Source organism: Chiloscyllium punctatum, chromosome 48 (genome assembly GCF_047496795.1).
Source record: "Chiloscyllium punctatum isolate Juve2018m chromosome 48, sChiPun1.3, whole genome shotgun sequence".
Classification (NCBI taxonomy): domain Eukaryota; kingdom Metazoa; phylum Chordata; class Chondrichthyes; order Orectolobiformes; family Hemiscylliidae; genus Chiloscyllium; species Chiloscyllium punctatum.
Window position 1 is genome coordinate 53,185,618 of NC_092786.1, and position 144,179 is coordinate 53,329,796.

The 144,179-nt window shown below is 42.5% G+C and overlaps 1 protein-coding gene across 4 annotated transcripts; it reads right to left on the reverse strand.

Annotated features, from left to right (window-relative positions):
* Nucleotides 1–9,178: 9,178 nt before the first annotated feature.
* Nucleotides 9,179–101,789, reverse strand: nox5 (NADPH oxidase, EF-hand calcium binding domain 5). Of its 4 annotated transcripts, none has more exons than XM_072565250.1 (19): nucleotides 101,625–101,789; nucleotides 88,336–88,384; nucleotides 87,580–87,702; nucleotides 87,042–87,165; nucleotides 80,732–80,882; nucleotides 78,362–78,572; nucleotides 71,438–71,675; nucleotides 70,160–70,313; nucleotides 69,562–69,737; nucleotides 66,643–66,825; nucleotides 62,173–62,305; nucleotides 58,902–59,044; nucleotides 54,120–54,278; nucleotides 42,521–42,565; nucleotides 40,499–40,623; nucleotides 37,265–37,349; nucleotides 29,424–29,523; nucleotides 27,138–27,304; nucleotides 9,179–9,633 (listed from the first exon to the last, which is right to left on the reverse strand). In XM_072565250.1, the coding sequence occupies exons 4-19, from the start codon at nucleotides 87,159–87,161 to the stop codon at nucleotides 9,613–9,615; spliced, it is 2,211 nt and encodes a 736-aa protein (XP_072421351.1). In that variant the 5' UTR covers nucleotides 87,162–87,165; nucleotides 87,580–87,702; nucleotides 88,336–88,384; nucleotides 101,625–101,789; the 3' UTR covers nucleotides 9,179–9,612. The 4 variants fall into 4 exon arrangements, with proteins under 4 accessions (XP_072421351.1, XP_072421350.1, XP_072421349.1 ...); XM_072565249.1 differs by lacking the exon at nucleotides 9,179–9,633 and adding an exon at nucleotides 11,402–14,818 and having other exon boundaries at nucleotides 87,580–87,662; XM_072565248.1 differs by lacking the exon at nucleotides 9,179–9,633 and adding an exon at nucleotides 11,402–14,818.
* Between the last annotated feature and the right edge of the window lie 42,390 nt (nucleotides 101,790–144,179).

The following is a 144,179-nucleotide window of genomic DNA, read 5'->3' on the forward strand; positions in this document are numbered from 1 at the left end:
AGTCCTCAGACTAAGATGTTTTCCTTATCTTCCCTTTGTTTCCACAACAAACTGAGCGAAACAGTGCAAGGCCTCACTGGCTGATTAGCCATTGAGCAGCCACTCCATCCATCTCTTGAAACGATAACTCAGTTTTCTCTCTGCAGATTCTGCCAGACCTGCTCAGCAATTTCCGTTTTCCTTTCAAAACGTAGCTCCTTGCTGGCTTGAAGCTTGGGTCAGGCGAGTCTCTGAAAGCTTGAGGCTTGATTCTTTTGACCTTCCTGCCTTCCCATCGCTGCAGAATGTGATTTCAAGGATCAGTTTCTGCAATGTTGTCAATTAATTTAGAGAACAGCGATTCTATTAAGATCTAAAATATTGGAACATGCTCCGAGACATTTTTTAATGTAAGATGAACTTTAGGGAATTATTTCATTTGGTGGTGCATAATGAAGGATCAATTATTGTGACACCATCACAGTGATGGATACTATATAAAAGCTCAGAGTAAATGATGGCCTGAATATCATTTTATTCCCTCTCCTATATTTTACGTTGCATGTTAGCACAGCTATAACAGGAGCCATAGGGATAGGGTGTGGTGGGGTGTGCCTTGATGGGTTGCTGTTTGGAGGGTTAGTGTGGACTCAATGGGCCAAATGGCCTGCAGCCACACTATAGGGATTCCATGAACTGGAATATAAAGCTACTTTTATGAATAAAATATACTTTTGAAATAAAAAACAAACCAAATGGGTTACTGTATCAGCCTCTGCTAATCATTGCAGTTGGACACTAAGACAAAGATTTGTAAAGTTTAATTTGCTCGACATCTGCTGGTGCTGTCAACTTCTCCGGCTGAATGTTGGTGCCCAGAAGGAGTCAAACGCTCTGGCTCAAAAGATAAAACTACACAACTCCAGCAACCTGACAAAGGAGCAGTGTTCTGCAAGCTTATACTTCCAAATAAACCTGTTGGACCATAACCTGGTGTTGTGTGATTTTTAACTTTGTCCACCCCAGTCCAACGCCAGCTCCTCCACAATATGAAAGATAACCTGCCCACCTGCCCAAGCTCCAGCCCTTTCTCTGACCATTTTGCTGGTGGTGGGATAGGAATGCCAGCGAGGATGCACACTCGTGACCAGTTCCCAAAATTAAAGGTTTGTTAAGGTCTTCTGTCAGAGACTGAGTGGAATTCACCAGGTCTATTAAGATCTAAAACATCGGAACACGCTCTGAGACATTTTTAATGTCAGATGAACTTCAGGGGAATTATTTCATTTTGTGATGCGCTGGTGTGCATAACGAAGGACCAATTAGTGTGGCACTGTCACAGTGATGGATGCTGTATGAAAGCTGAGATCAATGTGGAACAATATAGCTGCCTTTAGGGGGTAGAATAGGAGGGGGAAGTGAAATGTGCTCCATTCAGGGTTAGAACCCTCTCCACTTGCCTGGTTTCAGGCTCCCTCCACAATCATGGTCCACGATTGTGGAGGCTATTTGTAAAATATAAAAGGTAAGTGAATTTGGGGAGCAGTTCTGTGCACTTTGGGGCCGCCCTCAGTCTCTCCCTTTCTCTTAAGGGCAGTCTGTTGCCGGGTCAGTGCAGGAGATCCTCCCACTGATAGAATCAAAGAACCTACAGAAAAGTGCTGTTGGTGGAAGAGGTAATCTTGGTGAACAAGGTTAAGCAGATGGATCGTGTTGAGTATGAGATCCCTGATTGGCCCTGGTTAGCAACCATATGCAATAATGAACTATGCACTGAATTGAACTTCATTGGTGTTGAAAAGGTATTGGATCCCTTTGGACTGTCTAAGAGCATGGTGTCATTTGGAGTCCAATACCAGGATTGTGTAATACATGGCGAGCAGACCTGAGTTATACGCCAGTTACAGCTTCTTCATGTGGAAAGCTCTGTCTAATGAGTCATACATGATTGTTGTTTCCAGGTGTAGACTTGCATTCTAATAGCAGTTAAATATGGGGTAATAAAACAGCAGCCAAAGAAAAATACCTATACAGCGTATTCAAGAGCAACGGGTACCCGACAAACACAGTCCGCCGATTCTTAAACAACACACCCAAACAAGGAGACACAACACGCCCAGACACTCTCGCCACACTACCATACATCAAACACGACTCGGAGATGACGACCAGACTACTCTGACCCCTTAGCATCATGGTAGCCCCCAAACCTACCAACACACTGAAACAGCTACTGATGAACCTAAAGGATCCTGTACCAGCAACCAGCAAAATGGATGTCATTTACAAAATACCATACAAGGACTGGGACAAACACGACATCGGACAGACAGGCAGGAAACTAGCCACCAGGATACACAAACACCAACTAGCCACCAAAAGACATGACCAGCTATCACTAGTATCCTTACACACAGATGAAGAAGGATACCACTTCGACTGGGACAACACATCCATCCTAGGGCAGGCTAAACAGAGACACCCTCGGGAATTTCTAGCAGCCTGGCATTCAAACCGGAATACCATCAATAAACACATCGATTTGGACCCCATTTACCAACCTCTGAGAAAAAGAACCAGCAATGATATCACCCATTGTAACAGATCAAAACACATAAATAACAAACAGGACAGAATTCCAGTGCTTCACCTGAGACTCACTGATGATGTTAGCATGGTGACAAAACATCTGAGAGTAAACCTACCAGGTCAGCAAGCAAACTTGCAACTTGTGGTTTATAAAGTCCCGAGGGCCCAATGTCTGGCTACTTTCTTAACAAAGCATCACACTGACCAGGAACAAATTAATTAAATGTTGAGATAGAACAATATCAGAATATCTAAAAGATCTTTTAGCCCATCTGCTTTATTGTGTTCTCACGAGTAAGTTTGCTAACCTGACTTGCTGGTGTAATCCTGCTCATTTCATCTGTGTTTGTTTTTTTGAGTCTGTTAACTGATTCATGCTCAACCGTGTTTGTTTGATTTAACCTGGGTGTGGATTCAGAGCAAAGTGAACAGACATAGCAGAAAACTGAGCTGTCTGAATGCAAGCATTTTTTTAAAAGCAGAGATATTTTCAAACTCTTATAAACAAACCTGTTGCACCCTTAAAACCTAATGTCCTTTCTGCACAGCTCTGAGAGATACCAAATACTGGTCCTATTGCACCTTGATGCACTCCAAAGCTGGTTTATCAAAGTGATGTGATATCTCTTGACATATTTCCTTCAGGGTGAGTTGTGATTTTGATCAACATAATTCACACATTGAAGAGCAGTCAATGGCTCAATTGGCTCTATCTGTTGCTTGGTTGACATCACATTCAATAGGGTCACAAGAACATAGTACAACAGTACAGCACAGTTCTGTTGAACATGACGCCAAAATAAATTGATCCCTTCTGCCTGCCCTTTCATCCATACCCCTCTATTTCTTGCATATTCACATGCTTATCTAAAAGTCGCTTAAACACCCCTATCGTATTTGCTTTCACCATCACCTCTGGCAGTGTGTTCCAGACACCTACCACTCTGTTTAAAAAAAACTACCCCCAGCAGCTCCTTTGAACTTACCTGCTCTTATCTTAAATGCACATCTCCTAGTATTAGACATTACAGTTCTGAGGAAAAAGGTTCTGAGCATTGAGTTGCAAGTTTTATGTCACTTTCATATCAAGCCAGTGTCATGACACATTGAAGTCAAAGGTGGGAAATTCTCTAACAGTAGTGTTCAACAGGGATCATCAAATCAGTCAGTTGTAGTTCAGTTGGAGCACTCACACCTCTAAAGCAAGTCACAGTGTGGTGCTGAGGGAGTGCTGTACTCTTAGAAGTGCCTTCTTTTGAATTGAATTGAATTAGCTTTATTGTCACATAGAGTCCTACAGCATGGAAACAGACCCTTCAGTCCCACCAGTCCATGCTGAATATAATTCCAAAGTAAACTAGTCCCACCTGCCTGCTCCTGGCCCATATCCACCACTGCCTCAGGAAGTTCATTCAACACAGGAGCTCCCCCCCACCCCCCTCCCCGGTCTGAAAATTTGCCTCATGTCTTTTTTAGAATCTCTCTCCTCCCACCTTAAAAATGTGCCCCCTATTCTTGAAATCCCCCATTCAAGGGAAAACACAACTACCATTAACTCTATCTATACCCCTCATGATTTTATTAACTTCTATTAGATCACCACTCAATCTCCTACGCTCAAGTGAAAAAAGTCTCAGACTTTCTTTATAACTCAAACCTTCTATACTCAGCAACATCCAAGTAAATCGCTTCTGAGCCTTCTCGAATTTAATAATATCTTTCCTATAACTGGGCGACAAGAACTGGACACAGTATTCCAGAAGAGGCCTCGTCAATGTTCTGTACAACCTCAACATGACGTTCCAACTCCTATACAGTCAGTTATGTTATAATGTGGTAGTTCCCATTCCCACGCAATCCTGTATGAGAGAATCGTGTATTAGCAGCACCACTTAAACTAATGGGGTCAGATTCACGTTATAACCAATACACTTTAAAACTTTGTTGTGGTTCTGTTCGCCGAGCTGGGAATTTGTCTTGCAAACGTTTCGTCCCCTGTCTAGGTGACATCCTCAGTGTTTGGGAGCCTCCTGTGAAGCGCTTCTGTGCTGTTTCCTCCGGCATTTATAGTGGCCTGTCTCTGCCACTTCCGGTTGTCAGTTCGAGCTGTCCACTGTAATGGCCGGTATATTGGGTCCAGGTCGATGTGTTTGTTGATAGAGTCTGTGGATGAGTGCCATGCCTCTAGGAATTCCCTGGCTGTTCTCTGTTTGGCTTGCCCTATAATGGTAGTGTTGTCCCAGTCGAGTTCATGTTGCTTGTCATCTGTGTGTGTGGCTACTAAGGATAGCTGGTCGTGTCGTTTCGTGGCTAGTTGGTGTTCGTGTATACGGATCCAGGACAAACAGGAAGACAGTTAAGGATCCATATACATGAACACCAACTAGCCACGAAACGACACGACCAGCTATCCTTAGTATCCACACATTCAGATGACAAGCAACATGAATTCGACTGGGACAACACTACCATTATAGGGCAAGCCAAACAGAGAACAGCCAGGGAATTCCTAGAGGCATGGCACTCATCCACAGACTCTATCAACAAACACATCAACCTGGACCCAATATACCGGCCACCACAGCGGACAGCTCGAACTGACAACCGGAAGCAGCAGAGACAGGCCACTATAAATGCCGGAGAAAACAGCAGAGAAGCGCTTCACAGGAGGCTCCCAAGCACTGAGGATGTCACCTAGACAGGGGACGAAACGTTTGCAAGACAAATTCCCAGCTCGGCGAACAGAACCACAACAACGAGCACCCGAGCTACGAACCTTCTACCAAACTTTGAACTTTTTACACTTTAGAACCAGTGTCTCCAATTCGTCAATCGTGTTGTAGCAAATTTGTGTTATTGAAACATGCAATGTAGCAGAACGACCTGTACTTAAAGGTACAGAGTACCTAGGTACAAATCTTAGTTACAGGATAGAGAAATGAAGAAAGAAAAGTTACGTTACAGCTGTACATAGTTTAACCGTAGGTCAGAGAAAACAAGATGCAAAGTTAAAATAGACAACCATCATTCTCTCTCTGCAGCAGACCAACATCGGTGATGTCCACGTGGTCTGGCCACATGCTGCCGCCATGGTCCACACTGGGCCCTATCCCCGCCCCACACGGGGCCCTATCCCCGCCCCACACTGTGACCTATCCCCGCCCCACACTGGGCCCTATCCCCGCCCCACACTGGGCTCTATCCCCGCCCCACACTGGGCCCTGTCCCTGTTCCACACTGGGCCCTATCCCCGCCCCACACTGGGCCCTATCCCCGGTCCACACGGGGCCCTATCCCCGCCCCACACTGGGCCCTATCCCCGCCCCACACTGGGCTCTATCCCCGCCCCACACTGGGCCCTATCCCCGGTCCACACGGGGCCCTATCCCCGCCCCACACTGGGCCCCATCCCCGCCCCACACTGGGCCCTATCCCCGTGCCACACTGGGCCCTATCCCCGCCCCACACCGGGCCCTGTCCCCGCCCCACACCGGGCCCTGTCCCCGCCCCACACCGGGCCCTATCCCCGCCCCACACCGGGCCCTATCCCCGCCCCACACCGGGTCCTGTCCCCGCCCCACACGGGGCCCTATCCCCGCCCCACACTGGGCCCTATCCCCGCCCCACACTGGGCCCTATCCCCGCCCCACACTGGGCCCTATCCCCGCCCTACACTGGGCCCTATCCCCGGTCCACACTGGGCCCTATCCCCGCCCCACACTGGGCCCTATCCCCGCCCCACACTGGGCCCTATCCCCGCCCCACACGGGGCCCTATCCCCGCCCCACACTGGGCCCTATCCCCGCCCCACACTGGGCCCTATCCCCGCCCCACACTGGGCCCTATCCCGGCCCCACACGGGGCCCTATCCCCGCCCCACACGGTGACCTATCCCCGCCCCACACTGGGCCCTATCCCCGCCCCACACTGGGCCCTATCCCCGCCCCACACTGGGCCCTATCCCCGTTCCACACTGGGCCCTATCCCCGCCCCACACTCGGCCCTATCCCTGCCCCACACTCGGCCCTATCCCCGCCCCACACTCGGCCCTGTCCCCGCCCCACACTGGGCCCTGTCCCCGCCCCACACGGGGCCCTATCCCCGCCCCACACTGGGCCCTATCCCCGCCCCACACTGGGCCCTATCCCCGCCCCACACGGGGCCCTATCCCCGCCCCACACTGGGCCCTATCCCCGCCCCACACTGGGCCCTATCCCCGCCCCACACTGGGTCCTATCCCCGCCCCACACGGGGCCCTATCCCCGCCCCACACGGGGCCCTATCCCCGCCCCACACTGGGCCCTATCCCCGCCCCACACTGGGCCCTATCCCCGCCCCACACTGTGACCTATCCCCGCCCCACACGGGGCCCTATCCCCGCCCCACACGGGGCCCTATCCCCGCCCCACACTGGGCCCTATCCCCGCCCCACACTGGGCCCTATCCCCGCCCCACACTGTGACCTATCCCTGCTACACACTGGGTTCTATTCCCGTGTCACCCTGTGACTTATCCCCGCTCCACACTGGGCCCTATCCCTGCTCTGCGTCAGGCCCTATCCTACTCCACACTGGGTTGCTATCCCTGCTCTGAACTGGGCCACTAGCAACTCTGCCAACGCCGCGTTCCAGGTCAGGAGTCAGAATAGAGGGTCAGGTGTCCCAGGCAGAGAGAAGGGAGAGCAGGGAGTGGGTGGTGGAAGGAACTACTCCAGCAGAGCATGGGGGGGTCTCTGGCTGGAGCATCTTACTGTGCTGCCATCTGACCAGATATCTTTCAGATGAGACATTAAAATGAGGCTCTGTCCATCTGCTTGACCAGATATCGATCATCCCAGCGCACTACTTCAAAGGAGACATAACTTACCCTCGGTCAATGTCTATCCCTCAATCCACGTCATAGACACAGATAATTGGGATGCCACCACATTGCTGTGGGTGGGGAACCTGCTGAGTACAGATTGGCCACACTGTTTCCTGTACAAGTACTACATTCCCAAAAGTGCTTCATTGGCTCTAAAACATTTGGAGGTGTCCAGAGGTCATGCTAATCACGATGTTAATGTACGCCTTTGCTCATGAATTCGCTAGCTGTTACAATCTACAGTCAATGTATATTTGTTCCCAGGTTTTAAGTGAATGATGTACTATTTCAATCATCATTACAGAGCAAAACCGATTTATCTGAACTTACTCCATATTTTAATAATTGAGTGAATCGGGTATTTATTCCTTGGGCCCTAATTTATATTCCTTGCCATTAATTAACTCATGAATATGCAAAGTTTGGTCAACAGTCTTTTTTATAGAGACTAAATGGGCAGCAAATCTGCTGTAAATTGTACCCAGCCAATTTTTGATTTGAGCTAGAGAGGGGAAATAACACGGAGAGTAAATTGAATTTATTTGAGCCAGCAGCCCCCACAGGAATGTGCCCGTCGGAAATCTGAAAGTGATCGTGGAGAAGCTGGAGTATAATCAATCACTGAGACAGTGCTACCCCCTTCTGGACTAAATACTCCTGTACACCTCAAGCATGTCTTAATTCTCTGCATGAGGTTATATTACCTATCTAGTTACATGCAATGATATGGTATTTACAGCACAGATACAGTAGGTCTTTGTTGATGTTTATTCTCAACATGAGCCTCCTCCCCCTTTGCTTCATTCCAGTCTATCAACATATTCTTTTATTCCAGTCACCCTGAGCTGCTTGTCTTGTATCCCCTTAAATGCAGTTATGTTTTTGTCCTTCGCTATTCTCCGTGAGGTTCCGCATTCTTATCGCTCCCTGGGTTAACCCTAGCTAACTCTGTTCTTGATCAGAGCTTTTCCAGTTACAACCCCAGGGAACAGGCAGCACAGCACACAGATGTGGGGAGCGAGAAGCAGAATGGTGACCTTTTATCTGCCTTGGACAATATTTCATCCTGTTGTCATTGAAGAACAAGGATTTGAAGCTAGTCTTTGGGTTAAGCTGTTCAATGTCTGCCAAGCAGCTGAAGAAACTAAACTCTTCACTGCAGGAGCTCCAGGCACAGTGTAGGACAGGCATATTCATAAACGGTTCCACAGATTTATCAATGGTTTCAGACCAGAGAGTAATTATGGCCGTGGGGACCAGATGTAGGAGAGTGAGAAATGTGTCTGATACCAGCTTAAGTCATTAATTTTTAGAAATTTGATGTTGAGATGTGAGCATTACTGGCAATTTCAGTCTGTGTTACCCATTTTTAATTGCCCTGGTAAAGGTGCTGGTGAACTACAACTATCCAAACAGTGTAGACTGTCCCACAGAGCGGTTTGGAGAGAGCGCCAGTATTTTGCCCTAGTTCAGAACACTGATATAATTGCAAATCAGGATGGTGTGTGGCTTGGAAGTAATGTTGCATGTGTACTTCCCATTGGTGGAAGTAGCAGATGTGGAAGGTACTGTCAAATGAGCTTTAATGAGATGCAACAATTGTGCATCTTGTCGAAGTATAGATAATGCAGTCATTATGTGGCAGATGAGAGTGAAAGTTTAAGATGGTGGATGGGTATCCATCAAGTTCATGTCAGGAAATAACAATACAGAAACAAGCTTACACTGCATTATTAGAGCATGCAGGAGAGACTACGTTTAATAACATTTACAGACATATTTATTTCCCATGAAATGCAGACATTCCACATTGAACAACCACACAGACATCATCACTGATAAGTAAAGACAAGCTTAGAGTAATATAGAACAATAAAATGACTCAATGATTCTGTTATGACTTCAAGATTGACTGACAGATTATTCCATTCACAATGCTTTTACCACACCCTTATTTTAACCTTAACAGGCAATGTTTATTTAATGCCAAAAATTAACATTTGAGACAACGTTCTCTTGCAATCATTCTTTCGAGTGTTAAATGAGATTCTTGTAGCTTGCCCAACTGACCCATCTTGTGTGGGGTCAGTTGGAATTCATGCTTTGTGCTAGTTTGTTCATTTTACATTAACCTTGACATCTCTGGTTCACATTGTAAGAGCCACAAATACCACAAGAGAATCAATCTACATTTTTCAAAACCTGGGCAAAATAGAAATTAAATTGAATCATGAGCCTGAGGAAATGAAAAGAAAGCAAGATATAGACTGGAGTTTAATTACTCCTGAAGCACTGAATTAATAGTTCATTAAAATAGACATGAATTATTTTCAATGATCCAAATGCCAATGTTGTTTTTACAATAAAATAGACAACGTCTGTCCAAATACATGGAATCTGGTACAAATACCTTTGGGTAGAAATTGCATTTGTTCTGCTTGATTATTAGCTTGCAACCAGAAAAGGTGCTTATCCCAATTTGTTTTCTGCTCCATTTTAACAATATGAGCCAATGTGCTCTAGGTAGGTATTCGGTAAAGGTGCACTTTAGTACAAAGGTATTGGTGTCATGATTTTCATTGAATTGTCTAAATAATATCAAGTACAACTTAGTGCCTGAGTCAGATTGAACCTCTTCGCATGATTAAAGCTCACCAACGTGTGTTATCATTGGCTTGGTCATGTTCTACCATGAATAAGGTCCAAGCCAATAGGACTATGTTGGAGGTGATATGTCTAAGTCACAGAATGTCCCTGCTTTAATAAACATAGGACTTAAAAGCAAGAATAGGCCATTTTTAGCCCTTTGACCCCTGCACTGTCAATCAAGGAGACCAGGGCTGCTTTGATTATGGCCTTAACTTCACTTTCCTGCTTAATCCCCTTAAACCTTGACTCCCTTGTCAAGCTAAACTCTATGGAATTGAGCCTCAAAAGTGAAAAGCCTGCACTGTTTCTGAGGAAGAGAATTTCACGGTCCCTTAGGGAGAAAATGATTTTCTCATCTCAGTCTTAAAAGGTAGATCTCTTATTCTTAAACTGTTTCCTCTCATTTTAGTGTCTCCCATCAGATCCCCCCATGCACCCCCCCAGTATCCACCCTGCTGAGTGCTCTCAGGATTTTGTATATTTCTCATTCTTATAAACCCCAACGGAGATAGATTGAACAGGTTGAGCCTTTCTTTATAAGACAAACCCCTCATCACATGAGTCATGAACTTTCTCTGAACTGCTTCTTGTCCAATTTTGTCTTTTGTTCAAATAAGGAAAGCAAAGCTATACAAAGTACTCAATATGTGCTCTCACTGAGGTCATGTACGACCGCAGTAAAACATGGACTTTGATGTTCCATTTCCTCTGTAATAAACCCCAACATTCCAGGTGCCTTCTCAATCACTGGCTGAACCTTAATTATGGCTTCTTTTAATTCCTGTATCAGGATAGTAAATTCCCTGTATACCACTGAGTTCTGAAATCCCTTTCCAGTTAAATAGTTTACAATGACAGTTAAGGTAATACACATTTAAGATGCTTTTCCCCACTTTCTCTCTGTTCTGATTCATTTCAATTGAACTCCTTTTCTGGCCAGAGTTTTTGTTTTACTTGAATTAATTGATAGTTATCTGGGAGAATATCCCAACCTTCTTTTAATCAGATCTTTCACATCCACCTGAGTGAATAGGGCAGTGGTTTAATATCACACCCAAAAGATGGTACCTGGGACACTGCAACACTCCCTCGGTACTGCGTTGCCTAAGATGCTATTGTTTTCTCTTCAAAGCATTGCCTTGTGTTTTCCTTCTTGTCTCACCTAATGGTTACTTTGGTTTATCCAATTCTGCTTAATGGTTTCCTAAGTAGAACATACAGAACACTAGAGATGCACAACAGGGCCACCAGCGCGGAGAAAAAGAACAATTTAATGTTTTAGATAACAATCCTTTGTCTAAGGCAAAGGCCTATGGTGGATGAAGCTTGAAATGCTAACCCATCCTCTACCTCTCTTCTCTCAGTCAGAAAATTGGAGGTTCATGCCCCATCCAGACATTTCAGGAGAAATATAGACCAACACATCAGTGCAGCACCGAGGGAGTTATTCACTGTCACAAACGCCACCTATTGGAGACAATGTTAAACCAAAGGCCTGACTACTCTCTCAGGTGGTTGTAACCAGAATGCAAAGTATTGTTTTGAGGAAGAGTAGGACAGCTTTCCCTGGTGTCTTGGGTAATAACTTACCCATAATTCAATAACATTACGAAAAACCTTGTGTGGTCATTATCCCATCGCTCTTTCATAAGGTCATAAACAGTAGGAGCAGGAGTAGGTTATTCGGCCCATCAAGTCTGCTCGATCATTGAATAAGATCATAGCTGATCTGAATGTGACCTCAACTTCACCTTCCAGACTGACCCCATCATTAGAACCAAAGGGCACTGTTTTAAAATTAGGGTCACCCTTCCAGGACAGAGATGGGAATTTATTTTCTCTGAGAATGTTGTGTGACTTTGGACCTCTCTGCCTGAGATGGTGGTGGAGGAGGGTCATTGAATATTTTTCAGGCAGAGATGGATAGATTCTTGTTAGGCAGAGGGGTCAGGTGTTATGGGTTGTGGTTCTGTTCGCCGAGCTGGGAATTTATGTTGCAGACGTTTCGTCTCCTGTCTGGGTGACATCCTCAGTGCTTGGGAGCCTCCTGTGAAGTGCAGGAGCACCCGAGCTACAAATCTTCTCTCAAACTTTGAAGATGTTATGGGGTATAGATGGGAATGTGGAATATGATTGGGACAGACAGATTGGGAATGATCTTACTGAATGACAGAACAGATTTTAAATGGATACTTCTGCTCGCAATTGAACTCCCTGGCCAATCCAATTCTATTTACCTCAGCCATGAACATAGTCAAAGACTCAAGCATGCACTAAGTTTTGTGAAAGAATATTCCAAATACTAATGACCCTCAGAGGAAACCTTCCTCCTCATCCCCTTATTCTTATGTTGTGCTTCAGTGTTCCAGAGTTCACCAAGAGAGTAGCATCCTTTCTACATCCACCCTCTTTGTTAATTCCTTCGGAATGGTATATGCTTTGATAAGATCACCTCTCAATCTTTGAAACACCAATAATCAGTAAACGCCCAGACTGCTCAACCTTTCCTCATATCCAGATGACATTAGTCTACTTACCGGCCCCTGCTCAGCATAACCCCCCTCGCACTGACTGTGACCTCAAACCCGTTAGCTCCACCAAACAATCACTGCCACTAATCTTCCTATTAACTCCATGATTTTGTACCCTCCCCCTCCACCCCGCGACCTTCCAATCTTGCACTGATTGGCTTCCTCTGGGATGTCACATCAGACGGTTGCAGACAGACCAATGGGGCGTGATTCGGCACCTGGGATTTCCTCAGCTGTCAATCTACCAACTCCTGCAATACCACATTGGGCAGAGGGTGAACTGGTGCCCACAGGCCACAAGAGTCACGAACCCCTGAAGACAATACCTGGCCTCAACTCATCTCCTCAGTGTGCAGAGCAACAAGTCTGCTCATAGTTTAAAAACAAGAACAGAGGTGAGGAAACATCTTTTTTTCTCAGAGAGTTGTAGGTCTTTGGGATTCTCTTCCTCAAAAGGCAGTGAATGCAGAATGTTTGAATATTTTGAAGGCAGGGAGATAGATTCTTGATGACCAAGGGGATGAAAGAAAATTGGGGATATGCAGGAATGTGGAGTTGATGTTAAAATCAGATCAGCCGTGATCTTATTGAATGGCAGAGCAGGTTTGAAGGGCTAAGGGCCTACTTTCGTTCGTATATTCAGATGTTCATTAGCCTCAGGCCATATGAGATAAAGGAGGACCTAGTAAAATAAATCCAGCAGTGAAAGTGCCCAGCTCTTTCCAAATCCAAGGTTGGAGTGGAGTGCACATTAACAGTCACCTCCAGACCTTGCTATCTGGGAGGATCAGCCAACCTGTTTGGGGAGTGAGGAAGAATGAAATGGTTTCTCTCCATGCATTTGTCGAGCAGCTTTCAGGAAACCAAACATTTACCATCTCGTGTTAAGGAAGTTGAAAGAAAATCATCTCTTCAGTTCAGACCACAGTAGGTGGCCACTGTTAAAACTAAAGCTTAAAGGAATGGGATTGGTTGTTGCACAGCATTGATTCCGAATACAATTCAATCATAGATTGAAAATGGTGAATGAGAACATGATTTTCTGAAGTGCTGAGGGGGTCATTGTACACATCAATTTCCAAGAACTTGTTACAAGCTCCACAATAGGTTTTACTTCGACTTGAACAAACAGAAACATGCCACATCACTCTTTTAAAAGTCCACATAATGTTACAACAGGAGGCCAGTGAAATATGCAGATTGTTGCTGCAATGAATATTATTTCTGTAAACACTTAGGCACGTTAGCAAGAATGGTCAAATGAACAGGTTGTGTTATGAGCTTCCAGGTTGTCCCAGGGATAGCTTGTGCATGTCTGGGTTTCTCACTGTTAAGTACGGATTTCCAATTACATTATTCATCCCATACTCAATGCAACAAGCTTGGATTTTCAAAAGAAAAATTTTAGTACATATTTGAACATAATGAATTATATTGAAATCCTGGGTCTCCCCTTTCTTTTGCCTTCCTCTTCTGACTCATGCTCGAGTGGTCAATCCGATTCCCTGGGTTTGGAACCTCCCTGATGTCCAAGTGCCTATACTTCACGTGCCTATACTGAATGAAGGAGTGGTACTCCGAAAGCTAGTGTGCTTCCAATTAAACCTGTTGGACTATAACCTGGTGTTGTGGGATTTTTAACTTTGTACACCCCAGTCCAACACCGGCACCTCCAAATCAGGAAGATATTTGACTGTGAGGGAGACCATACTTTAACACAGCCCGCACAACCTCCCAGAGTCCAGCAGGGCAGGGACTAACTGCTGCAGCCAACCTTTGCTAGTTAAGATCAACCAAGTTAGCACTTTTCAGGGATGATACCTGAGATCTCGGATTCAGAATGGGTTAGTTATGCCAGGGCAATAAGTCAAGTGGAATCTCCACTATCCACATTCCAAGTATTTGTCTTCCTGAATACCAGACAAAACAAAACCCGATGGAGAGTCTCGGACATGATTTCCTCTCACTGCTCCACAAACCTTAATCAATCACATGAATAGAGGAAGTTTACATAAAGTCAACCTGAGCATTGCACCAGAGGGAAACCCGGTTGATTCACAACCACTACCACATCACTGGAAGTTTTCTTTGTAGAATTTGAAGCCAAAATGCTCACACTGAGCTTTGATTGTTTTAGCCAGGACAGGGGAACCACAAAAGAAAACATGGACTTTCCCTTTTCTTTCTTCAGCAATCTTTTGGAAAACCTACAAAAAGTTAAAAACACATTGTCTTTGTAACGCATTGAGATTTGTTGTCACGCTACCTATAACTATATCAACTACTGGACACTGACCCTCCAACCCCATGTTTTCAGTATGGACTTCACCAGTTTTCTCATTTGCACCCCGCCACCTTATTCCAGATCCAACCTTCCAGCTCAGCAGTGCCCTCATGACCTATCTTCCCTGTCCATCTTCCTTCCCACCTATCCACTCCATCCTCCCCTCTGACCTATCACCATTATCCCCACCTTCATTTACCTATTGCACTCTCAGTGACCTCCCGCCCCACCCCCCTCCCATTTATCTCACCATCCCCTCAGCTCACAGCCTCATTCCTGATGAAGGGCTTTTGCCCAGAATGTTGACTCTCCTGCTCTTCGGATGCTGCCTGACCTGCTGTGCTTTTCCAGCAACACACTCTCAACTCTAATCCCCAGCAACTACAGTCCTCACTTTTGCCTCCTGGACACTGACCACCAATCCGTCACAATTCACTTGGGGAAGTGCATGGGTATCAGTTCCTATTGGTCCTAGAGTTACCACAAATTTGAAAATTTAACTGAACTACCAAAACAAAACAAATATATATCAGGTTTTGACCATTAACAAGGAATTAATTGTTTATCATAACCAATTTAATTTTCTTAACCAATGACTGAAAATTGAAAAACAGAATTACTAATTCATGACTATACACTTAAACATCACCCATTCTAAAATACCACACACAAAAGGTACGTATAGGATTATGAAACGTATAGGATTATGAAAGGACTGGACACTCTGGCAGGAGGGAACATATTTCCGTTGATGGGGGAGTGCCGAACCAGAGGACACAACTTAAAAATACGGGGTAGACCATTTAGGACAGAGATGAGGAGAAACTACTTCACCCAGAGAGTGGTGGCTGTGTGGAATGCTCTGCCCCAGAGGGCAGTGGAGGCCCAGTCTCTGGATTCATTTAAGAAAGAATTGGATAGAGCTCTTAAAGATAGTGGAGTCAAGGGGTATGGAGATAAGGCTGGAACAGGATACTGATTAGGAATGATCAGCCATGATCATATTGAATGGCGGTGCAGGCTCGAAGGGCAGAATGGCCTACTCCTGCATCTATTGTCTATTGTCTAAAAGGTACACAAATAGAAACAGGTAAGACACAAATATTACAGATGCAAAAATATAATCAGGGAAACACCGTTCTGTAACCCCAGTCCAAAATTTAAAAAAGGATGAATTGCTTTCACAATGAAGTGACTGTTATCTGCACAGCAATGATTAGGCATCAGTTCACTGGGAAGGAGGAAGAGATGGAGGACGGGAAAAATTTCTGGCTGTAAGAGCTGCTCCTTTTTTTTTTGAGGTATTTTAAGTGTTGGAAGCGATTTCCTCGAATTCCAGGAGCAGCAATTACTGTTTTATATGCTGTTGCATTGTTTTGGAACTTTGGAAAAAAAAAGTCAAAACAACAGCAGTTTAAAAGGGAGAAGAGCAGATAAAGGAAGTACATGGTGGGGACAGTGCAGGAGAGAGAGAGAGAGAGAGAGAGAAAACCTGCACAGTTACCGCCTTTGCTGTTTGAATTTGTGTATCACTGGACATCGGAGTGCGTCTGGGAAAATTAACAAACAGTGAAATTCACAACTAATCTTGGAGGAACTGTTGGGCAAAGTTCACAGCACAGAATCAGATAAGTTAATTGTTGTTTTAAGTCTGTCCAAGAGAAAGGCTGCAGTAGTGAGTATAGTGGATTCTTTCTTGATTATATGTTTTTGGAGATAAGTCTCTTGATTAAACTTAAAATATAAGCCATAGCTATTCACTTAACCTGGGGCAGTGTTTGTAAAGGAATAAGATGTTGTTATTTTCTGGGTCTGTAGATTGTGAAGGAGCAAAAATGGCCTTTGCAGTGATATGTACTTCTTGTCAGATGTGGGAGTTTAAAGAGAGTTTAAGGGTTACTGCGGATTATATCTGTCATAAATTCTGTTGGATGTGAATCTTGTCAGATCGAGTGGATCGGTTGGAGAGACAGATAGAAGCGATGAGGAATTTGCAACAGCAACAGTATGTGATGGATGGCAGTTATAGGAAGGGGGGAAAGTCTCAGATACAGTCACATAGATGGGTTAACTCAGGAAGGGCGAGAGAGGTCGGCACTTAGGGCAGGAGTCTTTTGTGGATATACCCATTTCAAACAGGTATGCTGTTTTGGAAAATGTAGGGGGTGATAGATTCTCAGGGTTACGTAGCACGAACAGCCAGGTTTCTGGTATTGAGACTAGCTCTAATGCAACGAGGGGTACGCCAGCTTCCAAGAGATCAATTGTGTTAGGGGATTCTGTAGTCCGAGGTACAGACAGACGTTTCTGTGGCCAGCAGAGAAAAAGCAGAATGGTGTGTTGTTTCCTTGGTGCCAGGATTAAGGATGTCTCAGAGAGGGTGCAGAATGTTCTCACGGGGGAGAGGGGCCAGCAAGAGGTCATTGTCCACATTGGAACCAACAACATAGGAAGGGAAAAGGTTGAGACTCTGAAGGGAGATTACAGAGAGTTAGGCAGAAATTTAAAAAGGAGGTCCTCAAGGGTAGTAATATCTGGATTACTCCCAGTGCTATGAGCTAGTGAGAGCAGGAATAGGAGGATAGAGCAGATGAATGCATGGCTGAGGAGCTGGTGTATGGGAGAAGGATTCACATTTTTGGATCATTGGAATCTCTTTTGGGGTAGAAGTGACCTGTACAAGAAGTTCGGATTGCACCTAAATTGGAAGGGGACTAATATACTGGCAGGGAAATTTGCAAGAACTGCTTGGGAGGATTTAAACTTGTAAGGTGGGGGGGGTGGGACCCAGGGAGATAGTGAGGAAAGAGATCGATCTGAGACTGGTACAGCTGAGAACAGAAGTGAGTCAAACAGTCAGGGCAGGCAGGGACAAGGTAGGACTAATAAATTAAACTGCATTTATTTCAATGCAAGGGGCCTAATAGGGAAGGCAGATGAACTCAGGGCATGGTTAGGAACATGGGACTGGGATATCATAGCAATTACAGAAACATGGCTCAGGGATGGGCAGGACTGGCAGCTTAATGTTCCAGGATACAAATGCTACAGGAAGGATAGAAAGGGAGGCGAGAGAGGAGGGGGAGTGGCATTTTTGATCAGGGATAGCATTACAGCTGTGCTAAGGGAGGATATTCCCGGAAATACATCCAGGGAAGTTATTTGGGTGGAACTGAGAAATAAGAAAGGGGTGATCACCTTATTGGGATTGTATTATAGACCCCCAAATAATCAGAGGGAAATTGAGAAACAAACTCGTACGGAGATCTCAGCTATCTATAAGAAAAATGGGTAGTTATGGTAGGGGATTTTAACTTTCCAAACATCGACTGGGACTGCCATAGTGTTAAAGGTATAGATGGAGAGGAATTTCTTAAGTATGTACGAGACAATTTTCTGATTCAGTATGTAGATGTACCTACTAGAGAAGGTGCAAAACTTGACCTACTCTTGGGAAATAAGACAGGGCAGGTGACTGAGGTGTCAGTGGGGGAACACTTTGGGGCCAATGACCATAATTCTATTCGTTTTAAAATAGTGATGAAAAGGATAGACCAGATCTAAAAGTTGAAGTTCTAAATTGGAGAAAGACCAATTTTGACGGTATTAGGCAAGAACTTTCGAAAGCTGATTGGAGGCAGATGTTCGCAGGTAAAGGGACGGCTGGAAAATGGGAAGCCTTCAGAAATGAGATAACAAGAATCCAGAGAAAGTATATTCCTATCAGTGTGAAAGGAAAGGCTGATAGGTATAGGGAATGCTGGATGATTAAAGAAATTGAGGGTTTGGTTAAGAAAAAGAAGGAAGCATATGTCAGGTATAGACAGGATAGATCGAGTGAATCCTTAGAAGAGTATAAAGGAAGTAGGAGTATATTTAAGAGGGAAATCAGGAGGGCAAAAAGGGGACATGAGATAGCTTTGGCAAATAGAATTAAGGAGAATCCAAAGGGTTTTTACAAATATATTAAGGACAAAAGGGTAACTAGAGAGAGAATAGGGCCCCTCAAAGATCAGCAAGGCGGCCTTTGTGCGGAGCCACAGAAAATGGGGGAGATACTAAATGAATATTTGACATCATTATTTACTGTGGAAAAGGATATGGAAGATATAGACGTAGGGAAATAGACGGTGACATCTTGCAAAATGTTCAGATTACATAGGAGGAAGTGCCTGATGTCTTGAAACGGTTAAAATTGGATAAATCCCCAGGACCTGATCAGGTGTACCCAAGAGCTCTGTGGGAAGATAGAGAAGTGATTGCTGGCCTCTTGCTGAGATATTTGTATCATCGATGGTCACAGGTGAGGTGCCGGAAGACTGGAGGTTGGCAAACGTGGTGCCACTGTTTAAGGAGGGCGGTAAAGACAAGCCAGGGAACTATAGACCAGTGAGCCTGACCTCGGTGGTGGGCAAGTTGTTGGAGGGAATCCTGAGGGACAGGGATGTACATGTATTTGGAAAGGCAAGGACTGATTCGGGAGAGTCAACATGGCTTTGTGCGTGGGAAATCATGTCTCACAAACTTGATTGAGTTTTTTGAAGAAGTAACAAAGAAGATTGATGAGGGCAGAGCAGTAGATGTGATCTGTATGGACTTCAGTAAGGCATTCAACAAGGTTCCCCATGGGAGACTGATTAGCAAGGTTAGATCTCAAAGAATACAGGGAGAACTAGCCAGTTGGATACAGAACTGGCTCAAAGGTAAAAGACAGAGGGTGGTGGTGGAGTGTTGTTTTTCAGACTGGAGGCCTGTGACCAGTGGAGTGCCACAAGGATCGGTGTTGGGCCCTCTAATTTTTGTCATTTACAAAAATGATTTGGATGCGAGCATAAGAGATACAGTTAGTAAGTTTGCAGATGACACCAAAATAGGAGGTGTAGTGGACAGTGAAGAAGGTTACCTCAGATTACAGCAGGATCTTGACCAGATGGGCCAATGGGCTGAGAAGTGGCAGATGGATTTTCATTCAGATAAATGCGAGGTGCTGCATTTTGGGAAAGCAAATCTTAGCAGGACTTATACACTTAATGGTAAGGTCCTAGGGAGTGTTGCTGAACAAAGAGGCCTTGGAGTGCAGGTTCATAGCTCTTTGAAAGTGGAGTCGCAGGTAGATAGGATAGGGAAGAAGGCATTTGGTATGCTTTCCTTTATTGGTCAGAGTATTGAGTACAGGAGTTGGGAGGTCATGTTGCGGCTGAACAGGACATTGGTTAGGCCACTGTTGAATATTGCGTGCAATTCTGGTCTCCTTTCTATCGGAAAGATGTTGTGAAACTTGAAAGCATTCAGAAAAGATTTACAAGGATGTTACCAGGGTTGGAGGATCTGAACTATAGGGAGAGGTTGAACAGGCTGGGGCTGTTTTCCCTGGCGTGTCGGAGGCTGAGGGGTGACCTTATAGAGATTTACAAAATTATGAGGGGCATGGATAGGATAAATCAGCAAAGTCTTTTCCCTGGGGTCGGGGGGTCGGGGGGGGGGTGGGGGGGTGGGGTGTCCAGAACTAGAGGGAATAGGTTTAGGGTGAGAGGAGGAAAAATATGAAAGAGACCTAAGGGGTAACTTTTTCACACAGAGGGTGGTGCGTGTATGGAATGAGCTGCCAGAGGAAGTGGTGGAGGCTGGTACAATTGCAACATTTAAGAGGCATTTGAATGGGTATATGAATAGGAAGGGTTTTAAGGGATATGGGCAGAGTGCTGGTAGGTGGGACTAGATTGGGTTGGCATATCTGGTCGGCATGGACAGGTTGGACCGAAGGGTCTGTTTCCATGCTGTACGTCTCTATGACTCTATAACTCTAAGAGAGATGGGGAGAGGGGAACAGAGAGAGCAGTGAGAATGGGTCAGGAGAGGCAGAGGTGCAGCAGAAGGAAGAGGAGAAGGAAGAAAGATCTGTTGTTAGAGATTGAGATGAAGCAATGTGAGAGAAAGTTCAAGTGGAGCTTAAGCTTTGGCACATTGTCGGGTGTGATGGCTTGTTACTGAGGTGTAGACTCTGTCGTGTCTAAGTCCAAGACTTCAGCTAAGAAGTGAGAATGATGCAATAAATATTCAGTTTAAATCACTTTGAACCCATTCCAGGATTTGAACACAACACTAGCCTGACTGTGCAGTGCATTGGGAAAGGCTCAGCTCATTACAACTCTTGCTCGAAGTTAAAATTTTTGATTTCTTTGACCTAAATGGACTGAAAATCTAATTAGTTCATCCGCAGTCCCACAGGAAGTGAGTTTAGCCATCAATTGTTTCACTAGCGATGCAGGAAACCTCGAAATGTGAATTAGCAGAAATAAAGCACTCAGGCAAATGCCACAAACTCCCCTGCGGAGGGTTAATAAAGGCAAGGTTACTGCTGCTGATGTTGAGCGACTACAGGTTTTACAACATATTATTAAAATACCTCTTAATGCAACTTTTCTTGTAGTGCATTAGTGATTGTTACTGTAAAACATGTATCATTAGATTAAATTGCTGTCTCGGCTTTGATACGCATTTCACACCCACATAATTACTGTCTGAAATCGATAGTATAGAGGAGAGATAGGGAGAATAAAAATCAATGATTTACAGCTCCAACAAGAGAGCAATCAACGTGTCACTCTGTCATAATCTAAAAGCTCTTTTTACAGTTGTTATGTAATTTAAGATGCTGTGTAAAGTGTCTGTGCTATAAATTATTTTTAATGTGTCTATTCAACATTTTGCTTTTTGAATACAAAAATGCTGGTGCATACACTATATTCCACAAGTGACAATTACCAGTTTATATATTCAAATTAACATTCTCTTCTTGTCCCTTTCTTTCTTTCGACTCCTTGTTATTGTTATTTTGTAATAAAGCCAGGCATTTAGTAGAGCACAGTGCTTATATACCTGAATTATTCCACTACCTCACACTCCAAACCAGCAACATTCAGCTTTGAAAAGCAAGAGGTGACAGCACACCAAAATGTTTTGTGATGAGTCCGAAAGCTACTTTATCCCAATTGAGGCTGAACTGTGATTCAGATGGAGCACAGGTCTGCAAGAACTAGGAAATTTAAAGCTGTCAGGGTAATTTTGATACCTGCCCCTGGGTTTAAGGCATTGCAAGTAGCAAAGATTGTTGGAGCAACCAATAAGGGTTGACAATGCTAGTCTGCACACCTTCCTCTGCTCCTTTAATACACCCCTGATATACTATTCTTTGTCCAAACTTTGATTCATTTGCCATTGTATGTTCTTATATGACTGAATTTGTATAACCCGTGTAATTTGTTTTGAAAATGTAACTTATCTTAGGTATAGATTTTGAATTTTAGTTAATAGTATACAACTTTTCTATATATCCGAAGGTAACAATTAACATAAATACTTCTGTAGCAATGGTGATTTCTTCTAAAACAGTTTGTGAGAGCCTTTCAAGGATTCTAATGGGTTCTTGTTTACTTCAGAATTTAGAATTAGCTTTATTGCCACATGTACTCACATCAGTACAGAGAAAAATTTACAAGTCCCAACTAACTTTGTCAGTCTTATCTCTGTGGTCAGCAAGGTTTTAGAAAGAATTCTGAGGGATAGGATTTATGACTATTTGGAAAAGCATAGCATGATTAAATGCAGTCAGCATGACTTTGTGAGGGGCAGGTCATACCTCACAAATCTTATTGAGTTCTTTGAGAAGGTGACAAGACAGGTTGATGAAGGTCAAGCAGTGGATGTGGTGTATATGGACTTCAGCAAGGCATTTGATAAGGTTCCCCATTATAGGCTCATTCATAAAGTCAGGAGGTATGGGATACAGGTAGATTTGGCTTTCTCGATTCAGAATTGGTTGGCTGACAGAAGGCAGAGAGTGGTTGTAGATGGAAAGTATTCTGCCTGGAGGTCAGTGGTGAGTGGTGTCCCACAGGGCTCTGTTCTTGGGCCTCTCTGCTCTTTGTAGTTTTTATAAATGAGTTGGACGAGGAGATTGAGGGGTAGGTTAGTAAATTTGCCGATGACACAAAGGTTGGAGTTGCCGTTGATAGTATCGAGGGCTATTGCAGGCTGCAGCGCGACATAGACGGATGCAGAGCTGGGCTGAGAAATGGCAGATGGAGTTCAACCTGGATAAATGCGAAGTGATGCATTTTGGAAGGTCGAACTTGAATGCTGAATATTGGATTAAAGACAGGATTCTTGGCAGTGTGGACGAACAGAGGGATCTTGGTGTTGAAGTGCTTCGATCCCTCGAAGTTGCCACCCAAGCAGATAGGATTGTTAAGAAAGCATGTGGTGTTTTGGCTTTCATTAACAGAAGGATCAAGTTTAAGAGCCACAAGGTTCTGCTGCATCCCTACAAGACCCTGGTGAGACCACACTTGGAATATTGTATCCAGTTCTAGTTACCCCATTATAGGAAAGATATGGAGGCTTTGGAGAGGATGCAAAGAAGGTTTATCAGGATGCTGCCTGGATTGGAGGGTTTGTCTTACGAAGAGAGGCTGACTAAGCTCAGACTTTTCTCTCTGGAAAGAAGTAGGAAGAGAGGTGACCTGATCGAGGTATACAAGATAATGAGAGCATGGATAGAGTCAATAGCCAGAGACTTTTCCCCAAGGCAGGATTGACTGGCGCGAAGATTCATAGTTTTAAGATATTAGGAGGAAGGTATAAAGGAGACATCAGACATAGATTCTTTATGCAGAGAGTTGTGAATGCATGGAAGGTGTTGCCAGCGGTGTTAGTGGAAGCAGAGTCATTAGGGACATAATCCTTAGTACAACATTGTGGGCTGAAGGGCCTGTTCTGTTCTGTACTTTTCTCTGTTCTACGCCATCTTAGGAGAAAAGTATCTAGCTATAGAATCTTTTAGGAGCTAGCAATGTAGACAATAGTATCTCAATGTTTCAGTTAGAAATTTCTGGATTAGGAGGTTTGTCAAGCTTAAGAGAAATAAATACCCTTAGCTTACAGAAAGAGATTTTTCATTTTGAGTTTTGCTTTGATTGGGGCAATTCCTTGAAGTCCATCCATGGAGATACAGGTATAGAACAGTGCTGCTGAGATATAGTCAAACTAGATTATCTGAGAGTAAGGAATAACTGTTAGTCCCAGGCTGGAAGTGTTAGGATAAAACTGTGAGGAGGACTTGAAGCTGTTAGGTGTATGATATGCTCCTGAAAGAAGCTCTCAGCATTTGCACTTTAAGAGTTAAAGTTGTAGCTATTTTAAACCTATCGAGATGTTAGAGAAAGTGTAATGGTCTAAGTACTGTACAAGCTGCTGCTGTTGGGTATTGTATAAGGGACTTGTTGTTCTTTTTCCAGAATTGGTAAAGGAAAGTTTTGGGATTATACTTGTACTGTGAGTTTAAAACTTTTCAAATTTGTGTTATAAGTAAATTGATTGATTTATTCTGTGTTCATTTGTTTTGCTTAATAAACTTCCGTTTTATTGTTAAAATTAAATCTGCGTTTGATTCTGTGAAAGACAATCTCATTAAAACCAAAACAAAGTAAAATAGGATCTATCAAAGGAGATTGGAATCTGGGATCTGACTTGTTCAGTAGCATCAGCAAGGATTGTAATACTTGGTGCTGAGATGTCTTTTTTGGTGACATTCTTGTGAAGCAGTTTAATCCATTGCTGGAAATGCAAGTTTCTGGTGTTAGCCAACCTCCTGATACTGGGAATGTTCAAAGATAGAATGACTGAGCTACTGTTTAAGTGTTACTGCTGATATCTGGATCGGTATGCATTATATGCAAATATGCAGTTCTCAGAATTTAGGTGTTCTCATCAAACATTGGAACTGATTCCACTATATAAATAGGTGTAGAAATCTCATATTGACTTGAATCTGTATCCCTGTGGACTACATTGTCATTACCAATACTCAGAGTAGGCAGGGCAAAACCATCAAGGTAAAAACAATGACTGCAGATGCTGAAAACCAAATACTGGATTAGTGGTGCTGGAAGAGCACAGCAGTTCAGGCAGCATCCAACGAGCAGCGAAATCAACGTTTCGGGCAAAAGCCCTTCATCAAGAAAAACCATCAGCCTAGGCCAATATCAACTCAAAGGATTGAAGACTGGGGCTAACTTGGTTAATTCTACTCGAGATTTATAGCTCACTATCCCTCCTCATATTTTGCAAAGATCTTCACAAATTCTCTCCCCCTTGCACTTTATAAAATTTGTTCTTGGAATACAAGTAATTTTGACAAGGTCAGCATTTAGTCTCCATTTCTAACTTCACTACAGAAAATGATGATGAACTGCCATTTGAATCATTACAGTGCATGTGTTATAGGCATCGCCAGTACTTTCTGTTCTATAACAGTTAAAAGTAGCTTCCTCACCATTTCAGAGGGCAGTTAAGAGGCAATCACATTAGCATGGATCTGAAAGCCAGACACGGTGAGGAGAGCAGATTACCTCTCCTGAAAGACATCAGTAATCCATATGGATTTGCCACAGTCTTACTGTTTCATGATCATTATTATTGATGAAGCCAGTATTCAATTCCCATTTCATTAATTATTGTAATTTGAATTTCCCCAGGTGCTGGTAGTAGGATTTGAACTCTCATCCATAGTATAATTTCAGGCTTCTGGATTCTGATCCAGTAACATTACCACTGTTACCATCACCTAAGGAACATACCACAGAATCAATAAAAATGAAAAGGTGGAGGGGGAGTATTCAAGAAGCAGAATGAATGGGGAGGGTGAGAAAGAGCTTAACAAGCAAACAAGATACTGTTAGACATCTTTTTTTTAAGTTTAGATTCCCTACAGTATGGAAAAAGGCCCTTTGGCCCAACAAATCCACACTGACCCTCTGCAGAGCCCTGAGGAAGGGCTCATGCCCGAAACGTCGATTCTCCTGCTCCTTGGATGCTGCCTGACCTGCTGCGCTTTTCCAGCAACACATTTTCAGCTCTGATCTCCAGCATCTGCAGTCCTCACTTTCTCCTCTGCAGAGTAACCCACCCCCACAACGTTTACCTCTGACTACATGTGATTTAGCAAGGGCAATTCACCTAACCTGCACATCTCTCGATTGTGGGAGAAAACCACAAGGCAGCAACAGGGAGAATGTGCAAACTCCACACAGACAGTCACCCAAGGCAGGAATCAAATCCAGGTCCCTGACACTGTGAGGCAGCAATGCTAACCACTGAGCCACTGTGCCACCCCTCTGAAATAATCTTTTTACCAGACTATGGAAGGAAGCATTAAAACAATTAGAAATATAAAAACAATTACAAAGTTACATTCACTAATATAGTGAGAAGGAAAAGGGAAGAAAGAAGATGGTTTGAAATCCTATAGACAAAATCTACTATTAAATGGATGCTTTAATGAACTGTTTTCTCATTTCATTACATGTCCCCTCAAACAGTGCAATCTGCTGCATTTGCCATCGGAATCAGCCCATCCATCCATCCCCTGCATGTCAACAGATACAACTGATAGCCTTATAACACTGCCATGCAGAAAAGATCTAGAAGGAGAAGTCAGAACCAACCCAGAAATTAAAGCGACCTGGAGATCAGGCAGACGGAAGGCATTTCTGCTTGGTACCAACAGTGCAATAAAAAACAGACTTTATTTATAGCATGATAGATTAGAAAAATAAAATTGCTTTCTTTTAGGTCATGGGAAATTGGGTGTCATTAGCTCAGCCAACGTTTATCGCTTTTCCTTCTTGCCCTGCAGCAGGTGATGCTGAGCTGCTTTCTCGAAGGGTCTGCACTCCTTGAAGTGTAGGGACACCCACAATGCTTGTTGGAAGAGAATTCCAAAAGTTTGACCTGATAACACTGAAGGAACAGTGATAAAGTTGCAAATTACGCTGATGTGTGGCTCAGAGGGAAGACCAGCATGTGTTGGTGATCTGTCCCTGTAGGTCATAGAGTGGCAGGTTTGGACAATGCTGTTGGAAGGATCTTGGTGAGTTACTGGTGTTATATTTCACATGGAAAAGCATGTAGCATCCTGAGTAGAGATTGGAAATATCACATTGTCTGTCCTCTCCTGCTCTCCTGAACTCATTCCTTCTATGTAACCCCACTCTCCCACTTTCTGTCACCCCATGTGCAGTTCTCCTTTCTCTGGCACCTCCTCAGGGTAGGGGCAGTAAAGCCAGTTGTGGCATCTCCTGCTAAGATCACCGAACAAATCCCCACTGAGCTATACATCTGACTGCCCGACAAAGACAATGTCCCATTTACTTCTTTTACCCTCTGAAGATGAAAACAATTACCTTGGCCCAGTCTGGACGACCTGGCTGTGTTCTGGTTCGCAAGCCTGTAATGGAATCACGGTTCTCCTTCTTAGCCAACAGATCCAGAGCCATCTGTAAACCTAAAGCCTTCATGTCATTTTTACTGAGAGCAGAGGTCATGTACATGTGCATCTCCAAGAATCTACCTGCACATTGGGAGAAAGAAACAACAAACTTCACAATTCTGGAATTTGATCACACCATCAGTTTTGATCACAGTCACATCATGTTTGACAAATTATTTATGTTCTATCATGGGACATAGGCACCACTTGCTAGGTCAGCACTTATTGCCCATCCCCAATTGAAGCTAAGAGTTAACGACATTGCTGTGAGTCTGGAGTCACATGTAGGTCAGACCAGATAAGGATGGCATATTTCTTTCCTTGAAGAACATGAGTGAACTAAATTTTTTTTAATAATCATCGACAGTAGTTACATGGTCACCATTTGGCTGGCTTTTTAACTGCAGATTCTTTTGTAAATCAAATTTCACCATCTGTTATGGTAGAATATGAACTCATGTCCCAAAACATTAGCATGATTTGGATTTTGAGTCCAATGATTTATCATTGTGCCATCACCTCCCCTGTCAGATATATATAAATGATTACGTCTTGGTACACAGGGACAATTTAAAAGTCTGCAGATAACCGAGAGCTTACAAGCAGTATAAACTGGGTGGAGGGTTGTATGGATCTTCAAAAGGACATTAACAAATTGGTGGAGAGGACAGATCGATCAATAATTTGTTAGCATTCAAAATCGTGTAGGCTGTGAACAGAATAGAGAGGGAAAACCTGTTCCCACTCGTAAGAGGTTTGATAACCAGAGGATACGTACTTAAAGGGTTTGACAAAAGAAGCAAATGTGAGGTGAGGGGAAAAGAAAACTTATTCATAAGATTGATTCAGGTTTGGAATGAACCGTCTGGAAGTGGGTCCACTTAAGGCATTCAAGAGGGTATTCGATGATTAGTTCAACAGATCCTTTGCCTGAATACTCTGGTATAGTTTTCAGAGCAGTGTAGACTGGAGTTACATTGCAGTATCGTGCAGAAACCCAGATTCAGCAGATTCCAGGAAATCCTCCCCCCCCACCGTCCTCCCACTTGTCCTGACACCCTCCTTCCCCCACCACTGGACATGATAACCCATCTCACCCCTCACCATCTCAACACTCCACTTGCTTGCTGCTGAACATGACACAACCTCCACCCGCTAATTCTGACCGACCCTATGCATTACATCACTTACCTGGTACACTATTTATCTTGCACATTGGTATTCTAATTACCTGGCACCCTAACTCCTGAACCAACTATCACCCTAATGTCATACTTAACTTGTATATCTACTCTCTCACAGCAGCTGCCAGAGTCACTAGCTGTGCAACTTAATGTTTAAACCACAGAAGCTGGCATATTGCTGCTTGATGGGACATGGTTTCAGTTTGCTCGCCTCTCCTGCACTCTGAAAGAACTGTTTGATTTCAGGTTCACTGCACATTTCTGAAGGAGCCAGGATTGGAATTCCCAGCTAGAAACATGGAACTTAGTCCCAATGGAAAAAACATGTGTGGAGTGGCAATCCATTGGGTATGCATGAGTATATGAGTGAAATGGTCCTAGGCTTTTTCTTAGCACTCGCATAACATAGAGAAAAACAGCCTTCACATTTTCATGTTAATACTCTTTCTTCACCTGTCAGAAAAAGTTATTCAGTTTCATTTCACGCTCAGTCTGCAGCCTCATATTTGAATTAATTAGGTGAAACTTATCTGTTGCAACCACTTGTGATGCACAAGCAATGTTGTACAGATAAAAATACTCTCTCCAAACACAACTCAACTCTGGAAGGATAGAATCCATAATTATACAGCCATGGGTTTTACTGTTCAAATGATAATAATGGGAACATTTTTCATGTCCACATCTACAGTTTACCATGCACCACTGACCTACACATTAATGTTAAACGGAGACTCCATCTGCATTTTCTGGTGAAAGAGGCCACAGTATAAAAGTGAAGAAGAAGGAATTACTCCCCCCACACCCCCACCCCAGTGTACATTGATCCCTCAATATCACTAAGCAGATTAATTGGCCATTGTCACTTTGCGGTTTGTGGGAGTTTGTCATGCTGTTGGAGATATGTTTTCTACACAACTACAGTAATCAGACTTCACGAGGACTTCAGTAATTTTAAGTAACCCTGAAATTGTACTAGGTGCTAGATTAATTCACATCTCTGCTTGTCAACTTACCCTGAGGCTCTTCATCAGCCTGGTCCATCTCCAGTTTAGTCAGGAGGCTAACAAACCACTCAAACGATTTCTGGTCCCTGTTGATCCAAATAAAGTCAACCTGCAATCAGAAATCATCACCATTAGTCTTTATATCCTTATTAGATGGAAATCACAGTTACTGTCCCAATATTTTCCATAATCCTCCTGATCTCCACAAATTGTGCAAAGGCCCATATCAACATAAGGGAGTGGAGCTGGAGTGGACTATTCAGCCCTTCAAGCCTCCTGTGCATAACATAGAGAAAAACAGCCTTCACATTTTCATGCTAATACTCTTTCTTCACTGCTTCTTATATTCTCACTGCTTCTTATTTGCCTAGCTCCAGGAAGACCATTATTCCTTTTGGAAAATGGAGATAAGTGTTGGAAGAATTCATAGGTTATTCATTATCATGAATGCTCCTTTCATGCCCAACAAATCCTTGTGAGATCTTGAACTCAAAACTGCTGGCCCAGAGATAGAGACACTACCATTGCATTGCAAGATCTCCCTCCATGGTTGACCTAACTCAACTCCAATTTTCTGGATGCTCCCCAAACCCCCTGATTCCCCGATTTGTGTCTTGAATGCATTCGATTGTGGAGCTTCCAAACCCTGTAGGGGAGAAAATTTTAAAGATTCACAACTCCCTGAGTGAAGAGATTTGTCTGAAAGTTCTGTCGAACGTGAGTTACAAATTGGACACACAAAATCTTGGATCGATCTTAGCAAATTTTGTCCTCAATATACAGCCAAAATCAGCAACATTGTGTTGAATTATTTTCTCACATTGATTTCAAAGTAGGGAAAATAATTGAAAACACTGCTCTTGTGTTCGATCAGCGCTGACGAAAATAAGAAAAATAATTACACTCAAGAGAAATGAATAACTCTTGCAGAAAGTTTGTTAATGAAAGCATCTGAGTATTTTAATATTATTTCCCGTCCAGCAAGCACTAAGCTTGTCTCAAGTCCTGACGTTTGTAAACATTGGGAAATGTACATCAAGTTTATCTGAATAGAACACTTAATTTGCACAAAGTTGTACTGCACAAAAACCTATTTGGTCCCTCCAGCTGTTTATTACCCAGCCTTCCATATAAATTCTTCAGACTGGCCCTTTACCCTCTCCTCCCTCCCTCACATAGTTAAAACTGCTCTTTAAATGTCTCTTTGCTGTTTGCCTCAATAACTCCCTGTGCGAGCAAATTCCACATTCCAACCACTTTCTGGATGAAAAGGTTTCTTCTGAATTCCTGATTTGATTTCTTGGTGAATATATTATATTACTGGCATCTAGTTTTGCTTTTACTGTTCTTGATGTAGAATGTTTAACTCACTTGAACTTGCACTCTGATCAAACAATACCTCCAATCATTATGACCAAAACAATCTGCCGATCTTACCTTTTGAAAAGTGCACAAGGGGTTCAGAAGTGGGGAAACAGAATGCTTCACTGTGGGGTAAATTTAATTTTGTCTGGCTTTCCAATAATTTTATCAGTGACTTGATTACTTTAACATGCATGGGGCTTAGATTTCCAGTGGTTTAGCTGTTTCAGCATGATTGTTTAAAGCTTGGATGAATGACTACACAACTGGAATGGGTGCTCATCCATCTGTTGGGAGAATTGTGCTGAAGCAGCACAGACACTGTCAAAGGATAAGGCAGATTACAGCACAATCAGGCTCTCTGCTATGGAACAGTTGTAACACATGCCAAGCACTCACAGTCGAGTGTTCTTTGGTGAGATATCAGAGCCCTGACAACTTCTAAGACATTAAGGAAAGAACGTTAGCAGCACAGTGGCTAAGTGTTCAGCACTGCTGCCTCACAGCGCCAGCAACCCCGGCTCAATTCCAAACTCGGGTAACTGTCTGTGGGGAGTTTACACATTCTCCCTGTGTCTACGTGGGTTTCCTCTGGGTCCTCCACTTTCCTCTCACAGTCCAAAGATGTGCAGGTTAGGGTGAATTGACTATGCTAAGTTGCCCATAGTGTCCAGGGATGTGCAGGCTAGCTGGATTCCCCATGGGTTTAGATGTTTCAAAAGGAATAGAGAGGGAGGTAAAAAAGGTGGGGGAGTGGCATTGCTAATCAGGGATAATATCACAGCTGCAGAAAGGGAGCTCAGCGAGGAGGGTTTGTCTACTGAGTCATTATGGGTGGAAGTCAGAAACAGGAAGGCAGCAGTTACTTTGTTGGGAGTTTTCTATAGACCTCCTCAATAGCAACAGAGACACAGGAAGCAGATTTTGGAAAAATGCAGAAGTAACAGGGTTGTTGCCATGGGTGACTTCAACTTCCCTATTATTGATTGGTACCTTCATAGTGCAAAGAGTATGGACGGAGCAGGTTTTGTCAGGGATGTATCCAGGAAGGATTCCTGACTCAATATGTAGATAGGCCAACTAGAGGGAAGGCCATATTGAATTTGGTGCTTGGCAATGAACCAGGGCAAGTGTCAGATCTCTTGGTGGGAGAGTATTTTGGTGATAGTGATCACAACTCCTTGACCTTCACTATACTAATGGAGAGGGATAGGAGCAGACGGTATGGGAACGTATTTAGTTGGGGGAGGGGAATTACAATACTATTAGGCAGGAATTGTGGAGCATAAATTGGAGCAGATATTCTAAGGGAAATGCACGACAGAAATGTGGAAGTTGTTTAGGGAGAACCTGCTGTGAATGCTGGACAGGTTTGTCCCACCGAGACAAGGAAGGAATGGTAGGGTAAGGAACCTTGGATGACAAGAGATGTGGAACATCTCGACAAGAGGAAGAAGAAAGCTTACTTAAGGTTGAGGAGGCAATGATCATTCAGGGCTCTAGAGGGTTACAAGGTAGCCAGGAATGAACATGAAAATGGACTTAGGAGAGCTAGAAAGGGACATAAAAAAGCATTAGCGGGTAGGATTAAGGAAAAGCCCAAGGCATCTACACTTATGTAAGGAACAAGAGGATGGCCTGAGTGAGAGTAGGGCCGATCAGGGATAGTGGAAGGAACTTGTGCTTGGAGTCAGAGGAGGTAGGAGAGGTCCTTAATGAATACTTTGCTTCAGTATTCACTAGTGAGAGGGACCTTGTCGTTTGGGAGGACAGCATGAAACAGGCTGATACACTCAAACAGGTTGATGTTAAGAAGGAGAATGTGCTGAAAATTTTGAAAAACATGAGGATAGATAAGTCCCCTGGGCCAGACAGGATATACCTACAGTTACTACGGGAAGGGAGGGAAAATATTGCTACGTTTTTGGCGATGATCTTTGTCCACTGTAGTACCACCAGAACTGGGGGTGGCAAATGTTATTCCCTTGTTCAAGAAAGGAAATAAGGATAACCCAGGGAAAATACAGACCAGTCAGTCTTATATCAGTGGTGGGCAAATTATTGGAGAGAATTCTAACAGACAGTCTGAATAGAAATAGTCAGCATGACTTTGTGAGGGGCAGATCATAGCCTTACTGAATTCTTTGAGGATGTGACAAAAGACATTGATGAAGATACAGCAATTGATGTTTTGTTAATTTTTTTTCACTGTTCTGTACCTCTTATTTCTTGATTGTCTTTCTTTCTCTCACTCCCCACTCTCTCATCACCTTTTTCCTCTCCTCTACCCCCTTTGCTACCCTTCTTCCCTGTTTTCCATTTTGCCTCTGCTTCACCCATCCCCCCACATATTTTGTCACATAGCAATGGCTTCAGCCTTGGTCATTCACAGCTCCTAATCTCCCTTTAATCTCTATATCATTATCACCTCTTTATTGCTACCTTTGCTTCTGGAGCCATGACTCACCTTCTCTCAGACCTAGTATAAATACCTCCCTATTTCTCCCTTTTTTTAGCTTTGACAAAGGGTCAGTTAGACTCAAAACTCTTTTCTCTCCTTACAGATGCTGCCAGACCTGCTGAGATTTTCCAGCATTTTCTCTTTTTAATGACAGGATGCTGAACTGGTCTGATAAATGGCAGATAGAGTTCAACCTGGAAAAGAATGAAATCATTCACTTTGGAAGGTTGAATTTGAATGCAGAATACAGGGTTAAAGGCAGGATTCTTGGCAGTGTGGAGGTAGAGAGGGATCTTGGAGTCCATGTCCATAGATCCCTCAGAGTTGCCACCCAGGTTGGTAGGGTTGTTAAGAAGGCTTATGGTGTGTTGGCTTTCATTAGCAGGGGGATTGAGTTTAAGAGGTCGTGCTGCAGCTCTATAAAGTGTTGATTAAACCACACTTGGAATATTGTGTTTCGTTCTGAACACCTCATTATAGGAAAATTGTGGAAGCTTTAGAGAGGGCGCAGAGGATATTTACCAGGATGCTGCCTGGACTGAGGGCATATCTTAAGAAGAAAGGTTGAGAGAGCTAGGGCTTTTCTGATTGGAGTTAAGAAGGATGAGCGGTGACTTGATATAAGTGTATATGATGTTGAGAGGCATAGACAGAGTGGATAGCCAGAAAGTTTTTCCCAGGGCAGAAATGGCTATCAAGAGGGGGGATAATTTTAAGGTGACTGGAGGAAGGCAGAGGGGAGATTTCCGAGGTCAGTTCTTTACACAGAGTAGTGGGTGTGTGGAATTCACTGCCAGCAGTGGTAGTAGAGTCAGAGACATTATGGACACTTAAACGACTTTTGGATAGGAATATAGATGGAAGTAAAATGTGGGGTATGTAGGTTAGTTTGATGTTACAGTAGGATAAAAGACCGGCACACCATGGAGGGCTGAAGGGCCTGTACTGTGCTATACTGTTCTATGGTCTATGAAGTGCAGGGTTACAGGGAATGGTAGGGATTTGATTAAAGGAAGTTAGGGAGAAACTGACCTTTTAATTTTAAGGAAGTATTTATAAGCATTTATTTCATGGTTTCTGATACCACCTAAAGTCTTTACACAATTTACCATCTTGTAACCATTTTCTGTTGTCTACTATAATCCATGTAAACCAGTTGATTATCATAAAATGTCAATGTGAATTCATATTTTGCAACATTAATTATTTAATTAGTTGCTGCCCGAGAGGTAAAATGTCCTCGAATGATACTGGTTAGCTCTGTAACACATATAGCTGTCACAGTTGTGATGAAAGGTGTATTTGGAGTTTGGATTTTAAGATAGAGGTAGATAGATGCAGGTCAGTTCTGTGAAGGAGTTTATTTTACACAGGTAGGAAAATGATTTGGAATACTAACCTAAGTGCATCAATTCCAAGAAAGCTTGAGACTCCAGTCAGTTGCCTGGCAGGACCCCTGCAGTGTTAATAGACTGAGTCAGCTGACTTTCCAACAGACCATAAAGCCATTAGATTTCATTTTTGAGTTCAGTTCAAAAGGATCAGGAATTCAGTTCAGAAGGGGGAACTTGTGGGAGAATCAAGCTTTTAGTTCAGGGGAACTAGTTATTATTTTTGTTTGTGGAGCTACTAAGTCGGGAGAGTTAGAAGGAAAGTCTTCGGGTTGCTTTTATAAATGACTTAGACGCATGCATAGCTGGATGGATTAATAAATTTGCAGATGATACTAAACTCGGTGAAGTAGTGGTCAGTTTGGAAGAATGCTGCAGGTTGCAGGGGGATTTGGATAAACTGCAGAGTTGGGCTGAGAGGTGGCAAATGGAGTTCAATGGAACTAAATGTGAGGTGATGCACTTTGGGAAGACTAACAGGAAGGCAGAGTACTGGGTCAATGTAAAGATTCTTGGTAGTGTGGATGTGCAGAGGGATCTTGGAGTCCATTTACATAGATCCCTGAAAGTTGTCACCCAGGTGGATAGTGCTGTTAAGAAGGCATACGGTGTGTTAGGTTTCATTCATAGAGGGATTGAGTTTCGGAGCTGCAATATCATGCTGTAACTATACAAAATGCTGATGTGGCCAGACTTGGAATATTGTGTACAGTTCTGGTCGCCATATTTTGGGAAGGATGTGAAGCATTGGAAAATGTGGAGAGGAGATTTACCAGGATATTCCCTGGTCTAGAGGGAAGGTCTTATGAGGAAAGACGAGAGACTTGGGTCTGTTCTCATTGGAAAGAAGAAGGCTAAGAGGGGATTTGATAGCGACATACAAGATGATCAGCGGATTAGGTAGGGTCGACAATGAAAGTCTTTTTCCTCGGATGATGATGTCAGCTTGTATGAGGGGGCATAACTACAAATTGAAGGGTGATAGATTTAAGACAGATGTCAGAGGCAGGTTCTTTACGCAGAGAGTGGTAAGGGGGTGGAATGCCCTACCTGCTAATGTAGTTAACTCAGCCACATTAGAGAGATTTAAACAATCCTTAGATAAGCACATGCATGATGATGGGATAGTGTAGGGAGATGAGCTGAGAATAGTTCACAGGTCGGCGCAACATCGAGGGCCGAAGGGCCTGTTCTGCGCTGTATTGTTCTATGTTCTATGTTACAACCATCAGCGTTGTGAATGGTGGGTTTAGGAAAGGATCATATAACTGTCTCTGCCATGCAGAAAAAAGAAATTAGGAGGACTCAATTAGAATTGAGATGGGAGTAAAATTGCCCCAGAATTGAGTATCAGTCAAAGGATAGTGTTGGAGAACAGGATGAAACACTGTTTTCTTGTTTATATTTAGACCTTTCCAAATGTCATATACATATAGTTTTGTTTGAACTGTTTTTCTTTCATATTTCTGGAATAAACTTTTATCCTGTTGTTGAGGAACATCTGCAGCCTCAGCAAATACGTTTCAGAGACTGATTGCCATGATAATTAACTGCAAAAGATTAACCACATAATCTATCAAGGCAGCTCTTGTTCTGGGAATTGACTTATCTCGTATTACTACCAGCTGGGATGAAAACTCATTGATGGCCAAGGATGGTCACAGGTGTGCAGTTTAAAACCTTGAGGACCCATAGCCGAGATACCCAGGTCACCCAGAAACTGAGGTCAACCGGGTAATTGACTTCATGTTGCTGACTCATGCCTCACGGAAACCAAGACAAACACAGCTTGAATAGGCAACAATATGATTCTAGCAATCCTGTACTGTATGCAATAGGCTGGTGCCACTATCCCTGCTTCCTGCTTTCCAAAAGGTTTCATCAATGGTTATCTGGTGCTTTAAAGTAAGCTGGTAGCTGTAAATCTGAACAAGGTGGCTCCATCATTTGGAAAACACAGTCCAGGCTTTAAATAAGTAAATCAGAAACTGCTGTGGCCCCCAATGTTAACAACTACCCTTCACTCCCTACCAAAGAGGAGTTAAACCAGAAAGAAGAATAATTACCTTCCTGTTTACTATCTCGCTGTTAATCTAACTCTTCGTAGACTGTGAGCTAATCACTGGAGACTGACAAGAGCCTCATAAAAAATTCTAAAGTCAGGATCCAGGGACTTAGTTCAGACTCCAACACAATTTTAACCCTGGGGTGTATCACTCCACACTGGGTGCTGACTGAGCACAATAAAGCTGACATTGAATGCATCAAGGGTCAGGGATGCCTGGAGAGTGTGCCTCTCCCCATCCCACAGGGAAAATCTGGACCTCCCCTATCTCCTGCCTTCTGATACCCCACCTGCTCACTCAATATGACTCACCTTAGCCCTGGGGACTAACTCCAGCTAGATACATTCCTGGAGGTATCATCACGTGGTCTTTCAGCTCTAATTAAGTTTCCAACGAATTGACATAAGTGTTCAAAGAAAACAAAAAGCACATTTTTTAATGCTCCAATGATTTTTCTCCCTGGGTTGCCCCCAGCTGGAGTGCGGTATAATTAATGTTTCATTACTGGAGACTGCAGACCACCCTGGAGAATTAATAACACCAAGCAGAGGCCTCTCAGAGTCCATTTACCTTTCTCAAACTCATTTCATTGTCCTTCACGTTTTCACACCAGGAGTAGCTACAATTGGGACAATTCTGTTTCCTCATGCGATACCTGTCATAATTAGGCGGCATAAAATTATCACAGTGAAAATATGACTGCTGGTTATATCTATAACCTCATAAAAAGGATCTGATCACTTACAAAAAGATAACAATTAAGGAAAGGAACATTCCATAATAAATCTCCATGGGATGAATTTTATGGTTTAATGAATCTTAGAACTGACTAATTAGTAAAGTTAGATCGCATGGGATTCAGGGAGAGCTTGCCAATTGGATACAAAATTGGCTTGATGGTAGGAGACAGGTGATGGTGGTGGAGGGTTGTTATTTTGGACTGGAGGTCTTGACCAGTGGTATTCTACAGGGATCGGTGCTGGGTCCACTGTTGTTTGTCATTTATGCAAACGATTTGGACAAGTTTGCAGATGACACCAAAATTGCTGGTACAGTCAACGGTGAAGAAGGTTATCTAAGATTACAATGGGAAAATGATCAATTGGGTCAAGGGCTGAGCAGTGGCAGATGATGTTTAATGTGGATAAATGTGAGGTATTGCATTTTGGTAAAACAAACAAAGGCAGGATTTACACAATTAATGGTACCATCCTGGGTAGTGTTATTGAATAGACAGACCAAGGGGTTCAGGTATACAGTTCTTTGAAAGTTGCATCATAGGTAGACAGGATGGTTGAGACGGTTTAGCACACTTGCCTTCATTGCTCAGACCACTGAGTATAGGAGTTGGGACATCTTGTTGAAGTTGTACAGAACACTAATGAGGCCGCTTTTGGAGTACTGTGTACAGTTTTGGTCACCTTGCTATAGGAAGGATATTATCAAATTATAGGGGGTTCAGAAAAAGTTTACTAGAATGGTGCTGGGAACGGAGGCTGGATAGACTGGAACTTTTTCCTTTGGAGCATAGGATGTTGAGAGGTGACCTTATAGAGGTTCATAGAATTACGAAGACCATAGATGAGGTTAATAGCAAAGGTCTTTTCCATAGGACGGGGAGTTCAAAACTAGGGGGCGTACCTTAAGGTGAGAACAGAAAGATTTAAAAGATACCTGAGGGCAACTTTTTCACACAGAGAGTGACTCGTATGTGGAAATGAGCTGCCAGAGAAAACAGTAGATGCAGGTATGGTTACAACATTTACAAAACATTTAGACAGGGGCATAAATAGGACAGGGCGAATGTGAGGACTGCAGATACTGGAAATTAGAGTCAAGATTAGAGTGGTGCTGGAAAAGCACAGCAGGTCAGGCAGCATTCCTGATGAAGGGCTCCTGCCTGAAACGTCAATTTTCCTGCTCCTCGGATGCTGCCTGACCTGCTGTGCTTTTCCAGCACCACTCTAATCTTGGCATAAATAGAACAGTTTTAGAAGGACATGGGCTAAATGCAGACAACTGGGACCTGTATAGTTTGGGAAATTTGGTTGGCATGGATGAGCTGGACCAAATGGTCTGTATGACCCTTGCCATGGTGCAGAAACAGCCCACGTGTCCCATCATACCAATGCTAATTCTCAACAGAAGCAAATCAGCTAATCCCACTCTACCACCCTTTATGCAGAGCCTAGTATATTTCTTTTCTCTTCAGGTGTTTATCCAATCCCATTTTGAAAGCCAGAAATGAATCTGCCTCCACCATCTTTACAGGTGGTACATTTCGGATCCTAACCACTTGCTGAATTGTTCCTTATGTTACTTCGACTCCTTTCACCTGAAATCGGCGTCCTCTGCTTCGTGACCCTTCTCCCAATGGGAACGGATTCTCTCTATCTACGCTTTGAGCACCTTGATCACATCTCCTCTCAAGCTTCTCTTCTGTAATCTAATCTTGTAATTGAAGTCGTTCCTTACTGGAACCCAACCCCCTAAATTGTCCTGACCTCGCTCCAAAGCCCTCAGATCCTTTCTGAAATGCAATGCCCATAATTCAACATAATCTTCTAGTTGAGGCCAATCCAGTGCTTTATAAAAGGAAAATAATATCCTCCTGGCTTTTGTATTCCTTGCTTCCTTTTAGAAAGCAATATAGTATAAATGTTGAGTTCCATGTGACTAAAATGCAGACAAGGAGTTTGGACATTGGAGGTTCTATTGGCAAGATTTTGAGTCCATTCCCACAATCATTAATTGAATGATTGTGTTCTGTGATCATTATTCTGTACTTGGGCAGTTTTCCTGGACATGGATTTACACCACGATTGGCCCCAACCAAACACCAAATTGGAAATTTTCACTCCATGACATCTTAAAGGAACATGGAAAATTTACAACATAGAAAGAGGATGTAATCACACCCATTAGAAAACAATACAAACGAATCCATTTTCAGTCTCCTGGTGCATAGTCTTCCATATTTATGTGTATTTTTAATACAATGAGGATTTCTGCCTCTTTCAGGAAGTGAGTTCCAGATCCCAATCTCCTCAACTCCCCTCAAGGGTGTGGGGGAACAAAGCAGGAGATTGGCACTAGGTTAGGATGCTCACTGAAGAGTTGGTGCAATCACAATGGGCCAAATGGCCACCTCCTGCACCCGAACAATTCTGTGATTCTTCTGTCAATTACTTTCTCCCCTGGTTAATGATTGTTTGGTGAAGGGGAATATGTCCTTCCTACACATTTATCTAGATCTCTTATTTTTAAAAAGGCATAACTTGTATGAGAAATGATAAACTAACACACTTGTGTCAGAAGGTATAGTGTTTGCAGTTGGAAGGTGGAGAATATTGTTGAAGTAGAGTTCTGTTAATCATTCCAATCATTCCACTTCGATTTGAACTTTAGTTTTAACTTTTGGATTAACTACTTAACTGAGCTGCACTGCCCCATCCTTTAAGGGGAATATAAGAGTTTCCAAGGCATGTTTTGAAGAAGAGCAGCAAAGTTTCTTGTTCTGGTGAACATTTATCCTCAACCAAGGTCAGGGCATTATCACACTGCTCTCTGTGGGATTTCGCTGCCATCTCAGAAGTACTTGTGTTAATTTGAAGCACCACAGGACATCCTGAAGCTATGGAAATATAAAGACAAGAACATTCTCTTGTACTTTTGCTGATCTGGAGGTTTCTGAAGTGGAAGGTTTCTATTTCCCACCTGAGACAGACTTCACCTTGATGCACACAGAAATGAAACAGATTGGGACATTTGCTCCTTGTGGTGTTCCCAGCGATGTAAGCTTACCTGTACATGATGCTTTGCAAAATGGAAGCGAATGGGGTGATACCAATGCCAGCGCCAATGAGCACTGCGTGCTCTGAAGTGAAGATTGTCCTGGTTGGTGTTCCATACGGCCCATCGATGTAACACTAAGGAGAAGCACAAGCCATTCATTAATGCATGTGCCTATAGATGGAAAAAGATACAGAAACTGCAATATTGCCTTCAAAGGGATAGGATATACTCCAATTAATCTGTGAAATTTCATGTCTGTAATATCTCTAAGTTCTAATTTCAAGAATATCTCAAAACTTTGCAACATGTTTTACTCAAGGAGTTGTACCATAGATATTTTGTGAAGTTGCAAAATGTTGAGTTGTCAGCATTTCTCATATTTCTCTCCTCTCTGGAGCAGTTTACTTGCCTGAGGGGTTGTTTCTGTCAAAGGTGCCTTCCTCATGACACTGAGCCAACATCATGATCCATCCCCTCTTGTTCTTGTGGATCTACATTGGTTCCTGTCCGAGCAAAATTCTGTAACATTCTCATCCTTGTTTCTGAATACCTCTATGGCCTCACCACTCCCTTATCTTGGTAATCAATAACCCTCTGAAATCTCTGCATTCCTCTTCTTCTGGCCTCATCAATTGTGTTCAGTCCATCATCAATAACTACACCTTCAGTGGCTAATGCCGTGAACTCTGGAGGTCCTCCATAATCCCCTCTAACTCCCTACCCCTTCCTTCTTTGAGGCTGCTTCTGGGTCCTGTTGCCATTGCTTGATGTTTTCTCACCCAACGTTCCCACATCCGATTTTCTCTAAAGTGATGAACACTGACCTGAGCCTACTGATCACAGAGAAACATTATTGATACTTGACAATACTTAAGTTCATATATTGTACACTGAATAAATCAACTTTAAACAAACAGGATCATTGCCTTAAAGCTCAAACTCAAACATGAGTAACAACAAGTCACTGGTGTCCTTGACCATGAGTCCATAAGAAACAGGAACAGGAATAGGCTGTTTGGCCCCTTGAGCCTGTTCCACCATTCACTAGGATCACGGCTGATCCAACATACCTCATGTCCACTTTCCTACGTTTTCCCTGGAACCCTTGATTCCCTGACTGATCAAGAATCTGACCACCTCAGCCTTAAATATACACAAGGACTCTTTGCCCACAGCTGTCTGTCACAAAGAGTTTCAACAACTCTCAACCCTGTGAGAGAGAAAATTCTTCCTCATCTCAGTCTGAAATCGGTGCCCCATTATTCTTAGATGCTCCATGGCTCTCAACATTCTTACGAATGAAGCAAGTGGACTCAGTAATCACTCCAGCAGTGTGATAATGCCCTGATAATCTGTTTTTACTGATGTTGGCTCAAGGATAAATATTGTCCAGGACAAGGAACTTCGCTGCTCTTCTTTCAAATAGGCTACGGAAACTGTTCCATTCCCCTGAAAGGATGGGGTAGAGTAGCTCAGTTCAGTAGTTAATCCAAAAGACAGCAGTTAAAACTAAAGTTCAAATAGAAGTGGAATGATTAACAGAACCCTGCTTCAACAACAGGGTCTCGGACTCAGTAATCCCTCCAGGCCTTAACAATATAATTTATGGGACAGTTCAGTGCAGTATTGAGGGAGTGCTACTTTGTCAGACATCCCGTGCTTGGCGTGAAATGCTGAAACAAATCTCAAATCCAGCTTTTCTACTGATTCATTTCGATGTTAAAGTTCCCATGGCAAAATAGAAAGAAAATTGGAGAACTCTTGGTTAAAATTCTACCTTTAAACTGAAACAGGGTGAAATACTCATGGTTATTTATTGGCTCTTACTATTAAAAATGTTGACACTGCCGTACATATGTCAGTTCCTGAAAGTGATCCATTGTATATGCAGGAACTTATTGTATGTGTAGTAATTTATTGCATATGCAGGAATTTATATGTGAAATAATTTATCAGCTATGCAATAATTTTCTGTTTCAGAATTTTTGATAAAGCAGTACATAAATGCACATGTTAGAAGCTTTCTCTTACCTTAATGTTGCAGTATCGATGATTGTCACTCAGTTTTGTCGAGACCTTAGGAAAGGAAAGAAGACTAATATGACTAAGGAGCTAGCAATAACACTGAGTTGGTGGTGCCATTGCTACATGTTCATTTACACTCCATTTCATAGAGGTACGGGCGTAAATTGGTCAAGTGTTGGATTAGAAATACACAAGGTCATGGGGTCAAATTCCAAATTGGTGTGTAGAATTATGATCATAAAAATCTAAAACTAATGTCAGTGATGGTGACCCTGAAACTGTCTGGTCCACTTTACAGAGGGAAATCTACCAGCCTTACCCGTTCTTGGTTGCACATGGCTCGAGACCCAGAGCAACGTGGTCAAAGACAGTGAGGGTTGGGCAGATGGAATTTGACCCCATGACCTTGTGTATTTCTAATCCAACACTTGACCAATTCTGCCTCTCACCTTAAACCTATGCCCCCCAGTGTTTGACATTTCCACCCTGGGAAAAGGTCTCTGACTACTCACCCTATCCATGTCTCTCAACCTTCTGCACTTCTAACAGGTCGCTCCTCTCCCACCCCATCCCCGCCAGCCTTTGACACTCTAGCAAAAACAATCCCAGTTTTTCCAACCTCTCCTTCTAGATGATACACTCCAATATCCTGATAAACCTCTTTTGCACCCCCTCCGAAGCCCCCACATCCCTCTTATAGTGTGGTGATGAGAACTGTACACAATACTCCAAACGTGGCTGAACTAGAGTTTTATACGGCTGCAATGTGACTTGCCAGCGATCAGTTTTGCAATGTGTGAATTAGATTAAAACTCTGATTAGAAAAGTATACACCTTCTCTGTTAATTAATATTGAACCACGGGTAATTTACACCCTGGAGGTACTGAGTCATTTATTCGTAATGCTGATCTATTCAAGGAAATTATTAAAAAAACCTATATGCCTATTCAGGTGAATGTAACCATCTGAAGAAAGAAGGGATCTCAACATGGTCACCTGGCTGATATCTATTCATCAGGATAGAAAACATGGATTATCTGGTCAATATTATGTTACTCTTCATGAGAGCTTGCTGTACACATATTTATTTTCCTGTTTACCTTGGCGACACTGACTACATTTGAAGAAATGCTTCATTCACTGTAAAGTACATTGCAACGCCTTGAGGCTGTGAAGGATGCTATATAAATGCAAATGCTTCTTCAATTGTTTTTGAGTCATCTCAAGGCTAGCTTTGTGCATCACCTTGTGGACAACTCCAGGATGACAGGTGTAGAAAGGAATTGCTTGGAGTCTGAGTGCAACAAAGAATGGGGACGAGGATATAATTAAAATGCAGCAAAGATAAAGGATGATAATTAATATTCTGGGATGAAAGCAGTTCCTCATGTTTTTTCAGGCAGGCAGGATGGAGATAAAGTTTCTTTGCTGTAGGCCTGATAAATTAACAAGAGATCTTCAAATAAGATCTTCTCTGTAGTCTCTGTGTTCCAGCTTTATTGATGTTTTTTTTTCCTAATTATGATTATCATTCGCAGTTTGCAACAACAAAACAAAAGGAAGAAAAGATGCAATTTACTGGACAGAAGAATCCATAGCACCTGTCCTCTGATGTGCTGACACCTGTGCGGTTGGGGTTGTTGGGATGCAATCTGTTTCCACTCTGCAGCCCACCCTCGGTTCACTGCCGAAGATACACTCTTACCCTGCTGACTTCATCCAAAATAATTCCCGAGGGCAAATGTCTTCAACAAGCACACACGGTGTGTACCTTTATTTTTATTCATTCATAGAACATAGAACAGTACAGCACAGGAACAGGCCCTTCGGCCCACCACGTTGTGCTGAACATGAAGCCAAATGAAACTAATCCCTTCTGCCTGCCCTTGGCCCGTTTCCCTCCACTGCTTCCTTATCTAAGTGCTTATCTAAAAGTCCCTTAAACGTCCCTATCGTATCTGCCTCTTCCATCACCCTGATACCATGTTCCAGACTCTCACCACACTGTGTAAAAAACTTGTCCCTCACATCTCCTTTGAACTTTCCCCCACTCATCTTAAATGCATGCCCCCTAGTATTAGATATTTCAACTCTGGGGAAAAAAAAGTTTCTGACTGTCAATCCTGTCTATTCATCTTATAATTTTATGGACTTGTATCAAGTCTCCTCAAAGCCTGCAGAGAAAACAACTCAAGTTTTTCTAGCCTCTCCTTATAGCTCATACCCTCTAATCCAGGCAGCATCCTGGTAAACCTCCTCTGCACCCTTTCTAAAGCCTCCCTCCTCCCTGTAAGATGGCCAGAATTGAACACAACACTCTACGTGTGGCCGAACAAAGTCTTATAAAGCTGCAGCATGATATCTTGCCTCTTGTACTCAAAGCCCTGACTAATAAAGGCAAGCATGCCATGTGCCTCCTTTACAATCCTACCTACTTGTGTGGCCACTTTCAGGGAATTATGGACTAGGACTTTCAAGATCCCTCTGTATGTTGATGCTGTTCAGGCTCCTGCCATTTACTGTATACTTTTCCTTAACATTTGATCTCCAAGGTGCAGCACCTCACACTTGCCCAGATTAAACTCCATCTGCCATTTCTCCACCCATATCTGCAACTGATCTATATTCTAATGTAATCTTTGACAAACTTCTACACTATCCACAACTCCACCATTCAAGGGATGTGGGCACCATTAGCTGGACCAGCATTTCTTACACATCCCTAGTTGCCCATGAGGTGGTGGTGATGGCCCGCCTTTTGAAACTCCGCAATCCACTTGGTGTCGGTACATCCACAATAGTACTGGGGAGGGAGGTTCATGATTTTTGACCCAGCAACAGTGAAGGAACAGTAATATATTTGCATGCCAGGATGGTGAGTGGCTTGGAGGGGAATTTGCAGATGGTGGTGTTGTCCAAGTATCTGCTGCCCTTGTTCTTCTAGAAAGTTGTCATGGGTTTGGAAGGTGCTATCGAAGGACCTTCAGTGAATTGCTAAGTGCATCTTGTAGATAGTATACACCGTTGCTACTGAGCATCAGTGGTGGAGTCACTCAATGTGGATATGGTGACAACCAGCTTTGTCCTGGATGGTGTCGAGCTTCTTGAGTGTTGTTGGAGCTGCACCCATCCAGGCAAGTAGGGAGTATTCCAACACACTGCTGATTGTGCCTTGCAGGAAGTAGTCAGGGTTTGAGGAATCAGATAGTAAGTTACTTGCAGTAGGATTCCTAGTCTCTAATCTGCTCTAATAACCACTGTATTTATGTGGCGAATCCAGTTGAGTTTCATGTCAATGGTAACCCTCCAGGATATCGATAGTGGGGTATTCAGTAATGGTAACACCATTTAATATCAAAGAGAGATGGTTGGAGTATTTCTGATTGGAGATGGTCATTACCTGGCATTTGTGTGATGCAAATGCCAGGTAACGATGGGGCGGCATGGTGGCTCAGTGGTTAGCACTACTCCCTCACAGCACCAGGGAACTGGGTTCAATTCCAACCTCTGGCAACTGTCTGTGTGGAGTTTGTACATTCTCCCCGTGTCTGCATGGGTTTCCTCCCACAATCCAAAGATGTTTCAATTCAGGTGAGTTGGCTATGCTAAATTGCCCATAGTGTTCAGGGATGTATAGGTTCGGTGCATTAGTTGGGGGTAAATTTAGGATAATAAAGTAGGGATCTGGGTGGTTTAGAGGCTCGGTGTGGACTAGTTGGGCTGAAGGGCCTGTTTCCATACTGTAGGGATTCTATGTTCTAAATGTTACTTGCCACTTGTCAGCCTAAGCCTGGATATTGTTCAGATCGTTTGTACATTTGAATAGGGACTGCTTTGAGGAGTCGCACACGGACATTGTGCAATCAGTGGTGAACCTTCTGATGGAGGGAAGGTCTTAAGTTGCCAGATCTATTCCAAGTGTGTCCCATTTAGCACAGTTATAGTGCCACATGCAACAGACACATTGGAACCCCATCACCTGCAAATTCCCCTCCAAGTCATTCAGCATTCTTGGAAATATATCAACATTCCTTCAATGTTGCTGGGTTAAAATCCTGAAATTCCCTCACTAAGGGCAACTGTAGGTTAACCCACAGTTCACGGACTGCAGAAATTCAAGAAGGTAACTCAACCCCATCCTCTCAAGGGGCAACTAGGGATGAGCAATGAATACGACACCAATGTCCCATGAATGGGGAAGAAAAGGTTCAGGGTGATAGATTTCCACCACATTCTCAGGACAACTAGTCACACGCAACAAATGACAATGCCTTTCTGGAGAATCGTCAGGAAAGGCATCAACAACAAACGATCTAACCTAAACATATGCTTAGCCAACCACTTGTGCTGGAGTCCCAGTTATCGAGAAGTGTCCTGACTGATTTGCCTGAAACCTCCCACTCTCTCCTCCTACTCCAGGCTTTTACCCTTCCCTCTAGAATGTCTGTCAGTCCCAGGGAGGTGTTTTTTCATATCTTGACAGTGCCAAGTTGGAAGAAGGACCCATTTCCAAATTCCATCCTCTTCCTTCACATATTGACATAAGAACCTGAATGATTTTTTTTAAAGATTAGATTCCCTACAGCATGGAAACAGGCCATTTGGCCCAAGAAGTCCACACTGACCCTTTGAAGACTAACCCACCCAGACATACTCCCCTACCCTATAATTACCCCTGACGAATGTATCTAAAACTATGGGCAATTTAGCATGGCTAATTGACTTAACCTACACATCTTTGGACTGTGGGAGGAAACCCACTCAGACACAGGGAGAACATGCAAACTCCACACAGGCAGTCACCCGAGGTTGGAATCAAACCTGGGTGCCTGGCACTGTGAGGCAGCAATGCTAACCACTGAGCCATTCATAGATAATCTGTGAATTCAAATTCCACCATGGCGGGATTCGAACTCCTGTACCCAGCACATTATCTGGATGGCTGGATTAACAGTCCAGTGATAATACACTAGGCCATTGCCTCATTTCTAGCATTTTCTGTCTGATTTCAGGAACTGGATTTTCCCTTTGGGTTTCTGAATCTTCACTGTGGGGGATAGAAGTCTGTATTGCATGGGAATGTCACTCCCCTTTGCAAATTCTTGAAACTACATATATAGATACAGAGGGCCCAGATTTATTTAAATGGGAAAGACAAAGAACTTGTCCTCCTCAGTACCAGCAGTAACACACTGACTGTGGCATCAGCCAGCACAGAGTCAGTCCCCTAAACTGAGGAGACTCTAAATCTCCTGGTTATACTTTTTTTTCTTTTGAGAAAGGGGCATATTTTAAACCAGCTGCAAAGCACTCTCCTGATTACATTTTTTCAAAAACTTTACCCCCGCTACTGTCTAACTGCAGTGGTACTATGGCCCAGTTTTTCTTTCAAATGATTTTTTTTATTTCCCTCTGACAAAATCTATTTATATTTTACATAACATCTAATTAAACACAACGTGAATGTGACTCATTTACACAATCTGTACAGAAAACAAACAGTCAGATTCTGACACACACACACACACACATACACACAAACAAACATACGATTTCAGGGCCCAGTTTTATCGAAGCAGGTGGAATCTGCGCACACATTACTCATTTGTCATCAAGGAGGGGTCGTGAAGGCATCCAATCCCTGCTGCATTGCCCTGGCAACACCCCAACCAGGGTCTACCCACCTCATCTGAAAATTAAGATTGACAGTTAACTATTTGTGTTGCAGCTCTGTGTCAATGATGGCCCGACCAATCAGCACCCTCTTCTCATGCTGTGTAAAATGGTGTCTCATTTTATCAAGTCTGAATCTTGAGAACTTGTTCTGAGAAGTGCAAGGTGCAAAGCATTAACTTCTAGACTCATTTTAGCAATGTGTGGGTCCTGTGGTTCATTAATTAAGGTCATGGATAAGCTCTTGATGCTGGTGGACTATTCAATGGCCTTCCAGACAGCAAACACATCAAAATGGAGGTGATCAAATTTTTAAATCCAATAGTTTTCTGAATTCCAGAAGATTTTTTTAAAAAGTTATACTCTTATAACTTTTTGAAGATCCATTTTGAAGCACATGTTGAACAAATGAATATCATCCGTATGTTTATTGGTTGTTCTGGGATTCAAATTTTGACATTTTCTCTATGGTGGGCTGCCCATCTTCAGGGAGACTCATGGCTGCTGCTTCCTTCTCTAGCACCCAGAGGCTTCTCAGTCCATCTGGGCCGCACGCCTCCTGGTCACTCACCCTTTAAACTGACCCTCAGCTGGAGTCCCAGGCCTCCTGGTCACTCACCCTTTAAACTGACCCTCAGCTGGAGTCCCAGGCCTCCTGCTCACTCACCCATTAAACTGACCTTCAGCTGGAGCCCCAGGCCTCCTGCTCACTCACCCACTAAACTGACCCTCAGCTGCAACTGTTTGCTGGAACCTCAAAGCGGACTGGAAATTCCCAATCACCATCTTGCAATTGGCTTCATGCAGCTGTTGTTAAATTGGCTACTAGTCAGATGCAGGCAGGTTACCATGCCAACCCCCATCCTACCTCTAGTAAAATGGCCGTGTTGTGTTAAGTCTCACAGTAGATGTGCGATATATCTTTACGGGACATGATCATGATCTGTGACCTAATGGTACAAAGGTACCAGAGCTCTGCTCTCTTGCAGCATTGCACTCAGACAGAAATGTGCGATAGTACAGCTCTATTTCTCACACTGAGCACAATTCAGGTCATTCTGCTATAATGCTGTAGAAAATCGCTAACAGAAAATCGCTATACCCGTTCAGTACAAAGGTTGCATTATCCAAACTTCCACAATTCGTCAATCACGTTATGGCCAATTCGCGAGGACGAAACACATGTTTTAGCAGAACGACCTATACCAGAGCTGTTATAAACATTCATGGAATTCTTCAATACTGTGTGATCCACATCTCAGTTGTTTGTTATGGGAACTAACACATCACGAGTGTTGAGGATTGTCAGCTATCACATCTTACTCTCACATCAGCCTCGAGGTGGGAATACAATCAGGAAACTGAGCGGTATTCTCAATGTCCCAGCAGCAACTCAAAGCCAGCTCCCTATGTCCCACTTCAGAGTTCTTTTCTCCTTTTCATCTTACAATCCTTCAATACCTGTGATGCCTTGGGAATTTGATATCTAACAATAGGATAGTGCATTGCTAGTTGATGAATAAGTAAAGCAGCTATCAGCTAAAATGTCAAAAGCCATTTGTTATAAAAACCATGAGCTTAAGTAAGCCATTCACCACAGCAGCAATTGCATTCTTGTATGTTGTAAAATATTGATTTAAAGAAGATAAGAATCTCCCTTTGTAAGAACACGTTCAATATTACACCAAAAGATTCTTGCATACATATTTTACAGACATATTTTGATACAGAAAGGAGGGGGATGCTGGGCCATGAGGTTACAGATTGTGCTGGAGTACATTTCTGCTGCTGTTGATAGCCCACAGCGCCTCATAGATGCCCAGTTTCGTGTTGCTAGATCTATTTGAAGTCTGCCCCATTTAGCACAGTGATTGGGTCACACAACACTCAATGTGAAGGCAGGACTTCATCTCCACAAGGACTGTGCGGTGGTCACTCTTACCGATACAGTCATGGACAGTTGCATCTGCAGCTGGCAGATTGGTAAGGATGAGATCAAATATGTTTTTCCCTCTTGTTGGTTCCTTCACAACCTGCTGCAGACTCAGTCTGGTAGTTATGTCCTTTAGGACCCGACCAGCTCGGTCAGTGTTCCTGCTGCTGAGCCACTCTCGATGGTGGACATTGAATCCCCCACCCCGAGTACATTTCATGCCTTTGCCATCCTCAGTGCTTCCTCCAAGTGTTGTCCAGCATGGAGGAGTACTGATTCATCAGGCAAGGGAGGACAGTACGTGATGATCAGCAGGAGGTTTCCTTGTCCAGGTTTAACCCGAAGCCACAAGACTTCAAGGGGTTCAGAGTCAATGTTGAGGAATCCCAGGGCAACTCCATCCTGAATGTATCCCACTGTGCCACCACCTTTACTGGGTCTGTCCTATTGGTGAGACAGGACATATCCAGAGATAGTGATGGTGGTGTCTGGAACATTGTCTGCGTGAGTCTGATATGTCAGGATGTTGCTTAACTAGTCTCTCCTAATTTTGGCAACAGCCCCTGGATGTTAGTAGCTTTTGCAGGGTTGACAGAGCTGTTTACGCTATTGATTTTCTGGTGCCCAGATCGATACCAGGTTCTCCATACAATTTCATTTCTTTGTTAAGACTTAATAGTTATTGATACAGCTGAATAGTTTACCTAGGACATTTCAAAGGGCAATTGAGAGTCAACCACACTGCTGTGGGGTCTGGAGTCACATGTAGGCCACACCAGGTGAGGATGGCAGGTTTCCTTCTCTAAGGGACATTAGTGAGCTATAGGCCCTGCCAACATTCCGGCAATAGTAGTGAAGGGTTGCCATTCCCCTAGCCAAGCTCTTCCAGTACAGTTACTAAACTGGCACCCACTTGACAATGTAGAAAATTGCCCAGGTATGTTCTGCACATAAAAAGCAGACCAAATCCAACCTGGCCAATTACCACCGCGATAGTCAACTCTTGATCATCAGTAAAGTGATGGACGGTGTCATTAACATTGCTATCAAGCAGCACTTGCTCAGCAACAACCTGCTCAGTGTCACCCAGTTTGGGTTCTGCCAGGGCCATTCAGCTCCTGACCTCATTACAGCCTTGGTTCAAACCTGGACAAAAGAACTGAATTCCAGAGGGGAGGGGAGAGTGACAGCCCTGGTTATCAAGGCTACATTTGACTGAGTGTGGCATCAAGGAGCCCTGGAAAACTGAAATCAAGGGTATCGGGGGCAAACTCTCTGCTGGTTGGAGTCATACCTGACACAAAGGAAGATGGTCATGGTTGTTGGTGATAAGTCATCTCAGCTCCTGGACATCTCTGGGGGAGTTCCTCAGGGCAGTGTCCTCGACCCAACCATCTTCAGGTGCTTCAACAATGACTTTCCCTCCATCATAAGGTCAGAAGTGGGGATGTTCACAGATAATTGCACAATGTTCAGCACCATTTATGACTCCTCAGATACCGAAACAGTCCATTTTCAAATGTAACAAGATCTGGACAATATCCAGGCTTGGGCTGTCAAATGGCAAGTTACATTTATGCCACACAAAAGCCAGGCAATGACCATTTCCTATAAGATTTGCCCTTGACATTCAACGGTGTTGCCGTTATTGAATCCTCCACTATCAACATCCTGGGGGTTACCATTGACCAGAAACACAATTGGACCAGCCATATAAATACAATAGCTACAAGACCAGATCAGCAAGCAACTCACTTCCTGACTCTCATGAAGCACAAATCAGCAATGTAATGGAATATTCCTCAGTTGCCTGAATGGGTGCAGCTCTAGCAAAACACAAGAAGCTTGACACCATCCAGTACAGAGCAGCCAAAACATGCACACCCCGACAACAGACACTCAGTAGCAGCAGTGTGTGCCATCTACGAGAAATTCACAAATGACCTTCAGACAGCACCTTCCAAACCCACAGCCATTTCCATCTAGAAAGTCAAGAGCAGCAGATACCTGGGAACACCAGTACCAGCAAGTTCCCCTCCAACCCACTCACTATCCTGACTTGGAAATATACCACCATTTCTTCACTGTCACAGGTTCAGAATCCTGGAATTCCCTCCCTTATGGCATTGCAGTTGAACTGCAAGGGTTCAAGAAGGCAGCTCACCACCATCTTCTCAAAGGGCAACTAGGGATGGGCAATAAATGTTGGCCCAGTTATGACACCCATTCACCATAAGTGAATAAACGGCCCTTGCCTGTTATTTGGAGTAAGAATGTCTCTGATCTGACAGACAGGAAATACACACCTCGTCTAATACAGAGTCTAGCAAAAAATGAAGGACTTGTATTTACATCGACCTAGTCATCACCAACTGCTTTACAGACAATGAAGTACTTTTGACATTTAGTCACTGTTGTCCCATGGGAAAGAAAGATACACGTCACGATCCTGCACAGGAAAGATTCAGCCTTCTTTTTGCAGACTTGTTTTTCACCTTTAAGAACATCTTGGTGCATTGCAGAGGTTTACGAGGAGAACATACAGCAATGTTTGCATCATGCACATACATGTGCACTCGCACACGGACACGCACACACACAAAGACACAAACACACACGGACACGCACACACACAAAGACACAAACACACACGGACACGCACACACACAAAGACACAAACACACACGGACACGCACACACATGTGCACTCACACACGGACACGCACACACACAAAGACACAAACACACACGGACACGCACACACACAAAGACACAAACACACACGGACACGCACACACATGTGCACTCACACACGGACACGCACACACACAAAGACACAAACACACACGGACACGCACACACACAAAGACACAAACACACACGGACACGCACACACATGTGCACTCACACACGGACACGCACACACACAAAGACACAAACACACACGGACACGCACACACACAAAGACACAAACACACACGGACACGCACACACACAAAGACACAAACACACACGGACACGCACACACATGTGCACTCACACACGGACACGCACACACACAAAGACACAAACACACACGGACACGCACACACACAAAGACACAAACACACACGGACACGCACACACACAAAGACACAAACACACACACACTCACAAACACAAAGCCACAAACACACACACGCTCACTCACAAAGACACACACAGACGCATACACACAGTGACACTCAAACACAGACACACACACACACACACCAATGCTGAGAAATGGAGAATGCTGAGGACTGAACAGTGAATGTAAAATATGTGACACACGCAGCTTTCTCACAATCAGCAGTGACCATCACTCCAACTAAGTGATCAGAGCATCTCTCCCTGAAGGGTCATAGAATCATAGCACCCCTGGGGTGTAGAAGCAGGCCATTCTGCCCATCAAGCCCACACTGACCCTCCAAAGAATATCCCACCCCCACCTTTTCCCTGTAACCCTGCATTGCCCAGGGCCAATCTAACTAATCTGCACATCTTTGGACTGTGGGAGGAAACCCATGCAGACACGAGGAGAATATGCAAACTCCATACAGTCAGTCGCCCAAGGGTGGAATAAACCTCACGTACCTGGTGCTGTGAGACAGCAGTGCTAACCACTGAGTTGCAAACACACTAAGCTAAATCTATTTCATGCCATGTGACAGAATATCCTCATGGTGTTATCTGACAGTGCTCGTGTCCTGTTTCCTGACAAAAAGTCTTCCAGTTGGTGAAGTGAGCTTTGGTAGGATGGGGATTGGGAGATGCCAGTTAGTGGGCCATTCTGGTATCTGTGGTGCCATAGAATGTGAGTCTTGCCATATTTATTGCAGACCATTTGCAACTCAGAAGCAGGTCACTTAGTATAACAGATCCATCTCTGTGTTTATATTACACTCAAGCTCTCTTTCACCCAAAACCCTCATCTAACCTTACTGAGACATCCCTCTATATCCCAGTCTGCTTCCTACCTCCTTGGGCTGAGGGACATCTGTACAATCCACTTTGACGTTCACTTCCAAGGGCTCGTTCTGACAGCGCTGTCGTGGTTTATATGATGTCAGCTCCACCATGTCTTCCTTGTTAGTTGCCACTGATTCATTAGAGGCAATCAAGTTACCAAGGTGCTCCTAGTGATAGTAAGAAATGGAAAAAGAAGCATATTTAGGTAACGTGGGTGGAATGAGAAATGTGTGTCCAGGAGGACAAACGGTGCTAAATATAAATTAGTACACAGTATTAATTAAACCCCACCTGGCACAGTTGGATAATCAGATAACAAGATAACCCATGGGACAGATCTTGATTTGATTCAATTGTGTAAAATGGGTCTTTGCATGTCTCTCGTTTAAAATTTCCTCTGAAGTTAATGCAAAACTGGCTGCCCATTCATTATCATCTATTTTACACTATCATATGAAATCAAGAGCTGTCCTCATAAGTCTGAAACTCAAGTAATTTATCAGTGTCATCACAATTCCTCAGTATGGTGTTGCCCAGGGAGACAGTAATATGAACAAATTTAACATCACTTAACATTCTTTATGGTTGTCTTAGGCTATCCCCTCAACATTGCAGATAGAAGATTCCAGAAATTGCTTTCTGAAACCTGAAAAGAAGCATTTTGAACACACAACCCAATGCAACAATTGATTTGCATCGTTTACCATGTAAGCTTCCACAGAGATAGTTCTGCATAGCAATCACACTGGTATTTGCATTAGTTATAACTTCAGGAAATTTTTCCTGGGATTGTTTTCCAAGCTTTTTCATTTCAAATTGGAGGTGTAGTGGACAGTGAAGAAAGTTACCTCAGATTACAATGGGATCTTGATCAGATGGGCCAATGGGCTGAGAAGCGGCAGATGGAGTTTAATTTAGATAAATGTGAAGTGCTGCATTTTGGGAAAGCAAATCTCAGCAGGACTTACACACTTAATGGTAAGGTCCTAGGGAGTGCTGCTGAACAAAGAGACCTTGGAGTGCAGGTTCTTAGCTCCTTGAAAGTAGAGTCGCAGGTAGATAGGATAGGGAAGAAGGCGTTTGGTATGCTTTCCTTTATTGGTCAGAGTATTGAGAAAAAGAGTAGGGAGGTCATGTTGCGGCTGTACAGGACATAGGTTAGGCCACTATTGAAATACTGCATGCAATTCTGGTCTCCCTCCTATCGGAAAGATGTTGTGAAACTTGAAAGGGTTCAGAAAAGATTTACAAGGATGTTGCCAGGGTTGGAGGATTTGAGCTATAGGGAGAGGTTGAATAAGGTAGGGCTGTTTTCCCTGGAGCGTCGGAGGCTGAGGGGTGACCTTATAGACATTTATAAAATCATGAAGGGCATGGATAGGAAAAATAGACAAAGTCTCTTCCCTGGGGTGGGTGAGTCTACAACTAGAGGGCATAGGTTTAGGGTGAGAGGGGAAAGATATAAAAGGGACCTAAGGGGCAACCTTTTCATGCTGAGGATGGTATGTGAATGGAATAAGCTGACAGAGGAAGTGGTGGAGGCTGGTACAATTGGAACATTTAAAAGGCATCTGGATTGGTATATGAATAGGAGGGATTTAGAGGCATATGGGCCAGGTGCTGGCAGGTGGGACTAGATTGGGTTGGGATGGACGAGTTGGACTGAAGGGTCTGTTGTACATCTCTATGACTCTATAAATATCCTGGGGTAGGAAGGGCATTGGAAAGGAAGAGACATGATTGGCTCAGGAATGACATGCTGACTTTCCCATTACATAGCCAAAGTACATTACTGCAGTGTATAAGGGCATTTCGATCAGGTCTGAAGTGCAATTCATCAGCCCTATGTTCAGATCCCACCATGAGAGTTGGTGGAGTCTAAATTCAATATTGAAGTACAGTGGTAGTCTCCCACCCCTGAGCCAGGAGGTCAATGTTGAAGACTCCCCTGCGCCATTATAAGTCTGTAGAAGACTGTGTGCCAAAGACGTTAATCCGGATGTTCCCCAACCAGAAACTGTGGATGATCCGGGAGATCCACTCCCTATTGAAGTCCAGGTCTGAGGCATACAAGTCAGGCAGCTCTGACCTAGAGAGGAAATGCAGGTACGACCTTCGTGAGGCTATCAGAGACACCAAGAGAAAATACCAAATTAAACTTGAGATACAGACTTGAGATACATGGACACCTGTCTATAGAGTCGTAGAGATGAACAGTACGGAAACAGACCCTTTGGTCCAACTCGTCCATGATGACCAGATATCCCAACACAATCCGGTCCCATTTGCCAGCATTTGGCCCATATCCCTCCAAAATCTTCCTATCCATATACCCATCTAGATGCCTTTTAAATGTTGCAATTGTACCAGCCTCCACCACTTCCTCTGGCAGCTCATTCCATACCCATACCACCCTCTGTGTTAAAAAGTTGCCCCTTAGGTCTCTTTTATAACTTTCCATTCTCACCCTAAACCTATGCCCTCTAGTCCTGGACTCCCCCACCCCAGGGAAAAGACTTTGTCTATTTATCCTATCCATTTCCCTCATAATTTTGTAAACCTCTATGAGGTCACCCCTCGTCCTGCGATGCTGCAGGGAAAACAGCTCCAGCCTGTTCAGCCTCTCCCTGTAGCTCAAACACTCCAACTCTGGCAACATCCTTGTAAATCTTTTCTGAACCCTTTCAAGTTTCACAACATCATTCCGATAGGAGGGAGACCAGAATTGCACAAAATATTCCAAATTTGCCCTAACCAAATGTCCTATACAGCTGCAACATGTCGTTTGGAACAAGGCTTACACAGTATAACGGCCTACAAAGCAAAGTCAAACAGAATTGCAGGCAACAATACATCCCTACTCGATTGAGGTCAATGCATTCTACGCTTGCTTTGAACAGAAGGTGACCGAAACGATGACACCTGTCCCAACAGCATCAGGTATGCCTACACCCACTGTCACCACCGCAGATATTAGATCGGCATCCTTGGGAAGTGACTGGCCCGGATGGAGTCCCGCTGTGCACTCAAATCCTGTGTGGACCAGCTGGTGGGAGTATCCACTGATATCTTTAACCTCTCCTTACTGCGATCTGAAGTCACCATTGCTTGAAGATCGCCATCATCCCAGTACCAAAGGAAAATCCTGCAGTGTGCCTCAATGATGACTGCCCTGTGGCTCTGGCCTCCATCATTATCAAGTGCTTCATGAGGTTAGTCATGGATCACATCAGCTCCAGCCTACTGCGGTACCTTGATCCTTTGCAATTCGCCTCTTGGCACAACAGGTACACAACCGGCGCCATTTCCCTGGCCCTACATTCATCCCTGGAGCATGTGGATAACAAGGATATCTACATCAGGCTCCCACTTATTGACCTCATCTCCACCTTCAACACCATAATTCCAAACAAACTCACATTTTAAACACTGAGACCTAGGTCTTAGCAACCCCCTCTGTAATGAATCCTCAACTTCCTGACCCATAGACTACAATCAGTAAGAATAAGCATGTCTCTATTTCCTCAGGAGGCTAAGGAAATTCAGCATGTCCACATTGAATCTTCCCGATTTTTATAGATGCACCATAGAAAGCATCCAATCCGGATGCATCACAGCAAGGTATGGCAACTGCTTTTCCCAAGACTATAAGAGACTACCGAGAGTCATGAACACAGCCCAGTCCATCACACAAAGCAGCCCTCCATCCACTGACTCCATTTATATTTCCCGCTGCCTCAGAAAAGTGACATACATAATCAGACCTCTCCCACCCTGGTTATATTCTCTGCAACCCTCTTCCATCAGGCAAATGGTATAGAAGTTTGAATATACATACAAACAGATTCAAGAACAGCTTTTTCCCTACCGTGAATTAACTTTTGATTGAACTTCTCAAATGTTAATGTTGGTTATTCTCTCTCTCTGCACCCTCTCTGCGGCTGTAACACTGTATTCTGCACTCTGTTCTGTTACTCTGACACCATCTGTATGGTATGATCTGCCTGTACAACCCTTTTCCGTATCTCAGTACACGTGACAGCGATAAATCGATCAAGCACCAGAGATGGATCATAACATTACTGACTAGGTTGGTTGAAAATATGGAAAAGGCCATTACTTTCAGTCGCTGGGGCTCAGTCGGTCAATGTTGTTAACTGAAGGGTTGGCCTTGTGGTGTAGTGGTAGTGTCTCTACCTCTGGGTCAGAACATCAGAAGTGTAAGTCCCACCTATCTTGGAATTGTTTTATAACATGTCCAAATATGATTAAAAATAAATATAAGGGGTAATTTCTTCCAGGTATAGTACCCACACAACCAGGTAAAGGATAACAGTTGCAATAATTGGCAGGCACAGGCTTTGAGGTCCATTGGCTTGGATTGAATACGCTGGAAAATTTCACTGAAGTCCAATGAAATGCTAATGGGTGCACTGGGTGCTGTATTGAATTGCAAAGTTGAATCTGAGTTAACCCAATATAGGAAATAGCTAATTGCTGGTGAAACTCAATAGGCCTGCAGCATCTTTGGAGAGAGGAACAGTTTCTCTCTCTACAGATGCTGAAAGGCCTGCTGAGTTTCTCCAGCATTTTCTGTTTTGATTTCAGATTTCTAGCATCCACAGTATTTAGCTTTTCTGGGAAATAGCTGCATTAGTCATGAAAAGGCATGTTATTGGAAACCTTTGGAAAAAAACCCATAAACCCCGGTCATAGGACTGGAGTTATAAAGCCAGGGTGTAGCAGAGAATCATATTCACTGAGGGAAGCAGCAGAAACAGACGGCAGACCTGTGCAGACTTCTGGTGCTTCTTGTTCCTCAGATTTCTTGTTAGCCGCTTTGGTTCGTTACCCAGTAGTTCAGGTTGTCGGAAGTATTCGTAGAGTTGGTTGGTCCATTGGCCGAGGCTCCTGATATGGAGCCAAATAGTGTCTGCAGATTAAAACAAATGTAAGCATCACAAACACCAATCTCCTTCTTTGTGGCTGAAAACAACAAATGCTGGAGGTCACAGTGGGTCAGGAAGCACCCATGGAGAGAGAGCAAGCTAATGTTTTCAGTCTTGATGACTCTTCATCAGAACTGACATGAAGTGTGGAGGGGGCAGCTGGACTTGAGATGTTAGCTTGCTCTCTCTCCATGGGTGCTGCCTGACCCACTGTGATTGTCAGCATTTGTTGTTTTCAGTACAGATTCCAGCATCTGCAATAATTTGATCCTTCTTCTTTCTGGACTGACATAATAAACAGTTACAGTGGCATGCCACTAGATGTCACTCTCTGTACATGGTTTGGAGTCCAGTGTGTGACCTCCCTCAGACAACGGTTTTACTCAACATTCATGTCTTTTCTCAGTTGGGCAACTAAATGATCCAGTTGCCTGGCGACTCCTGATGGTTATATTTATTTTGACATTGGTTTCAAAAATATAAAAATGATGGCTTTGAAGAATAATTCCCTCAACCTTTCAGCTGATAAAAGTACAGAAGAAACATTTAAAATCACAGCTGGCTCATTTATCTAAGTAGGCATGTAGGGTAATACTACAGGACGCAGGATTTCAGCTATCTACTGACCCCTGCTGGAAACTGTGTGAAGGTCGATTGACAACAGGTCTATCCTGGTTAGATTTCCCCTTAAGGGAGTATCAGGTAATTAGCCATAATTCACCAAGTACCATAACCATCTCTTGACATTGCAAAGTGTTAGTTGGTTTTGTATGTAGCTTGAATGTCACAACTCAGTCAGCATGGGTAAAGTGAAGGAGGCAGTTTTAAAATTCACAGGAGGATTGCACCTTTAGAACATAAGGGTCTGCAACTCATCGAAGATTAGGTCGATGAGCATTGGATTTTGTAAGATCTTAGCAGATCAGAGCGAAATATTTTCACAGGAGACAAGTGAAAAGACCAAGAAGGTTCCAGATTTGAACTATTTTCAGCTTGAATTAATTTGCTTCAGCTACAATAGAGAAACTCAAGGTAGAGTCCATCCACGACTGAGGCAGTGGAAAGTGGATCGAATCCACACTCAATGTCGCCCAATGGCATCTGTCAGAAATGGCAATGTATCTTGTGATTGGACATCATCCCAACAAACCGTTAAGATTCAATTGAATAATGATCCAATGAATTTGATGTTGGTGTTGAAAGGATTGGAGGACTTCAAATGGGACAGAAGAAAATGCAAAGAAAAGTCAGAGAAAATTAACAGGGGAACTAGAGAAGGTTTAGAACATAAGTTGGCATGGTGGCTCAGTGGTTAGCACTGCTGCCTCACAGCACCAGAGACCTGGGTTCAATTCCAGCCTCAGGCAACTGTCTGTGTGGAGTTTGCACTTTCGCCCTGTCTGCGTGGGTTTCCTCCCACAATCCAAAAATGTGCAGGTTAGGTGGATTGGCCATGCTAAATTGCCCATAGTGTCCAGATTGGATGTGTTAGTCAGGGGTAAATAGAGAGTAGTAGGGGAATGGGTCCGGGTAGGTGACTCTTCGGAGGGTCGGTGTGGACTTTCTGGGCCAAAGGGCCTGTTTCCACACTGTAGGGATTCTATGTTCTATAAGAAGGTGAGGAATAGGAGCAGGACCCTGCTCAGCAAATCAATAAGATCATAACTGATCTAATCAAGGCCTTAAATCCACCTTCCTGCCTGCAACCCATCAACCCGACTCCCTGCATAACAAGAATGTATCTAACTCAACCTTGAATACGTTCAATGGCCCTTCCTGCACTGATGACTGAAACAGAATTCCAAATGTTAGCGACAGTCTGAGAAAAGCATCTCCTCCTCCTCCTCCTCCTCATATTAAATGAGAGACCCCTGTTATTTTGCCCCTAGTTCTAGATTTCCCCACAAAGTGAAACATTCCCTCAGCATTTACCCTGTTGAAGCCACTCAGAGTCTTAACATGTTTCCATAAGATTAGCTCTCATTCACTTCAGCTCTAATGTTGCAACCTGCTCGATCATTTCTCATTAGACAACTGTTTCATCCCAGATATCAGTCTGGTAAACCGTGTGAACTCCCTCCACGTACAAACTCATTTTCTCAACACCTTGTGTTTTTTATCTTGTGTTATCTTCTTATCCTCTGAGTGGCATCTCATCAAATTCCCATTGCTAAAGAAAAGTGTACAACAAAACTTTTAACTGTGCTAAAGCTTATAGTTGTCAGGGGCATGGTGGCTCAGTGGTTGGTGATAGAGGGACTTTATTTATTCAGAACAGATATCCAAGATACAAAAGAATGCACAATTATAGAAAATCTACAATGTGGAAGCAGGCCATTCGGCCCATTGAGTTCACACTGACCCTCTGAACAGCATCTCTTCCTGACCCACCCCTCTACCCTATCCCTGTAGCCTTATATTTCCAAGGGCTAGTCCACCTAATGTCTTTGGACTCTGAGAGGAAACCCATGCAGACAAAGAGAGAGAACGTGCAAACTCCACATGGACAGATGCCCGAGAGTGGAATCGAACCCATGTCCCTGGCACTGTGAGAAGCAGTGCTAACCACCATGCCCCTGACAAATTGAGTAATGAACAGCTCCTGAAGGTACATGTGTCAGTATTATTTATCAATAGGTTTAAGAGAAGACAGGAGGGTAATTTATCAAAGATGTACATAGGAACTGGGTGCTTTTTAACAAACAGGAAACAGCACCCGGCCTTATGAACCTGTTCCTTTCCTACAGGTCAATCAATTTATCTGCTCCTCTTTAACCCTTTCAATCTTTCTCTTCAAAAACACAACCCGTTACCTCTGGAACCTACTTTATTATCGTTTCCTGAGACATTATTTCACAGCGCCAATCTTGCTTCTGGCAGGATCATCCACCTGACATACATCAATGTCCTTAAGTCTGTACTTTTTGCACTCACTGGTTTCTGAACCTTTGTTACATCAGATCGTTGCGATCAATAACCTGGCAGATCTCTTTGCAACTTCAAACCTCGTCACTTATAGGTCACCATGATGTCTACTCTTTTCCATTGAAATCCATCCAAACATCCTCAACCCACCTTCACAATGTAAGGCCGAAGCCTTCTCACAGCGTACCTTGCTGCTCCGGAGCACTGCTGATGGTAAATGGATGCCACTCATACTTGGCTATCGCTGGAATATTGACATACACATAATCTCCGGGTTTGTAGTGAAAGAACGGCGACCTTTTGATTACGAGATGGGTAACCTGAATGTTAAGAAGAATATTTTCATTATAATCTCACATGCAGAGGTCTTCCTTCGAGTAGCTACTTGGCACAATCAAAAACATCACACCCCTGTCAGCCTCCAAATCCCAGAGAAACCCAACACTGTGTGGGGATCAGTCACTGGAAGTGATTCTCCCCAGAGTCATGATTTGGACTGGGGTGTGCAATGTTTAAAATCCCACAACACCAGGTTATAGTCCAACAGATTTATTTGGAAGCGCTAGCTTTCGGAGCGCTGCTCCTTCATCCACCTGATGAAGCACAACCACCTGATGAAGGAGCACAGCTCCGAAAGCTAGTGCCTCATATTAAACCTGTTGGACTAGAACCTGGTGTTGTGGGATTTTTAACTTTGCTCTTCCCAGAGTGACCACTTATCGGAATAAATCGGGCATTTTACATGCATGAGTGCTTGGAGTGCATCTTCTGTGAACTGAAGTGAGTGAGTGAACAGGCCAAGGGGTACCCCTGCTACATTGCAGGCACCCTGGAAGGATGGGGCAGTGGGAGATAGGAAGCTCTCCAGAGAGCGCCGTTGCCCATGCCCGAGGATGTGGTGTTTGCCAGGGGGATCGGAGTGGTGACGAGGCAGGCCGGAGTGTTGCCAGGGTGACAAAGATGTTGCCAGAGTTGGAGGGTTGGATCTATTGGGAGAAGCTGAATAGGCTGGGGCTGTTTTCCTTGCAGCATCGAAGGCTGAGGGGTGACCTTACAGAGATTTATAAAATCATGAGGGGCATGGATAGGATAAATAGACAAGGGCTTATCCTGGGGTTGGGGGAGTCCAGAACTAGAGGGAATAGATTCAGGGTGAGAGGGGAAATATATAAAAGGGACCTAAGGGGCAACTTTTTCACGCAGAGGGTGGTGCGTTTATGGAAGTGGTGGTGTAATAACAGCACTTAAAAGGCATCTGGATGGGAATATGAATAGGAAGGGCTTAGAGGGATATGGGCCAAGTGCTGGCAAATGGGACTAGATTAGGTTAGAACATCTGGTCGGCATGGAAGAGTTAGACTGAAGAGTCTGTTTCCCTGCTGTACATCTCTATGACTCTAAGTGGTGGAAGGATGGAATGGCAGGTAAGTGAGGGAGAGATTGGAGATGACACTCCCTCTGACTTTTTCAGTATTGATGATTAAAAGTGGTCTTTTCAGCCAGGCCAGCAGTGGCAGCCTGCTCACTGGCTCACAATGACTGTTGTAACCAAGAGGGAGGTTCAGAGCATCTTGGGAGACTGCATTGGCCTCCATTAACAGGCCTTTATTACATCAATTGTCTGTGCTCCTTGAAGGCTGCAACTCACTCCAACCTCCACCAACCCCTCCCGACTCATCCTGCTCCCAGGAAAATGGCTCAAAGACAAGATGGAGTGCAGAACCAGGCTGATGACTGAAGCTGCAACCTTCCATGCCCATGCTCCCTCTATTCCCAGTCCTGGGAGAGCTAAAAATCCAGACCATGGACTGAGCGCTGTCTTGATATCACACGCTGAGAACAGAGTACATTTCAGCTTAATTTAGATTCTATTTCCTCAGGCTGTTGGTGATGTCTCAGTAGAGAGTGGAAAATCAGAGAGTTGCAAACTGACAGAGTCAGTAATTAGGAGATGTCTAGTAGTTGAACAAAAAATACAAAGACAAATTTTATTATTCATTTACAGGATGTGGATATCATTAGCTGGGTCAGCATTTATTACCCATCTCCGATAGCCCTGAGGGCATTTAAGTACCAACCACATTACCGTGTGTCTAGAATCACAGACAGGCTACACTGGATAAGGATGGTAATCATCGTTCCTAAAGAAGGACATTAGTAAACCAGGTGGGTTTTCCCCAATGATGGCTTCATGATCAATATTAGACTCTTAATTCCAGATTTTTTTTATTGAATCCAAATTCCACAATCTGCCGTGGTGGGACTCAAATCCAGGTCCCAACAACATTACTTGAGTTTCTAGATTAATAGTCTAGTTACAACACCACTAGGCCACTGTGTAATATGTGATTTTTAACACATTGAAGAGCCAAAGTTCATGAAGCAGGGATTCTTTATTCCATTGGCATTGGGTCATTACGAGCAGAAAGGGAAAATAAAAAGCAACTATTTGAAGTGTAAACAAGGAACTATTTACAGTATGTACATGGAATTAGTCTGTGAATTATATTGGGCTGAGGAATTCCTTTTGTTTGCCACCAGCCCTCTTCCCACCAAAGACAACTTAGTTCCAGCGAGATCCTGTTGACTGCTCCAGTTTCCCCTCTCTCACCATCGCCACCTGTGGGTGGGGGTCCTGTTACAATTCCGATGTCCTTCCTCAGAAATGTACTTGGGGAATAACAACAACAACTTGCATTTTTTTTTAACAGAGGAGACTAAACTGAGGAGACTCTAAATCTCCTGTTTATATTTCTTTTACCACACTGCTGCCTAACTGCGGTAGTGCTTATAGCAACCTGCATTTATATGGTGGCAAGTTCATCTCAGAGTCGAACAAGACACCCAATTTTTTACAGTCTGGTTTGACCTCAGGCAGGGAGAAGGATGGAGACGGTGACTATAGAATGGAATTTGAGGCAGGGACCAAAGATAAAGTCTATTATCTTTGCAAATTTGGTATACAATGGACCAGCTTTTTACAATTTATCCATATTCTCTTAACCTTATTGTTCCATACAATAGGCCTGTTGTGTGCTCAGTTGGCATTCAATGCCCACAATCTAATTTCCCTTAAGGGGAGTCACTATGAGTCACTGAGGTGCAACAGTGAGCAGCCAATATACTAACAGGTCATCAGAATTGCTTCAACGCATCTCTTGGCTAATCCAATGTTAGATTAACGTAAAGCAAATAAATCAGCAAAAAATATCCTTACACTTAGGTGCTCCACATGCTTCTCACTATTTGAACAATATGGTATTTAACTGACAGTTTATAATATAGCCCACACCTGAACCAGAGAAAATGCCAACTGACAAGATTTGTCATTACAGTTCCTGAATAAAGTATAACTTTTGGTAGATGGATGGCCACAAAAGTTAGCTGAATTTTTCATACTCTAGGATCCCTTATTACAATATCCCGGTATCTATATTCAATCAGGGACTGGTTAATGTTGCTACAATAGACATACTGCTCCAGATTTAGGTTAGATTTTTTTTCCTTCTTTGTCAAATAGAGCACCCTCTGTCATGAAAGGATCTGTTCGAAGGCTCAAACCCAAGGAAATGGGACAGTAAGCAGAGGTGGTGGTGTTACTGACACCGGACGAGCAATTCAAAACCCCAGGCCAATGTTGAGGAACATGGATTTGAATCCCATTATGGCAGCTGATGAAAATTGAATCCAAGAATATCTGGAACAAGGAGCCTAACCTAACGGTGATCACATAATCATTGCTAACTGTCCTAAAAAAACACAACCTATCTGGTCAATCAATGTCCCTTAGTGACATTACCATGTAACATTTCCTAACCTAGGGCGGCACGGTGGCACAGTGGTTAGCACTGCTGCCTCACAGCGACAGAGACCCGGGTTCAATTCCTGCCTCAGGCGACTGACTGTGTGGAGTTTGCACATTCTTCCCGTGTCTGCGTGGGTTTGCTCCGGTTTCCTCCCACAGTCCAAAGATGTGCAGGCCAGGTGAATTGGCCATGCTAAATTGCCCATAGTGTTAGGTGAAGGGGTAAATGTAGGGGAGTGGTATGGGTGGGTTGCGCTCAAATAAACTCTCAAATAAAAACTGAAAGAACTGTGGATGCTGGAAATCAGATACAAAAACAGGAATTGAGGAAAATCGCTGCAGGGCGAAAGTGAGGACTGCAGATGCTGGAGATTAGAGTCAAGATTAGAGTGGTGCTGGAAAAGCACGGCAGGTCAGGCAGCATCCGAGGAGCAGGAAAATCGACATTTCGGGCAAAAGCCCTTCATCAGGAATGGACGGCTTTCCTGAGGAATGGCTTTTGCCCGAAACATCAATTTTCCTGCTCCTCGGATGCTGTCTGACCTGTGGTGCCTTTGCACGACACAAATCTCAGCAGGTGTAGCAACACCTGTGGAGAGAAATCGGAGTTAAAATTTCAGGTCCAGTGACCCTTTCTCTCCACAGGTGCTACCAGATATGCTGAGCTTTTCCAGCAATTTGTTTGTGTTTGTAATTAACTCTTAACTGTCCTCTGGGCAATTAGGGACATGCAGTAAATACTGGCTAAGTCAGTGATGCCCACATCCCATTAAATTTAAAAAGAAACGAATTTAAGCAGCGTCTCTGCATTTATTCAATGATGAGTGTGAACACACACTGTACATCACTCACCTTAGATGGCAGTAAGTTAACCTCCACAACCTGAGTGCCACCAATTCGTGAAACTGTGATTCCCACTATTTTTTCCATAAGGAACAAGAATCCAGAGACCACAAACCACTTCCAGAAGTTGGAGCCATGAAGGACTAACAGAGACCAGACCCAAATGTAACTCAAGTGCGTCCAATAAAACACCTGGAAGAGAGGGTTTTTGACTGTTCAGCATTAAGAAACCTACGGTCAATATCACGACTCTCTGTGATCATGCACATTTTAAGCACCAGTTCATCAATATTGATCAAAAACTGCATCTCTAACAGACAATAAGATCCATTTGACACAGGCTTCTGTGTTACATCAGCTGCTGTGAACTGTGTTATCAGGACGAAGTTCAGAATATGTATCGGGTGATGCCAGTCAGACAGGATCAAGAAATAGGACCACAGGATGTCATTAATAAGCTTCTTGTGACAAACCCCACCTGCCAATTAGCAAACCTCGAACTTTGTTGGTAAGACTGGCCCTTAATAAATACCTGAAGAATTTCCTGAAGAAGGGCCCATGCCCGAAACGTCGATTCTCCTGTTCCGTGGATGCTGCCTGACCTGCTGCGCTTTTCCAGCAACACATTTTCAGCCTTAATAAATACACTCAGGACTAGCCCAGGCCCCTGTGCTACCAACCTCCACTACTGGGGCCACAGTGCCAACTCTTCATGCACTTGCGGAGAGCACAGACAGTGCAGCATACTACCAAGGTGTGTCCTCTCAACAGATTGAGTTCCTTTTTGACTCATGCATGGGATGTTGATGTTGTTTTTCGAGCCAGCATGTATATTTCCCATCCCTAATTACTCAAAGGGCTGTCCTGTTCCTTGGATGCTGCCTGACCTGCTGTGCTTTTCCAGCACTACTCTAATCTCGACTCTGTTAATAGTCAGCCACATTGTTGTGGGTCTGGTGCCATGTGTAGGTAAGATTTCCTTCCCTAAAAGACATTAGTGAACTAGACTGGATTTTACTCACACAGTCGCTGTTCATCATAGAATCACTACAGTGTGGAAACAGGCCATTCAGCTCCCCCCCACCATATTCTTGTAACCCTGTATTTCCCATGGCTAATCCACCTAACCTGCACATCCCTAGACATGATAGGCCAATTTCCCAGTGCCAATCCACCTAGCCTGCATGGTGGCTCAGTGGTTAGCACTGCTGCCTCACAGCACCAGGGTCCCAGGTTCGACTCCAGCCTCGGGCAACTGTGTGGAGTTTGCACATTCTCCCAGTGTCTGCGTGGCTTTCCTCCAGGTGCTCCTGTTTTCTCCCACAATCCAAAGATGTGCAGGTTAAGTGACCGTGCTAAATTGCCTGTAGTGTTAGGTGGATTAGTCCGGGGTAAATATAGGGGGGGGTTTCTCTTCGGAGGGTCAATGTGGACTTGTTGGGCCAAAGGACCTGTTTCCACACTGTAGGTAATCTAATCCCTGGGCACTATGAGGTAATTTCTCACTGCCAATTCACCTAGCCCTCACATCCCTGGAAACTAAGGGGTAATTTCCCAAGACCACTCCACCTAGCCTGCACATCCCTGGACAATTTCTATGGGACTATGAGGCAATTTCTCATGGCCAATCCACGTAACCCGCACATCTTTGGACTGTGGAAGGAGACCCACCAGGCACTGAGGAAATGATCAACCATGATCACTAATGGTACAGAAGGCTTGATGCTGAACAGCCTACTCTGTTTCCTATGTTCTAACATGAAGAATCATTAACCAGTAGGCAATTGCTGAAATTGGAGAGGAGGGAGATCATTGTTCATCTCCTTATTCTGGTTCACAGTTCAGAGGCTCCCTTGCAACATCAGGTTGGGGCTCAATTTATGACGTAGGGAGATGTGTGGGAGGAAATAGCTCTGACTAAAATAAAAGGCTGTGTTCCCTTGACAAAATTAAAAACAGAGTTTGACTTAACATTATGTAATGGTAATGTTACAGAATTAGCAGAAACCTGGAAAAGTAATGCAAAGCACATAAATTCAAATTAGCATGGACAGAAGATTGGCTGGCCAGCAGAAAACTGAGGGCATGCATCAGTGGGTCTTTTTCTGATTGACAGGATGTGGTCTGTGGAGTATCATTTGAGTCTGTACTGAGACTTCGGCCTTTTACAAGTCACATCAATTACTTTAAAAGGATAAAAGGTGTGGTGCTAAATCTGCAGATAACATAAAGATGAGTAAGAACAGATGTTGTGAAGAGGATATAAGAAGGTTGCAAACAGATATAATGGGCTGAGTGAGTAGGAAAAATCTGGCGGTTGGAATATAAGATGGGAAAATGTTAATTTGTCCGTTTTGGCATGAAGAATAAAAAAAGCAGATTACTTAAATGGAGAATGACTGCGTGCTCGATACAGGAAGAATGTTTCCAATGGTGAGGAAGTCCAGAGCTAGGGGTCACAGTCTCAGAATAAGGGATAAGCCATTCAGGACTGAGATGAGGAAGAATTTCTTCACTCAGAGAGTTGTGAAACTGTGGAATTCCCTCCCACAGGAAGCTGTTTGGGCCAGTTTGTAAGATATGTTGGAGTTGGACATGGCCCTAGCGGCTAAAGGAATCAAGGGGTATGGAGAGAAAGCGGGAGTGGGATACTGAGATTACATCAACTGCCATGATCATATTGAACAGTGGGGCAGGCTCGAAGGGCTGAATGGCCTATTCCTGCTCCTATTTTCTATGTTTCAATGAAACAGCATCCAAACAGTAATAATAGACTTAACGTAGTGTGCAACCATGTATATTAAGTCAAGCAACATTATCCTTTTGATCATGAATTGTCTTGCCTTAGTGATTCTACATCAATGATCAAATCATTACATTTGGTTTTTAACTTAAATTCTAAAGAGTACTGATTATGGTTTCTTATACCTCAAAATGTCCACTCCTGCGAACGAATGTACTTGAGCAGATTAACATCAAAATTATCAGAAGCAGCAAAATTACTCCAGTAATGGATGCCGTTCCATAAATCCAACCAATCCCAGGTCTTGTTGTGAAGAGATATTCCCATAGCTGGTAGGTTCCACCACTGAAAGTCAAATTCACTGCAAAAGGAAATACATTGTGATAAACGCACCACCTCTTGGTGTCATTGAGGTAACTGGAATGGATATATCTAAGGGGAAGTGAGATTAGGACAAGGACAAAGGAATTGAAAGACATGCTGATATAAGGATTAGGATCGCAACTCCATGAAACTTGCACCATTTCTTCCCTGTGGCTGGTTCTCTCCTTAATCCATGGTTCTCTGGCTTGTGTCATTCCAGCAGCTAGTATATCCCCCCAGCAGACGCAATCACCAACACCTCCATAAATTCCAACCCTTAGTGATTTTCTAATCAAATCATTGAAGGTAGTTTAAATGTTCTATTCAAATGAAACCCTGATCTTCAGGCTTTGAAAACACTATTGCAGAAAAGATGCTTTTTTGTGTAAATTGTATTGTCCATCACCTTTGAATACTTACCAAAGTTTATGAGATGAGCAATAGCATGAACAACACTCAGTCCAAATATAGCAAATCCCACCAGCTGGTGCAGGAGTACATGCTGATCCAAAGGTAGAACCCTCACCACCCAAGTTGCTCTTAACCAGGTCAGACATCGGCGTAGCATAAGGACCTTAACAATGGAAAAGTAATTCAGGTTTGGTTAAAATATTCTTAATTTCCTAGAAAATAAATAATGACAAGAACAACAGAAATTGGCTGATGTATTCAAAGTAACCTGCTTGTCTTCAATGTATCCAATTGCAGAATAGGTCAGGCAGGGGGTGGGGGGGATATAAAGTGGTCGCAGATTAGTCTAGTACAGATTTCAGGAGAATCCTCATTACCCAGAGAATAGAATTGGGTCCTAATATGAAGAGATGAGTGCTGAGGCAGCTTGGGTGAATGGGATAAGATAAATGGCTCCTTTAGAGAGCTAGTAGTCGACACAATGAACTGAGTGGCCTCCTTTTGCGTTTAACCATTCTACGGTTCAACAAAAATAAATCCTGCTGATTTTGAACAGTTTGATTAAATTCTCCATTGCCTGCTTATAGTAGTGACCAAGGCAGGGGTGGTGGAGTTAGCAGGACTCAGCAATCTTCAAATTGTCATTGTTTGTATTGGAGCAGAGACACTGATGGGGTGAAAGTGAGGATTGCAGCTGCTGGAGATCAGAGTCAAGATTTGAGTGGTGCTGGATAAACACAGCAGGTCAGGCAGCATCCGAGGAGCAGGAAAATCAACGTTTCGGGTAGATAAAGGCATATTCCTGATGAAGGGCTCCTGCCCGAAACGTCGATTTTCCTGCTCCTTGGATGCTGCCTGACCTGCTGTGCTTTTCCAGCACCACTCTAACCTTGACATTGAAGGGGTGAGCAGCCCTCCCTGAAATGGATTTTCCCTGGTTTATATTTCTATTTTACACAATCAGTCAGAGACATGAGAATCTGCTGATGCCTCAGCTGTGTGCTGTGAGGAGGGAGGATCTCAGCATTGTCCCCTGATTATTGTGTATGCACCTTCCAGCAGCAACCAATTGACAGCAATCAAGAACAGAGGGATCCTGATTGTTTTGCCACTCTGTATGAGCACAGCTCTGTTACTGTGGCTGCAATTAAGTCGTCACATGCTAAGGACCTTCATTGCTTTAACCTGCTCAACTGGCATTTGTACCCTTCAATTTCCTTTACCTGAGAAAGTTCAGTTAAATCAAGTTAAGGTTAAATTCCAATGGGAGCTTATTTCAGTACTCACCCCGATGAAGGTACAGTTAAAGTTAAGGCACTGCCCGCAACCTTTAGCCAACATGACCCATCCACCAGCGTCAACGTGTTTTAGTGCAGCAAAAGTGAAAAGAAAGATATTGACGAGGATGTAACAGCACATGAAGAGCAGCTTGCGGCTATTATTGTGCCAGTAGGCTGGTGTCAGATACCGCGGGGTCTGCCTTGTGAACTTCTCTGTTGCTGGTGGCTTTAGCCAATTGGCAGCACTGTAGGAAAAGAGTTAGAAATTAACTGCTGTCCTTCTTCAGTGGAGTGAGATATGTTACCTGTAAACTTCCCAACACTGATAATAAATAGCATTGCACATGTGTGAACTACAGTGAAGCTCCCTGTTTAATGATTCTATCATGGGATTTGAACTCAGGACAGTATAGTGGCTCAGTGGTTAGCACTGCTACCGCGCCCAACCTACCAAAACACACTTCACCAATTGGAAGACCTTCTGTCACAAATCCGGGCTCGAGCACTGTCAGATAACACCGTGAGGATATTCTGTCCCATGCCATGAAATAGATTTAGGTTAATGTATTCATGACCCAGTGGCTCAGTGGTTAGCACTGCTGCCTCAGGGGCCCAGATTCGATTCCACCCTTGTGTGACTGTCAGTGTGGAGTTTGTACATTCTCCCCGTATCTGTGTGGGTTCCCTTCAGGTGCTCCAGTTTCCTTCCACAGTCCAAAGATGTGCAGGTTGGAGTGGATTGGACATGGGAAATTGCCCATAGTGTCCAGGGATGTGCAGTTTAGGTGGATTAGTCATGTGAAACGTAAGGGATAGGTTGTGGGGGAGGTGGGGGGGGGGTTGCTTTTCGGAGGGGTGGTGTGGACTTGACGGGCCAAATGGTCTGGAGAAATTATATGAACTCTATCATTGTATGTACAAGGTATTCAGAGATCCACAGTAATTCCAGAACTGCTGATTTTCATTGGCATCCAAAGCTCACCAAATATAAACTCTAGTATTGAAATTCACCACACTGCTTCCAGACATCTTGTTCACTTATGCATAAGCCTCTCAGTTTATTTCTATGCCTACATTGTAAGTATCCCTCATAGAATTATACAGCCATACAGAGTGTAAGCAAACCTTTCAGTACAACCAATCCACACTGACCATAATCCCAAACTAAACTAATCCCACCTGCCTGCACTCGGTCCATATCCCTCTAAAGCTTTGCTATTCATTAACTTATCCAATTGACTTTTAAACCTTGTAACTGTACTTGCATCCACCACTTTCTCTGGCAGTTCATTCCACACATAAACCACTCTCTGTGTAAAAAAAATTGCCCATCATGTTCTTTTTAAATATTTCTTCTCTCATCTTAAAAATATGCCCCCTGGCTTTAAATGTCCCCACTTTCAGGAAGTGGCCCTTGCCATTCACCTTACCTAGTCCCCTCATAATTTTATAAACCTCAATAAGGTCATCCCTTTACCTCCTAAAACCCAGTGAAAAAAAGCCCCAGTATTTCCAATCTATTTTTCTATCTCTAACCCTCTGTTCTTCAGCATATTGTGTCTGCTGCTGTTTGGTTAGGCTGGTTCCTGGAATAAATGGGCGGTTGACTGAAGAGGTTAAGCTTTTACTCACTAAGAGTTTTGAGGAATGAGGGGTGATCTTATTGAAACATACAAGATGCTGGTGGATCTTGACAGAGTAGATGATGAGAACACGTTTCTAATAGTTGGGGAATCTCGAGTTGGGGGACATAGTAACAAAATAAGGGGATCTTCCTTTCAAACTGAGACGCGAAGGAATTTCCTCTCCCAAAGGATAGTGAATTCTCTATCCCACAGAATTGTTGAGGCTAGATCACTGAAACGATTTAAAGAGGAGGTGGCTAGATTTTTGAAAGATTATGGAATTGACGGCTTTGCTGAGCTAACATGAGAAAGGAGGTAAGGACTGGGGCAGATTAGCCATGACCTTGTTGAAAGGCTTTTGAGGGGCTGAATGCCCTCCTCCTGCTCGTATTTCTTGTGGTCTTCTGCATTGGACTAATCCCACTGCCCTGCTCATTGCGTAACATCGTGTCTGACTTCAAACACAAGTGTGGCTGATTTTGAATTGTGCAAAGAAGTTCACAGTCTCAGCAGATGACCGAGTCCTGTGAATGGTACTGGGTTTTCACAGATTACAATGAGTACAGAGGTATTTAAGATGGTGGAAAAATGATCGTCAAGAATTTATCAAAACCGTGAGATGATGCCTATCAGGTGAAATTGGATAGACTGGGACCCCTCACTTCAGTAAAGGGAAGGTTGTCAGGGGACTTGATAGGGATCTTTATGATTATGAAACACTTGATATGGAATTCATTGAGAATTTTTCTGCCCATAAATGAGACTAAAGGCCATGGTCTCCCCCCTATAGGAGGTAGGCTGTGAAACTTATAAGGGTTCAGAAAAGATTTACAAGGATGTTGCCAGGGTTGGAGAGTTTGAGCTACAGGGAGAGGCTGAATAGGCTGGGGCTGTTTTCCCTGGAGCATCGGAGGCTGAGAGGTGACCTTATAGAGATTTATAAAATCATGAGGGGCATGGATAGGATAAATAGACAAGGTCTTTTCCCTGAGGTGGGGGGGGAATCCATAACTAGAGGGCTTAGATTTAGGGTGATAGTGAAAGGATTTAAAAGGGACCTAAGGGACAGCTTTTTCACGCAAAGGATGGTGCGTGTATGGAATGAGCTGCCAGAGGAAGTGGTGGAGGCTGGTACAATTGCAACATTTAAAAGGCATCTGAATGGGTATATGGATAGGAAGGGTTAATAGGGATATGGGCCAAGTGCTGGCAGGTGGAACTAGATCGGGTTGGGATATCTGATCAACATGGACAAGTTGGACCATGTTCCATGCTGTTTACCTCTATATACTATACAATAACCATTAATAAATCCAATAGGATATTCAGGAAAAGCCTCTTTATGTAATGAATGAATCTGGCTACTATTGTCTAAGGGATTCAGGGCCCTGGAGCAAACTTGTGATGATGTCACAGAGCTGCAGATCATTAAACATAAATAGAGCAGCATGGTGGAGTCAGAATAGACCACATTACGTTAGGGACAAGTCTCTGGAAGGCTAACATGTACACACAAAGAAGTTGGATTAATTTGTGACTAATTTAATCATAATGTATCTATGATCACCAAAAACAGCAGAGTTTAGTATGAAGGTATCCTTAATAGTATGACTTTGAAGTCAAAGCTTGAAGACAGTTTGTGATTTTGCTCATTCCTTGATCAGTCTGGAAATTATCCAAGCTCATTGTGTGACATCAAACCACATGATAAAACAGTGACCACGAGTAATCCATGAGGCAAACAATACAGAGACATTCAACGGGAAGTTAGATAACATGAGGGACAAAGGATAGAACAATGTGCCAACACCATTGGATGAAAAGCGGTGGGAGAAAGCTTCTTAGGAGCCGTAACATTGGTGTGGACCAAATGGCCCAATTTAATGGTATGCCCTGATTTTTAAAAAATTCTTCATTCACAGGATGAGGGTGTCGCTGACTAAATCACCATTTATTGCCCATCCTGAACTGTCCAGAAGTCAACCATATTGCTCTGGGGACTACAGTCACATGTAGGCCAGACTGGATAAGGATGGCAGTTTCTTTCCCTAAAGGACATTTGTGAACCAAATGGGTTTTTCAGACAATGGTTAAAAGGGTCATCACTCAGATGTTTATTGAATTCAAATTCCACTATCTTGTTTACATACCATAATCAAACATGATACCCTTTGTAAAATTCTAATTGGCATTGGTCCAGACATTCCACCACATTCAAACAGCAACAATTACATTTTTATGTGAAAAATCCTTCGTGTTTGTTCACACTTGCCACACATAATTTTCTGTTACGTGTCATCTCGTGCGTTGGTGAATACTTAACATATTTATTTGGAACTTTTCCTTTGATATATTAGTGGAGATGCAAACACACTTATAACACCATTAAAATAGTAGAAAAAGAAATTTAATTTGAACCGTTTAATTATTGCCTGCTAATGTTTTAAAGAGCTTTACTTCAAAGTCGTTAGAAATGACAGGGTTTATTTTCAAATTGCCACTAGTCCTGCACAAGTGCTTAATGTATTTGCATTTAATCTCTTTGCAAATGTTTCAACACAGCACTAGTCAGGTAATGTAACCCTACAAATCATATTGAAATGAAGGATCAATCTCTCAGTGCCTGTAGGATTATGCAGCACTCAAAGCTACAATGCAGAGAAGGACATGGACAACTGTGTTTATTTAACATCACTGCACAAGATTGATGTTACAGAATGGCACTACCAATTCTCAGTAGCAGCAATGTGTACTGTCTTACAGGATATACCAAGGCTCCTTTGACAGCACCCTCCAAACCCACAAACACTTCCATCTAGAAGGACACAGGTAGCAAATACATGAAAACACCACTACCTGCAAGATCACCTCCAAGTTGCTCACCATCTTTATTCGCAAGTATATTACCATTCCTTCACTGTTGTTGCGTCAAAATCCTGGAACTCCCTTCCTAATGCCAGAGTGGGTCTGCCAACAGAAAATGAACTGCAGAAGTTCAGGGAGGCAGCTCACCATCAGTACCCTCTGACAGGCAATAACTGGGGACCCAGTCAACAATGCCAATGTCCTTTGAATGAATTATACCCAAGAGAGTCAACACTGACAATCTGCTAATATCAAATTAACTAGTTTCATTTTTCAGACAGCCAGCTGTCCTGGAGCTTGCAGAGTGTGGGAGATCCATGCATCCAGCTCGGTGCACTCTGTGACAAAGTATTGGTGTGACATAAGGTACTCGCAGACGAATGTCATATGGAAACCTTAAAGTTTGGAATAATGGTCATTATTAATGCAACAATCCCCCTTCTTGCAGCTCTGTAATAACCTCCAGGAGAGCTTTACATACATTTAGATCTCATGCTCTTCTGTCACAAAAGTCTAAATTAACTGCTTCAATGGTCAACACACTTGTTTACAAGAGAGCTCTATATTTATGCTTAATTAAACATGCCTGTTGCTGAATGAAATTAGGGAATTGCTGCAAATATTGGACAAGTGCATGAAACCTCTGTAGAAACATCACCTTAGCTCCCACTTGGTGGAAAGTCTTGATAAAGCCAGTGATTCAATCTGGCCCAATTAAAGGGGTGGGAGATTGAATAAGTTCTCTGATTGAGCCCCTGCACAGCCATGCATTGAGATCTCTGATTCAATTATTTGTTTGTGCAGGAACAGGAGTGCTCTACTGTGACAACACTGCAGTTGACCTCAGGATTAGGCTCGTTTTTCGTGAACAAATGTATGTTTTTAAAATCGGGATGTTTAGTGTGGAAAATGACAATTGTCAAGTTTAGTGCCCAGTACCTAGATCATGGGGTTGCTAACAGTCCACAAACTAAAGATTAATCTTCCTGATATCAAAGGACGCAAAACACAGGGAAACACTCATGAGACCATAAGATGTACGAGCAGAGGGAGGCCACTCAGTCCATTGAGTTTGCTCCATCACTCTTTGAGACAATGGCTGATCTGACAATCCTCACCTTCACTTTCCTGCCTCCCCCCTTCCCTCCCAAAACTGTTAGTTCCTGTAGCGATTGTAATGAGGTCAGGCAGTAGGGCCTAATCGAATATGAGTTCCTTGATTGTGGCTGTTAATCTGGACCAATCAGAGAGCCCTGGCTGATGAATAAAAAGCTTGAGCATCAGGGTTACTGACACCTGGTGTCTGACTCAGTATGAGTCAAGGACTGCTCTTGTAAGTAAAAGGTTTCTTGGTGATGGGATACCAGCCTCTGCAGACTTACTTCAATTCCCTTACTGATTTAAAAGACTGCCTACCTCAGTCTTTAATATACTTAACATCCCTGCCACAACAGTTCTCTGTAATAAAGAATTCCACAGATTCACTATCCTCTGAGAGAAGAAATGTCTCCTCATCTCTTTATTAAATGTGTGACTTTATTCTGAGATTAAGCCCTCTGGTCCTCGACACACCCACTGGAGGAAGCAACCTCTCTGTATCTACCCTGTGAAGTCCCTTAAAAGTCTTGTATGTTTTCATAAGGTCATCTTTCAGTCATTTAACCTCCAATGAGCACAGGCCCAACCTACCCAACCTCTCCTCATAAGACAGTCCCTCCATACCCAGTATCAATGAGCAAACCTCCTCTAGACTGCTTCCAATGCCAGTTTATCTTTTCTTAGATAAGGGGCCCAAAATTGTTCACAGTATTCCAACATGGTTGCATTAAAAATACTTTTTTTTCTACTTTATTCACTTGTGGGATGTGGACATCACTGGTTGGGCCAGCATTTATTGCCCATCCCGAGTTTCCCTTGAGAAGGTGGTGGTGAGCTGCCTTCTTGAACCACTGTAGTCCACCCGCTGTGAGTTGACCCACCATGCCATGAGCGAAGGTAATATTAAAAATATTGCACTTTCTCTATTTTCTTTGAACCAGTTGAATAGTTATAAAGAAACAATGATGGCAGGGAAAGGTTGCTTGACTGAATGGAGCATTTGGAGATGAGGATGTCCAAATATTGAAAGTTGAACCTTCAGGAAAAGAGCCAACTGAGTCAGCAACTTTATTGCACCTGGCAGTATTAAGTTCGTTATTATCTGGGTTACATTTCAGGTAAAATCTTTGTCTTCTTTGCTCCAGTAATCAACTTATCAACAATCTAAGAAGGATATTTATTCCTATATTGGCATAACAATTATGGTTGCTGTGTCCAGCAATCTTATGAGGTGTTACAGTGAGGCTGAAAATTCAGTCCATAAAATACCAGCAATTGTTTTGCTAATTTCTTTGGCTAAGTAGGAAATTGGATTGAAGCTAACTTCATTCTTCCATCATTACCTTATTGTCAGGTTCTCCATTACTTCTGGAAAGTTCTCCAGTTCTTCCTTGAGCTCCTCAAAAGTAATGGCGCCACTGTTGTCTTTGTCAGCTGACTCGAAGAGAGCCATTGTGAGATCATCAAGCTTTTCCTCCGGTAAGGAAATGGCACTTTCCCGTAAACAGGATTTGAGGACGATGCGTAACTCATCTGGGTCTATGGAACCACTGCCTGTGAGTCGACAGTTACCACAATAGTAAATCAGGGCTGTTATTGGATTATGGAAGATTACAGGGTGAATTAAGAGAATTTACTTTTTTAGCCAGAAATATACTGTTTCCAACTATTGAGGGATCTAAAACAAGACATTGTTGATATAAAACTAAAAGTCATCCAGTGTTCAAATCTCTCAGTGGCTATGTCTCTCCTCTGTGTAAATTTCTTTCAGTCCTACACCTTCTCAGATCTCCGCATTCCTCCAGTGTGCATTCCTAATTTATTTGACTCCAAGTTTGGCAGCCATGTCTTCTACTGATGTGTGTGTGTGTGTGTGCGTGTTAGTGTATGCATCTGTGTGTGTGTGTATACTTGTGTGTCTTTGTGTGTGTCTTTGTGTATGTGTCTGTGTGTGTCAGTGTGTCTGCGTGTGTGTGTGTCCATGTGTGTGTCTCTGTGTCTCTATGTATGTGTGTGTGTGTTTGTGTGTCTGTGTATGTATGTCTGTGTGTGTGCATCTGTGTGTGTGTGTCTGTGTTTCTGTATATCGGTGTGTGTGTGTCTGTGCAAGTGTGTCTCTATATGTGTGTGTGTGTGTGTGTGTGTTGGTGTGTGCCTGTGTGTGTGAGTGTCTGTGTGTGCCCATGTCCATGTGTGTGTGTATCCATCTGTCTGTCTGTCTGTGTGTCTTTGTGTATGTGTCTATGTGTGTGTGTGTGTGTGTGTGTGTCTTTGTGTAGTGTCTGTCTGTGTGTCTCTGTGTATGTATCTCTGTGTGTCTATGTATGTGTCTGTGTCTGTGTGTGACTGTGTGTCAGTGTGTCTGTGTGTGTGCCTCTCTGTGTGTCTGTGTCCGTGTGTGTGCCTGTGTGTGCGTCTCTGTGTGTATCTGTGTGTGTGTCCGTGTGTCCGTCTTTGTGCATGTCTGTGTGTGTGTGTGTGTGTGCCTCTCTGTGTCTGTGTCTATGTATGTGTCTGTGTGTGTGCGTGTCTGTCTGTGTGTGTACATCTGTGTGTGCATCTATGTGTGCGTGTGTCTGTGTGTCATTGTGTCTGTGTGCGTCTTTGTCTCTGTGTGTCTGTATGTGTGCGTGTCTCTGTGTATCTGTGTGTGTGAATGTGTGTGTCTGTGTGCCTGTGTGTCCATGTGTGTCTCCACGCGTGTGTGTCTCCACGCGTGTGTGTCTCCGTGTGTCCATGTGTGTCTCCGTGTGTGTGTCCCCATGTGTGTGTCCGTGTGTGTGCCTGTGTGTCCGTGTGTCTCCATGTGTGTATGTCCCCATGTGTGCGTCCGTGTCCGTGTGTGTGTCTCTGTATGCCTCTGTGTGTGTGTGTGTGTGTCTCTCTCTCTCTCTCCTGTTTTAAGCTACTTCTTAAAACTTCCAAAAAGAGGCCCTTTTATATTTCTTCATGTGGCTCAACCTCAAACTTTATTTCATACAGGTTTGACAAATACTTTTGAACAATTTAGTTTTTTACAGGTGTGACATAATGCAATCTATTTTTAAAAGTAGGATTGTTCAGTTATGATATGCACAATGGGGAACTCTGAAACAGGAATAATATCAATATTTAAGAACAGATGAGATAGATGATCAAAGCAAAAGGTTTATAGAAGGATATAGAAACAAGAGATTCAAACTGCTGTTAATATAGAGGATAAGCTACAGCACAATACAAACGTATTGGATGTACAATCTGTTACAATCTCAGAGTTGCTGTGCTGCCAATAAACAAGCTAATACATGAAGGATTACAACTTAAATTTGTGTTAAATTAATTAACTGTAAGAGCTGTATTGTTGTATTAACTGTATTGTTGTTTTGTACAGAAAATAATAAATAACTGGCAATCATCATGAAGCAATGGTGTACCTAAGGAATTCAAAAGATTTTGTTCAGGACAATGTGTATGACAGTTGTTTATAGGAATAATCAGGTAGTTATATATAAATCAGGGGTTGCCTGGGAATGATCATAGGGGAGTCCATTGACTGAGGGCTTAAAATAGGCCATACATTGAATGAAGCTGGATGGTGTGCACTATGAAATAGTAATTGCACAGTTCTTCCTTCTAATGACATTACATGCTGCAAGAGGAAAGCCCTCTTGGGTTGAAAGCTCCCATTCACTTTTACTGTTAAAGGCACGCCAATCAATTCAACTATATTTTACCATCAACATCGTAGACCTGGAAAAGGAATCGTAGTTTGTCTGTTTCACTTCCATGTGTGAGGAGATTCAAAGCTTTCAGTAACTCGTCCAAGCTTATACTGCCACTCCCATCAGAGTCAAACAGTGTAAAAAACCTTTCTGCAAAGAAGGACTGAAGTAAGAACAGAAAGGGACCATTTTAGTGCACGACGAAAGAGAAAGCTACTGGCGATTCAACATTCAAAAGTTCTTATAGCACCAAAAGAGATTATTTGATCTGGAAGCTCTTTGGAAGAGCCATCCAATTAGATTCACTCCCTCTTTGCCACATTTTCTCATACAGCAGTGAATACATTTCAAATCATAGAAACATACAATCCCTCTACAATGTGGAAGCAGTCCATTCACCCCTCTAAAGAACATTTCCCAGAGTCACCCCCTACCCTACTCCTGTAACCCTGCATTTCCCATGGCTAACCTACCTAACCTACACATCCCTGGACACTATGGGACAATTTCCCATAACTAATCCACCCTAACCTGCACATCTTTGGACTGTGATAGGAAACCAGAGCACCCAGGGGAAACCCACGCAGTCACAGGGAGAATGTGCAAACTCCACACAGTCACCTGAGGCTGGAATTGAACCTGGGTCCCTGGTGCTGTGAGGCAGCAGTGCTACCCACTGAGCCATCATGTGAAATAAGAAGTCCTTATTTGGTTGTAAAGTGCTTCAGGGTGTCTAGTGTTCAAGAAAAGCACAACCCTGGTGTAAATCTTTCTTTTTGTTGTGTTCTCCATAGTCCCAAGGGCAGGTGGGGTCTCCCTTTAATGTCACATTCAAAAGATTAAATCTCTAATATTCAGAGCTCCACCAATTCTGCACTGGGAATGTTAGCCTGGTGAGATGGAAAATGCCGCCAACTGAGCCAAAGTTGAAATCTATATATGCTTACAATGTCCCAAATTAAAATACCCAATATAAATCAGTGAGGGACAGAAGGCAGTATATTTGTTTCTGAATCCAACAGTTGTGGATTCAAACCCCATGACAGAAGTCACCCTGTAAATTCTGGCTGCCAACTAAATGCTTTTTAAAATGACCCAAGATCATTTTTTGGATGATGCATGAACCCAATATCCCACCCGTCTGCTCCGTTGGATGCTAAATATCCCATCGTACTGTTTGATGTTGAGGAGTGACTTCTCCAATCCTGACCAACATCCCTTTAACAAACAGCACTCCCATAAAAAGGCTTGTTAGACCTCTCTGTGTGCCAATTCCCCCACTGGTTAGCTTATGTACTTTGAAAGTAATCAATTTGTTTTAAAGTACTTTGACATGTCCGAAATGCACAACTTAAATTCAATTTCTTTATTCAGCAGATGGAAAGACAGAGCTTTAGAATAAATTGGGAAAAAATGTTTCTATTGCCAGGAAGGTTAATAACCCAGAGTACAAAGGCTTAAGTTCAATTGACAAAAGGATGATACAGAGGTAAGAAAAATACATCCAGAGAATGGTACAACCGAGTTCAGGACCATTAAAGTATAAAAAGAAATACTTTAATTTAACCAACGGAAATGCACCACAAGATGTCACCTTTTCTAAAACAAAGCAACATTATTGAAGGTTTGAACAAGATCAGCAGCATTAACTTAATATGGTTCATAATTACATATGTTTTGTACTCAGGTTTACTTCCTATTTCCTCTAAGAATTCTCTTGTAAGACACATAAAACTTGTTAACATCTGCAGGGACCATCCGTAACTGCCATAATCCTCTATAGAATTTTCCTTGTCTCCACATATTCTCGTAGGTAAAATCTTCATTTACCATCTCTTGATTGTGGGTGCCTCACTCTCTTTGTCTATTTAGTTTCCCAAATGAATCTGCTGGTTGCTTTATTTTGCAATAAGACCCTGTGAGGTCCACTGTAGGTTCCCCCACTGCAGGCAATGTTCCAGCTTGTGTTCCTCGCAAGTTGCAAACTGAGAAGAAGTCTCACCCAGCCTCCAAAAGGTCAATGGTGAAGTTAGTGTTTCTTCTGATTACAGAACAGCTTTGTCTAATTTTGGTTACCTTTTCTCTGTGAGTTGAAAACCACATAAGGTTCAAACTGCAACTAAAAATCTTTCTTAGCAAACACTGAAGTAAATTAAAACAAGTAACCTTCTAAGCTGCACCTATCTCCATGCTGATGGAGCCTACTGTCGATCATCCTGAAATACTCATTTCCAATAGAATCCCTACAGTGCGGAAGCAGGCCATTCAGCCTATTGAGTGCACACCAACCTCCTGACGAGCATCCCACCCAGACCAACCACCCCCCTTCACTATCCCTGTAACCCTGCATTTACCATGGCTAATCCACCTAACCTGCACATCCCTAGACACTGAGCAATTTCCCATGGCTAATCCACCTAACCTGCACATCCCTAGACACTGAGCAATTTCCCATGGCTAATCCACCTCACCTGCACATCTTTGGACTGTGGGAGGAAACCAAAGCATCCGGAGGGAACCCACCCAGACACGGAGAGAACGTGCAAACTCCACACAGACAGCTGCCCGAGTCGGGAGTCGAACGCATGTCCCTGTTACTATGAGGCAGCAATGCTAACCACCACCAAGCCATCCACAGCATTTAGTTGGCCGTTTATTTCAGATTTTTATTCAATTAAGTTTCTCCATCTGTCATTCAGAATAGTTCATATGATTTGGCAAAGGGAGGGATCTAACCTTTCAGGGCATGACTGAATGCTTTCAAGCTACCTTAATTCCTTTAACAATAACATATTTTTTTAAACTTCATTCATGCAAGCATAGCAGATGACACATCTCTAGCTCTTAGCTGAGTAAACCCACGAGCTGTTTTATGATCTTACTTTGCTAGCTGTTAACCTCGTAAGTCAACAGTTTCAACTTTTTAAGTTTGATGGACTCCAGGCTTGCTTTAACTGCATTATCCTAATCCAGACAGTTAACCTATAATTCCCTAAACTAAACATTAAACACTAAAACACAGGAACAATGACAGGGTATTCACAACAAGAAGAACTTATAATTTAGAATGTACTGCCTGAACTTAACTTTCAAAAAGGAATTGGGGAAACAGATGAAGGAGAAAAATTACAGTTCTGTGGGGGAGAACGGTGGACTGGAACTAACTGGATTACACTTTGAAAGAGAAAGTACAGATCAATAAATGGGCAGAATGGCCTCCATTCATGCTGTATGATTCCAATGTTGTTTCTGGATACTGTCCAGTAGCAATGTATTTCTGAATGAAAATTTATGAATAATTTTCCAGCTGAACAGTATAGCACTGAACAAACATCATCATATATTAAAATTCTAATTACAGTGTTACAAACAAAACAAGGAATGTTTTTAAATAGTTCCCAAATTACTCAAGACACACCTAATATTTAATACAATGTACAGAGGAACCTCAATTATCCAAAGTCATGAGGCAGGCAGGTTTTCGTATGGATAATTGATTATTCGGATAATTGATTTGATCTTAAACAAAGGAAGCCACACTGCACATAATTGCATTAAAAAGCATAATATCAGAGTTTTTATTTCATTCGATCGCTAAAATTTGTACAAACACTGGATATCACTTAAAAATTCATGACTTTTTACAAATTAGATCACTTTTTGTGAACCGGTACAGTAAATAAAATTTATTGAGGTGGAGATTGGTTATTATTTTTGAAGTAAATATCCAGCTGCTGTTGTTTGAGGTGCTGCTGTTGTTTTTATTTTGTGAACGATAACATTTGGCAAAGATGCATCAACCTAACGGCATCGACTTTATTTTGTGCTTTGTACCACTCCATGAAAAGTCGCAAACTGTCAATAGCTTCGTTATCAGGGACTGGAGGTGTCACTATCAGATTTTCCTTACCATCCACGCCATCTGTACTTTCCTGCTGTTCTCCTGTGACTACGCTGATAATCTGATCATCGCTGAGTGTCTCTGTTCCGATATCGTTGTCACAGTTTACCCAAGCATCGATCTCAGTCTCTACAAAGTCTCCTAAACCCATCTGTCAGCAGTTTTCAGTGATGTTAGTGATTAGCCTTTGTTCTGGATGGGTGTCCTCTTCATTGTCCTGGCTACAAACACACAAGCCATTGTCCCAACACTCCGCAATTGTCGATGGCTTGATGCGATCCCAAGATTCAGCAATCCCCATGATCCCACTGTCCTTGACTGTGAATGCCTTCATAAATTCCTGCAGTCCTTTCTCTGTATTGTCTTCACCCAGGACGGCGTGCAACATGTTACAATGATAATATTTTTTCACAGTTGAGATGATTCCCTGATCAAGCAGCTGTAACCTTGAAGTGGTGTTGGCTGGTAAAACTTGATAGCTCTGTCTGCTGATTCTAACTGGCTGCCTTTCACAGTGTGCCCCCACATTGTCACCAAGCAGAGGGGCATATTGCTCGGGTCCAGCGCTTGTCAAATGTGACCTGACAGCAGGTACAAACACTTCTTGAAAACAGGATGAAAAAAGTGGATATTTCATTCATGCCTTATTTTGTGCTTTGTACTTCACGGAAAACGAGTTCTTGTCACAGTTCTTGAAGCCACGTGGATTAGCCACATCGCCTGATGCAGACACGAGGTCATTTATGAGTACCGGTGGCATTGACACAAGGGAAAATTGTGATCCGATCCTTTTGCACTTTATGTCCCGATAACTGCTTTTACGCGGTGGATGCAAGTGTTTTATCTGGCAATGCACGCCAAAACAATCCACTTTCATCAGCGTCGTACAATTGCTCAAGGTTATACTTTCCTTCATGAATGATGGATTGCAGTATCAGCCTGTAGCCTTCCATTGTGCTGTCATCCACGGACTTCTGTTCTCCAAGAATGCTGAGCTGCCTAATGCTGTGACGATGTTTTAAGCGTGTAACCAGCCCAATGATACACCATGATCAGACCCACAGGTGTGGAGTTGTTCGTGGAAACTGGCAGCTTTTTCCAGTATCATCGGGCCAGATACGGGAATTCCCTTTCACGCTGCTGTGAAAACCACAAAGACACAGCTTAGTCGAGTTGCTCATCCTTTGCTGGCTTCATGGATTTTCTTTTTCGAACATTTGCAGTGTCACGTTAGCTGATGGATTTCTCAATCGCTGGTCTTGCTTTCCTGATGGCAGACACTGTTGCTATTCCAACGTCATACTCCTGTACAATCTTTGTTGCCTTTTCACCATGATCCAGATGCTGTAAAACCTCACTTTTCTGTTCAATTGTCACTGCAGTCCGCTTTCTCTTCACAGACTTGGTAAGTAAGTACAACAAACTCGATCAGTTAGACCAGATACGAACTGGGAAAAAAGTCGTAGATGGAATGAAGACACCACTGATTTTGTCATGCATTTTAAATCCTTCAGCATGTCAGTCATTTTTATGTGTTAAAATTCTTCCAACACTGCGACAATTGACTGACTAAGATTGTTGCACCAGTGTCACTAACACCTCATTGCTGCAACGCTTGCGCATTTTCTTCAGTGCAGGTATTCCTCAGCTAAACAAAAGACGTGATCGTTACACCAATGTGGGCTGAAATTATTTTAACATGGCTAAAATTGACTGACTGAGATTGTTGTCAAGATTAGCGTGGTGCTGGAAAAGCATAACAGATCAGGCAGCATTCCAGGAACAGGAAAATCGACATTTCGGGCAAAAGCCTTTCAACATCCTGAATAAAGGCTTTTGCCCGAAACATCGATTTTCCTGCTCCTCGGATGCTGCCTGATCTGCTGTGCGTTTCCAGCATCACGCTAATCTTGATTCTAATCTCCAGTATCTGCAGTAACCACTTACACCTGACTGAGATTGTTGCACCAGTGTCATTAATACTTCTTTGATGCAACATTTGCACATCTTCTTCAGTGCCGGTAACCCTCATTTACCCTGTACTGTTAAGAAAAGACGTGATCATGGCACCTTTATCAGTAACACTACTTTGTTGTAACGGTGTCATGGGACCTCAAGATCTTCTTTGGATAATCCGATTTTCGGATAATTGATGTTTGGATAATCGAGGTTCCTCTGTACTTTTTAAGATGAATTCTATTGGTGTAAATATTATGAAGTAATGAAAATACAGGTATCCGGGAATATATTCTCTGCCCGTAATTAATATTAAATGATATAAACATGTTCTTTATAAGCCATATCTACCATTTTATTACAAAGGAAAATTCTACCCGTATTCCTATAAAAATCTATAACTGCTGAGTTTTGAACAGGCAACAATCATAACATGTTCTTTGTGCATTAAAAATGTAATCTTGCCTCCTTCACTTTGAGTGCTGTCTTGAATTCTTCCAAATTAATCTCCTTATCCTCACCAGCAATATTTTCAAACTGCTTGGTCACCCATTCCAACCACTTTGCATCATCATCTGCACTCATTGTGCTGCAACAGAAGGAGGTGGTGGAAAAGAGATGGAGCAATAATTAAAAATAGGAAAGCTCATAAAAATTAGCAACCCCCATCCCTTTAGCCAATGGTCAGCCTTACTGCCCACCAAACATCTCGAAAGCAGAACCTTTGGTGACTATATTCATACATCCCACTTCTTTGGGAGCTTATTTTACAATTAACAATGAAAACATAGCCCCTCATTTTGCTTCGGACTGCCATTGTGAACAATTCGAAAAGAGTAATTTTATTGCAGACGTTATTCTATATCAAATTACAAGAGACATTGTGTTTTAAAATTGTAAGTAGCTTTAAACACCAAACCTTCTAAAGGACATTGATTTTTTTTGTGAGGATTCCAAGTTAAAAGTCAATTTCATTACTGTGGATATCAGGTAAAGTACTCACCCAAAATATTAATTGATGTTCTCTCTTCTGTTTCCAAATTCCACTGATGTTCTCTCTTGAGTTGCCAATAGCTCCAGCCTTTCCTACTTCAACCAATTTCAAAGAGTAATTTGCAAAACCGAGCTTGATTTCATGGAAGAGAAGATTGAAATTGGGGATTCCAGTTTTTAAAATGGTGAAATGCAGCGATATAACATTTCAATGGTGGATCAACTGAAGACAGAGGATCACCATCATAAGTAAGGATTGTGTCTGTAAAGATGGAGATTTTTGAAAATGCTGACACACTACAACTTCTTATAATTTGAGGGCTTTATCACAACTGGTGATCTAAGCTAAATTGAATGTAACAAGGAGAAAGAGACCGGTTATTGCTGTTAGAAGGGGGTATTGGGCAGAGTGGAACTGGGGCGAAAGCAAGATTATTTGATGGTGTGAAACTCACTCTATAGAGAGGTCTAAATTCAGTAAACACTGGCCCTACAGCCTCCTGTTTTCAAATTTCCACAATTCAATTTTGTAACTAGCTTGAGGACAAGGATACAAAAATAACAAGTTAGAAATAAGATAGATGAATATCTCCTTCAAACAAGCAGTAAAGGCACACCAGAGGTCTCTCTGTACTTTATCACTCTATGTGCAGCAGCCGTACAGTCAAAGCAGTTGGTGTATTAATCAAGTCTTTTACAAAGGATCTGGATAAATATTTGATTGGGAATGGAAGACAGACGTATACATACATGAAATCAAACTTACACAAAAAGTGCTGGTTCCTTCAGTCCAGAGACAGTTTGAATATCCTGCCCTGGAAAACAATTTGTCAAAGATAAGAATTGAAATGTTGATTATTAATTGAAAGTTTGTTGGAGTAAGATGATGGGAGTTAAAAGGTCGCCAGCTCTGATTTGACGCATTCCTTGCATTTTCATGACGTGAACCTCTGTAGCTAACCACCACATAACCATCCAACCGCCATCAGTTACCTGATTTTGTGTTCAATTGTTCCATGTTTGATAATGAGAGTCTAGTAACTGACCTTGCTCACTGGACTGGATTGGTTAAGACTGGATGTTGCCCCAGAACTAAGTAGGTAGAGCTGGCACAAAGCTGAACTGTAAGACATTAGCGCAGACAATTTGTGACTGCAGGTATTTTAAGGCATTGTAAATAAACTTATTGCACACTTAGAAATTAATGTCATTTCTGCACTGCTCTGAGAGATATAAAATATACAACTTTTGACACTTTCCCGTTTTAGCTACTGCCTTCCACATCAATTGGAAAGTTAACCATCAGTCACCGTCTTTCCTCCTTACATCTCTAATATTTTTAATGCAAAAATATTTCTAGGATTCCAAAGAAAATGTGGTTTACCAAATATTATTGTATGAAGAAATGGGTGTCTCATTTAAGGATTCTGAAGCAATATTTCTCTATTATAACTTACATTATCATAAATTCACTTTATCAGTACAGCTTTACGGTTATGGTGAAGGAAACAAAGATAAAAAGCCTTCCTATTGTGTTTTTGATGTTGTTGATGCATTACAAGAGGAAATCTTCTCCCTCTACAGACTTAGTTCAATTATTTTGTCCAAGTTTATTTAATGAGAATTAATGTGCATAATTTACAATGCTGCTGTCAGCCACTGTTGGGGACCAGTTGCTACTTTAGACTAGTTTACAACAGATTTGCAAGGTTGCATGTTAATTATTTAAATCAGAACTGCACGTGTTTGTTTTTGTGCACACCAGGGTGAGATTTCAATCCTGCCTGCGATTCACATATTCCCGATGATGTTAAGGTTTGGCTTTCTCCAAATTTTCAGACTCCTCGTAGCCAAGCTGCCTTCGGTTTTACTCCTGATAAAGTGTTGTTTCTCCACACCTTGGCGTAAGCTGCTTTCAAGGTGGAGATGCTACAACTGTCAGAGATGATTAATAATTGCCCCATCAATCGCCCCCTGAAGTAAGTGACTAGGATTTACTTGTATCGTGTAAGTGTCCTCCAGTTACTTCATTTTGCTGGAGAGATCACATTGCCTATACTTGGGGATTTTGCTGTAGATTCAATTGTGTGTTTTGTTTGCTACAGGCATTACATAAATAGACTCTAAATACAAATAAAGGTGTGATTCACTCTGAGTGCAACATACAAAAGTCTGAAAAAAAGGCTAGTCTAATAGTTAACATTGTCAATTGTTGTAAAGCCACGTGTGGTTCATTAATAGCCATTACGGAAGGAATCTGCCATCCTTACCTAGTTTGGCCAACACATGACTCCAGTTCTACAAAAACATGGTTAACTCTTAACTGCCCTCTGGGCAATTAGGAATGCACAATAATTACTGGTCTATCTCGAGACACTCATATTCCATGAACAATTAAAAAAATACTGCCAATCTCTTCTGGTGGTAACTCTTAGATCAGTTATTTGAAATCATTTGAAATCAATAATTCCTTCTTTGTTCAATGGTTTGGGAAGCTTTCATCTACAATATCAACCAGGTTTGATTTTTCACTTGGGTTACACATAGATACTTAATATATCTGCAGTTGGTGCAGTTATACAGGACCTTGGAACTAGGGCTTATGTTTAACCAGGATGGTTAGGTTTGTCAAGCCCTGGGCCCTGGAGGGGGTCTCCTGAGTTAATACAGGTATATATACAATGCTCCTGTTCCTTTGTTTTGGAGCTTTGCTCCGAGCATAGCTGTTCTGTATTTTGTGGGGCTTTTTGTTTTTTTTTGCTTTTTTTTGGTGTTGCTTTGCACAGCGTTAGGGTTTGTTTTGTATTAGAGGGTAGGTTAATAGTTAGGAGACAGTAGTTGTTTTGTAATTTCTGTTTTTTTCTTTTTATTATACTGATATTTGTTACTGATTGTATTTTTCAAGAATTTTATATGTTTGTAAAGTTTTTAAAAATTGCTAATAGATATATTAGCAGTTTTGATCTCCTAGTCTGAGGAAGGACATTCGTGCTGTTGAGGGAATCCAGCCACGGTTCACCAGACTGATTCCCAAAATGGCAGAACCAACATATGAAAAATGACTGGATGAATTGGGCTTGTACTCCCTGGAATTTAGAAGAATGAGAGGGGATCTCATAGAAATTATAAAGTCTGGATGGGACTGGACAGGCAACATGCAGGAACAATGTTCCCAATGTTGCAGAAGTCCAGAACTAAGGGTCACAGTCTAAGAGGTAAACCATTCAGGACTGAGATGAAGAAGAATGTCTTCACTCAGGGAGTTGTGAACCTGTGGAATTCTCTCCCACAGGAAACTGTTGGGGCCAGTTTGTGAAATATATTGTGCTGGATGTGGCCCTTGTGGCTAAAGGGATCAAGGGGTATAGACAGAAAATGGGAAAATGGAATGCTGAGATTGCATGATCATCCATGATAATATTGAATGGTGGTATGGGCTCGAAGGGCCGAATGGCCTACTCCTGCTCCTATTTATGATGAATCTATGCTCATGCTATATTCCTGTGAACACCTTTTCTATTGGGCTGTTAACCCATTCCAAAAACAGAGCTTTGAGAAAAAATCTAGCACAAGTTTAGGGCTCATCGCAAGTATTGCACCAACCAGCAACTACGCAGAACGCGAAATATGAGTGGCTGATTTTAAATAATTCCTAGTATTTAAAATTCAATCTGGAATATTTTAAAAACACAGCCACCTTAAAGGGATGACCAAAGGGTTTGAAGACAATAAGGAGAAAAAAGATCAATTTATCAATCAAATGTTGTAATAATATAACTTCATTTATTTTGCTCATTTGCAGGTCCAGGATGGATCAGCCCTGGTCCCTTGGAATGTGACACTCTAGCTGTTTGTCTATATTGCGTGGTCTTATTCACGTCAGGTGGTCCTGTAGAAGCAGCACCTGATGCTTTCTGTGATCAGTGAATGGCTCTGTTAGCCCTTCAGCTCACAATGCTCACTGAGTGCAGATAGCCTGAGGATTTTATAGTGAATCTGACTCTGGACCAATTAACTGGGTGCCCCAATGAAAATCTCAATGGGCAATGGTTCCTGGGACTGGGCTGGGCAGGGGGTACTTGGCACCTGGAAAGAATCCCAAACTCTGTTTCCTACCTCCAGAAGAAAAATGCAGTTTGCAAACTTTGCTCACTGCAACAGTTAATAATGAAAATGGTTTTGGAAGTTTCAAAGCTCAACAGTTTCTTCAAAAGTCCTATCTCCTAAATGGAGTCACTGATTCTGGAGTTGAGTCACCAGTCAACGTTTGACCCCAATCATATGCTCCTGTCATCTGACCATGTTGTAAACACATCCCCTTTTGTTACCCAACTGGAAAGCAAACCCTTGACTACCTGACTACATGTTGTTGTGATACTAGTATGCACTGGAGAAGATACAGGTCCAAAGTAAGTAAATTCTACCAAACATCATTTCTCCCATCCCCAACATGTTTATAATTAATAAACAAATTAGCCCAAAGGCAATGAAAAAAGAAACAATGTTGCCCCCATGATTTCTCTCACTGGGACTTATGACAGGAATATATTTGATGAGAAATCAATATTTAAAAGCCACGGATCATGTTTAGTCCTGGAGATTTGGCAACTCCACTCCCAAGACAGTTTTATCTTTCTTTAAAAATGAGCACGATGCAAATTATGTTGTTTATATCATAAAGGCTATACTTGTTGACGATACAGATGTGCATGCTCTAGTTGTGATTAACAGCAGCTGATACAAATTGGAGAACACTTAGGTCACACAAAACAATCAGCAAGGGGGTTCTTGTGGTGCAGTGGTAATGGCTGTACCTCTGATGCTGGAAAGCAGAGTTCAAGTCCCGCTACTCCAGAGGACTGTCATAACATCCCTTAGCAGGTTGAACAGAAGAAAATAAAGAACTACCAATGAGTGGCTTGTGAAATTCTATGTTCAGGTCTCACCTGCCCTGGGACTTGCATTGCTTTGGGAGTTGCACATGGGAATCAAGCAGAATCCCTGACATAGTACAATTGCTGGGAAATTGAGGATTCTGCTGGACAACCCCTCTGTGTCTGAAACCCTCCAAAGCGTCTGTGTAAATCAGGCAGTTAATTAAATAGTTACCCAGGAAAGATTAGACAATTAAAAAGAGTCAAATGTCTGGGTAATTCAGTAACATCACCTAGACTAAAACATCCCTTTCGCACTGGACTTGATGACTCTGTCCCTACCTGCCTGGCACCCTACCCTCTTGGTACACTAATCTCCTCCCTTCACGGGAGCTGTCAGAATGCCTACAATGATGGATCTTTACATCACAGAAAACAACAACTGGCATCTGTGAAAAAGGACAAATGATTTGCCTTCCCTGACCATCCTGCACTCTGTCAAAATGAATGCTCACTCTGCATCAGTAAGGAGCGCTGATTGGAATCTCCTGTCAGAAATGAGAAAATCTTTCTGATCATTAGATAAACGTGGAGTGGCAATGTGTGTGTGATTGCCACGCCTTGGAAGATCTGACCCAATGTGTTCAAACAGCTGGATTAAAACATTGGTGATGTAATGGTAGTACCTCAGGGTCAGATGGTTCAAGTCCTATCTCAGGATCGGCCTGCGTTTGTCACCCAACATATCTAAATAGGTTGATTTTTAAAAAAATATATATTGATTTCCACCTGGAAGGGCGAGTCTGTGGAGGTGAAAAGGAATCACTGTATCCTATTCTGGGTAATGTGAATAAGTCTGTCAAAGACAGACTTGCTCCTGCTACTTATTCCTACCAGATTATTACAGACAAAAGCAATAGAAGCAGGAGTAGGCCATCCAGCCCTCGAGTCTCCCCCCCGCCATTCAACAAGATGATGGATGATCAGCCTCAAACCTCAACTCCAGAGTTCTGCATCAGTTCAGCACAGCCCTCAACCAAATAAAAAATCTATCAACTCCCTCTTTAAATCCTTCCAGCAATCTAGCTTCCACAATCCTTTGGCATTTACCAGATTAACATATTCACCAGATTAACATGTTCACCAGATTAACATATTGCTACCTGTGGGTGCAAATATGAAAGGGAAATATGCGGAGCATTCTGGATGGTGATAATAAAGAGATCATTATTCTAACTCTGAAGCAGGGACCATGGCAGTGATTGACTGTGTTTCTTTGCAATTTCTTATTCTGGTACCTGTTTATCATATATTTAATCCAATCTTTCCTGGTGGTGTAACCCACGTCAAAACAATTCTAAGCACTTCAGTAATCCAGCCGCACCTTTTGTTGTGTATGTGACAGCTACAATCAAAATTCAGACAAGAAAACAATTAACATCAACTTAAATTTGTTTCACACTTATGACAGGTTTGTTTGGCTGCAGATATTTCATAATTACAGCCTCTTTTTGATTCAGTTTGTTTATTTGACACTAATCCCCTCTGACTCCAGAAGCTTTAAACCCAGATTAAGTAGTACAGGATACTGCAGCTCTCTTTAATAGCCGTGCCAAAATGAGTTGTGTTGTTCTCAAGTTTACTCTCTACAGACAAAGGCTTACAGCACGTAACAGCCACTAACTCATCCATTTCAAATGCAAAGTGGTTCGGATGGAGAGCCAAAAAAGGGAAACCAACAGCTGGTGCATAGGAACACGTCACTGAGACACACAATAAGTTCCAAGGGAGGCATGAAATACTACTTCCATTCCTATGAGTAAAGGCCACAACATCTAGTAAGAACTGAGAGGACAAAGAATGAACAGGCTGGGTCCCTTTCTGCTAGATTAGACTGAGAGGAGACGAGATCGAGGTCTCCGAAATTATGAAGTAGTTTGATGTGGTACAAAGTTAAAAATCACACAACACCAGGTTATAGTCCAACAGGTTTAATTGGAAGCACACTAGCCTTCGGAGCGACGCTCCTTCATCAGGTGATTGTGGAGGGCTCGATCGTAACACAGAATTTATAGCAAAAATTTGCAGTGTGAATGCAGTAATTGAGGAGATGTTATCAATGGTAGGTGAGACCAGAACTGGGAGCCATAAATATAGGATACTCATGGATTAATCCATGAGGGAATTCAAGAGAAGGATCTTTACCCAAAAAATGGTGAGAATGTGAAATTCGCTCTCACAAGAGGGAGTAAATGATTGACAATAATAGCGTTCATATATTCACAGGTGAGCTAGATAAACACAAAAGGGAGAATGAATCAAGGAAAAATTAGGAGGAGGCTTATGTAGGATATTAACATTGTCAGAGACCTACCACATTGATTAGCCCAATTTTACTTTGTGATATGAACTTGTTTTGTGTCAGAATCCATAAGAAATCCAACCCTTGATGCTCCCTTCATTTTGATCACCTTTCTGCCATGGTCATTTCTATTTTAGTTTGTTCATTCCCAAGATGTGTGTAACTGGCCAGGCCAGTATGTATTACCCATCCTGAATTGGATTAGGTGTTATACGTAGGCTAGACCAGGTGAGGATGGCAGTTTTCTTCCCGAAAGGACATGGGTGAACCAGGTGGGTTTCTCCTGACAATTGACAATGGTTTCATGGTTCTCATTAGATTCCTAATTCCAGATAGTTATTGAATTTGAATTCCACCATCTGTCATGGCAGGATTCAAACCCAGGTCCCCAGAATATTACCAGGATCACTGAATGAATAGTCTAGCAATAATACCACCGGACATTGCCTCCCCCAGTTAGGAGAGGAATTGCCAGAGGAATCTTTGACTCTGCGCCATGACTGTAGGGAAGACACAGGCACACCACCACTAACGTCAATCTTCACTCACCATCTACTGACAAAAGCTTTCACTGATATAGTGCCTTTAATACAGAGGAACAGTCCTAGCCTTCCAAAGAGGTGTCATTACAGTTTTGACATTGATCCAAGGAAGTAAATATTGGCAGCATTGATGAAGCGAGACAGGTTTAAGTAGGGGCTAAAAGGAAGAAATTTTTTTTGGAGAGAGGGAACTCCACGTTATAATTTAAGGCAGAATATGGCACCCCTTGCTCAACCCCTTAACTGCACCATGGCCCAAAGTTTACAATGTCCAAAATTACCAGCATCTCAATCTTTACTCAGCTGAAACTAACAGCAAATTTGGGAGTCAGGTCATGTTCAGGATAAGAGGGAAATCCAGATGTTTCTATGTAATTTTATACTTTTTCAGGTGGGTGTACTTTTCAAATTTTCTGGGTTGCAATCTCCAGCCATTACTGAATTGATGGAAACTTCAAATTTTACACTGAAAAAGCTACATTGTATTAAATGTTTTTTGCTATATTGATACCAAAATTGTGGAAAAAAAATACCTTCACTGACACTGAAAAGCTAATTTGATATAATAGAATATTAAATCCATCTATTGTGCTGAAAGTTTCTATCTATTTTGATTTTTTAAAAAAAGTTTAGAATATTTTAGTACCTTTCTTAATCCTATTAAAATCAGTGATTTTGTTATCTGTAAGGTTAAATTAAAAGTAAAAGGTTCCAATGCTTTTAAATTCCTTTATTGCTGTCAGTGGGAATACTTCACTGTGATTGGCTGCTTATCTTGGCCTCTGACATCACTGCTGCTAGGTGCCTGGAGATTCGTTTGGCTTGCTGTCAGATTTAAATGACCACCAGGAAGAGGGGAAACTCATATTACAGAGACAACTGGTCCTTTGTGAGCAGATCTGTTTGAGATCCATAGTGAGGGTCATTGCTTCACCACTGACCACAAACCATCACTGTATTTTTTTTCTTAGAATTCCTACAGCGTTGAAACAGACCCTTTGGCCCAACAAGTCCACACTGACTGTCTGAAGAGTGTCCTACCCAGACCCATTACCCTACCCTATTACTCAACATTTCCCTTGACTAATGCACCTAACCTACACATCCCAGAACACTATGGGCAATTTAGCATGGCCAATTCACCTAACCTGCATGTTTTTGGTCTGTGGGAGGAAACCAGAACACCGGGAGGAAACCCACGCAGCCACAGGGGGAATGTGCAAACTCCACACAGACAATTGGCTGAGGCTGGAATCGAACCCAGGTCCCTGGTGCTGTGAGGCAGCAGTGCTAACCACAGCCACCGTGCCACCAAAAACAGTGTTATTGGTTTTTAGCTGCTGTGGCAGTTAGGAGCAATGTAGTTGAAAAGCTTCTGACAAAATTCGGTTTGCATTCATATTTCTGATTGCTTTTCAGAAATAAATGCCCCAGAGGGAAGAATAATATTTTTTTTAAGTAATACTTGGACATGAATGTACTGGTCCTACTGTATTGAAGAATATGAATCAGGCCCATCTGTGTTATTCGCCAGTTTTATTAACTTTCACAAAAATATTTTTTCGAGTTGTTATCCGGGTTGGACTCAAGACTCACAATGGTCAATATAATCAGGAAAAGAGAGAAACTGGTCAAAAGGATAAAAGATTTATTTGCTTTTTTAAACAAAACTTGTATTTCCTGGGTGTTTTAACAAGTGTGTGTGCTGTTACCTAAATCTCTGGTTTCACTTGTATTCCTGGATTCTCTCAGTGGATCTGTGTCACTCCAAGTTACAACTTGCTGCTTTTACTGAGTTGCTGCCTCCATGATTTAGTGTTGGAATAAAGAAACAGATTAAGTGAGCTTTCTTTCCCAAATGACTTGTTGATCAGGATTGAGTAGCTAATTAAAAACCAAAATAAAGCTACACAAAAACCATTAATCCCCAGATATTTGGCATTACTTCATAATGACAAAATTATTAAGTACATTTTCTGGGTCACTATATCAAAGGAAGAATGTTGTCGTTGAGAGTCTTTTGAACAACTGGTAGATATTCCAAAACATTTGGCAAGGTGGCACCAACTAACTAAATCCTGCAATTTCCTATCCAGTGAGCTCTCAGGGTCCAAGGATTGCTCAGGATTAGAATGGTGCTGGAAAAGCACAGCAGGTCAGGCAACATCCAAGGAGCAGGAAAATCGGCATTTCAAGCAAAAGTCCTTCATCAAGGTGAGGTGACAGGCAGCGAGCTCAAAGGGTTCAGGAGTGTTTTGAGTGTGGGTGAAGTCACTAAGGGGAAGGTCATTGGGAAGTTAATGACCTAAACTCAATACAGTAGTCTCATCGTACCCAGGGGGGATACGTTCCAGAACCTACCGTGGAAAGGTGAAACTGCAGAAAGGAGTGAACCCATGCATTTAAATGGAAAACGTACCTTCCCAGCAGCCTCCTGTTCCCTGGTTCTGGAACGTTCCCTTTTATATGTTCGGGCCACGGGAACCACGGGTGAATGAAACCACAGAAAATGATTCCATGGATATGGGGGGTTGCCCTGTACAGTGTCATTTCAGAAAGGTCCAGGAGATCGTACTCAGGCCGCCCTCTCAACTAGGCAATGGCTGGCCAGGGGTGGGGGTCGGGGGGGATGCTGTACATATCTAACAGCCAAAATATCTCTTATATCGTGCATTTAGCAGATACGCCTCACAGAGATGATGAGAGACAGGTCCAGGAGGAATACTGGGAAGTGACTGCATAGAAGTTCACTGAGGAGGCAGATTTCAAATGGGGCTGAAGAAGAGAGAAGCAATCAGACATTTAGATTGAGTTCCCAAGAGTTGAGTCAGAAGGTGGAATGTCCAAATGCTGGTTGATTACACGGCAGTGGGAGGGGATGTGGAGGCCGGTAAAAATGACCGTCAGAAAAGCACAGTTCATGAAGAGCTGGAGGAAATTGCAGAGTGTGGGTGAGGCAGGGGAAGGTGGCTAGAATGTGGAGGACTCAATGAGGGAAGATCAGCATTTCCAAATGCAGTGTTTTCAGGGCCAGGGAATCAATGGTGGTCTTCATCTGCGTTTTACACATATTTACACTAGACTTGTTTAGCTTATCTCATTAGAAATTCTGATAGCTCTTCAAGACCATATATTATCTGGGTATTATTTTAAAATTAACCAAATGTCAAGTAAAGGGAAGAATTAAATCAAGAATGCATTGAGAATACCTTGACAGGACGAAGCCCATTCTGGCAATTTAACCCATGAAGACAGGTACAAATATGGTAAATCACACGTCAACAACATCTATAGCTTAGTATCAACCAGTCTATTGTGAAAAGGCGGGATTTATGGAATCTCAGACCAATGTCACAAATGAACAGTCTGTTGTGATTTAAATTTGTCTTGGTTTCTTTCAAGAGAGAGTTTGAACAAGAGGTGATGAGCTGCTTACTGAGGACCACTTGGTTAAACAGCTTGGGAGGCCTTGGGTGTTCTTTTTTAATGCAGCCTGAATAGATGTGTCCAGCTCTCACAGATCAGGAAATCTGGGTTTTGGTGTTTTCATCAAAAGCTATTGGGGTCTCAACTGAGTTGGAAGCTTCAGTGAATATCTCCTGGCTGCTAATCTCTCTTGATGTTTTGTCCTCCTCGAGTGGAGAACTGCATTTGAAAAGCTGTGTCTGAACGTTCCTTTTTTGCCAAGGGATGTGTTTCTGGCATGTTGCTATATTGGAACAGCTAAATAGTAATATTTACTGTACCTATTATTCAGTTAAGTTTTCCAGTAGAGTTGATATTCTAAATTCCTCTTTCTTTTGTTATATTTTAACCATAGTGTTTAAGTAAATTGTGCTTTACTTTACGTCGAGTAGTTTGACCAGTCGCATTGCATCAGCAACAGACACTGTATGTTTTCCTTTAAAATAAGAAGGCAGGATCTGGGCTACTGCCTTAAAATATTTTCAGGGGGTGTGCTCTGGTCCATAACACTCTCCGATGAGAATTGTGTATTTGTTCTTTCAGTTGTGCACTGCAGCTACTCCCTCCTTGTTTTTGCATACCAGGAATGTTTGCAAGCCAAGATGTAAGCTCTGCATGACTGCAGGTTTAAGGAAGTAGAAATTATACATTGCAAGTGTATTTCCATTTCATAGAGTGAGTGAAAAACAGACCAGTTCAGAGCTTGCTCCAAAATCCCTTCAGTTTGTGTGGTTCAATCACAGGCACACGCCTAGCATGAGTTCCATACTGTCCGATGTAAGGGAAAAAAAACTTGAATATTTATCCAGCCTGAATCAGAATTCCAAACGTTATTAGCCGGTTTCAATTATTCAGTCTCCCTTACTTGACCTTCTATGACAAAAATACAGAAATTGCCACTCAAACCCAGCTACTACATACAGTGCTGGTGAAAAACTATAAAGTCTTATCAGATTATCAAGCAAAGGGTAAGGAGTATCACTTGCTGTTCATGATGTGATATCATAGGAACATAGGAAACAGGAGCAGGAGAAGGCCATTCAGCCCCTTGAGTTCTGCTCCACCACTAGCCTGATCATGGTTGATTTTTTACCTCAACACCATTTTCCTGTCTACCCACATGTCCTTTGCTATTGTTAATAGCTAGAAATCTACCAATCTCTGTCTTGAATATCACAGCCCGTCTGGGGTAGAGAATTCTAAATGAAAATATTCTTCCTTATCTCAATCCAAAATGGCTTATCTTTTATTCTCATACTGTGTTCCCTGGTTCCAGAACCCACCACAGCCAGGGGATCGAAAAACCCACACTAGGGAGGGGGCTCAAGAAATGGATCAGCAAATACCGTTCCTACATAAAATCTTTATTCCTACATTGTGTTGCACACTGGTAAACAAACAACCAAATGATAAAGATCAGAAATGCACGGCCCCTCATGACGTAGACAACAAGATGGTCAAACACAGAACCAACACCAAGCCTTTTTTCGCTTCCAAACTGTATTTAAAGAGAAGTATATGAGCATTAACCTCCGAAGTTTCAACCTGCAGTTATATGTGTATATTATATATGTAGCACTTAAGATATTTTAATCAACCTGTTCAGAGATGTTGTTATACACCCCTGGTGCAGGTTGGGACTTGAACCCAGGTTTCCTGGATCACAGGTAGTGACACTACCACAAGACCCCTATATAAACCCACAATTAAGGCCCACCACCAGAGCATAATTAAACATTTCGATGAATGCACAATTAACACTGCCATTTCTGTTCAAAACATTTAAACGAATTAAACAGAAGAATCTGTCTGAACAAAAGATCTTGGGCTGCAGTGATAGTGCCCTACCTCTGTGCCAGAAGGCCAGTGTTCAAACCCCACTTCAGGAAGTGCGTGCCAGAACATGGCCAAACAGACTGAGTAACAATAAAATAAGTCTGAAGTGCTCCTCACGTTCATCAGTAGAATTGGTATTTTACAGCATGTGAAACAAAAATAGGAATTACTCAAAATGCTCAGCCAGTTTGGCGGCATCAGTGGAGAGAAATCAGAGTTAACATTTCTGGTCCAGCAACCCCTCCTCAGAACCTCAGTACTGAGGAATGTTCACTTGACTCAAAACATTAACTCTGATTTCTCTCCAAATGATGCTGCTCGACCTTTTCCAGCAATTTCTATTTTTGTTTCTGATTTACAGCATCTGCAGTTCTTTCAGTTTTTCTTCTATAGGATGTGAATGGGATTTTTTGGGGAATTCCACGCAATGGGAATAAATGAGAAAGAATTTGGTTGACTGTGACGTAGTGCAATAATGTTTATTACGAATTTTATTAAATAGCATGATACTAAAAACAGGAAGATGAGACACTCAATCCATGATATATCTGAATTAATCAGCCTCAAACAGCAGGGGTTGGAATGCTGTAGGGAGAATTTGGCTTGGTTTTCCACTCCTAACTGTTATCCAGTTACTGTCGCTGGAACATAGATGTCTAGTTAGAACAGGATCAGGTTTAACCCCTAATCCCTTCCATTACTCAATAGCCTTCTTGTCAGTCTGTCTGTTTCAGTGAGGGAGAATAGCTCACTGCGTGAGGAACCACAGGGTTTTATGGGACAGTAGCCCATCATGATGAGCAATCATCTTCAATGTCGATGGGGGAGAAAATTGGAGATAGCCTACAAATCATTTTTTTTTAACAAAAAAAGTAGATATCATACATCACTAAGTCAACATCAATGCATTAAATCAGATCCTTACACATTGCATATAGCTGGATACCTTAAAAGTAAACTTCAAAAACCGATTTACCTGTCATTAGTCATGGCCATGTCAGAGGAGCTACAGTCACCATCCAGAGCATCTTGCAGGAATTCTGTTTAAAGTATTTCTATCGATTGATTTATTTTCCCCTGTTGTGTACAATAGATTCATCTGAGTACGGAATTGTCTGATGTGTCTTCCTGGCGGAACACAAGGTTTTCCTAGGACGTCTTCACTCTGATTTGTGATGGTTTTGCGTGTTCATCTGTGGATTAAAGGATCTTGAAACAATTCATCGGGGAGCATGTGCAGTTGACAACCTATTCCCAGTTCCACCTCTTGAAGTGGTTCCACTTTCAGACAACGCATAACTAATTCCATACATAAAGCTGAATATTAATGAAGCTTCTAATCAAATACTTCTGCTCCTGAAAACATTTATGGTTTTAATTGGTTCCAGAAAGCCTAATTTCCAAAATGTAAAATCTAATTGAAGAGGGATCAGTGTCACCAAATAACCAATGAGATGTTTCCAGGCTGCAAATTCAGGAAACACAATTATTTCCTCAACTTTAGGACAGATCTTGAATTTTCTCTTTTTCTCTCTTTATGAAAAGATTCATTAGGGAACAGATGGCGCTGACAATTTATTCTCAATTGAACCTTTCAAGTGGTTATTGAAGGACCTGCATTTATATAACGCCTTCCGAAACCTTACGGTGTCCAAAAACAAACTGCAGCCAATTATAAGCATTGGTAGAGCTGGAAATGCTGGAAGCATGGGCAGCCAAGTTGCACACAGGAAACTCAACAATGCAAAAGTAAAATGTTGTAGAAGCTAGATTTCAGAAATTAGAACAAAAATTGTTGGAAATGCTGAGCAGTGCAGGCAGCATCTGTGGAGAGAGAAACAGGGTTAATGTTTTTTATTAGTGCCATTTCATCAGCACTGAACAAAACCTGGGAGTGGAAGGTGTTAAAACCCCATGGTTTTGGACGTCATTGCAGATGCTGAGCATTACTGCAGGGATTCTTCAGAACTGGCATCTCAGCCCAACAATCTTGAGCTTCTCCCTGCATTTCTCTGTCATAAGGTAATGTTGGTTTCCACCTTTACAGCTCTTTACACAGATATTGAAGCTGCTCCTTCCAGCCTACAGCAAGGCCTGGCTCGCATCCAGGTTTTGACCTACAAGTAGCATACTAATGTCTGTCACTGGCTATCTCAGGTTTAAAAAAAGAGCAAAATAAAAACCCTTCCCTGCACTTTTAGCCGTTGACATCCTGAGGCTCAGCACGGGCCAGGAGATTAACTGGACTGACATTATCAGCAGTGTAGGTCCAGGAAGGAGTCAGAGATTGGGTGTTCTACAAGAAATACTTCACCACTGCACCTCTCAAACACTCATGCTACAAGCGTAGTCTCATCATTCAGCTTGCCTTTGCACAGTGTGTTTAATTAGTGAAACATCTGAATGCACTTCATCGGAGAGTTATTAAACAAACTTTGACACGGAGCCACATAAAGAGGGATTAGGACAAACAATCAAAAGGTTTAAGAAGGGAAATCCAGAACTTTTGGTTCGGGCAACTGAAATACACCAACCAATGGTGGAACAATCAAAATCAGGAAATGTGCAAAAGGTCAGACTTAGATTATATTAATGACCGATGTGACAACACTTCATGGTGGCATTTCCTATCTGTTATTTTAATAAAAGCATCAACCCTGAATGGGTAAATGTATTAACCACATTAAAGGTAAGCAAAGGCATGTCACACAGTGTGATTTGTGTCTTGTTAATATTGGAGAAATTTCCATTTAAAAGCCAGGCTGATGCCAGCAGAATTTATGCTTCCTCCTTGGGCATGTTCTAATGTGGGGAGGGGAAGGGTGTCATGTGATCAAGTGGGAGGGTGCAAAGTGGAGATCCTGCTGCCTTTCCATCTCCTTCTGGTCAAATCCAAGGAGGGAGGGTTTGCCATGGCCTTGCTGTCCACAGCCAACTGAGGCTCCAGTGACCACCGAAGAGCCCTGTCCAGCCATTGCCAGGTAGGGGGACTACCTAGTAAACCATAAGACCACAAGAAACAGGAGCTGGAGTAGGTTATTCAGCCCCTCAAAACTGTTCCACCATTCAAAAAGTTCATGTCTGATCCAACGTTCCTCACATCCATTCCATTTTCTGCTTACTTCCCATAGCCCTTGATTCCCCTAAAGGATCAAGAATCTATCCAGGTCAGCCTTAAAATATACACAACGAAGCTGACCCAATGGTTCTCTAGGGAAAGGAGTTCTGAAGACTCACAACCCCCCAACAGAGGCAATTCCTCCTCATCTCAGTCTTACAATGGTGCCACATTATTCTGAGACATTGCTTTTTAGTCCTTGATTCTCCCATGAGGGAAACACTCTCAGTATCGACCCTGTCAAGCCCTTCAAGAATCCTATATGTTTCAATGAGATCACCTTTCATTCTTCTAAACTCCAGTGAGTCCCAACAATTTCACTTTTGCTCATAAGACAACTCCTCCATATTAGGGATCATCCGTATGAATGTTCTCTGAACTGCCTCCCAATTAAATGATATCTTTCCTTAAATAAGGGACCAAACCTGCAAATATTATCTAGTTTGCCATTGCCTACTTGGTAGGACAGAGATCCTCAGGTGGGTTTGACTGGGTGAATGTGGAAAGAATGTTTTCTTTTGTGGGAGAATCCTGTTTAAAAATAAGGAGGTGCCCATTTAAGGCAGAGATGAGGAGATCAAAGGACCCAGCATTGAGAACGGGAGATCCTGCAGGATTCTATTTACCTGCTCGCCCTTGCATCTGATACACATCCTCCCACACAGAGACCCCCTCCTCAAGAACGCATTCAACCCACACTGATGTTGATCGTGGGATCCATGAACCATCCAAGATGAAGTCCTGCCCTCGTAGTGGTCATCACTCCTGGTGCCACCACTAGAACTGGAGAGCTGCCAGTTGGCAGGGTCTTGACGAAGGATTTCGGCCCAAAATGTTGACTTTCCTGCACCCTGGATGCTGCCTGACCTGCTGTGCTTTTCCAGCTCCATGTCTGGCTCTGGCTTCCAGAGTCCTGCAGTCCTTACTGTCTCCAAGCTGCCAGCCTCTGATGGGCTAGAAACTTTCCAATGTACGATGTCAGATGTCCTTGCAGCTCAATCAGAAGGTAAGCCCAATGCTGCCCAGTAACTCCCTGACTGGAACAAAATGTTGTTGGGCCTCCCAGAGAAATAAGATGCAGGAGACCTCCAACATCTACATCAGATCGCAGTTACAATCCTCTTCCCATCCTTTTTCACATAAGGGAACATAAAATAGTTGATTTGGGTTTGCTGCCTGAGATTACACAAGCATGCATTGCAACTGATGTCTCTTGTGTATGTGGCAGGGCATGGTGTGGATTGAGCTATGAGCTCTGATGTCAATGGCGCAAATAGAGACTCTCAAACCCAGGAAAGAGTTTCCATTACAGACAGAATTGGGTGCAAATTAAGAATAAAATTGCACCGTCTAGAAAGGACTTCCTCCCATCAGTTTCCAGTAAAAATCACTTCATGTTATCGAACAGAAATTCTGCCATGACCCAATGCAATCAAGCAGCATTTTGAAATTAGTTTAAATTTTCAGTGCTGATGTTGCGCAATATCCTTTAAAAACGTAATTAGATCTTTTTTTAAAATTGGCTTAAAAGTATTACTCGATCTATGAGTAGAACATGTTTGATTAATAGAGCAGAAAATGGGTTTATCACAAAAATTAAGAACTTGTAATCACATTGTCAATCACCGACCTGTGATTAACATGGTTTTAGATGACAGAAAATTACTTTCAAAAGATACGCTATCAATTTGGCTGTCACAGTGATGTCGTAGTCTGTTTCTCAGAAAATTAAAACACATTGCATTCAAAGACTTCCTTAAGTTATGCGTCGGTGCCCTTGGATGTGGAAAGGATGTTTTCACCTGTGGAAGAACCTGGAATAGATTCAAACAGAAGGTCAGTGAAACGGTGTCTCCTGCCTTGACAGCCTTGGCTATAACTATTCCCTCAGTCACCACTGCAGGTGTCAGATCGGTCTTCTTGAGAGTGAACCCACGGAAAGTGATTGGCCCAGATGGAGTCCATAAGACCATAAGACCATAAGACATAGGAGTGGAAGTAAGGCCATTCGGCCCATCGAGTCCACTCCGCCATTCAATCATGGCTGATGTCCCCGGCCATGCGCTCAGATCCCGTGCAGTCCAGCTGGTCGGAGTATTCACTGGCCTCTCTAATCACATTTTACTACAATCTGAAGTGCCCACCTGCTTCAAGAAGACGACCATCATCCCAGTACCAAAGAAAACTCATGCAGCATGCCTCAATGACTATCACCTGGTGGCTCTGACTTCCTTAATTATGAAATGTTTAGAGAGGTTAGTCATAGCTCATACCAATTCTCACCTCCCAGCCTGCCTTGTACCAACAGGTTTAAGATAATTTTCTTCTCCACTGCTATTAGACTTGTAAATGGACCTCTCAAATTTCAAATTTAAATGTTGATCTCACACTTTGTGCACCTTCTCTGCAGCTGTAACACTGTATTCCTCGCTCTGCTCTATTGTCCTAATGCACTTTGTATGGTATGATCTGTCTCTACAGTACACAAAACTAAGCTTTTCACTGTAACCGGGCACATGTGACAATAATAAAAAAAGAACTAGGGGTAACTGTATACAAATAAGAGGTTACCCATTTAAAAGAAGGATGAGGAGAGATTATCCCTCAAAGAAGGTTAAGAGTGTTTGGAACATTCTTCCTCAAGAAGGCAGTGTACGAGTTGTCCTTTAACAATTTTAAGGCAGAGGTGGATAGATTACTAATAACCAAAGAGTCTGAGAGGTTTTTGGAGCTGAGCAGGAATGGGTAGTAATTAGATCAGCCATGACCTTATTGAATGGCGAAGCAGGTCCAAGGGCTGATTGGTCTAATTCTACTCATAAGTTGATTGTTAGTACATGTCCAAGCGTCCAGCTTCATTTTTAGAGGCTCCTTCAAAAGTCCACAAGTGGGGGCTATTAGCAGAAACTTAGAGCATCATAGAGCACAGAAACAGACCTTTCACTCCAACTCATCCATGCTGACCATATGTCCTAAACTGATCTAGTACCATTTGCCAACATTTGGCCCATATGTTTGGAACCTAAACCTAAACCCTTCCTATTCATGTACACATCCAGATGCCTGTTAATCTTCCTGCTATACAAATGATGTAAAACTTGAGATGGCGCAGAAAGGATTTACTAGGATGTTGCCTGGACTGGAGGGTTTGAGCTATAGGGAGAAGGTGAATAGGCTGGGGCTATTTTCCCTGGAGCATCAGAGGTTGACCTTATAAAGGTTTATAAAATCATGAGAGGCATGGATAGGGTGAATAGCCAAGGGTCAGGGAGTCCAAAATTAGAGGGCATAGGTTTAAGATGAGAAGGGAAGGATTTAAAAGGAACCTGAGGGGTAACCTGTTCATATAGAGGGTGGTGCATGTTTGGAACAAGCTGTCAAAGGAAGTGGTGGAGGCTGGTACAATTATGATGTTTAAGAATTGTTTTTTTCCAGCACAGTATTTTTTTGTAAAAGGCCAATTTCAAACAAACAGTAAAGACAAAAATCTCAGCTGTGGCTCAGTTCTACTCCATGATGGCTCCACGAGAAGTTAATGATCGTGAGTCCTCCACAAAGCTTTATTATCAGGTGCCCATTCAGCCTCCTCTCTCCTTTCAAATAATAATATTTATTTTAAAAATAAATGCGCAAAACATGTGTCATGTCCACATCAGAACTTTAATGCTTCAGCTGAAATGAATATTTTAATTTAGTTATTCAGATTACATCGAAAACACTTTAAACATGTTATATTTTGACCTGGCCTCCAAATAGAATGAGCAGATAATTGTGCACATATAATTCATTTTTAAAAATACTCAATTATCATTCATTTCAAGTACTGATTATCTCCTTTTGCAGCAGTGGATTATAATTTCAGATAGCCCCAGTTGTTTAATTTGATATAACATCTTCACGTTTATACATTAAATTTGATCGTACTGATGGCTTCTGCTGCGTAAATTCTGCATCTGACAATACCCCTGCAAAGTCCCTTAAAGCCTCTAATTCAAAATCAATGAAAGCATTTTTCCCTTTCAGCCATGGGATTTGCTCCAGCTGAGTAACCAGTTTCAGCGACTGATCCAAAAGTTGCTGGGCCAATTCAAATTCCTGCTTTTTCCCTTTACTGAGAGATTCCAAGACCAGCTTCAGACTGGAAAGGTTCTCCTCCAGCTTATAAAACATTTGCACAAAGTGATTAATTTGGTTAAATTCTTTCCATTTAGAATTTTGCTCACTTAATTCATTTCTCATTGAAGATGATTCGTCTGGTTCAGCATTACCAGCCGCATCTCCTGAGAGTCGACCCTTCAGGTCTTGAAGAGCACTGTTGCTGAGGTTAAGAATCTTCAGTAAGATTCTCTCGCTCATCCGAAGGTCCTCCTTTCTGTCCACTGTGAGCATTTTCGGTGCGACAGCTATCACTTCGTTCAGCTTTGCAAAAAGTTTAGAAAACTTCCGCCCATGTCCATACAGATAATGTGTATTTATCATTTCCACTCTCTCAGCTAATGAAGCATTTTGTAAAAGCTGATGAATCACTTTTGCTACCTGGGCAGGTAAGAATTTGGTTCCAGGTTCCCCAACGGAGGCATTACTTTCAGAAACATTCTCCATCACAACTTGTTTTGTAAGATTCTCACTCTTGGCCTGTGACATACTTGCAGCTGTGTTTTCCTTACTTGTTGGCTGGGTCTTTCTGACGGATGCTACTGTCGCGATGTCTTCCAGGAGCAGAGGAGCCAAAGTTTCACTATTCGCAACTTTCAGCATCTCTGCTTCATGATATATCTTCTCCAACATGCTGTTAATGTTAGAAAGTCCAGCAGAATTCATTTTTACTCCACCTCTATCTTTCTCCACGACAGCAATTCCCACAGTACTGCTTGGCTTCTCCACAGCAGCGTCCCTTAATAATTTGACCAAAGTCTTGAAAAGTTTTGGGGAAAGTTCTATCATTTCACTCTGATTCTGCAGATCCTTGTCATTCAACATTTGGTCTAGCAGAAACAGAAACAATTTTAAGTTTTAATAATTACATATTTCATCTAAGCAGTAGACTTACATTAATATTTTCAACAAAATCATGACCGCAGTTTTGTTAATACTGTTATTTAGCTATTGAAATTGTAGAGCGTATTAACACCAAATATCTTCATTTATATAGTAATTCTAACATAGTGAAATTTCACAAGACAATCCTTTCACGAAACTCTAGAACCTAAGGACATTATCTCAGGATAAAGGGCAATCCATTTCGGATTGTAATGAAAAGGAAGTTTTTTCACTAAGACAGTATTAAATCTTTGGAATTCTTGACCACAGAGTGGTATGGAGGTGCAATCATTGAGATTCCAGATACAAATCAAATTGTTTATGGAGATTAAGAACAAGAAGGAATGTGAAATTGAGATGGGTTGAATGGCCTATTGCTGTTCCTGCGTGCACAATATTATCAGGCAAAACCCAATTCTAGACTCATAAGGAGATGCTCGGTCAATGGCCAAAAGCTTGGCTAATGAAGTTACTGTAAAGAAGGGTATATAGAGTGAATGAAGAGACAAAAGGGTTAAGGGAGGGAATTCAGTGCTTAGCACCTGAGTGGCTGGAAGTACAACTGGCAACAGTGAGGGGCAAGCGATGCATGAAAGGCCAAGGGTAGAGGAATGCTGAGGAGAATTATAGGGGAAAAGAAGGCTCTGGAGATCAGCAACATATGAATAAAGATCATAAACTGCAATGTGAGTCAGCAGGGAGGGGGGTGAACAGGGTTTGGGTGTAAGTTAGGATTAAGGTTGCTGTGTTTTGGATTAGGTCAAGTTGAACGATAGTGGGAGGCTTGCTAGTCGTGGAGTATGCGGGGTCATTGCAAGAGTACTGCATTGTAAGAATTTAGGTAGCATTCCAGAAATAAGAATAATTGTTCATGACTGAAATAACTGCACAGAGGCTGGGATCCCATCACCCAGTCACTCTTTATTTACTTGTGCACAGCATTCTGGCTGTAGCCAGCCAGCTCAGAGTCAGTCCCCTGAACTGAGGAGATTCTAAATCCCCTGTTTATATTTTTTTACGTTATCTGTTTTCTTATCAACCTGTTCAAAGCTGTTGTTACACACCTCTGGAGCATATGGGACTTGAACCTGGGCCTCTTGGTCCAGCAGTAGGGCCTCTACCTCTGCACCACAAGAGTCACTATGTCAGCTAGGGCTTCCTGATTGGCCCAGGTTAACAACACAATCTGGATCCTGTAGTCAATGAGATCCACCTGGTTCCAATCACTACAATGACTGTCATTATTTAGACATCTTTATTACAATGTGCTGTAATGATATTTTGAAACTATGCCGTTCTAATAAGTATAAAAACTAAAAGCCTTGCCTCTTTGTTCGCTAAAATCACTTATAGCATCAATTAACGCCATCTCAAACATCGTTGCTGACATATTAATATCCTGGTAAAGATAAAACAAGTTTTAAAAATTAAAGATACTTTCCAAAATCTGGCTCAGATTCAAAATTCAGAATAGATTAGCAGAAGGAAGTTACAAAGCAACATCAAAATCATTTTGAAAATATACTGTGCATGTACATATTCTGCATGCTCTATAACATTCCAATAATTGGAATAGAAGCATTAATCTGCGATTATATATTTAATAGAATTTGCAGTATAGAAAGAGTCCAGTTTGGTTCAACATGCCTGTCTCAGTGTTTATGTTCCATATGAACCTTCTGCCCATCAATTCTCTCAGTCCATCCTTCTAACCTTCTATATCTTTCTCTATCATGACGTGGAGATGGCAGTGTTGGACTGGGTGGACTAAGTTAAAAATCACACAATACCAGGTCATAGTCCAACAGGTTTATTTGCAAGCACTAGCTTTTGGAGCACCACTCCTTCATCAGATCGCTGACAAAGGAGCAGAACTCCAAAAGCTAGTACTTGCAAATAAACCTGTTGGACTATGACCTGGTGTTGAATGATTTTTAACTTTCTCTCTCGTGGACTTCTCCAGCCTCTCTCTAAATGTACCTATATTGTTCCCATCAACTACTCCATATGATAGCAAATGCCCAACTCTAAAGTGAACACTGTAGTAAATTTCCAAGTGCAAGAGAGTGAATTTGTACAACAAAGGTAGGTTGTCTCATTTGATACCTCAATGGTTGGTGCACAAATTGCTGTGATCGCTAAAATGACCAGCACTTTTAAAGAAACCAGACAGAAACTGAGAAAACACTACGTAGCCAATCCAAGATTGACCATGAACTGCTCAAGGAATTTCATGCTCTAATAAGCAAATTATAGTTCAGTGTGTCTCTGATTATGCCCCAGGGCAGTGGCGAGCAAGGGTTAAAAGTGATTACTTTTAATGCACAAGAAGGAAGACTGAAGAAGCAAAGAGAACTTCAGTCAATAGATGGAACAGAAAATAGACCAGTGCCCAGCCAAACAACTTGCTATCCAAAAGCAGAACAACTAAAAACCATTAGTATTATTTATCTTGTACTTATGATTAGATTAGATTCCCTACAGTGTGGAAACAGGCTGTTACTCCAAAGGAAACCCACGCAGACACAGGGAGAATGCGCAAACTCCACACAGACAGTCGCCCAAGGCTTGAATCGAACCTGGGACCCTGCTGCTGTGAGGCAGCAGTACTAACCACTGAGCCACCGTGCTCAGTGTAACTAATTATGACTAGTAAACTTTTAAGAGGGCTCTCTCAGATGCTGTTGATAATTGTAATTGACTTCGGTCTTACAATCAAAGTTAAATTGAATCCTAAAACTTCAGTTCTGAACCCGAGCAGATTGATGGATGACTGAGAGAAAAGAAAATTTTCACAACTGCCATGCCGCTGTCATCTTTTTTAGTGTTCATTTTAACAGAGTCAGTCTCCTAAATTAAGGGGACGCTAAACCTTCTGGTTTATATATATTTTCTTTCTTACCCCCACACTACCGCCTAACTGTGGTAGGGCTTATATTTTCCCCGGCACCCATGTGCAGGTGTGAGACGCAGTGAAAGACAACAGGTGTACAATTCTTTATTCAATTTCCACCACCAGGAAAGTGGCCAGTGACAAGCAGTGTCCTTCTTAGAGGACAATGCTGCATGAGCAAACAGTGAAGAGGAGGGCAGGAATTAAATCAAAATAGAGAGTTGGAGGAGGAAATAATGCACTCCACTCCCTGCAGTGCCCACCTCTCCCTGAACAGCTCAAGGGAGTTGGTAGACACCACGTGATCCTTCTCCAGGGAATTTTTTTAGTGTTTACTTAATGTCATTAATTAGCTGACTCAATTAGCTTATAGTGCCCACACACAGCAACATGATGAAGTTTGTGGTTTTCTGCATGTTAATCAGTGTAACATATACCACAGCAAGTCATGTTCATGTTAAGATAGATGTCCTGAAATTCATTAGTTGTAGCTTCTCATCCTTTTGCAAATCAACAGAAGTCTGTTTCCTCTGACCTTTGAGCTGTGCATTTGTATCACACTTTGATTAATGCTACATGTTTCTTACTGTTAGTAAGGTAGAGTGTCGGCTAAGTTATTCCACAGACTGTGCTTTAATCTTCATTAGCCTTTACTTATCCCATTTTTATTTGTTGGATCTTCATCAGAAAGCAAATCCCATAAAAGCACCAAACTGTTACAATAACACAACTGGTTTACTCAGACCTATATTAAGTGTTTGAAGCTCGAAGGCTCATTTTTCTTGATGCGGTGCCTAATTGCCCTGGGATTTAGGGAAGGATGTCCTCAGGCAGACACAAGCCCAGAACCAATAAGGAATGCTATTAGGCAGTAATCATTTACAGCCCTACTACCTCAACCTATTCTGTCGGACATCTTATCCAAAGCTGCCCCAAAATGCTGACAGAGGGACTTGGAGCAGGGCTTTATTCAGTGTGAAGCAGCAGCAGCAGCAGCAGCAGCCAGTATGACTTGTTAAAAAGAGCCTGAAAGGGAACAGATTTGGAGCATGCTGATAACCCAGGACAACAAAGTCATGCTTAACAACTAGTGTCACTTTGGGGGAAACGCATTATCCCTTTGATATCCTCTGAAGTGACCTAAAAGCCCCCTCAACCGTAAAGACGATCGCAAGTCCATACTCAGCATTTTTTAAAATTCATTCACGGAGTGAGGGTGTCACTGGCCAGGCCAGCATTTATTGCCCATCCCTAATTGCCCAGTGGACAGTTCAGAGTCTGGAGTCACATGTAGGCCAGACCAGGTAAGGATGGAAGCTCACTTCTCTAAAGAACATTAGTGAACCAGATGGGTTCTTCTTGATAATGAGTCATGGACATCATAATTCCAGATTTTTTATTGAATTCAAATTCCATCATCTGCCATGGCGGGATTTGAACCTGAGTCCAGCGAAACATTACCTGGGTCTCTGGATTAACAGTCCAGCGATAATACCAATACCATCACCTCCCCAGTTTAGCAGAAACTTGAGAATAAATGACAGTGATAAACACGGTTCACCGAAGAGCATCAAGTTACCAACATAACCACTGGCTGAGCTGGTTCTGAGCGAAGTGCAGGCTGAGAAATATGAGTTATTTAGGAGGCATTTTCCCTGATTGTTATTGTCTCTGGGAACCTTTCCTTTCTTGGTCAGCCTGGATATCCAGCTAAACCAGGTGGGACTAGAAGTGGAACCTTAGTGGTGTCATTCTAATCATGAGAAGAAATGTAAAAACACTCAGTCATTAATTAAATGTGAGACACCTTTTTGGATATTGTAGGAGCAGTGTTATAGAAATGTATAGATCCATTTATACTGCACTATGTATTCCCAATCCTTCCCATATCCCTGCTGCACTGAAATTCAACTCCATTGCAACAACTGCTAGCCAAACCAATCCTACCCATCACCTCAAACTATAAAGTTCTTTCTCCGTTTTCTCACAATCTATAGGTCATTAAAACCCATGAAGGAAGCACAGAGGGAGAGTTCTTTTTAAATTGAGAAAACCAACTTCATCTGAGGCCTACAGTGCATGGCACTATCACAATTCAAATATTCCCATCAGCTGTGCTCAGTGATGATGATCAATACTCTTAGGTCTTGTTCTGCACATCTTCAGTCACAGATAAAAATCAACATGGACTAGGATCTATCTCCCCTCTATGGATCCTATCTAGTCCTGTCGCTGTAAAAGGCAGTTTTCGTTAATGTTTATCCCTTAATCCCTGTAATAACTCAGAAATTTCGACTGGAAAGGAACATCATTTACTGATGAACACCAAAATGGAGCCACTACTCAGGGCATACATCGACTAGTCCCAGCCTGGGACCAACAGTGTTGACAGAATCATCCCTGGTTTTGCTTTATAAAGGGCTCAGGTGATGAATAACTTTGCCTGTTATCAAAGGAACTTATATTCATCGAACAGCATGAGGAGACTAATTAGTAATTCCCCATGGGCTCTGTCATCACCATCAATAAAATCAGGCTATCTAGTCAACATTTTCTAAATGGGGAGAAAATTCAGAAGTCTGAAGTGTAAAGGGACTTGGGAGTTCTCATCCAGGATTCTCTCAAGGTAAACTTGCAGGTTGAGTCAGTTGTTCAGAAGGCAACTGCAATGATGGTATTTATTTAGAGAGGACTTAAATATATAAGCAGGGATGTACTTCTGAGGCTCTAGAAGGCTCTGGTCGGACCACATTTGGAGTATTGTGCACTGTATTGGGCCCCATATCTAAGGAAGGATGCACTCACTGGCCATGAAGCATGTTCAGAGGACGTTCATAAGAATGGTCCCAGGAATGAACAGCTTAATATTTGAGGAAAGTTTGAGGACTCTGGGTCTTCACTCAGTGGAGTTTAGGAGGATGAGGGGGAAGCTAATTGAAACTTACAGAATACTGAATGGCCTGGACAGAGTAGATGTTGGGAAGATGTTTCTGTTAGTAGGCGAGACTAGGACCCGAGGGCGTAGCCTTAGAGTAAAGGGAAGACCTTTTAGAACAGAGATAAGGAGAAACTTCTTCAGCCAGAGAGTGATGAATCTATGGAACTCATTGTCACAGAAGGATGTGGAGGCCAGGTAATTGAGTATATTTAAGACAAAGATAGATAAGTTCTTGATTGTCAAGGGGATCAAGGATTACAGGGAGAAAGCGGGAGACTGGGGATTGAGAACCGCAGGAGCCATGTTTGAATGGCAGAGCAGATTCGATGGGCCGAATGGTCTAATTTCTGCTCCTATGTCATAGTTCCTTGCTATTTATGAGAGCTTGCTGTGCATAAATTGGCTGCCACATTGCCTTGCAATACATTTCAAAAGTATTTAATTACCTTTTCAGCACAAAACCTAAGCTGAAACAGCAGTGTACCCTGAAAGCAAGACCACTTACTGGATGATACAATTAAGCCAAAGCTCTGGCTATCTTTTCAGGTGAATGTTAAAAATCAAATTTCATTCTTTATTTAAGAATAAGAAGACTTTTCAGTGTCTAACCATTGTTCTTACTTCTTAGATTTCATCAAAATAGTTGAACCAGCCAGCCATTGCATGAGCTGTTAGTGAGATCGTCCTGTGCAAAAGAGCTGCAGTCTCTGCAGTTTCAAAAGTGTTGTATAAATATAATTGTTCTCTACTTTAGTAGCAAGAGGAGAATTTGATTTGGGATTAATCTTCAATTGAAGCCACAATAGCATTAAATCAGTTCACTGTAACTATTATCCACTGGATGGCAGTCAATTCATAGAAACATCTTACATTACGCACACATCAGTCCACCACAAATCTACTGAAAGTGGCCCCTTCAGTAAGCAAACTGCTTTCTACTGGAAACACTCAATCTAGAAAGTGGTTGGAAAATGGAACTCTCAACTCACAATGTGCCCGGATTTTAAAACAATGGGATGGGTTCAGTGAGGGTCTTGTGGTGCAGGGGTAGTCTCTACATCTGAGCCAGGAGGCCTGGGTTCAAGTCCCACCTGCTCCAGATGCGTGTGGTCACATGGCTGGACAGGTTGATTGCAAAGTACGATAAAAAGGAGCAGGGTTCACTTGCAGCGGGTGGAGTACCTTATCTCTCAGGCAAAAGTGAGTATTGCAGATGCTGGAGATCAGAGTCAAGATTAAAGTGGTGCTGGAAAAGTGATGCTGGAGTTCCTGATGAACGGCTTTGCCTGAAACGTTAATTTCCCTGCTCTTCGGATACTGCCTGACCTGCTGTGCTTTTCCAGCACCACGCTAATCCTGCTTTATCTCTCCCTCCAGCTCCATTTTGATTTAGATGCCCAGGCTTCCCCACCTCTTTTTGCCTCCTTCTCGTTGTGGATTTTGGGTATTGTTACATGCCCCGAGTGGGCAGTGCTTGTGACTTGATTGATTTGGTGGTGAGACCCAGTCTTTCCAGGATGTGCTGATATAGAGAACAGGTGATTCTATGGTTAATGATCATTTAAAGGAGGAATAATCACAGGCACCCAAATGAGGAAGGAATTGCTGAAAGATGTTTTGAAGTGGCAGGGTTGTACCTTTTGAAGATTTCTGAATCAATGGAAAATGCAGGATTGAATGATGCCAACAATGGTTGAATCAGGAAATCTCAGGGGACTGTAGCGGTGGAATGGTGTGGGCTGGGGTAGCCCAGACCAGGGACTGATGGTGGAATGGTGTGGGCTGGGGTAGCCCAGAGCAGGGACTGTAGTGGCGGAAAAGAAAAAGTTGGACTCTCTTTAAGTTACCTCCTTTTTTTTAAACTTTGTTTTACTTTCATGAGAACAGTGCCTATGTACGGCAATGGTACACACTTTTCACTGTATTTATTTTGAATACACGTGACAATAAATAATTCAATTCAATAGTTGAGGAGAATAGCAGAGATACATTAAAGCAGCAGTTAGAGAAACAGATAGTGGAGGAGGGCACATTTGAAATTTTTATGGGGTTACCAGAAGACGGGGGTCAGTTAGCTCAGTTAGGTGGATGGCTGGTTTACAACGCAGACTAACGCCAACAGTGTGGGTTCAATTCATGCACCAGCTGAGATTATCAAGAAGGACTCTCCTCTCAATCTCTCTCCACATCTAAGGAATGGTGACCTTCAGGTTAAACCATCACCAGTCACCTCTTTCTGATGGGAAAGCAGTCCGTGATTCTGGAAGACAATGGCTAATTTACACAAAGGAGGATGGATGTGGCTCAAGTGCAGGATAATCACAGACACAGACCAGGTAGCCCATTTCTGTGCAGTAAATACAATGTATTTATGGGGCTGGAGAATGGGACTAGCTGGCAGCAGGTATAGACACATTGCCCATTTGCTATACTCTAAAATTCACTGGTTCTATTATGTAAACCAGTACATAATAAATCCATTGCAAGCAGCTTCACCAGTGACAGATTGATGAATATCATATTATACAGCAAATGACACTCATAGTGAGATTTAATATCAGAGGAAAGCACAATTAATTAATGTACATTGAAGCAGCATTTTTTCCTAATGCAATTCTGTCAGCACATGCATGATGGGCTGAATGTGCTGTTTCTGAACTGTATCATTCTCCTTTCGAGATTTATCCTTACCTGATCTGAACTACGTGTGACTCACAGAAATGTGTTTGTCTCTTAACTACTCTCTGAAATGGCTTGGTAAACCACTCCGGTCAAGGTCAGTTACTAATAATGGATAGGCCTTGCTAGAGACGCCCACACCCAATGAAGGAATAAACTAAAAGGCTCACTCTACATTGACATAATATGACAGAAGAGAGCTTGTTGGAGACCACGTACATATGGACTAATTTTACAAATCTCTTCTTCTTGAGTACTCCTTGTTCAGGAGTACAGTTCAAGACACAAACCTGCAAAAACATTCCCATTTGCATTTCTGGGAAAAAGAGTTCCACTTTGCATGGCAATGTAGAAACATTCCCTATGATACATTTGTGAATAACTACTTGCACTTCAAGGAGCAAACGACCCGAAAATTCTTCAAAGAAGTTATTGTGAAACAATCTCTTTGAAACCGAGAGAGTGCTGGAAGCAGCATTGTTTCACATTCTTAAAGCAGCAGTAGGTATAGTCTTGATTTACAAAGGAGTCAAAGAGAATTGGTAGAAAAGTAGAGCTGGGGCCACGATCATTTCAGCCATGATCCTAGCAAAAGGGAGAGCAGGTTCAATGGTCTACTCCTGCTCCTAATTCATGTATTGATATGTAAGTTATATAAGGCTAAATTAAAACAAGTGGGTAAAAGCTACATAATAAAAATCACTCTTAAACAGCATTTATGAAATAACTGCACAGAGGCCTGTTCCTGCCACCAAGTCACACTTTATTTACATGTGCACAGTAGATGGGCTGTGACCAGCCAGCTATGAGCCAGTCCCTAGACTAAGGAGCCCTTCTGAATCTCCTGTTTATACCTGTCAGCCAGGGCTCCCTGATTGGCCCCAGATTAATAATGTTCCATTCACTACAATTTGAAGGCAAGAGAAGCAGATGGCACAGTGGAGAGATTTAGTGAAGGAATTCTGAAGGATGTAGGCAGAAGAAAGCTCAGCTACCAATTGTAAGCAATAAAAATCAGAGATGTGAGAGGCCTACATTACAGAATGAGATCAGAATTTGCTGAAAAAACAGTGGCACAGATAAAAGTAATAATTAATAACAGGTAAAATGGTACAGAAATTACAAGCCACTTAATTGAGAATATTCAAAACTTGCAGGAAGCGTCTCTCTTAAATTCATTCTAATACCATTTTGCTTTTCCCTCTTGATTTAAGAAAACAAATTTGGCCATTAAACTCACCACTCTAAGTTAGTCCTTGTCAATATCTACAAAAACAAACTGCCTGTTACCAATTAATCTCTCTGACATGGAAAAGTAACTAGTTTAAGATTAAAGTAAACAGGGTACAGAAGGAGAACATTTGCCCCACTGATTACAGGCTGGTTTTCTGAGGACAAGTCCAATTATTTTCATTCCCCAGTTTTATCCTGTTTACCTTTTAAATTTTGTTTCACTTCAAATCGTTCAGAATCTCTCCTTCCAGGTTTTGAATTTTTCTGGGAGATTTTGAAAGTATTGAGCTTTTATTTATATTGTTTCTCATTTTCCTCTCGGTCTCTCTTACTCTACCTTTCTCATCTGACCCTTCCCTCTCTTTCCTCCACTCTCTGTACCTGTTTACAGTTGAACTCACCCCTTTTACTTCACCTGCCTGCTCAGTGTTTATTTCCCGATTCTTAAATCTCATTTGTCAAAGAGACAACATGAAATATAGAGCAGTACAGCACAGGGACAGGCCCTTCGGCCCATGATGTTAAACCAAACATGATGCCAAATTAAACCAATCCCTTCTGTCTGCTCTTAGTCCACATCCCTCCATTCCTTGCTTATTCATGTGCTTATCTAAAAGTCCCTTAAATGCCCCTCCACCACCACCCCTCTCAGCTCATTCTAGACTCCTACCACCACACACTTTAAAAACTTGACCCTCACATCTCCTTTAAAACTTTGCCCCTCTCATCTTAAACGCATGTCCCCTAGCATTTGACAATTAATGCTGGGGAAAAGATTCTGACCTCCAACTCTATCTATGCACCTTATAATTTTATAGACTTCTATCAGGTCTACCTTCAACCTCTGCTGCTCTAGAGAAAACAACACAAGTTTTTTTTTTAGCTTCTCTTCACATCTCATACTCTCTAACCCAGGCAGTATCCTGGTAAACCCCTTCTGCACCCTCTCCAAAGCCTCTGCATCCTTCCATGTTGATTGCTATGTTCACTCAGCATCCAGATTCCCTGTACTGGATTAGTGGTGCTGGAAGAGCACAGCAGTTCAGGCAGCATCCAACGAGCAGCGAAATCGACGTTTCGGGCAAAAGCCCTTCATCAGGAATCTGTCGATTTCGCTGCTCATTGGATGCTGCCTGAACTGCTGTGCTCTTCCAGCACCACTAATCCAGTATTTGCTTTCCAGCATCTGCAGTCATTGTTTTTACCCTACCAGATTCCCTGCTCCACCTGCTTATGACTTTGGACTTTCAGTAGCTTTGTGGGAAAATTAATTGAAAGTATGGTTGATGCCTTGATCCATTTCATGTCTATGGCTTGGAAATTCAAATACAGCCCCATTTTTCCACAGATAGAATGAACAGAAATGGTAGCTGGCATGGATATATCTTCTCCACGCTGCCTGTTAGTAAATACTCCAGCACAGGTATTCACAATTCAGGTACAAGCCCAATTTCTAAGCCATCAGATCTTCTTCATCTGGTAAAGTTTTTGTTTCTAAAGGCAAGGATAAAAGATCGAGTAGGTTGGGCTTGTCCTCTTTGGAATTAAGAAGATTGAGAGATTACCTTATCGAAACATTAAGTGACTCGACAGCGTGAATGTGGAAAGGTTCTTTCCCCTTGTGGGAGAGTTGAGGACCAGAGGGGATGATCTCGGAGTAAGGGGTCACCCAGTTAGTAGAGGGATGAAAAGAAATGTCTTCTTTAAAAAGGTAGTATATATCTGTGAAGGCTGGGTAGCTAAGTACATTCAGACTGAGATGAATAGATCTTAAATCAGTTCAGGAATCAAAGGCAGGATTATCAAATCAGCCACAGCACTCAATGGGCTGAATCACCTACTTTTGCTCTGACATCTTATCATCTTAGAAATCTGGAATCTATAATTTGCAATGCTTATCATCATTGACTGTTGCTTCTAGTAACTCTAGCCTGCATTGTTCAACACTCCTGGACTCTGCTTGCCATGAATATTGGGTGCCTTGAAGCTGTTCTCTTTAGTCAGACTGTTCCTATTCTGAGTATGCTGCATCTCTGTCTCCACCTCAGCTAAGACTGACTGTTGAAGAACTCTTAGGAGTTGCAATAACTCTATTCACATTCTAACATGTAAAATATTAATTACAAATCTCTAGTTCAGTTCTTCCATTCTGCTCATTACAGAGCCTCAATAGCATGGGACTGTTGATGTCAGAATTACAAGCACCGCTGACATATTCATCCCCATATTCATTCACAGGGGGAACAGGCTCCTGAACTCCTCATGCCTAAGTGATCATGGTGGCTTCTTCTTTTCTCTTAACCATGAAATGAAGGTAACAAATATGGAGCATGCATGTTCTTTCAAACTGCACTCAGTTCTTGTTATCAGTGAAGAATGGGGGGGGGGGGGGGGGCAATGACCTTCTGTAGAAATCAAAAAATGTGAATACCACTACTATACAGCACAAAGAATTATGATTGGGTTACTGAGGCAGACTGGATGAGACAATGGGAAAGAAAGTGGGGTCCAGTTCTAGCCATGTGAGTATATGGGTAGCAATTCAGTGGATAACAAGAACAAAGTGCAGTTTTAGATTGTTACAGCATCTTCTGAAGAAAGACCTACAATGAGAGTTTCATCTTGCCTTTTCTCTATGATGTACTTGCTGTTACTGTACATTTTCTAATGCCTTATCAAATTTCTACCTTTTGAAGTTTTTCATGGGATATCCAATTTCCTCTAACCACCTTGAGGTACAGAAAAGCTCTTTAACAAAAAGACAGAATCCACCACAATATTCCACAAGATGGGATCAATATCTCTTTGCAAAAGACCAAAAGGGGAGGGGGGGGGGAAGAGAGAAACTAATTTTTAAACCAGAAGCACAAAACAAACTTAAAGCCAATCAGACATTAATTTTACAGTCTGCCCATTTTTATTTTGCAATGTGTGCGAAGTCTTTACAAGGTTTTTAATTGCAAATCAAAGAAAAGCAGCAGAGGGCAGGATTTCCTCAGGGATTTCAGCATTGTGTTGTCTTGGGCAAATGAGGGTGAGGGAAACAGAGACCAAGTGAATATATTTGGAAATTTGGTGCAATGAGGAAATTTAGCTCATTTGGGGAGGAGGTGCTTTAAGTCAGGTATACTGAAATAAAATATCTCATTGGCATCTGTGATCCCGACCGGTGCTAGCATTGCATATCTCTGACTTTTTCCAGATTTTTCATTAACAAGAAAATAACTGTTTATTGTAAGCAAACTGTTTTTAACCAATGGTAAGAAAGGAAGATGAATTGCTAACTTATAGCTCTACCCCTTTCTTAAAATTCTCACACACATACAAACACACAAAGGAAGGAGACAAGAGGCAAGTGCTATTCCTTCCAACTCTTTGATGAGGATACAAAGGTGTGGATGCACCAATTCTCAGTCTTTCATTAGAGGAGCAAATAACTGCAGATGCTGGAATCTGTACTGAAAACAACAAATGCTGGAAATCACAGCGGGTCAGGCAGCACCCATGGAGAAAGAACAAGCTTTCGAGTCTTGATGACTCTTCATACAGCTCTGATGAAGGCTTTGAAGAAGAGTCATCTAATCTCAAAACTTTAGCTTACGCTTTCTCCATGGCTGCTGTCTGATCCTCAGTCATTGATTTAAAGTTTGTCCTTTCAATATCACTGGAGGTGGTCTTCCCCTTTGCCTTTCAGCAGGAGAATTTGCAGAAAGTAACTTAGAGGAAAATGATGAGTGAGAACTGATAATAGAAGATTTCCTGTTAGTTTTCCACTTAGGAGGGACAGAAAGAGATTTGGGTGCTTCCTTCTTCACAGTTTGGATGTTTCTACTCCAGTGTCCACTTACAAGCCTGAAGCCAATTACACACACACACACACACACACACACACACACACACACACACACATACCAATACACACACACATATGCACATGGATATGCACATCTGTACACACACACACACACACACACACACACACACACACATCTACACGCACATGCATCTACATACACATGCACCTACACACACGGGCATGCACATACACACACATGTGCATCCGCACACGGTCGTGCACATACGCACACACATACAGGCACGCACATACGCACGCACATACACACACACAAACGCGCACATGCTTAACCTCCTTGTTTTTAAAACTGCAACATATTGTTCCACAGTTTCCTTGGTTTAAAGCACCATTTTTTCTCCATTTTTAGTCCACAGTCCAAAAGAAAAATAGTCTTTAGATTAGGCATGGATGCACATCAGGGAGGGGGCATGTTACTTGGACATTTTCATCCTGGAGGCAGGAAACACCTAAAGATAGGCCTTCCTATTTGGTCAGTGGTCAAGGCAGGAGAGCGTGACTGCAAGTGAGGTAGGCAAGGGGACCCAGAGGGAATGGAGGCAAGAACTTCTATTTTTGCAACTGTCCTATAGGTTGAGGTTTGTCTTGGTTAGTGTGAACAAGAGTTTAGGGCTGCAGAGTGGGTGAGTGAAGTGGTTGGAAATGATGCTTAATAGGGGAAATGGGTCATGAATGGGAGTGATCCACAAGCCCCTGGACAGTAACCATGATGTAGAAAGAAGGAGATAGTGAGTACTGCAGATGCTGGAGATCAGAGTCGAGAGTGTGTTGCTGGAAAAGTACAGCAGGTCAGGTGGTATCCAAGGAGCAGGAAAATCGATGTTTCAGGCCGGAGCCCTTCATCAGCCCTTCCTTATGAAGGACTCCGGCCAGAAACGTCGATTTTCCTGCTCCTCGGATGCTGCCTGACATGATGTAGGAAGAAGCAGAGAAGAAGAAATATTGGGCACTTGTGATCAAGGGACAGCAATAATCATTGATTATTTTAATCCATATGTAAACTAGAAAAAATTATATTGGAATTAGTGGCCTCAATGAGGAGTTCATTGAATACATGTAACATGAACTGTGGATAAAGGGCAGTCCATTCACTTACTGCATTTGGATTTCCAGAAGACATTTAACAAAGTGCCACATGAAAGGTTATTGCACAAGATAGGAGCTCATTGTGAACGGAGTAGCATACTAGCGTGGATAAAAGATTGTCTTGCTCATAACACACAGCAATTATGCAAAATGGGCTTTGTTCAGATTGGCAGGATGCAATGTCTGCCAATGTCCAGACTTTTTACAGCTTTTTACAAATTATATCAATGACTTAGTTGAGGGGAATGAAGGTAAGGTGGCTAAACTTACAATGACACAAACTCAGATTGGAAAGTATATTGTGATGATATGGTTACAAGGATATAAAACAATACAGATGTGTGTACAAAACTCTGCTGAAAATAGCATAATTTTGGAAAATATGAAGCTACTTACTGAGCAAAAAGAAGTAAAAAAGCAAAGTATTATTTAAACAGACTTTCAAGTTGCAAAAACATCTAGCTCAACTTCCAACAATAAACTTTTAATGAGCTGAACTGAGCTAAAGCTAATGATTAACTAAGGGTTAGCAATGTAAATGTAGAATGTGATTGCAAAGGTGAATGGAATGCTATCCTTTATTATTATGAGAGGAATTGAACATAAAAGATATTATGCTTCAATTATACAAGATATTGGTGAGGCCACATTTTTGAACATTGTGTGCAGTCCTGGTCTCCTTTTTAAGAAAGATGTATATACATTGGAGGTTCTTTACAGGAGGTGTGCTTTGATACCTGGAATGAGCAGATTGTCTTATGAGGAAAGACTGAATAGGCTGGGCTTGTTTTTACTGGAGTTTAGAAAAGTGAGGGGTGATTTAATTGAAGTTGTAAAGATCTTGACAAGGTGGATGTTGGAATTATGTTTCCCCCTTGTGAGTGAGGGTTGGAGGGCTTGAGCTACAAGGAGAGGCTGAACAGGCTGGGGCTATTTTCCCTGGCACATTGGAGGCTGAGGGGTGACTTTATAGAGATTTATAAAATCATGAGGGGCTTAGATAGGGTAAATAGACAAGGTCTTTCCCCAGAGGTGGAGAGTCCAAAACTAGAGGGCATAGATTTAAGCTGAGGGGGGGAAAGATTCAAAAGGGACATAAGAGGCAATTTTTCCACACGGAAGGTGATGTGTATATGGAGTCAGCTGCCAGAGAAAGTGGTGGAGGCTAGGACAATTAGAGCATTTAAAAGGCATCTTGAAGGATATATGAATAGGAAAGGTTTAGCAGGATATAAGCCAAATGCTGGCAAATTGGGCAAAATTTATCTAGGGTATCTGGTTGGTATGGACAGGTTGGACTGAAGGGTCTGTTTCTGTGCTGTACAGCTCTATGACTCTATGACTTCAGAAGAAGGAGACACTGTTTATAAATTAGGGGTCACCCTTTTAGGACAGTGATGAGGAAAAATTGTTGCTGTCAAGAGGGTTGTGAGACTTTGGAATCAGTAGGTAATGGAAGGGGTGGGGGCGTCATTGAATAAGTTTAAGACAGAGGTAAATGGATTCTTGTTAGGCAAGAGAAACAAACATGTTTTTGGTTAGTTAGGAATGTGGAGTTCAGACCACAAACAAATCAGCTGTGATTGTATTGAATCAGGTTTGAAGGGCTGAATGGTAAAAACAATGACTGCAGATGCTGGAAACCAGATTTTGGATTAATGGTGCTGGAAGAGCACAGCAGTTCAGGCAGCATCTGAGGAGCAGCAAAATCGACGTTTCGGGCAAAAGCCCTTCATCAGGAATAAAGGCAGTGAGCCTGAAGCATGGAAAGATAAGCTAGAGGAGGGTGGAGGTGGGGAGAAAGTAGCATAGAGTACAATGGGTGAGTGGGGGAGGCCGCTTCAGGCTCTCAGGCCTTTATTCCTGATGAAGGGCTTTTGCCTGAAACGTCGATTTTGCTGCTCCTCGGATGCTGCTTGAAGGGCTGAATGGCCTATCATTTGCATATTCATGTCTTTGTATCAATAATGTGAGGAATGGTCAGTGAACTGCGATTTTCCACTGATTGGCTGATTATGGGCCTGAAGGGAAGGTGTACCATTAAGATGGTTGTTGATGCAGGAAAAATCGCACCTGAAGCAAGGAGAATTCCAGTCAGTTTGTAACAATAGGCCTTTCAGTAACTGAACTGGCCACCTGCTTGGAAAGTGGGCTGGGGCAGGATGGAGCTGAGGAACCAGCACACCATCGGAGAACTCCACACTTGCTCCTGTTAGGGGCCAAAAGAATTCAGCCCAATTCAGTGAGTCAAGAAAATGAGTTTCCAGAAAGCATTTGAGCTACTGTTCTGTGAACGTCAGCAGATAAAAAATGGAGTGAAGACCAGACTGTCATGTACTGCCAGCCCCCAGATAAATCCCATTCCCCTTGTCTCACTTGTGCTGTTACTTCAGTTTCACTTCAGGAGATATTTAGCATAGACCAGGAGTAACCACTACAAAGATAGTCCCAAGTGTTTATTTTAACTTTAATTGTGCAACACTCCTTTCCGCTTTGATTAACCAATACTCAGTTGCTCGTACACAAACTAAACAACATTCTGATTTTCTCAAATGCTCTTCCTCAGAAAAATGTTGAGGCTAAAAATATAGAAACTAGGAGCAGGAGTAGGCCATTCAGCCTTTTGAGCCTAGTCCACTGTTCAACATGATCATAGCTGTATCATCCAACTCAGTGCCTCTTTCCTGCTTTCTCCCCATAATCACTGATCTCTTTAGCCTTAAGAACGGTATCCAACTTCTTCTTGAAAACAACTGGCGTCAACAACTTTCTATGTTGAATTCCACAGGCACATCACTCTCTTGGGGAAGATGACGTGGAGGTGCCAGTGTTGAACTGGGGTGGACAAAGTTAAAAATCACACAACACCAGGCCATAGTCCAACAGGTTTATTTGGAAGCACTAGCTTTCGGAGCGCTGCTCCTTCATCAGATAGTTGTGGAGCAGGATCATAAGACACAGCATTTGTAGCAAAAGATAACACAACCACCTGAGGAAGGAGCAGCGCTCTGAAAGCTAGTGCTTTCAAATAAACCTGTTGGACTATAACTGGGTGTTGTGTGATTTTTACCTATCTCTGGGTGAACGTACTTCTCTTCATCTCAGTCCTAACTGGCTTATCTCATAGCCTTAGACTGTGACCCTTGGATTCTAGACTCTCTGGTCAGCAAGAATGCCCTCCCTGTGCTTACCCTGTGCAGTCCTGTTGGAATTTTAACCTCCTGTGAATATAGTCCGAACTGACCCAGTCTGTCTTCTAGTGAGATTGATAGATTTTTGTTAGTCAACAGTATTAAAGGGTATATATCTAAACAGGTAAGTTATAGACCAGTTATGACCTAAATGAATGGCTGTACAAAAATGACAGACTCAATGACCTAGTCCTGCATCCAGATTACCATGACTCGAAAATCTTCGTGCAAACGCACATAGAGTGACACTCTGGATCATGATGAGATATTTTTAGTTGTTTATTAATATTATGACAGCCACAAATGCTAGACATAAACTTGGAGATTGCTAATGGCGGCTACAATAACTGGGTAGCTGTCCAAGCCCTGAATTCCACGTGCATGCGGTAGCAGGTAAGCTACAAAGCAGAATTCTGTTATTCTACATACATTGAGAAAGCATACTAATATTTTCCCTTAGGAAATGAAATTACTTGAGGTGGAATAAAAAGCTTCAGAATTGTGACAACACTGCAAGAAGTCTGTGGTTTCTGGTTGCCAGGACAATACTGCTGCTGCTGCTGCTGTTGTGATGTTTCTACCTCTCCTTTGTTCTATTCTGCTGGGAGACAAAATCATTTATAATTTGTAAAAGAAAATGTTAATACAAGGAATTTGTTAGTGAGATTGTGGGAGCCAATGTCATGGGTAAAATAACTGTGATCAGCATTGCTGAATACTTCCTCCTGAGGCATAAGTGCAAATCCTGAAGCACAGCCATTTACTGCAGGAGGGGTTCACCTGTAATTCTTTTATGCCACAGACACAGGAACCCCCATCAAATGAGGTGAGCAAGGCAACCCCCCTTGACCCAACCACCTTGGAAACTTGTACTCTTAAATAACTGATCCAAAGTGACAGGAATTAATATTAATTTTCATCTGGTATAACAGAGGCAAAGATAATTTGGGTCACCTTTCACCTTCTCATGTAACAAAGGAAAGACAAGGCTGCAGAGAGGGTTATAGCCACATTGGTTAATTGATCAATTTCTAGTCTTGTGAAAACAAAGCTTTCTTGTCATATTATGTGTTTAAAACATCACCAATATACAGGAGCAGGAGGGGGTGAGAACCCCAAGGCACACAGGCAGCAACATCGAAAGGATGTTGGCAGAGGTGAGGCAGAAGCAGATAGACTAGTGTTAGACCCAGACAGGCAGCAGTGAGGTTAAAAAGGAACAGCGATACCGGAGAGAAGTGGCCGTGGGTGGCTGAGTGAGGATGCTACTGACACACCTCCTGCTTAAATGTGCCTTTACGAAGGAATTCTGGAAGAAAATGGAGTGGTTCTTGTCGAGGTTCATCCTGAACAGCTCTGTGACATGGGACTCAGTGCTCTACAGACTGTTCCCCAATGACGCACGCACCCTGACAAACAATCAATTGTGTCTGAAAGACCACCAACTCAGTGAAAGACGCTCTTTGGTCTGCCCAAAATTTCCAGAACAAGGGGTTGACCCTGACTGTGTGTTGCAGGCTGGCACTTTCCAAGGTCCAGGACTACGTGCTGAGGGATGCACTAAAGCTTAAAGCAGCTGCCGCCATTTCAGGTCTTTCTGCTGAAGTTAAATGGGAGTCCGTTCAGTTATTGGACCCTCCCAATGCCTGAAATATATGTAAGTTAAATCTTATACAAGTAACAAATATCTTTGGTTTATTTGCTGGAAAGAGTCAAACTCCAATGTTTGTTTGTTTCTTCATATGGCAGTGTACAGAACTGAACTGCTTTAGTGATTATGTATGTAAAGATAGTTTTAGGAATAAAGTATATATTTGAAATTTTAAAAAAGATACTGAAGACATTTTGATGGCAGAGAGACCAACAGTAGAGCTGTGTAGAACTCGGGACTGGGGGCAGTGATTATAAAAAGGAACAGCAGCACTGGGGAGGTCCCACAAGTAGAGAAACCTGTGATAGAGTTAAGTGCAAATCAGGAGCAGTGGCAACAAGGTTCAAAGGAGCAGCAAGAACAGAGAGATCCCAGAAAAAAGAGAGACCAGCAAAAGTTGTAACCTGTTGCTTTATTTTTGGATGACAAGTCCAGTTATATTACCACAACTGCATTTCTTCTTCTAAGTGTGATTTTTCTGTCTCAGATTTAAAGTGGGTGACCTCATGCTTACCTACATTAAACTTTTACCAGTCCTATTTTTACCCGTTTATAACTTCCTATTGCCACCCACACTACATCCTATGAATCACAACTGAGCATCATCTGCAAACTAAAACATGAGCAACCCAATCTTTCATGTAAGTTGCCTATGTGGTGAAAAGATGAGGTCCCATGCAGTTGCCTTGGTAATGTCCCTTTTCATATCTTAATTTATATATTCTGTGCTATAATGGGAATGCACATGGAAATAACACAATGATGCCTCACAAGTTTGTTTAGCAGGTGGCCTCTGTGTGGAGTCTCCGTGTAAACCACCAAGCCTAGATTAAGACACATGGACATGCCCACATTAAGTTGCACTTTTATAGACACACCACAGAAAGTATTCCTGTGCCCAGGAATGTAAGAGAGTTGTGAACAAGCCCAGACCATCACGTGAGCCAACCTTCCATCCGTTGACTCCACCTACACTTCTCAATGCCTCAGAACACAGCCAACATCCTCAAAGACCCCTCCCTCCCAGGTCTTCCAACCTCTCCATCAGGCAGAAGATACAAAAGCTTAAGCACATGTACCAAGAAGTTCAAGAACAGCTTTGCACAGTGCGCTCAGTGGTTCGTACTGCTGCCTCACAGTGCCAGGGACCCAGGTTCAATTCCAGCCTCGGGTGACTGTCTATGTGGAGTTTACATGTTCGCCCTGTGTCTGTGTGGGTTTCCTCCCACAATCCAAAGATGTGGATGTTAGGTGATTTGGCTGTGCTAAGTTGCCCATAGTGTTCAGGGATGTATTGGTTAAGTGCATTAGTTGAGGTAAATGTAAGGTGGAGGGTCAGTGTAGACTTGTTGGGCTGAAGGGCCTATTTCCACACAGTAAGGATTCTAATTCTTCCCTGCTGTTATTCGACTTGTGAATGGACCTCTCAAATTTCAAATCTAATGTTGATCTTGCTCTTTGTGCACCATCTTTGCAGCTGTAACTTTGTATTCCTTGCTTTGTTCAATCATCCCATGATCTTTATCTGGTATGATCCGCCTGTACTGCACACAAAACAAAACTTCTCACTGTACCAAGGTACATATGACAATAATAAGTCAAATCAAATCAAGTCAAGTGGATGTTTGGAAGATGCTGGAGAGTGAGGCTGTTCCTCACTCATTGCTGCTGAACAGCTGACAGGAAATACAAGAAGAAAACAGCCTGAGATTGGACAATCAGCAGCTGGTGGGAAGGTAAGTGGGGTGACCAATTTTATGGTTCTACAGCACTTGCACTGGGCAGGACAGAGAGAGGACCATCATGGGTGGAGAAACCCATTGTGGGGAACAAGACTCTTACCCTCCTACCAGAAAAAGCCAGTCTTCTGAAGAACTGCAGTCAAACTGGCACAGTGGGCCACTTAGATCTTTGTGTTCTGGACCAGGCCAGACCCCCTCAAAATGTTTCAAGAAAGTAGCCAAGACCCTAACTTTGCTAGTTGTCTTAAGCTGGTGTAAAGAGGATATTCCAGTCGAGATGCAGTTGGTCAAACCACTTTATTTTAAACAAAACAGAATTTATTTACAGGATTACCAAATAAACACAAGCAAAAGAACACCGAATAACTTAACCTATCCGAAAACCCAACAGATTCTCCCAACTTAATGATGCTGTTTCAACTAATTGCAACAATCTCTATAAGCATCCATTGGCACAAAAGGTAAAATCAAACATAGGGTCTTACAGGAGAGAGACAGATGGCAGCCTGAAGCGCCTCTTCCATGTATCTGTTTCTTTGACCAGCAGCCTCAACCTAACTGACTGTTTTCAATGACCAACCAGATTGCTAAAGCCAAACCAAACCCAAAGAAAAGCTGAGCTGGGAGAACTGACCACTCCCCTTTCATTGTACAACTGTTTTTTTTAAACGTGAAAGCATTGTCAAGTAGATCAACCCCAGACATTTCAGAGTCTGTGTCTTTACGACCTCCTGAAACAAAACTCAAGGGCAACCTAGCCTTCTTAAAGGAGTAGCATCATCACATCTACCCCCTTAAAATAACCCATCAAGATCCAAAGATGGCTTCATTTTAAAACCCCTTCATCTTACACCGCCACTACCTTGACAATAACCTGCAAACATGCACAACTACATTCTGTTTCAATATGTTTTATTCCTGCCACAAAACACCGCCATTTCTCATTCAGGTATCAACAATGCATCGGCAATCACGTTTTCTCATCCTGCCACATGCATAATTTTCACATTGAATGGCTGTAACACCAAGCTCCATTTAAAAAATCCGACATTTTTGTGCTTAAATTTCTCCACAAACTTCAATATGTTATGGTCAGTGTATATGATTGTCTCAGATACATTGCTAGCAGCAGAAACATTGAAATGCTGTAACGCAACACGAAGATCAAAGTCTCCTTGTCAACTGTTGAGTATTTCTGCTGGTGAATGTTCAATTATCTGGAGAAATACCTGATAAGTCTTTCTATCTTCTTGTCGTCTTCCTCCAAGAATACAGCACCAACACCCACATCCTTGCATCAATAGCATGAATGGCTTTGCGTAATTAGGTGTGGCTAATACTGGGGCAGCTTTCAGGCTGTCAAATGCCTCCTCATAGTCTGTCATCCACTGAAACTTCTGGCCTTTCTTTAGCAATTCAGTGAGTGGAGCAGCCACACTGGTAAAATATGGCATGAATTTTCAATGAAACTCACTTAATCCCAGGAACCGTCGTACTGTTCTTTTTGGTGATGGTATGGGAACCTCCCCAATTACCTTTGTTTTTGCGCTCCATGGGGCCATTTGTCAGTGTCCAACAATATAGCTCAGGAAGATGACTTAGGCATTGGAAAATTCACTTTTAGCCAGATTCATCAGTAAGCCTGCCTTCAGAAGTCCATCGAGGAAGTCTGATAAATGTAGCAAATGTTCCTTCCATGTGTAACTAAAAATCACCAGGTCATCAATGTATAGGACACAACTGGGTAATCAGGCAATGACCTTATTGGTTAGTCTCCGAAATGTGGCTGTCGAATTTTTCATATCAAATGGCATGACTTTAAACTTATACAGTCTATTCAGTATTATGAAAGCCAAAATTGTCTTTGCTCTTTTGGACAAAGGTACTTGCCAGTATCCTCTGAGCAAGTCCAAGTTAGAAATATAAGGTGCTCGTCCTACCTTTTCAACACAGTCTTTCAAACGCGCAATCGGATATGCATCAGCCTTTGTAATTGCATTGACTTTGGGAAAGTCCACATATAACCATTGGCTACCATCTGGTTTGGGCACCATGACTATGGGTGAGCTCCAGTCACTGTAACTCACTTCAATTATGTTGTTTTGGAGCGTGTGTTCAATCTCCTTTTGAACCTGTGTCAACTTTAGAAGGTTATGCCTAGAAGGATGTTGCTTAATCGAAACAGCAGCTCCTATATCTACATCATACATAATTAAGTTAGTACTTCCCAGCTTATTTCCACATATCTCCCAATGCGATAGTAATAACCTTTTCAGATCATTTTGATTTTCCTCTGGAAGGTAAATCAATAATTTATCCCAATTTGTGACAACTTCCTCATTGCCCAATTTAACTTGAGAAATGTCCAGTTCAGAATCCTCTGAACTTGGTCCTTCCCTCTGCAATGTAACCAATAACACAATCTCCTTTGGTTTACTTTTCTTGTCAAAATACCTTTTGAGGATATTCACATGACACACTCTTGGAGATTTCTTTCTGTCTGGAGTTCTTATCAAATAGTTCATCTCACTCAATTTCCTTTCAACTTTATAAGGTCCATTAAATCTTGCTTTTAAAGGTTCACCTATCACTGTAAGTAACACTAACACCTTATCTCCGATTCCTTGTCTGCTTCCTGGTTCATTGTTTGCTGTGATATATTTAAATGCTGTCTAGCCAACTTCCCAGCTCTGTTTAATTGTTCCCTAACTTATGACACATAGTCCATATGTGGTCTCAGAATTATGACGAACCAATTTTTCCTTAATCCATTTCAATGATCCTCTACTTCATGCCCAAAATCTAATTCAAATGTAGGGAATTTGGTAGATTCATTTGATGCATATCTGATCATAAAAAGTACAAATGAAATTCCCTTATTCCAATCATCTGGATAGTCTTGACTACAAGTCCTCGACATGGTCTTTAATGTCTGATGCCATCTTTTTAGCGCTCTTCACATTTCGATGTGAAGTCTGACCATTGGTCTGATTGTATGTCTGTGGGTAGTCTGTATCTAGTGAAAAATATGAGTAATTCCTCTATATTCCTTTTAGCTGTGATAGTGCATAATGGAACAGCTCTGGAAATCTAGTGGACACATCCATTATTGTTAACGAATATTGATTTCCACTTTTTGTTTTAGGTAGGGGTCCTACGCAGTCAATTAAGACTCTTAGTTAAAAGTTTCCTCAAATGCAGGAATAGTTATTAAAGGTGCGGGTTTTCTTACCACCTGTGGTTTTCCAATTACCTGACATGTATGACATGTCTGGTAAAATTCAACTCCATCCTTGTGCAGTTTAGGTCAGTGAAATGTTTCTCCTTTATTTTAGCTTGAGTTTATCTCACTCCTAAATGACCCACCACTGGCAGCTCATGCACCATTTCCTACACCTCCTTTCTATAGCTTACTGGGAAACCGACCTGATGGACTTCTGCCCATTTCTCATCTGCCTGATTATGTGGTAGTCTCCATTTCCTCACTAAGACATCATTTTTAAGGTAATAGCATTCAGGGATACATTCTGATTCTTTCTTGGTGTATGCTTTTGATACAATTGCTTTAAATTTTCATCTTTCTGCTTTAACTCGATTAATTTATCTGAGATAAAGATGTCTGTTGTGTCATCTATCTGCTCCCGGTTTGACTCAATCTTCTGATCAAACAGGGTCTCTGCTAATTCCACGTCAACGTTCTTATCTGTAGTCTTTGATTTCTCCTGTGTTTCGCCTGGTGACTTTGTGACCTCGTTACCACACAGTCAGGAAAAATTCCAGGATATGTGCCCTGCAATAGTTCAGTTGCCTGAATTTCCACTGGCTTTTCAACCACAGTAGGCAGCACTCCTACCTGTGAATCAACTTTATCATCAGCAAGGACAAATTGTAATCCTGGAGCTGAGAGTTTGTCCAGTACTCCTACTATGACTTCTCCACTTTTCACTGGACACTCTAACCTCACTTTACATAATTGAGCGCTTCTTATCTCACCAAGAACTCCTGTTACTAGCACCTTTTCTGCAATAGTCCTTCAAAGGTACATACTTTCTAATCTTCCAACATCATAGATTGAGAGGATCCTGTATCTAATAGTGTAACCTCTTTACCTGCTGCTGCTAGCCTATGAGAGTAAACTCTACCTTCACAGGTATGTGGTTTAAGAAGGTTTTGCACTTCCTCCTTAACTAACCTCCAACTGGGTTGTACACTTTGGTGCAGCTTTCTAGCCTCCACTGTGCTTCCCATTACTATTCCAACAAAATTCACTGGCTTATCCTGTTTTCCTATATCTGGTTTCCCATTGCTTTTCCTAACCCACCAACACTGTGATTTCATTGGCCTACTTTGTTGTCATAAAAACACCGAGCTTTCTAACTTCTCTTTTCCCTTTAAGGATTCCTTTTTACCCTGTGATAAGTTCTCCTTATGATCTTCCCTGACACCTAAGTTTCCCTTTCCACATGAAGATTTCTCTTTTCCCCAATTTCTATCTCTCACAGATTGAAACAGATTTAAGACACCAAACTTTTATTTGTGGACTAATTCATAATCACCAGCCGTTTCAGCTGCTAATCTTGCCGTTTTAACTCTCTGTTCTTCCATATGAGTTCTCACTAGTTCAGGAAGTGAATTTTTGAACTCCTCTCTAAGAGGAGTTTGCTCTATTTTTAATGCTCTTATCCACCTATCAAAATTACTTTGTTTGATCCTTTCAAACTCAAGGTAGGTTGACTGGGTCCCTCCTTAGATTCCTGAAACGTAGGCTTCTGGCACAAGCTTACATGCACTTCAGGTGGCTTTCTTCACCTCCTCTTTTTCCCCAGATACCTCCTCTGATAGTGATGCAAATACCTCACTAGCTGTACCTACACGTTTTGTTTGGATCAACGAAACCCACATGATCTTTGGCCACCGCATTTGTTTAGCCACCTTTTCAAATGAGATGAAAAAGGCTTCCACATCCTTGTCAAATTTAGGCAATGGTTGGATATACTTAAACAGTTTCTCACCAGGCTTTTGGCTCCCATGAGTTTGCTCATCCTCACTCAGCTTACCTTCAGCCTTCATCTTCATCCTTTTAAGCTGACATTCCTGTCTAAGTGCCAATTTCTAAAATTCAAACTCTCTCTCCCTTTCCCCTCTCTTTTTGTTTTGCTAAAGTGATTAGTTCTTTCTCTCTCCTCTGCTTTTAATTGTAATTCAAACTGTTTCATTTCAGTTGTCTTTTCCGTGTGAGATTAGATTAGATTCCCTACAGTGTGGAAACAGGCCCTTCAGCCCAACCAGTCCACACCGATCCTCCGAACCGGAACCCCTCTGACTAACTGACCTAACAATATGGGGCAATTTAGCATGGCCAATTCACCTGCACATCTTTGGACTGCAAATCTTTGGAGGAAACCAGAGCACCCGGAGGAAACCCACGTAGACACAGGGAGAAGGGGCAACTGTCTGTGTGGAGTTTGCACAAAGGCTGGAATCGAACCTGGGACCATGGTGCTGTGAGGCAGCAGTGCTAACCACTGAGCCACTGTGCCGCCCTTGTCTTTTGCCTCCAGCAAAAGCTGCTTCATTTTCAATTGAATTTTAGCCATCTCTAAATATTCTAATGGCATTTCCAACAAATTTAAACGCTGAGCTATTGCTGTAATTATCTCTCCCTTCCTCACCAACCCCAGCTTGTCTGCTATTTCCAGCAGCTTGGCCTTAATCACCTTTTATAAAATCCCCAAAGTCACTTCTTCAAACCCCCAGAAAACTCTTCAGTGGCTGATAGAACCATTGCTACCCCAAGCTCTGTTTAAACACACAGAACAAAAAGACACTAACACCTACCACTTGCTGCCCTTGAGTAGAGCAACCCTTGCCCCAATTTGGAACTATAGAACAAATCCTGCAAAGAGCCTCCAATCTGTTATGAATCAGACTAGACCCCCTCAGGCAGTTCAAGAAAGTCACCCTTTTCTAGTTGTTTTAAGCAGGTGTAAGGTTGATATTCCAGTAGAGATGCAGTTGGTAAAACCAATTTGTTTTAAACAAAACAGAATTTATTTACAAGGTTACCATATGAAACACAAAGAAAAGAGAACAGAATATAGAATAACTTAACCGATTTGAAAACCCAACAGATTATCCCAACTTAATGACACTGTTCCAAATACTTGCAATAATCCCCATAAACATTAGTTAGCACAAAAAGTAAAATCAAACACAGGGTCTTACAGGAGATACAGAGAGAGAGAGAGAGAGAGAGAGAGAGAGATGGCAGAGGGATTCAGTATGGAGCACCCTCTTCCATGTAGCTGTTTCTTTAACCAGCAGCCTCAAACTGACTGCCTGCTTTCAGTGAACAGCCAGACTGCTAAAAAAATCAAACCAAACCAAACCAGAGGAAAGCTGAGCCGGGAGAACTGGCTGCTCACCTTTCATTGCACAAGTGTTTTTTTAAACTTGGAAGCATTCTCAAGCAGATCAACCCCAGACATTTCGATGACTTTACGACCTCCTCAAAAAAAAACAAGGACAATCTAACCTTGTTAAAGGAGCTGCGTCATTACGGTTGTAAGTGAGTGTCAATGGAATGTGAATATTGCTGATTAGACCAGCATTTACTGCCCATTCCTAATTACACAGAGTCAACCATGTTGTTTTGGGTCTTGTGTGACATGTAGGTCAGACTAGGTAAGAACAGGAGATTTCTTTCCCTCAAGGACATTATGAGAATCAACAATAGGTACCTGGTCATCTTCAGACCCAACTGTTAATTCCACATTTTTATTGAATTCAAATTTCACCATCTGCTGTGGTGGGTCTGAAGCCTGTATGCCCAAAACATGAGCCTGCGTTTACTGGATTACTAGTCCAATGACATTACCACCTGCCCTCAGTGGGTGGGTGAGTGTGTGTGTGTGTGTGTGTGTGTGTGTGTGTGTGTGTGTGTGTGTGTGTGTGTGTGTGTGTGCACGCGCGCGCGAGCGAGAGAGAGAGTGAGTGAGTCAGCATGTGAGTGAATCTGTGTGTGTGTCTCAGTGTGAGCCTGTATGTGAGTGGGAGTCTGTGAGTGTTCGTCCATATATATGATTCTGTGTCTGTGCATGTGTGAATGAGTGAGTGAGTCTGTGTGAATGAGTCTGTGTGAATGAGTTTGAGTAAATGAGTCTGTGTGTTTGTGTGTATGTGAGTCTGTGTAGGTGAATGAGTTTGTGGGTCTGCGTTTGTGTGTCTGTATGTGTGTCTCTGTGTGTGAGGGAGTCTATGTGTAAGTCTCTGTGTGCGATTATGTCTGCATGTGTGAGAATATGTGTGTGTTTGTGTGTGAGAGTGTTTGTGTGTGTGTGTGCGAGTTTGTTTATGTGTGTGAGTCTGAATGCATGAAAGTCTTTGAACCAGGCACACACACACAGACCCTCACCATGCTTCTTCTTGTTCCATACAAACTAGCCACACACTGGGACAGGAGAAGAGAAAAATGCAAGATAAAAGGCAACCTGCTTCTAACCCCCACCCTCAATGGATTCCACCAAGATCTGCTCACCCCAGAGGTGAATACAGGGTCAAGGTTTGGTCAACCTAACTCCTTAGCTTAGTCCCAGTTCCCTTCTCTTCCCTGGTGACCAGGACTTGGGATCTTATCTATCTATCCCTGATAAGTGAAAAGGAAAATATGAAAGGTTTTGTGAGTTATCTCTGCTGTTTGACACTTTCATATAGAGTCAGCGTCATAGAGGTGTACAGCATGGAAACAGACCCTTCGGTCCAACCTGTCCATGCCAACCAGATATCCCAACCCAATCTAGTCTCACCTGCCAGCAGCCGGCCCATATCCCTCCAAACACTTCCATTCATATACCCATCCAAATGCCTCTTCAATGTTGTAATTGTACCAGCCTCCATCACATCCTCTGGCAGCTCATTCCATACATGTACCACCCTCTGCGTGAAAACATTGCCCCTTAGGTCTCTTTTATATCTTTCCCCTCTCACCCTAAATCTATGCCCTCTAGTTCAGGACTCCCCCAACCCAGGGAAAAGACTTTGCCTATTTATCCTATCCATGCCCCTCATAATTTTGTAAACCTCTATAAGGTCACCCCTCAGCCTCCGACACGCCAGGGAAAACAGCCCCAGCCTGTTCAGCATCTCCCTATAGCTCAAATCCTCCAACCCTGGCAACATCCTTGTAAATGTTTTCTGAACCCTTTCAAGTTTCACAACTTCTTTCCAATAGGAAGGAGATCAGAATTGCATGCAATATTCCAACAGTGGCCTAACCAATGTCCTGTACAGATGCAACATGACCAACCAACTCCTGTACTCAATACTCTGACCAATAAAGGAAAGCATACCAAACGCCTTCTTCACTATCCTATCTACCTGCGACTCCACTTCCAAGGAGCTATGAACCTGCACTCCAAGGTGTCTTTGTTCAGCAACATTCCCTAGGACCTTACCATTAAGTGTATAAGTCCTGCAAAGATTTACTTTCCCAAAATGCAGCTCCTCGCATTTATCTGAATTAAACTCCATCTGCCACTTCTCAGCCCATTGGCCCATCTGGTCCAGATCCTGTTCTAATCTGAGGTAACCCTCTTCGCTGTCCACTACACCTCCAATTTTGGTGTCATCTGCAAACTTACTAACTGTACCTCTTATGCTCACATCCAAATTATTTATGTAAATGACAAAAAGTAAAGGACCCAGCACCGATCCTTGTGGCACTCCACTGGTCACAGGCCTCCAGTCTGAAAAACAACCCTCCACCACCACCCTCTGTCTTCGACCTTTGAGCCAGTTCTGTATCAAAGTGGCTAGTTCCCCATGTATTCCATGAGATCTAACCTTGCTAATCAATCTCCCATGGGGAACCTTGTCGATCGCCTTACTGAAGTCCATAAAGATCACATCTGCTGCTCTGCCTTCATCAATCTTCTTTGTTACCTCTTCAAAAAACTCAATCAAGTTTGTGAGACATGATTTCCCACGCACAAAGCCATGTTGACTATCCCTAATCAGTCCTTGCCTTTCCAAATACATGTACATCCCGTCCCTCAGGATTCCCTCCAATAATTTGCCCACCATTGAGGTCAGGCTCACCGGTCTATAGTTCCCTGGCTTGTCTTTACTGCCCTTCTTAAACAGTGGCACCACATTTGCCAACCTCCAGTCTTCCGGCACCTCACCTGTGACTATCGATGATACAAATATCTCAGCAAGAGGCCCAGCAATCACTTCTCTAGCTTCCCACAGAGTTCTTGGGTACACCTGATCAGGTCCTGGGGATTTAGCCACTTCAACCATTTCAAGACATCCAACACTTCCTCCTCTGTAATCTGGACATTTTGCAAGATGTCACCATCTATTTCCCTACAGTCTATATCTTCCATATGGTCATCATTGTTAATTTTTCATTACATGATTTATCAGTTTATTGCTTTGACATTTTTCCTTCAAGCAAGTTGAGTTTTCTTCATACTTTCAACTTCATTTGGAAGTTCATATACAAAAGTATTCCAAATATAATTTTTCTGAAAGTTGTTCATCAATTGCTTGAGTGAGGAAAGAATCGAAATGTGGCCCCCTCACTCAAAGACTGGACACCCCTGGTATATAAGATAATATGACACTGACATTGACATTCACATGCTATCAAGACAGAGGATGGATTATCCTGCACTATAGTACAGAGATCAGTATAAAAATCTACAGTGTGCAAATAAAGGTTTGTGCAAAAGCTAGGTAATGGTCAGCTGTGGGTTAGGTTAAAGATCTAGATGTAACAAGAGTGGAAACAGTAACATCGAAGGATGCAGTATCTCAGTAATGTAGGAATGAACACTGCATCCCTAGCATCCAACAAAGTAATCCATGATGGTGTACCAACTGAAGGTTGTATCAGTAAAGACAAACCCAACCACAGTATTCCTCCTCTCAAATCACCGAGCCATGTCACAAGATTTTTTTGCTTTATTCACTGATTAAGCCAGCATTTACTGTCCATCCCTAATTGCCCAAAGTGTAGGGTCAAACACATTGCTGTGGTTCTGGAGTCATATTTAGGTCAGACCAGGTAAGGACAGTAGGCTTCCTTCCCAAAAGAAAACCGAGATGCTTCCCTCTAATACAAAGGGCTTTCACTTTCCTTAATGATTCCTTGCACTGATCATGACTAAAAATCTTCTGGAAGACCTCACAGACAATTCCCCTATTCAGCAGGTTAGTGAGTCCCTCAAAAGATTCAGCTGAATTCATCAACTATGATCTAGCCTTCACATATCCACATGAACCCCCTCTGGTCAACTCACACGGTGCATCGGTTACTCTATCTCTCGCACAGTCATAGAGTCATACAGCATGAAAACAGACCCTTCAGTCCAACCAGTCTATGCTGACCATAATCCCAAACTAGGCTAGTCCCAATCTTTGTTTATTCATGTACTTATCTAAATGTCTTTTAAACGTTGTAACTGCATCCACATCCACCATATCCTCTGGAAGATCGTTCCACACACAAACCATCCTCTTTATAAAAGCATTGCCTCTCATGTTTTTTTTAAAAATCTCTCTCCTCTCACCTTAAAAATATGCCCCTAGTCTTGAAATCCCCCACCCTAGGGAAAAGACACCTTGTTTATACGCTTAATTATTTTATTATCCGCTAAGGTCTTGCCTCAATCTCCTACCCTCCAGTAAATAAAGTCCCAGTTTATTTAGCCTGTATTAATCTCCTATACACCAATGTTCTTCTAATCAGTTCAGACTTCCCTAGTTTCTCCCTCGCTCCCCTTGGAAATGACAGAGCAAGATTTACAATCCTTCAATTCCTGAATCTAGAAAGTGTTTGAGAAATTATATACCTTCATCTGAAATCAATCCCTCCCTTTGTCTTGTTTCAGGAGAAAACAGCCCATAGTAAGGCAGGAAGGGCTCAAATGAGTGGTGGTGTCCCCAACATGTGTCTCCTCACCTGAACAGAAGGCGTAGTAGAGGGCGATTATTCTTTTTCCCACAGTGAGATCTCAATTAAACAGGAGTATATGAATAAAAATAAATGAAAAATACATTATTCTTATTGTAGAGCTTTACTTAAATGGCAGGAAAATATCGCACCCTTACCTCTGTTTTTTTCAGCATTGATCTTCTAGAACGGAATTTAGGAAGTTGGCCTATAAGAAAAAATCCAGAATTATTATCAAAAAGTAAGCTTGCTGCTGATGTCTATCATTTTCTCACCACTACTACTTCCAACCTTCCACTCCCTCTGCTTTGACACACTGCAATAATACATTACTGGATGGGCAGAGATTCACTCTAATTAAATACTAGCAAGACCAAAACTATTACCATCAGTTCCTGCAAGAAATTCCATTCCTTAGACAGTGACCCTACCACTTTACCTGGCTGCTGTGTGAGGCTGAACAAGCACTTCAAAAACGTTGTATACGACCTGATCCTGAGCTAGATATCCAACATCGTATTGTCTCTCTCATCTCGACTGCCCATACAACATTGCCTGTCTCTTGCCTCTGCCTTAGCTCATCTGCAGTTGGAAAACTCAACCATTCCGTTTCTTACCTCCAATCTTGACTATTCTAATGTATTCCTGGTCAGTTTCTGATTGTTTCAGTATGCTAAAAGTTGCAATATGAATGTGTTTTTATCGTAGTACTTTTTTTCAGGCAGGAATTTTCCATTTTTGCCAAATCCAGCTTTGGTTTCAGCTTGTGGGGATACTGCCTACCACAATAATGTATTTCTCACCCCTGCTGTTTTTCCAGGATCATGGAAACTGACAATTAAAATGACAATCTCTGGAAGGCATTACTGAGTTTTGAAGTAACTGTGACATTGCTAAGGTTTATCCTGGTACCTTTTAGAAAACATCATATTTTATTAGTACCTACCTATTGCAACAATCATATCCTGGTGTAATTTGGTTATCCAGTTGGATGTTAAAGGAACGTGTTTTTTACAACAATGTAATAAACTACTTATTTGTTACTTAAATATGTGTCTCCTCTGCCAAAGACCTATTGTGGTCAAGGCTTCACCACTTAATACAATAAGACCATAATCTGGCATTACAAGAAGGATTTGTGGCAACATCTAGCTAAGTCCTCCTTCTAGCTGGGTGCCAACTGCGGGCATCCCTCACACCAATTCATTTTGGAAGGAATACTGCAGAGAGACAATACAAAATTAAGGGTGCAGTTCTAAAGTGGATGCAGGAGCAGAGGGACCTAGGGATATATGTGCAGAAACCATTGAAGGTGGCAGGACAGTTTGAGAGAGTGGTTATCAATGCATACAAGGTTTGTTAATACGAGTCAGCATACAAAATCCAGTTCTGGGCTCGACATTTCTAAGAATGTGGAAGCAACTGAGAGGATGCAGAAAAGATTCAGGGAGGAAGAACTTGATTCTTGCAGACAGATTGGAGAAGCTGGAATGGTTTTTTCTGGGAAAACAAAGATTGGGATATTTGATCGCGGTTTCCATAATCAAGAGGAGCCTGGCTCAGGGCATCAAGGGGAGTATCCAATATCAGTCCAGGAGCTTGGGCATGGTCTCTGACAGTCTAGCTCCTCTCTTCTTTGGGGCTAAGGAGACAGAGGTTGGTAACCCCGCCAAGCCATTTTGCGTCTTCCTGCCTTACTGTGGGTGGTTATCTCCTGGAATATGACAAAGGGAGGGATTGAGTGAGCTGAAGATGTATGGCAACTTTGACACTGGCGCAGGTGAGGAGAAAAATTGGTGATGTGTCCTGAATGAGTGGGAGCTGCTGCTAACAAGTAGGGTTATTAATCTGGGGGTATTGGATGGGTGATAGCAAGTGAGGGACGATATTGCATACAACAATGAGAATGGTGCATTGAGAGACTTGGTGGGAGGTGGATGCAGAGACAGAGTGACTGTGAGATGGTGGTGGAAAGATGTTTGCACTTATCCTGGTCAAGTGGAGAAGGTCACTGCTCAGCTTCCTATACTGCTGGACATTTCTCTGAACTTGGGTGGCAGCTTTGGTCCAGGTTGTCAGGGTCTGGTATCATGGACTGCTCCGAGACCAGGACGTCCAGGTCCCTCTTGGCAAAGCAGGGCACCGTTCCCTCTTATCTGCCATATTAAGGGCAAAGGATATGGACTCTGCACGACAGCTGTAGACTGACTGGGTGCACAATGGCCATTTAAAGATGGTGCCGATGTCAGGAAGCTCAGGTGAGTACGTCCTCATGTGATGGGTGAAGGGATGGATGAGAGCTCAATAAGTAGAGCATCATAGAGGGTGTGGTGCACAGTTAACGACGCGCGTTTAGCATGAGAAAAGTGACTGGGCATGGCAGAGAGAAACCCTCGACAAAAATAACAGCTGGCCAATTTCTGGTAAAATTCTGCCTTCGTATTCTTGGCCAGTTCAATTATCTACCTGACATCATCCCCCAGTAAAACATACCAAGTGAGGAAAGAAATAGCTCCTTTGATGAATTTTCTACAAGTGGAGTACAACAGAAAATCTGGGCTTTGAATTCCATTCAGCCTAAGTTTTACAGCTTTGAACCTGTTTGTGTAATGTGAGAGATCACACAAAGATTAAAATCACTGACTAGGTCAGGAGAGAGCAAGCTGTCAAAGATCAAGAGAAAAACACCACTTTAACCAGCAATGCTGAAAGTGTGACCTTGCCGGAGTGTATTTTTGAACAAGTCTGGCACTTCCCAGTAATCCATGTGCATTATTTATGTCAGCCTTGATGTCAGCACCATAAAATGTTGTCATGCATCATCCAGTGGGTAACACTCTTGCCTCAGAGCGGTTACATTCTCATCTGCTCTGAGGACAAGTACTGATCCAGGTTCACTCCCAGTCCCTCTCAGTCATGACGGTGTTTGGAATAAAACCGATGACCCTGTTTCCCCACTCTGGCAGACACAAAAGATCCCACTATTAAGGTTGAGTCCTCCTTATTCACTGGCTGATGTTCATCCCTCCGCCCCTCCTTAAAGACAAGTTGTCTGGTCATTGTCGCAGTTGTTTGTGCAATTTTACTGTGTGTAAACTGACTCCTATGTTTTCTACATTACAGTAGGGG

Excerpts from the sequence above, each read along its gene's own strand:
- nox5 (XM_072565249.1), bottom strand. The coding sequence starts at position 87,161 with ATGAGTGCAGATGATGATGCAAAGTGGTTGGAATGGGTGACCAAGCAG. Across the intron at positions 80,883-87,041 it reads CAGCACTCAAAGTGAAGGAG|TCCTTCTTTGCAGAAAGGTT; the intron begins GCAAGATTACAT and ends TTCTTACTTCAG. Across the intron at positions 78,573-80,731 it reads CCAGGTCTACGATGTTGATG|GCAGTGGTTCCATAGACCCA; the intron begins GTAAAATATAGT and ends GTCGACTCACAG.